The sequence below is a fragment of the Syngnathoides biaculeatus genome, chromosome 17 (genome assembly GCF_019802595.1).
Source record: "Syngnathoides biaculeatus isolate LvHL_M chromosome 17, ASM1980259v1, whole genome shotgun sequence".
In the NCBI taxonomy this organism is placed as follows: Eukaryota; Metazoa; Chordata; class Actinopteri; order Syngnathiformes; family Syngnathidae; genus Syngnathoides; species Syngnathoides biaculeatus.
Genome location: NC_084656.1, coordinates 14,585,128 through 14,729,306, shown reverse-complemented (window position 1 = coordinate 14,729,306; position 144,179 = coordinate 14,585,128). Strand labels below are relative to the sequence as shown.

The 144,179-nt window shown below is 39.4% G+C and overlaps 6 protein-coding genes and 1 long non-coding RNA gene across 21 annotated transcripts in view; 5 read left to right on the top strand and 2 right to left on the bottom strand.

Annotated features, from left to right (window-relative positions):
* Positions 1-65,657, top strand: part of cntfr (ciliary neurotrophic factor receptor) — a 283,752-nt gene extending 218,095 nt beyond the window's left edge. For all 7 annotated transcript variants that reach the window (XM_061801928.1, XM_061801931.1, XM_061801929.1 and 4 more), the window contains 7 exons: positions 33,829-33,946; positions 36,036-36,202; positions 43,155-43,318; positions 57,628-57,696; positions 58,090-58,210; positions 62,103-62,229; positions 64,337-65,657. In XM_061801928.1, coding sequence (XP_061657912.1) covers positions 33,829-33,946; positions 36,036-36,202; positions 43,155-43,318; positions 57,628-57,696; positions 58,090-58,210; positions 62,103-62,229; position 64,337 — 767 coding nt within the window. In that variant the 3' untranslated portion in view covers positions 64,338-65,657. The remainder of the gene's footprint in view (positions 1-33,828; positions 33,947-36,035; positions 36,203-43,154; positions 43,319-57,627; positions 57,697-58,089; positions 58,211-62,102; positions 62,230-64,336) is intronic.
* A 4,078-nt stretch (positions 65,658-69,735) lies between these two features.
* tmem267 (transmembrane protein 267) lies at positions 69,736-74,688 on the top strand. Of its 7 annotated transcripts, none has more exons than XM_061801341.1 (4): positions 69,805-70,194; positions 71,737-71,774; positions 71,855-72,313; positions 72,378-74,169. In XM_061801341.1, exons 2-4 carry the CDS (start codon positions 71,748-71,750, stop codon positions 72,711-72,713), a joined length of 822 nt encoding a protein of 273 aa, XP_061657325.1. In that variant the 5' UTR covers positions 69,805-70,194; positions 71,737-71,747; the 3' UTR covers positions 72,714-74,169. The 7 variants fall into 7 exon arrangements, with proteins under 7 accessions (XP_061657322.1, XP_061657321.1, XP_061657325.1 ...); XM_061801344.1 differs by having other exon boundaries at positions 69,806-70,194; positions 71,737-71,778; positions 72,378-74,168; XM_061801338.1 differs by lacking the exon at positions 71,737-71,774 and having other exon boundaries at positions 69,736-69,885; positions 72,399-74,688.
* Positions 74,689-76,007: 1,319 nt separating this feature from the next.
* On the bottom strand, positions 76,008-107,861 carry il11ra (interleukin 11 receptor subunit alpha). The gene is made up of 12 exons (XM_061801336.1): positions 107,718-107,861; positions 87,499-87,595; positions 84,280-84,346; positions 82,671-82,837; positions 82,101-82,215; positions 81,794-81,957; positions 80,910-81,073; positions 80,378-80,522; positions 78,855-78,947; positions 77,993-78,095; positions 77,810-77,889; positions 76,008-77,003 (listed from the first exon to the last, which is right to left on the bottom strand). The coding sequence occupies exons 2-11, from the start codon at positions 87,593-87,595 to the stop codon at positions 77,811-77,813; spliced, it is 1,194 nt and encodes a 397-aa protein (XP_061657320.1). The 5' UTR covers positions 107,718-107,861; the 3' UTR covers positions 76,008-77,003; position 77,810.
* LOC133490814 (uncharacterized) lies at positions 82,175-90,083 on the top strand. Its single transcript, XR_009792288.1, has 3 exons — positions 82,175-82,236; positions 84,885-84,944; positions 89,751-90,083. It is a non-coding gene; the product is annotated as an uncharacterized LOC133490814 (long non-coding RNA).
* Positions 107,862-111,795: 3,934 nt separating the features above from the next.
* On the top strand, positions 111,796-115,555 carry si:busm1-57f23.1 (uncharacterized protein LOC368621 homolog). 2 transcript variants are annotated; one of them, XM_061802076.1, is made up of 6 exons: positions 111,796-111,815; positions 111,911-111,936; positions 112,024-112,145; positions 113,575-113,726; positions 113,822-113,923; positions 114,575-114,850. In XM_061802076.1, the coding sequence occupies exons 3-6, from the start codon at positions 112,058-112,060 to the stop codon at positions 114,674-114,676; spliced, it is 444 nt and encodes a 147-aa protein (XP_061658060.1). In that variant the 5' UTR covers positions 111,796-111,815; positions 111,911-111,936; positions 112,024-112,057; the 3' UTR covers positions 114,677-114,850. The 2 variants fall into 2 exon arrangements, with proteins under 2 accessions (XP_061658060.1, XP_061658061.1); XM_061802077.1 differs by lacking the exon at positions 111,796-111,815 and having other exon boundaries at positions 111,915-112,145; positions 114,578-115,555.
* A 20-nt stretch (positions 115,556-115,575) lies between these two features.
* Positions 115,576-122,029, bottom strand: rassf6 (Ras association domain family member 6). 2 transcript variants are annotated; one of them, XM_061802074.1, is made up of 11 exons: positions 121,943-122,029; positions 119,751-119,827; positions 119,564-119,642; positions 118,647-118,798; positions 118,321-118,415; positions 117,732-117,928; positions 117,364-117,465; positions 117,132-117,183; positions 116,918-117,036; positions 116,694-116,791; positions 115,576-115,682 (listed from the first exon to the last, which is right to left on the bottom strand). In XM_061802074.1, exons 2-11 carry the CDS (start codon positions 119,807-119,809, stop codon positions 115,607-115,609), a joined length of 1,029 nt encoding a protein of 342 aa, XP_061658058.1. In that variant the 5' UTR covers positions 119,810-119,827; positions 121,943-122,029; the 3' UTR covers positions 115,576-115,606. The 2 variants fall into 2 exon arrangements, with proteins under 2 accessions (XP_061658058.1, XP_061658059.1); XM_061802075.1 differs by lacking the exon at positions 121,943-122,029 and adding an exon at positions 119,985-120,014 and having other exon boundaries at positions 119,751-119,824.
* A 1,718-nt stretch (positions 122,030-123,747) lies between these two features.
* musk (muscle, skeletal, receptor tyrosine kinase) lies at positions 123,748-143,803 on the top strand. Its single transcript, XM_061802073.1, has 17 exons — positions 123,748-123,829; positions 127,955-128,081; positions 128,759-128,910; positions 129,048-129,175; positions 129,245-129,386; positions 130,512-130,636; positions 132,438-132,597; positions 133,014-133,020; positions 135,125-135,388; positions 136,104-136,297; positions 136,470-136,493; positions 136,573-136,661; positions 139,256-139,430; positions 139,824-140,010; positions 140,081-140,272; positions 141,206-141,354; positions 142,379-143,803. Exons 1-17 carry the CDS (start codon positions 123,748-123,750, stop codon positions 143,077-143,079), a joined length of 2,898 nt encoding a protein of 965 aa, XP_061658057.1. The 3' UTR covers positions 143,080-143,803.
* Positions 143,804-144,179: the final 376 nt, after the last annotated feature.

Below are 144,179 nucleotides of genomic sequence, written 5' to 3'. Positions count from 1 at the left end.
TGTACTGTATCTTTTTGCTGTCTGTCGTTAAAAGCTCTGGAAAAAAAAAAAAAACAAGTAGGAGACTCGTTATGCGTACATTTTGTCAAAAAATGTACTGTAGAACAGTGATTACTATAACAATGACATTTCAAAATTAGGTGCTAACGCTGTCATATCTGTTTATTTTCTGTTTTTATTTATTGTGTAGTGTGAGTGGTACAAGAGTAGCTTGTGGTTTCCAGTTTTGTGACATGAATCCAAAAACAACATTTTCTGTGTATGTGTGCGCGTGCATTCAGTGCAGATGTTATAGATTCCATGATGACAGTTTTTTTGATGTTTAAGATCAGAGTGAAGTAGCTCTCACACACTAAATCTGCACTTTCACAAAATAGTATGCTCTTGAAAATGACTTTCACTTGAGCAGCAACCCCAAGCTTAGGTTACTTATCTGTGTGTGTGTGTGTGTGTGTGTGTGTGTGTGTGTGTGTGTGTGTGTGAGAGAGAGAAGAGAGAGAGAGAGAGAGAGAGAGAGAGAGAGAGGAGAGAGAGAGAGAAGAGAGAGAGAGAGAGAGAGAGAGAGAATATTGGACAAACATCTACAACCCATTTTATATATATATATATTTTTTTTTTTTTTCCCCTCGGAATCTCCTGTGAGAACACATTGCTGGTCCCCAAAAAACACTTTTGGGCATGTATCACATAGCGTCTCCTCATGTTGAGGGAATTGTCTGCTCGCCCTCAAGTCTTCCTCTTGCCTTTTCTCCCATTCTGTGTTGATCTATGCCTCTTTTGCTACGGACTGTCACCTTGAGTTTAGTGTGATGAGCAAGGAAGATGAGGAAAAGAAGTGTGAGAGTAGCATGAGAGAAGGTGAAAGGGTGGGAAACATGCATAAGAGTGGTCTGGGAGGATGGGTGTTTGAATGGGATTGATTTCTGTGTGTGTGTGTGTGTGTGTGTGTGTGTGTGTGTGTGTGTGTGTGTGTTTTCTGTAGCACAAGGGGGAAGTTCAGCTCACTTTTCTAGGGTTTTTTGTTTGTCTGACGATCTGTTTTCATGTGTCCCTGCGCGAGTGGGGACAGAACCTGAAAGAGTGGGCCACAGCAGGTGGTCATTCATCATTTCATCACCCAAGCGCAACATAAAGCCGATCAAAGAAGCCATTTTTTTTTTTTTTTTTAGACTAAGCCCCTCAATGCATTTTTCCCATGCCCCCTGTCTTTTTTTGTCTTTTCTGACAGATTTCTTCAACCCTACTCCCATGACTTGTATTCAGTGACTCTCCAGACTTTCATCTGTCTCATCTGTGTATTTGCAGAGTTGGTTGTGTTGTCCCCCCCATCACTTTCTCATCTTTTGTATTTTTGTCACAGTCATGTGTTCCTCTCACTTACAGGAGTTTGTGTCTCATATATATGTATGTACTGTATCTACTGTTTTTTTTTCCAATGCAGTTTTACTTAGTTTTCTCTTTTTGCACGGAAAAAGAAGGGTGAAGAAAGAGAAAGTGACATGACCTTTGCAAAGAGATGAAAACACACTCCCACAAAATGTATATGCCACTGCCCGTAACCGGCTCCACTGTAACCATTTGAAAATGTTTGAATAACAAAATTCCCTTAAAATACTAAGACTCTTGTGGTAAATGTTTTCTCAGAAACTTTACCTAACTTGCATGGGACGTGTCCAATTTTACCGAATCGCCCCAGTAAAATGCACAGTGCCCATTTTTTTACAACTTATAACTGATAATTAAATCAAAATATTGTACTTATTCAATAGCTGTATATAACTGTATACAACTGCACTTGTTATTCAATAACCGAATATTAACCACATGGCCAGAAGCTAGGCATTTCAAGCAAATATATGTACTTGCTAAACTATGATGACTTTTTCGAAGTAAACATTCTTTAAATTGAAGTATAGTTTTTGTTTTGTTTTTGTAATCTGAGTGTTGCATGTAATGCACCAACACTCTGTGATCTGTATGATTTTCATGTCAGCATTTTGAGGTGACACTCAAACATTTTTATGGAAATGGATGTCTAAATTTTGTCTACTTGAGTGTTGAAATTGATTATTTTCTGGACTTTCATTTCTTTGAACAGGGAAAAACAACACTTAAGGACAAGCCAACCTCACCAGATAGCAACATTTTCTCATGCCCTGTTTGTGTTATATGGAGACACACGATGCCCTTTGGGAACATTTGGAGGCACAACAGGCTCTCAGCTAATGCCAGTGATTTTTTTTATTTTTTTATTTTTTTTTTGTGGAAAAACAGAAGCACTTTGTGATGCAAATGTATACTAAGCATTAAAAGCAGGTTGTGGTTGATAAATGGGTATCAATAATTCCCTTTTTATCATTGAACTTGGAGATGTGTATCTTAAACATTGAACTTGGAGATGTGTATCTTCAAGAGATTCAAGTTGTTGTTTTGCATACTAATGCACTTGGTCTGCGTATGATAAAGAAAATTGCTTTTTTTCCCCAAATTTCACACAATCCAAGCATTTCTCCAAGTACCAGGCAAACAAGGTGAAAGAGATTTTTGGGTTTTGTTCACTGGCTGGTTGGTAAATGAATAGAACTGTGTAAAGTTTTAGTATCATTACTATCCAGGGTGTCCCAAAACTCTACTTTTTTTTTTTTTTTTTGCCCCATTTCATTTCATTCGGACAGATGCAAGACCATTAGCATTTGACAACTAATCATTTTTGTGAGAATGTCATTGCCTTTCCCATGGCTCAACAATTTATATTGGAGCACCATTACAAAACTTCTGTTTTTCTGTCCCCAACTCCAGTTCAGCACACGTTTGAGAATCTTTGTCTGTTATATTGATCATCCATCTGTCCATTTTCTTTGCCGCTTATCCTCACGAGGGTCACAGGAGTGCTGGAGCCTATCGCAGCTGTCAACGGGCAGGAGGCGGGATACACCCTGAACTGGTTGCCAGCTAATTGCAGGGCACATGGAGACAAACAGCTGCACTCACAATCACACCTAGGGGCAATTCAGAGTGTCCAATTAATGTTGCATGTTTTTGGGAGGTGGGAGGAAACCGGAGTGCCTGGAGAAAACCCACGCAGGTAGGGGTAGTACATCCAAAAATCCACACAGGCAGACCCAGGATCAAACCCTGAACCACAGAACTGTGAGGCCAATGCTTTCCAGCTGAGTCACCGTGCCACCACTCACGTTGATCAATTCATGGCAATTTTCTTCAAAGAATTCTTTAAAAACCATGTAGCAGAAGCCTTGCTAGTACTGCCACCGATGAAAACACCTGAACCTTTAGAGGAGGCCTTTGTGTAAGGCCAAATCTGTCCAGAGGGGCTGCATTTGAACTCAGCATCAACAATTGTTCTTTCCAGGGGATGTTTTGGAGAGTCTTAAGCTTCACCTTCAACCTGACTTCAGGTTCTTCAAAGGCTTCTAATGAAATATGATGATTCTGAATGACCGGAAGCATAAATTGTACTACACATTGGATCACTGTGATGGCTGTTGAGCTTTTTAAGATGGAGTTGAACTGCAGATGGGGACAGAAAAACATCTTTTCAAGTAATTTTTGAAACGCTGCTCCAATGTCACTTGAAAACGAATTACTGACAAAAATTGCAAAAAAGCATAAGCAGTCAAATGGTAATTAGTAGCGATCGGTGGAAATTATGTCCCCTGCAAACCTCTCCAGGTGGATATTTTCGCAGGTCCTTTGGTCTCGAATCCCTCATCGTGGGATATGTCCCATCCACCAGGATCCTCTTCGGTGGAATCCTGGGCCTGACCCTGCCTCTCGAATGGGTGGGTGGTTGGGGGGTGTCCTCAGCCAAGCACAGCAATTACAGGAGACTTGTGACGGTCATTGTGCACATAAAACAGTGTCAAATTCCTTCCCTGTGTCCAAAGACGAGCACCCCTGGGACTTATTTGCTCATTGTGGGGGCACTTACTCGGTGAGACAAATAACTTGTGACTGTGCATTTCTTGGTTATCCACTCACTCACACTCTGGTCCTATAAAGTAAGTTTCTTTCGGCTTGTCTCGTTAGGGGTCGCCACAGCGTAACATCGCAGATGAACGCTCATATTTGTTTGGGACAGTTTTTACACCGGATGCCCTTCCTGACGCAAAACCTCTTGGGGAGTAATACTCTGGTCCTATAAACGTTTAGAATTTAAAGAGCCACACTTAAGTCGTACACCCAGGTTCACGACCCGCTCTTTTCCTGTGCTTGTCCTGTCCTTTCTTGACCTGTCCGTCCCCCAGAAAGTGTAGCACTACTGCCCCCAAAAACAGTCAAATCCAAAGTTTCGTTGTTCTAGGTATAAAACGATTTACATTCCTCATCTAGTTTACAGTGAGCACTTTGTCTTTGGTTGTCTTCTTTTATCACACTCCTCTGGAAAGCTTGTTGTGTTTAACTGATGGAATTTGATTCTCAATAAATATCCGTTAAAATACCAAAAATCCACAGCGGCAGGCCACTGTGACACAGTACAACTGTTCCGGCATAAAAGGGATTCAGGTCCTCCTTTCTGCTTGGCCTAACAGGTGACAGGAAAAAAAAAAAACTATTAACCTCACTCCTTTGTGATGTGTGTGTTATACCAAAATTAAACCAATTTGCATGAAAATAATGTGGTACTTTGAAACCATTCGATGTTAGTGGAAGTCACTTGAAAAAGACATTTGTATTTCTGAGAAAATGTTTTTTTTTTGTCTTTCCTCAGATGAAGTAAGCAATGGTGAAATTATTTGGTTTTGCTCTTGAACTTCAGCAGGGAGGCTTTCTTCACCATTGTCTGGTGTTTTGCCTGTCAGTATGTTATTAGTGTTTCAGGTTGTAACTTGGGTCAAGGAATACAAGTTTAATTTATTTCTTGGGACTCTAGAGATGTGCACTGTTTAAGAGCCCTGAGATAGGTCAACATTTTTTTTTGTACGTGACTAGTTTTCCCTCCATTCATGCACTTTACTGGATGTTTTTGCAGCAAGTCAGAAATAAAATAGCCACACAAGTGCATATAGTATTCCCCCTTCCCACCCAAAAAAGGCTTTTTGCAAACCTCCTGATGAGAAATTTTTATTTCTGAAAATCATATAAATAATAATATACAGATAGATAAATGAATGTTGTTTTCAAGAGCATACTATTTTGGGAAACTATTTTGTGAAAGTCCAGATTTATAGTGTCTGAGAGCCACTTCACTCTAATTTGAAACACCAAATAACTGTCATCATGGAATCTATAACGTCTGCACTGAGCGCACACTGTAAAAGAGGACAACAGGATGGACGCTGTCGTCTCAAAAGTCCATGCAAACACACTCACACACCTTGATGGCATGCCTATAAGCCTCCACATGTCCTGCCAGATTCAAAAAGGCATTTGTAAAACAAACATGGCTTCTATTGCCTTGGCCTCATGCCAGCCTTGAGAACACACACACACACACACACACACACACACTCATGTGTTCACGTTCACAGAGCCTAGACAGACAAGCACTTGCACGTTATACAGACAACTCTTCGCACACACACACACACACACACATGCAGTCAGCTCTGTACACTGATGTCTCCAATTACAGAAGAATATTTTGATAGAAAATTCCCTAACACCCCAGGTGACTGACCCTCCCGCTGTTAAGAAAGCACACACTCATTTCATGCACACACACACACACCACACACACACACACACACAACACACACACACACACACTCATGTGTTCACGTTCACAGAGCCTAGACAGACAAGCACTTGCACGTTATACAGACAACTCTTCGCACACACACACACACACACACATGCAGTCAGCTCTGTACACTGATGTCTCCAATTACAGAAGAATATTTTGATAGAAAATTCCCTAACACCCCAGGTGACTGACCCTCCCGCTGTTAAGAAAGCACACACTCATTTCATGCACACACACACACACACACACACACACACACACACACACACACACACACACACACACAGGTTTCCCTGAGCCAGATGAAATTGCCCTTCAAAGAAACCGCACAATCAACAGCAGCTCCGTTCGGACCACGGACTCTCCAAAGAATTGAGATTGTTTCCTGTGATCATAGTGTAGCGTCTGTAATACTGTATGTGTGCGTGTGTGTTTTTGTGGTTAAGGTCGGAATGGAAAGGTCTTTTTCTTGAGGTGACGTCAGTGTTTTTTTATTTTTTGAGTGCCAAAGCACGGAACGGTCAGTTGTGCCACATTTCATTTAGATTTGGCGAACAGCACAGCCTCTGCCTTGGTTGGTATTTAATAGACTTGCATGTAAGGTCAAATTATCATCAGGTAATATTTACTCGCTCTGCATCTGTTTATGTGGGAGGAAACTGTAGCATCCAGAGAAATCCCACACAAGAACAGATACAGAATGGATTTTGGCAGTTACTCTGACCAAATTTAATGTTTTGGACCAAATTGAACCACCTGTTGATTTTATTTTTTTGAACAAATGTATGTTTATAAGGCCAGCCTTTGTAACGCACCACAAAAACAAAAAAACGAAAAAAAGATGAATGCATAGGCCCACTGTATTTAAAAGTCTAAGTCATTCCATAATGAGACTAAGAATAGTCAATAATACTTCATTAGGATCGAAGACAATGATAAAAAGTTGAAGGGATAAGAATCTAGTTGTGATCTTACAGTAGAAGAAGCAGAACTTTAGTTCACATAATTGAGGGTATTCACATATATTATGCACAACTAGGCGGCACGGTGGATCAGCTGGAAAGCAATGGCCTCACAGTTTTGAGGAGCCGGGTTCAATCCCGGACCCTCCTGTGTGGAGTTTGCGTGTTCTCCCCGTACCTCTGTGGGTTTTCTCCAGGCACACCAGTTTCCTCCCACATCACAAAAACATGCAACATTAATTGGGCACTCTAAATTGCCCCTAGGTGTGATTGTGAGTGCGGCTGATTATCTCAATGTCCCCTGCGATTGGCTGGCAACCAGTTCAGTGTGTATCCCGCCTCCTTCCCGTCGACAGCTGGGATAGACTCCAGCACTCCCCTCGACCCTCGTGAGGATAAGCGGCCAAGAAAATGGATAGATGAATTTTGCACAACAAGAAAAACAAAAAGAGGAAATGAACAGGAATTTACATACTGTAATACATGTCCTTATATGCATCTAAAACCCACATGCAACAGAACCCAAAACAACGCAATTGTTAACGCCAACTGAAGAACTACCATAATGTCATTGAAGCAAGAAAGCTCCCGTTTATCTAGAACCTTTGTGCTGGATGTTAATTGTACTGTATAATGGGAACAAACCATTTACCATAATCAAATGTAAAAAAAAACTTTCAAGCATTGCACTATGTTAAAAAAAACATACTCTACAGGAAAAAAAGGACTTTGGCTGAGATTTTGCTCCAGAAATAGTTTCACAAGCGAGCATGGACAACACACAAGCAAACAAATTAAACACACATGCGTACGGTGTGATGCAGATGTTGCAGAGCATTAATGGTACAAAGCTTCATTGATCCACAGGAGGCCAAAGACAACATGTGTTACGAACATGTTGAGATAAGTGGCACTTATAATCTGGAAAGACGACGACGGCTCAGCCAACGTTTGATTTCAAACATCTACTGCATGTTTCAAATTATCACACCAAATAAGAATGTTGAATCTTCCCAGTATTGAGGCCCACATTGTAATTCTAGGAGGGAAATGTAAGGCATTTTTTCCACCACGCGTCCTATTTTAGTTCGCCATGGTATGGATCAAATTTATGAACCCTGATCAGGTTCATGTGTAGAGGATGATAGCTGCATAAATTACAGTATGCAAACACTGGAACATCACATCATCCCTGCAAGCCGGTTCACGATTTTACCAGATTATATAACAAATACAATAAACAGTGTTTCTGGCCATATAATTAATTAGTTAAGTGGAACACTGACTATTCAATCGATCAACAATTTTTCAAGTTCCACCTTACAAATGAATATACCTTTTTTCATCCCCTCAAAGTTAATTAAAATGCCACCAGGTTATTTTTTAAATATTTTAACTACCTAATGGGCTCCGCTTTCAAGATCTAGATCATATCGCCCCGCAGTAGAGTGTTGGGTGCCTTGCTCAAGAGCTTCAGGACCACAGTCACAATCAGAATCATCTATATTTGGCAAGTATGTCATGAACAACACAAGGAATTTGTCTCCGGTAGTTGGAGCTACTGGAGTACAACTACAGCCATTTGACAGAAAATACCTTTGTGACATAAAAACACAGTACGAAGAGTTAGTGAGCAATGAAATGTTATCAGTAATGTAGTAATGTCGATATCTAGCTATATGTATATTTTTTTTTTTCCTGACAGTTGTGCCAGTAATAAAGATTGTTCTGGCAACTGGTTACTTCCCATAAGCTGTTTACATTTTCAAATTTTAGCTTCATGGTAACTTGAACACATATTGAATTTCCTGAAAGTACAGACGAAATTGCATTTAGAGTGCATTTAAAATATGATAAAGGTCCTTTTTGTATCAAAATGTGTGACATATTCTCTTTGTAATAATGAAGACTGAACAATGTGCTACTCTCTTCAGAGTACATTTAGTATAATAGAGCAGAAAGAGGCCAGCTCACTACATGGCAGGCAAACTCTAATTATGTGCTTATAATGAGGAACAAGTGTATTTTGACTAATGTCACAGAAGATACATTTCAAAGTGGATCATTACTGATGTCCACTATTAAAAGCACTGTGAAATATTTATTTTTCCTTTTTCCACTAAATGAGGGAATCGTTCCAAAAAGAAGTGCACATTGAGACTGCCAAAACTCCACTCGGGTCAAAATGCAACAGATTTATCCTTAATGGTGTGTTTACTAACTAATGCAAATGAAATGTATTCTAAGTTTGTTTCAGAGTGTGATTTTCATCTGTGCATGCTTGAATTTGTAATTCATTTATAGTCAAATGCTGAAAACAGCTACTGGCTTCTCTGCACTTTTGAGATACCACATGTGGAACTAAAGGAAACGCAGCAAATAATAAAAATGAAAAAAAATAAGATTGGCTTTCTGCACATCAATCCGCCAAGTACTGAAACTGCAAAAGAGAGTCTTGACCTCACATGGTATCTTGGAGGTTGGCGCAGTTTAGGGAAGCAATGTGCATCATTGGCCGTTGCCCACTGCCTTGTCCACTCTGCAGATGTATCACAGTTCTCGTACAGTACACACTAGTGGCCTCAATGGAGCAGCTATAGTTAAACCAAAGCAAGGAAAAAGGCCAACTTTCCAATTCTGAAGCCGGTGTGGTGTTTTTCTTTTTTTTCTCGAAAATGGTGGCATACGGTCCCTCAGCTCGAGCCGTGCATAAGCAAAAGTCTAATGAAGGGTTAGTATGATTAAAATAGATGAGGACACTTCCTGCAGGTTTTTTGGTCAAGCATTTATTATTAAAGCTGTCTGATGGATTTTTTTTCCCCACCGAGCAACAACACTGAACAAAATGTTCTATTTTGTGACCAAATACAAGTGTTACAAAAAGGCGACAAGATCAATTGTAACCACATGGGCAATGTCTTTACATATTTTCTTTTCTTTTACAATAGAACATTGCATATTTAAAAAAATGATGGAAATGATGCATTTCCAAATTTATATTACAGTGTTGTTGTTTTTTCCTACTCCAGCAACTTTCAAAGTGTCTGATGTACTTGTTATTGAATTGCACCCAGTGCATATGAACTTGCGCTTCACAAATAAGTATGAAAGAGTGGAAGGAAACAAACGTGCGCATGTAAACACAGTCGCTTTGTGAAGTCTCCACAGGTGTTCTCGTGGAGCAGAAACAGAGGTTTCGTGTCCACCGCAAACTCATGATCTGCACTTCACGTCAGTCAAAGTCCAGTGAGGAGGACCCTTGGGGTAACGCCAGATGTGAGATCTGGCACGTAGTCACATTTCAATAGTATGAGTCTTAGGGGGTGTTACATTGAAATTGTCCATCATGTTCGACCGCAGAGAAAAAAATGCTCATTATTATGAACGTGCAACTATTCAAATACACTAGATTGGAAAATAAACATTCTGAAATGTATCATGATTTATTTCGGGAGGTTTTATTGAGTTTTTCAGAGAAGAGATTTACTTGAAGTCCAAATAATGAACATTTACTTAAGTCACACAGTAGTCCTTAACCTACAGCACAATTTTCTACTAAATTCTCATGAGACCGTGTTGCACTAACAGCTTGAGGAAGGGCGCCGGGCATAATTAGCCCCATTAGTCATAATAATAACAATAATTGGGTTTTGGCAACTAAAGAGGTCTTGTCGTTTTCAAAGTTATTCACTGGATGAGGCGCACAAATGAAATTCCATGACCCGATAATGAAAAAAATGGCAAATTCTCCCCATCATGACCTTTGAAGGAATGCGAGCTCGTGAGCATTTCAATGTACTTCAGACTTGGATAAGCAGCGGATGCACTAACCATAACTCATTCAACCAGACCACTTAGTGTTATTAGTCTATAACAAAATATGAATATTTCAAAACCATAAACATGAAAACAAATTGAGTAGCCGGGGTGGGGTGGGGGGCACCATAACTCAAGCCTAGGGCCACTTAGTGTTAATGTAAACCAAATACGGAATATTTCAGCCAGTAAAGTAAAAGAAATAAAGACATGGTCTAAGTGCCTTTCATCCTCTCATCTCATCTTTTCCTCTCTCCTTTTTGTTGGTGCTTTTGTGCTTTGAATATTAATCCATCATAGTGAATAAGACAGGATGCAACACCACAGAAAGGCAAGTAGGTCGAAGATAAAAGGAGACCTTTCCTGAAAAAGATAAAAACAAGCTAGTTGAATGACGTAAAAAGCCAGCACAGATTGCGTTGATAGAAGCCGAGCAATTAACAGCTGCAGGGGAAGTGAATTAGAAATGATACAGATATTGCGTTTTGGTGCTATGGAAAGCAAAATATAGGAAAGCGTAGCTCTTGTGGAGGGGGAGAAAAAGAGAAACATCAGTAAAAGCAAGCAGGCAGAAAGAGGAAGCTATTAGCGATTGTCTGGGTGATCAGTTCTTGTTGCTCTTATTGCATTGCCAGGTCCTGATGCAGTCCAGAGTCCGCTTGAGTGCAGCGCACCATCAGTCACGCACTAATGGCCAGCTGGCGTTGCGCTACTGTGTTTGTGTATGTACATGTGTGCGTGCGTGTATGTGTGCGCGCGCGGGCAAGAGCGGGCACTTGGTTTGGGTCCGTTTGGATTGTTAGGGCTAGTGGTCGGTTTGTGTTCTGTGTTTCCACGGGGAAATGTATTTTAGTTAGGGTCATTTTAGGATAAACTGAAAGTAAAATCCAATAACATTCAACTTTTTCAACAAATCGTAGGATATAGTACATGCATTGCTCATTCGTTTTCCAGGATCCAAACATTACTGTACTTTTGAACATAATTGTTTTGACTTTTTTCCTTTTTTCTGTGATTGACCGGTGCAGGGTGTACCCCACCTCTCCCCAAATGTCAGCCAGGATAGGCTGCAGCTCACCCATTACCCTAATGAGGACAAGCACAATACAAAATGGATGGATAGATTTCAAGACAAATCCCATCCTTGGGTATTTTAAAGTTAAACTTGAACCATCGGGAAGTTTTAATAACTGCCAGGCACTTTTATAACTTGGTGGAAACGACAAAATGTTGGACTAAACATGCTCTATCACTTAAAATTATGGTACGGCATAATTTACATTACAATGATCATCAATGAAAAAAAATGTCATGCTTCTTTATGTCAAAATGACTGCGCTTAATAAAGTCAGATAAGATCAGATGAGAATTAATCTTATATTTTTACATAAAATACAATGTTTGCTGGTACTTTTCTAACCTAGTACTTTTTTGAGTTGACAATGAAATATTGTGGAATACTAAGTCATTCTCATTTCCCAAAGTCCCTTTACTGGTCAAATTAGCAGCGCTCAATATAATACATACATAATTGTAGTGAATTTTTGTAAAGCTATTATTGATGTCGTTGTGGAATCAGATTGATTCTGGTTTTAAAGAAGTTTGGTTTGGATTTGTTCTTAATCCAATCTGCGGCTGCATTGCCTCTTTGCATTTCTGAGTTTGCCGCGCTCGCGTCATCGCTGATCTCAATAATGCACATGATCTTCTCTGCTGTTCTCAGTCTTGCTTGCGTCTGGCATAGTTGGTCGGTCTCGGCTGCTCTTCTGTCCTAATGGGGTGAAATGATTTCACCACATCACAAGAGGTTAGGAGGAGTTCATCCAAGCTTGCCTGGCCTCAAACCCGCTGACTTTGTTGTGTGTGCGTCTGCCTGTGTTTGGAAAAAATGTTGCATTTGTGCATTTGTCTCCAACTTGCAGTTGGTATCCCACAGGCTCCCGCTGTACTGTCCTTTCTGATTTTTTTTTCCCTGTAATTCTGGCAGACTTCACTGCGGTCGAGCTGGGCTAGCCATTGGAAAACAATCTGTCTTGTGCGATTTTGTGGTCGGGAGTTAGTTTCCTCTAGCCTTCGTTATTGTGGATGTCTCCACATCCCGCACATACTCCCCTTTTCCATCTAACCGCTGCGGAAGGCCACCATATCCTGCAGCTATCCCCATTATTAGAACAGCTGCAACCAAACGATTCCTCGTGAGACTTAAATCGGTAGCAAGCGGCGCACTTTGAAAAATTAAGGCAATTTTCGATGTAAACATTTGCTTAAATCATTGCGGTTTGTTAGCTTTTCGCGAGACTGATGTGCTCTTTCTGAAACGTGTGCTTTCCTTTTACAGCTGACCAAGTAGCCTGTCACGTTTTGTAAAACTAAGTGCATTTCAAAGCCACATGCGTTCATGACACTCATCCGTGACATCATTCAAAAACACATAGCGAAAATATTTCTACACTGTCGCTATTTAATACCAACTTATGGCATGTGACAAAGGGGTGGAAAAAAATGAACTTATTTTTGGAACTAATTCTATTCACTGAGTGGCTCAAAAACGTGTATCCAAAACCTTTCTACACTATTGCTATTTAATCCCAATTTATGGCATTTTAACGAGGGATAAAAAGAGGAATTTATTTGTGCCGCCAATGAAGTGGATCGTAAACGTATATCCAAAATGTTTCTAAACTTTTTCCATTTGATCCCAATTTATGGTATCTTAAAGGGGGGAAAAAAGAGGAACTTATTTGCGGCGCCAACTCCATCGTGCTGAGTGGACCGAAACCGTGTATCCCAAACTTTTCTAAACTGTTGAGATTTACGACCAATTTACGACCTTTAAAACGGGGAGGAAAAAAACGAGCATTTATTTGTGGAGCCAACTTTGTAGTACTCTTTGAAATTTTACACACTTCACAAATGACATTGAAATGAAACATTACAACCGCGCCGTATAAAGCTTTTGTCAGTTTAATGTAGCTTTGTGTCGCTCTTGCAATGACTGTGTGAAAACTTTTTCTTTTTCCTGGGACAGGGCTCGAGGGGTGGGTCGAATGTCTGAGTCCTCTGAAGGAGATTAGCGAAAAGACATTGAATCAGGGAGGGACTGAACAGATGAAGGGATGAGAGAGGCCACGAGAAAGGGGGCGCGGATGGGTAGAATGGTCTTAGGAGTAAAAGTGTGTGTGTGTGTGTGTGTGTGTGTGTGTGTGTGTGTGTGTGTGTGGTTGGGGGAGTCCTCTGTGAAGTCCATTCATGCCCTGCTGAATAAATAGAATTCTTTCTCTGTCTCTGCTCTTTTTTTTTGTTCTTTCTCTTTCACGTTTTTTCATTCCTTCACACTTTCTCTCCATCATCTGGTTCTTCTCACCATCTTTTATTCTCTCTATACCTCTTTGGCCTGCATTCCTCCTGTCTTTCCTGTCACGGCCTTGTGTCTGTGATGTCATTCAGGACAAAGAAGCCAAGCTTGCCTGGAATGTGAGACTGACTGAGAGGGAGAGACAGCGAAGCAGTGGGAGGGAAAACTTGGAGAATGGGTGACATGAAGTCAAAACCAGTGGACGTCGGGGAAATAATATGTCAAGAAAATACAATATAGTAAAGAATGATTCAGGTTTGGAATACATATATGCAAAAAACATACAGGATGCGGACAATATTTCATCTTGTTTCCTTAAACATTACTGGATGACAAAAGTGAAACATGCTGGTCCATAATACATGAGGTGTCGCTTAAATAGTTGCTTAGTATCTCAGAAAACATCATTGTCATTGTAATATCCTTTGGAAATATGAAATGTCCTTAGAAAGACCAATTGCAAATCTGGTGATTGCATTCACTTCGGTTGAGATTTATTTATATTGTCCTTGCATGTAAAAGAACATTATCACCTGATTAGAGGACAGAAATATTCTCAGAAATGCACCATTAAATTGCATCAACTGTTTCCTATCGTTATTTTAAATTGAACTGAACATTGCTGTGTAATGGAATCGAACTATTAAAAATATGGAAATTACATGCATATTTAAAGCTGTAAAGTTGGATGCACCCATGTGGAATCAAGGACCATCAATTAATATTTATTTTAAAAAAACATTTAAATTTAGTCTTATCAGTCTTATTTCTAGTCGTTTGTATTTTTAAAGGAAAACAAAAGTCATCAAAACAGTAAAATAAATGGTCTGAACGCAATTACTAGCTTTAGAAAATAGGTAACAAAAGCAACATATTTTAGTCTGATGCTATGCAGCATTACCATGGCGACAAACGATCCACTGATGCATTTCCTGTCGAAAAGCGTCATCTTTCATGAACAATAAAGGAACGTTCCCATAACAAAGTCAGCTGCGAATAAGAAAAATGCATTGTGGGATCTGAACAATTAAAGGGTCAATTTGACAAAAAATTAGAGGTCAATTTCCTCATCACTTCTTTCAGCGACGCTTGTTGCTAGGGAGCACTTCCTTGCTGGCTGTTTGAGAACAATTTTGATCCTCGGGGGTGCGATGACAGCAGCATCCATGTCACACTGATGCACCCGTGTCACCGTTTATATGAGTGAATACATTACAATAAATTTTACATTTTAAATGACTTGGCAGGGATCTTGATAAAAATGTTTAAGTTTTCCTTCAAGCTTCACCCTGTGTGCTGTTAGAGAACATGTAGTGAAAACGGATTGGAAAAAGTACACAAAAGAAGGCAAATATTGTGAGGGTTAAGGATATGGAAAGATTTATTATATTGGTTATAATCCCTCAAGAGGAAATACAACAAAGACAGTATACATATACAGTGTTCCCTCGTAATATCGTGGTTCACCTGTTGCGTATTCAATGAGGCCCTGTAGCTCAGTGGGTAGAGCACTAGTTTGGTAAACCAGGGGTTGTGGGTTTGTATCCCACTGGGGCCTCCACCCCCTGAGAAGGGTTGCGTCAGGAAGGGCATCCGCTGTAAAAATTGTGCCAGACATATATGTGCGTTCATCTGAGATGATACGCTGTGGCAACCCTGGAAGGGACAAGCCGAAAGAAACTTACTTTTACCTGTTGCGTATTCAAAGCTTTATTTCTCTCCACATACTACTGTATAGTTGCCATTAGTTGTGTATCGTGTTTGCATCACGACTGGGATCCTCGTGATCCAGCGCTCCTGACGCTACTGGACACAGAGAGGGAAAGGAAAAACTGTACCGTCAGAGACAAAAATCACATTTGAATGTTGACTAAAGTGCAATTTGGCCCCAAGACCACACACACGCGTACACACAAACACAGGCGGGTGTGGTGTGTGACCTCCCCTTACAGAGGGTTGTCTAACAGACACACTGATGGATGAATCTGTCACTGCTTGTGTCTCTCGCTTATCAGACAGTCAAATGCCCCTCTCTGCAGACCACACGCGTGCACTCGCCTTTTCTGAGAGGATGGAGAGAACAAATAGAAGGTGAGAAGTGAGAAAAAGAGTACATTGGAGAGAAGACAAGTTGAGTTTCCCACCTATCAGAATTGTTAAACTTACTCAGTGATTCTGTCTCATGTTGATCAAGAGGAAAGATGTCTTGGGGGGGATGAAGGATTGAGACAAGTTCTACTAGAAATAGAAGTCTTTGGATACAAGTGACTTGAAATTTTATCATTTCTCCTCTACTGAAAAGATAGAGGCAAAATGTTGTTTTCTTGCATATTTTATGTTCACTGTGATTAAGAAATTAGTAAATTTGAGTAAATAGCACAATCTGGCAGGGGCATTAGGATTATGCATTAAATAATGTTTCATTTTTAGCTACTCTAATAACTTCTTGTATTAGCTAAGATAAGATATGTGGAATTAATTTGGAGCTTCTCCATGCTTCTGTATGTTTTCATTAACCATTTGGTTGAACCAGCTTTGTGTACTAAGGTGCTACAGTTTCTCAAATGTTGTTTCCACGAAACACAAATGCAATCATATTAAAATGAATGTGCATTTCAGGTGTTAAGGAAGCACCCGGGCCATCGGTTGTCATGACATTGTTTACAAATATAATGCAAATGCAGCATCAACAGGAAGCTTCCTAATGTTCTGCATTTTTGTTTTAGTTCTGGCACTGACTTAGATGTGGTTTTGCCAAGCCTCAAATACCCAAGTTGACTCAGTGGGAACCTCGTTTTGGTTGCATCATGCAAAATTCATGAAGGCTGTGAACCTTCACAGTCCTGTTGCAAAATGGACAATACACATAAGAGTGATGCAAATCCAGATGGTTTGTGGGGAAAACAGCATAGAGAATAGTGTAAACCAGAGTGGATGTAGCCTCTTCTGCATTGCTTGTTGAAGTTTGACTTGCAACCTTGAAACCTGACACTCTGACTGGTTAACTCTGCTGTACTCTCTAATCTCCTCCGGCACTAAACCCATACGCACAAGAATCTGTTTACATTACAATTAGTAGGTCGGATTTCGTGCCGGATGCACTATCATTAGTTTTAAAAAAAAAATGACATCTTGGGTAATTAGTCACAACACCTTAGGTTGCTCGAGCATGCCTGTGACACTAGTGAGGAAAACACATTCAGAAAATGAATAGATATACTGTACACCCAGGGCAATGTGTCGATCGCAAGGCAGTCTTGGTCGATCGCGGGAGGGTGTGCCCAAAAAAAAAAAGAAGTCAGCCAATGTTGCCTCTTAACTGCGCGCGTGCGCAATTGTGCACCGCTGATTCAATCTGTTCGTAGATATTCTGCGTAGCGTGCAAATGGAAAGTATAACATACAGCTATTCAGTTTGTGGCATTTCGTAATTTGATTCAATGACTGAGGGATGACTGGTTGTTGCATCCAACGGCACAATTGACATTCGTACTGTAAAAAAAAGAAGTCACTGGTTTCTTTTAGACAGCACACGGAACTTTCTCTTAACAATGACAGCTGCTCCGCCACACTTTCTTTTTCCTAGTTTACCTTACACCTGCCCCCACCCTCCTCTTAAAGACGTACACTCATAATTACAAATGTTACAATACTTACGCAGCTCATCGATGTGTTTTATAATGACAGCGTCCACAGTATGGGCAATGTAGAGCAAAGATGAGCTAGACATGGTGCTTATGTTTTATATTAATTAATTAATGGAGAAAGTTAAAGAAATGCTGTTGTTTTAAGATGCAATGACTGTCGGAGTATGTGAAGATTGAGTGAGATTTCCCTTTTTCGAGTGGGAAAGGTCTGGTCTGAAACCTAAGTAGAAACTGCAGGATGAGATGGTGTGTAATTTTAAAATTCCACCTTGGAACAGCCTGATCCACAATACAGTGCACAAAAGCTAATTCTGTATTTTAAATATAGGCGGGAAGATAACATTAACCCCCTGTTTCCCCCCCGTCGGTAGTTCACAAGAGGCTGGCTGCTTGAAAAGTAGATCTTGGGGTAAAAAAGTCTGGGCACCCCTGCGTACACAGTCCCTGACAAATAATATAAGCATTTACTGGTGGACATTTACAATGCAATATATCCACTTTTTTAGAGGGTCTTAAGGCAAGACTCACGATCTTTGAAGTGATGTCGTAGTAATTTGCACGCCTGCCTCACGCTTATGCAGTTCGCAGTGTGAATCTCAATTTAATGTTGCATATTCCCCCCATATTTGTGTAGGTTTTCTCTGGGTGCCCCAGCTCCTTTCCACATTCTCAAAACGTGCATATAATTGAAGACCACTGGTATGAATTGAATCATGAATGGTTGTTATCTGTATCCTGTGATTGACAGTCAGTCCATGGTTTTAGAGATGTACCCTGGCTCTTCCCCAAAATTCACTTGGGTTAGACTCAAGCTCACCCTTGACCTTGGTGAGAATATGCTGCAGAAAAGATGGATGGATTGGATGGATGACTAAAATTACCTGATGAAACAGACATTGTGTAACAATTACAGGTGTGGTAACTTGCCTCTCTAAAAGCTAAATGGCCTGCAACTCTAATTAATGTCATTGCTAATTAGTTTGACTGTATAAAAATGACTATGAGAAAGAGGTCATGAAATTTGTGGTGGCCCAAGTCTTGGGCACCGCTCTTCATGTTGCTCGAATAAATTCAGTTTGAATGTCGCACAGTGATTAACCTTTTGTACAATTTATTAGAAATGTAAATTCTCTATTGCATAAGGTACAATTCTCATGGAGTCTCAAGTATGCTTCAAAAGAGGTATCTGAAAAACTCCTTTGCGCGTTCTCTTGAGTAAACGCCTTTTTATTCATTCCCCATTAAGACTTGTGTTTGAACCCATATAAAACAGTAAATGTTACATAGCAGATCAGAATAATCTTATGGGAATATTGTCATAAAGTCAATGTGAAGAAAATGTAAAGTGTGATTTATATGAACTTGACGGTTATGAGTAATGCCCAGAAGACACTCTGGAGAGCTTTCTGGTTTTCCAGCCATGTGATTGTTGCGAGATTTAGCATGTCCTCTTTCTCACTCTTCTTTTTCCTCTCAGGTAGTTGGCATAGGGTCTGTCCGCGTGTGTGTGCTTGTGTGTGTGTGTGTGTGTGTGTGTGTGTGTGTGTGTGTGTGTCTGTCTGCGTGTCTGGTATCCTCTGTGGCTCACCCACTCAGCAGTAAATTCTGTTATCCTAGGGGGTCCGGCTGTGCATGGATTACACTGGCATCCCACTCAGATTTTAATGCACAAACAAACACAGGTGCGCACGCACACACGGACACACACACACGTGCGCACACACACACAGAGGCTCTTACTCACTGGCATTCAGCGCACCAACTTGGCTTTGAGATGGCTCCACTTTTCAATTTTCAGCCCAATTACATTTCACTGTTACCTATTCTGAAGAGATCACTCTTTTCCTACAGGACAAACACACACTCTCCCTCTCTCTCTCTCTATCTTTCAAGTTTACTTGAGCACTGTGAATGAGACTCACTTAAAAAACTTTTTGTTTACTCTGAGTTGAAGAGGAAAACCTACAAATGGAGATGTCCTAAAGTGGCCCGCTGTCATGAAGCAAGTTGTGTCCTTTCAAATTATAGTCATTTTAGGGTGACATCAAAATATTTGAAATGTATTCACTGACCACGTTTAGGGAATTATCACACATCCATTAGCTTTTCTGAAAATCTGCATGTTGGCCCAGTGCTGGAGAGGTTCCGTAGTCATTGATTCAAGAAATCAATGTAAAATGCCCACACTATTCTAAACACTGAAGTCTGCGAATAGTCGCACTGTCTTTCAGTAAATACCCAATTTGAAATAAACTGATTCATGTCTTTTTTTTTTAAAAATACTTCTGGCTACTCAGCCAACACCTCCAGTAGAAAAGGCAATGTGCCAAAACTTGTGGTTGTCATTGTTAAACACAAAATCCTCATTTGTAAAGCAGATTTATGCTCATTATAATGACCTTCTTCTGATTACAAGAAATCATTTGATTATGAAGTCTTCCCATTTTGCAACTTTTTATTGCACAATGACTTTACTTTTGTCATGTTTTTTTGTGGGAGGGGGGGGTTTCTAATGCATAATACTGTTACTGTATTGTGTAATATATTATTTGATCATTTAAAATCTTGGAATACCACTCATTAAAACAGTAAACTTTACAACTGCAGCAAACTTTATTTAAAAGACAAAACTTCAATCAATCAAACACAAACACACACACACATTTACACACTTACAAAGAATGCTTCAAACAGTATTGAAGGCAAGCGTATAAAGTGAACAAACAACCATGTAATGTGGCGGTTCCTTCTCATTGACACTGCCCTTTGGAATGCAAGAAGGCGGGGTGGGACGTAGTAAGGGGGTACTGTGTGTAAACGTGGATTAGAGCACTGTGGTTTTGTGTGTGCGTGTGTGCACGCGCATGCATTTGTGTGTGTTTGGACCATCCTGTCAAATTAGCCTAATGAATAGCATTACTGTGAATGACAGCAAGAAGAGGGAACAATGGTTGTCATTTAGCCCCTGTTTTCTCTTCTCTACTGTTTACTTCTAATCTCTGATACACCCCCATCCCTAAAAGGAACAAAAAAAATAAAGCCCAATCCTTTCCATGCTTAGAACTCCCTCCAGTCTAACAGCAATGAAAAAATGTTTATGATATATACCTCAAGCCGAGCTGTACCAATATGCTGTCTAATTAAATAATGACAGACGCTTGGTCATTACCTATGATTTTACCCCACCCCCCCACACCAAACAGCAATTCTCCTATGACAACACAGATGCTTTGGAAGTGATGAGTAAGATGGACTTTGAGAGAAAGAAGCAAAGAAAGAAAAACACTTAAATGACAATGAAGTGAAATATTTATAGACTTGGTAAAGTGTCCCTGTCAAAAGCAGAAAGAGAAGCAATTCATCTCAGTCAACCAAGAGTGTATACTATCACTCCATCCATTTTCTATACTGTTTATCCTTACTTAGATGATGAGTACAGGTTGGAACAGCTGGCGGAAGGTATGTGGGGTTCTATGTGACAGAAGAGTCACTGCTAGGATGAAGGGCAAAGTGTATAAAACAGTGGTGAGGCCGGCCATGATGTACAGATGAGAGACAGTGCCACTGAAGCGACAACAGGAAGCAGAACTGGATGTGGCGGAAATAAAGATGTTGAGGTTCTCGCTCGGAGTGAGCAGGTTGAATAGGATTAGAAATGAGCTCATTAGAGGGACAACCAAAGTTGGATGCTTTGGAGACAAGATTCAAGAGAGCAGACTTCGATGGTTTGGACATGTGCAGAGGCGAGAGAGTGAGTATATTGGTGGAACGGTGCTGAGGATGGTGCTGCCAGGCAAAAGAGCGAGAGGAAGACCAAAAAAAAGGTTGATGGATGTTGTGAGGGAGGACATGAGGACAGTGGGTGTTAGAGAGGAAGATGCATGAGATAGGCTTAGATGGAATAAGATGACACTCTGTGGCGAACCCTAATAGGACGATCCGAAAGGAAAAGAAGAAGCTAAAGAGCTTCTACCTTCATTGGGTCCCTGTGCAAACTACGGTTTGCCATTTTTAAATTGTTTATTTTGGGGATGCTATGCCGCCTTGTGCAACTCCCCATCATGCACATGCCATGAACCAACACTAAAAATATGCTACAGCACAGTGTAGAAAATCTACTTTAAAAGTGAGAGTGTCAATCAGTCAAGTTGAGGGCTTAAACCAGGTACTTCAAGTTCCAGTACATTAAAGTCCAATTTAGTCTTTCTTACTTTCAGTCACTTGGCGTGTATAGCAGCCTATCTCCTTTATCTCTCTGTCAATATATGCATATCGAAAGGTTTCAGCGCATGTGAAACAAGCCTTTGTCCTTCCTCCAGTAATGTGACACCTTTCATAATGCCGTAAAGTGAACATGGTGTATGTAAAAAGACAAGCACATAGTGCTCCCGCACAAAGCGGCTGGCTGAATCCACCTTGATGGCTGCAAGCTTAACGGCCCAGACACTTTGGATTCCGGGCTTTCTCTCAGCTCTCGCTCTCTGTCTCACTTCAGATGTGACGGGCAAATTTAAGAGAGTCAGCTGTTGAGACGCCAGGGATTCAGTCGCGATACTTGCGTCCTGTCCGTCTCCCTCTGAGAGGTAACAGTGAGGCACGTGGGCTGTTGACACTTTGACACCTGAGATCGGTCAATCTCAGGCTGTCACTCATTTCACTGTCGTCGACCCCGCAGCCAAGCAGCGACAGCGTTAGCGGGCACAACACCTGAGGCTAACGTGCCACCATAGAGTTGGGCCTTACTCGAAGTATAAAGGATCTCAACTAGACAGATTTAATACCATTCAATGTCACTTTTACGCTGTATAATAATACCTACACAAGATGCTGACAGGACTGTTTTATGAAGTGACACTTTTTGAACTTCTTGTTCTCCAGCTATTTAGATATGGCATATGTTGAACTGGTTTGTATGACTAGTGAAGTACAAAAAAAATATACACCGTATTTTCCACACTATAAGCCACACAGTACTATAAGCTGCATCTTCAATGAATGGCCCATTTTAGAAAAAAATTTAAATATAAGGTGCACTGTGTTATAAGGCACATAGAATACACGCTGCAGTAGAGACTGGGATTATGTTATGGATCCATTAGATGGAGCTGCGCTAAAGGCTCCATATTGATCCATATATAAGACGCACCGGATTATAAGGCCCACTGTCGGCTTTTGAAAAAATTAAAGGCTTTTAAGTGCGCCTTATGGTGCGAAAAATACAGTACACAAAATCATAGTATTGTTGGTAATGATCAATGTGTTCACAGCCCAATGATGATTATAGCTTCTCTGCAGTCACAGACCAGTGAAAAAGTACAACATAAATTCACAGTCAAACATCAGAATGAATGCCCATTGAGGTAATGAAATTCTGTACTTCATACGCTTTTGTCCCATAGAAGGGACACATCCAGGAAAATGTCTGGTTATCCTTTATCACTGCTGCAATAAAGAGGTCAGAGACAGCATTGAGAATTTGTGACACCACTTAAACCAAAAGATGGATATGCAAGGGAATGCATATCCTAGAAAGAAAAAGCTAAAGTCCCGATTCCACAATGCATTGCACTAAGCGGTAGTCTTACATTGCATCTTTACATTGTATACAGAATTTCTGCTCAGTCACAAAATATAAAGTGTTCATGTTATTATTTTTTTATTATTTCATTATTATTGTTTTTAAAGGGAACGATGCACAGTACAGACACAATACAGGAATTAATGCGACATACATTTTCTCAACTTTCTTTTATAGATTTCTCCACCTTTTAGGATTCAGTAATCATTCATCACGTCATTTCTGTGAGTTAATGCTGGAAGACTAGAGGGAAAAATGATCTCTTTTGGCTTTATCTCTGGTGATGACTATTTTTTTTAGAGCCTTCCAAAATTGCGTTACTAGTGCAATGTTGCTTAATCCTTAATCAAACCTTGCTCAGATGTCACATAAAACCATTTGATCCAGTCCAAATTGTCCTTTGTCCTTGGCTTTCATTGAGCATCAAACAATAATAACAAAACAAAATATACTTGAGAATTTTTCTCCTCAGTACTCTTTATTGTTATGAATTATGTCGAGGCTTTTATTGTGGCAGCCATGCAGCGACAACAAAGGCCTGAAGTGAAGTGTGGAAAAAGGTCCAGACAAGTGCGGCTGTAGCCTTGAAAAGTTCAAATCCCAGTTTTGTTAAGAAGATTACTTTTAAATGAACAAATCACTCAAAAGTGGCAATGACTTCTTTCTCAACTCACTTGGCAATCCTCACTGTGCTGTCAGGATAAATAATAACACAAATATGGCAAGAATGAAGTAACAAAAAAGGAATGCATGGCCTCTAAGCCCCGAGATTCTATGCTCGTAGCTCCTGCAGGCGTCTGAGGCCATTGAAGTATATTTTGAGGAAAGAATGAAAGGTTTAGTGTAGTGGAATTTCAAGTTTGTGGTTTCATTTCTTGGCAATATTATCGCGTTCCAATTCTGAATGTACAACAGGATTATATCATTCCAGGAGGCTGTTACACTTTGAATTTATTTGGATGTAAAGTTAATTTTCCGCTTAAGAAATCATGACAATATTTTTTGCCAAAGTCCAATGCCCGAGAAGTCTTGTCTATCTGTTTAAGCAAATGTTAGAGAGGAAAATATTTTTCAACTGTGAAACAAAACAACACCTTGCCAAATCTTCCAAGGGCCCCCTTTTATATTTTCTTTAAACTGGGCTATTTTATCACATGAATTCCACTGGACTTGTTCAAGGTCTGTGCACTTGCAAAGCCCCCTACGGCACACTCCAATGCATCATATTAAAAGCGACCGCAATTGCCTGAAACGACATTTTGCTCTTTTGACATGTAACCATTTCAAACTGGGGTTACAAAACTATTATGGTTACAGCAAACATTAGTAATCATTTTAAATAAAAAATATTGCATGTTTATGAATCTTAATTCTAAAGTAATTCAGGTAAAAATGAAATCTCCAAGTACTGTAATTCTCGGCCTATAGAGCGCACCTGGTTACAAGCCTCACCGAGTACATTTGTAAAGGAAATACCATTTGGTACATGCATACGCTGCAGCTGTGTAAACGTCGCAAGTGCCCACATTAAAACCTGCATTGAAACACGAGATATTTACAAAGAAAGATGGTACACAGAAAGAGTTTAAGGACTAACGCTAGTGCCACGCTAGACGCTAACAGGGCCGGTTAAAATAAAACTTAACAATAAATATCACTGAGACACGCCATTAACACAGCAGCAACACGGTAGCACAGCGGTAATGCTAGCACAGCGCTAACAGGGCAGATAAAAGTCACTTCCTCGGTGCATACATTCCACCGTTCTCATTCTTACCTTTTCTGCTCGAGTGGCCCCTGCGGCCGTTGGAAAATATGCACAAATTAGCCGCATCACCGCATAAAACGCAGGGTTGAAAGCGTGTGGAAAAAAGTCGGAACTTGTAGGCCGGAAATTACAGTATGAAGTTGTAGTACTCTCATATTATCAAAAACCCTCATTAAATGGTTTTCGAGTGAGAAACGTCCCAGAAAACATCTTTGGAAACACTTGAGGTGAGATTGTGTATGCGTGTGTGGCCTCAGACTTTTTATTTCCTGTGGAACTTAAGCTGTTTTATCTGAGGTTTGAGCAAGATATGCGATGTCAGGTGGCTAAGTGAGTGTGTGCTTTTGGGCAGGAGTGCGAGAGACGCTGCAGGTTAAAATAAGAATCGAGGTATAAAGTAATGGCGCCTGACCTCGGGAGCTGCTGAGGCAAACCTCTGCATCTCCTTTAAAGATTACCTCCTTTCAGTTTTCAATGGTGTATTACACTATGGAGTACAGGACAGTTATTTTCATTTGGCCATCATGCTTCAATATTGAAACAATGTGCTCATTTATCTGTCGCTGCATCAATCTGGCAGTTCCCTTTTTCCGCGTGACTTTTTCTTCACCTCTGTCCAACTTATCATCTCCTGATGCTTTTGTTAAGGGTATTCTTCATCTTTTTTTCATTCAATTGTCTCTCACACAACTGTTTCCAATCACCCCGAAGACATTCCAAGAATGTCTGGGCATCATTGTTTCATGTAGTCTGCGTGTGAAAGTGTGTCCCTTGTCAGATATCTCTCATAAGGAGGAAACATACACAAAAAAAACAAAAAACAGAGGATAGAGCAGGGAAAGATTAACAGTACTTTAAAGTGGGACTGTCCTCCCTATAAACATTGTAAAACAGATATTGTAATGAAAAATACATATAACAGTATCCACTTCAATGTCTATACGAAAAAAAAAAGTTAGTGGAGAGCGTGTCATTCCATGCATAAAGTTGTGCAACTGAGTGTCTCCCGACATCAAAGTGGTCGCCATATCAGTCGCGTCCTCTGTCCTTGACATTATTGACACTTCCGTCATTGAAAACGCGCAGTGCCTGCTACTATGGAAGCCAAACAAGAGAGATATTCAGATATTACCAACACCCCTTCTGACACGGAAGCTCTTTTCGAAAAGGACAACACCACACAACCGAGTGAAGTTACCGGGGCAATATTACACTATTGTTTCGAGCCCTCAGGGCAATATTACATTATTGTTTCAAGTCATATTCAGATAGATGATATCCAATCACGGCCAAACCGCATCCCGTCCAATCCACTTCCGCGGCGAAGATGAGCCATCGCGGCTCATCGAAGCCGCCCGGTGTAGCTTATGACAGAGCCGAGCGATGCTGCTTTAGGGGGGTGTTCACAGTCGAGTAACGCATTCTCGGCTGGGTTCTTCATAGCTGCCCCCGTCGCAAAGCCCGACGCGCAGCCTTCGCAGAAGCTGTGACCGCCGAATGCTGCGCCTCAGCCGGTGTTGCTGATTTTCTGCGCCGTGTTGGCATATAAGGAGGAGGTGGAGTCGAGATATGCTGCTTTTAGGGGTATGTTCAAAGTCGCCGCAGTACGCGATGAACACTATCGAGACGAGGCTGAGTGAGACATTGTTGGCAGGGCGACGCGCACATCAACACATTTTATACGTGAATCTTTTGCTACGTTATGAGAGAGACCGATTACGTGGTCCGCCCCAAACTGTTTTTTTTTTTTTTTAGTAGCTGTATACACACCTACCTGTTATTTGGAACCCACGAAGCTCTCATCCTCTGCACCCGTGCAATCCATTTTTCACAACGAACAGGGTCTTTTTCAAACTTATGAAGGGTAATTCCATTCTCCCAAGTGTTCAAGCAATGTCCAGCAATGCAATGAGCCAGCATTTTGGCTAACACGAAGGAACAACGAGCTACCTTCCCGGAGGTAAAACTAATGGAAACAAAAGAGTCCACGAGGGGGCGCCGCTGTCCTTTACATTACTTCCTGCTTCTTCTCGAAAACAAATCCCTGAGAGGATTTTCATGGCGGGAGTTACAAAAAGCTGTATACGTCAAAATCATGTTTTGTGGTGAAAAAACACATGGGACAATATTGGCTGTGGGTTTTTCATTAATAATATACCAAAAATCATCCGTTTGACGACACTTGACCTTTAAGTAATAAAGAGAGTAGAGCCACTGTGCATACGCACACATTAAAGATCATAGCATGTTGGCCCGGGACTTGTAAGGGATTTATAAGAAGATTAAAGAGTGCAGCCACGTCTTCTATGCAACTCCTGTGATGAGTTGCAGAGAACTCGAGTCAATACCACCTGCCTTTGGGTGAAAGGTGGAATCTGTACAGAACGTTCTCTTGCACATTCAGACCTAGCGGCAATTTGGTTTCTTCAGAGGGATCGCTTGCAAGTTTTGGGTCTTTAAAAACGTATCAGTTGGAGAGAACTCGTACACAGCGAGTAGGGGGAAAAAGCAAAGTTCAAACGCATGGTGTTCTTGCTTTGTTGTGATGCTCTTTCATCCCATTCACGTTTAAGAGAAGCATGTACTTTGTTAGATGTTTTTTTTTCTAGTTGTATTCTAATATATACTATATTAATATACTGTACAGTCTGAACACAATTTACTTAACCTTTATTTGTCCAGTTCTGGCATTTGAAAAGAGATTCATTTGCAGTGCTGCCCTGACAGCAGACAACAGTAAAAGTCAAATCTTTTTTTTTTTTTTTGGGGGGGGGGTCATTCCTTTACTAAACATATCAGTTCAATTCTCAATCGTACAACCTGAAGGGCTTTTGATTTCAGAGCTTCCACTTTAGAACATTGTGGACTCCACTCAAATAACGTGGAGACACTGCTTTTTTATTTTAAAATTAAGTTATATAACCACAAAAAAATGACTGGATCTATTAGATCTCCAGGGGAGCGATGAAAATATTTCAGTACAATTATATTACCTTTCGTCACGCGAGCTGGTCTGGAAAAAAAGCCACCACAACATCTCTTTGCCTCTCTTTTTATAACTTTTTTTATATATTCATTTTTATTTACATCATTGTATCTTCAATTACACATGATTTAGCTAATCTGAAACGCAGCGGGGCCAGCACTGGTGTTGGATTAGAATCAAGCGGGGACCAAAGCCATCTGTCTAAATGAGTTTTGCCTCTCAGCAGCTCAGATTCTGAACGGATACAGCTTTTGCCATTGGGATTTTTAAGATGATAAATTAAATTTTTCAATGGATGGAGGACTGGCAAGGCTTTTGGTTAGTTATACTAACAAATCACATATGTAACCAGGGCTGTAGTGATGATTTTATTTCTAGAAGACAAGTTGACATCCAAACTGTATATTATTAGTATAAAGTTTAACAAACACGCGGGTGCACCCACGCATGAACACAAACACGGGGAGCGGCAAGAAAACATCTTTTAATCTATCAAACAGGAAAGCTAACGGGACTAAAGCAAAAGCAGCTGTGCAGCAGACCCGTTTTCATTCAAACTTTTAGAGAGAACTAAACTATTTGTGTCACACATCCAAAAATGCAATATTGAAGTCGCATACTGTATTTTCCTTGTTGTAAGAAGTAATGTAACAGAGATAAAGGAAATAAATTCACAAAAATCATACCCTGTTGCTGTTTGGAATAAAGAGAAATCCAGTATTTATGTATTTATTTTGTAAAGACAACAAGAAGAAAATTATCTGCAAATTTAATAGAGTTTTGAGAGATATTTTTGCTTTCTGATGAAAAAAAAGACCCAATCTATGTTTGATATTCAGCTGACTGAATGTCTTTCTTTTTGAAAGATTGATTCATACAGATTGCTTTCTGCTTAAACTCAAAAAGGAGTATTGATGTATAACAAGATGCTATTGAGAATTTAATGAAAATAAGTGTCTGAAGTATTTCACAACTTTAAAAAGGCATGTCATGGATTTTGAATTGAGGTCAGATCTTGTGTTCAGCAGTGTGCTGGATCCCTCACCCCATCGCCGGCAAACAAGATCTTGAATCATTGTATCTGTCGCTCTTTCCATCTTCTCATTAAAAAGCAAACTCACACGTCAACACAATCGATTTGAATGTGAAACGAGCGGCTAAGTGCCATTTCCCTGAGACTTTTGAAGGAGACTGCGCAGTCCTCAAAGGACTTGTGATTTCTAGCGAAGCTTGTGTGCCGCATGCAGCATGAGGCTAATAGAGTCATGAGTGGTGTTGGGCTCACCGGGTGTAGTGGAAGTCATGCTACTAAAATTCTGACATTGACATATACATACATATATCTGTGTACGTGTGTGTGGTATACACATGTAACTAACCTGTAATAAACATTTTGAAAGTCGAGTGCAAAGTCTTGGATATAGAAGTGCTAAGATCATGATAAAGCATGCAAAGGTGCAAAAATGCAAATATGAATTGTCATTCATAATGTTTCCCTACAGCCTCATTATTAGTCATCACTGTGGCTGGCGTGATCAACTTAGCCGTATTGTTCTGAGCAGCTAGGTGAGAGCTGAGTGTGCCAGTATTATATTTAGGTCTGAGTTCCTTTTTTCATCAACACTTTCTTTTCATTTTTGCTTGACTTAACCACTTTCTACTTGTGTTGGGTTAAAATTAATGGTGGAAAAGACAAACCAAAGACAAAATAAATAGACTTCTTGTGACTGCTTGCTGAATGTGGAGGTTTGTGAAAGTCTAACCTTTGTGTGACTTTCCAGCAATATTTTTCACAATACAATGTTTCTGGTTTCTAAAGTTGAATAATAGAATTATCAATGTACACACGGTTTGTATAGTGTAGGATTAATTGGCAAATCTTGCCCATCTGTTTGTTAGTTTTCCGGCTGTCTCTTGTTTCTTACAGGATGATTTTATGTATCATTAGGAACGATGCCATTTCAATGATGTTGTGAATTATTCTTCACCACAGAGTCAGAATAAAAAAAAATAAGTTTTTACCGACTTTGAATGGGTTTGTTGCCCTTACACCACTCCACTACTCAAAAATAGGTTTCGGTTGCATAATCCTAATTAAAAAAAAAAAATCGGCATTGTTCAACACAATACCTCCTTCAAAATGAAGAACAAATGTAACGCAACTAAGGTAGTTACATTTAACACTATTGTATTGTCCTTATTTTTCCTTAAGTATTTTTAAATAACTGGTAAACGTTCTACGTCTTAAATTGTTGCCTTTAGATTTATGACTATTTCAAGTTCGTAATAGGTTGGTTGGATCGATTAGGGTTCTTTCTACAAAGCCTACAGGAATGCATCCTGGTTCAAATCTATATGGGTTTTCGTTTGTCTGCCCCGTCGATCAATACTTGTACGTGTGTTTGTTTGTTTTCAATAGTGTGTCTGACTTTAACGTTGACTGAAGCTCTGAGATGAGGGAGAAATTGATCAAGATGGCCGCAATTAGTCTTTGTGATTAATTATATGTGATTAGATGACCTCCCTGACACCTCATTGTTGATACCATTGACAGGTTAATTAGTTGCTGTGGTGACTGCTTAAATAAAGCTAACTGGGTGTGACAGAGAAATTACCTCGTCACAAATTACTCGGACCCCCCACCGTCATTTGTGTATTGTATCAAAACTTTAAAATGAACATTGAATTACAAATGTGAAGTGTAATTGCATTGAATGTTTCTGCAGTATTTTAGCCTGCACTTTGCTAGTGTTTTGCCACTATAAATACAGGAAAAAAATAACGGTTTTTGAAGCAAGAAAGGAGCAGTAATACAGGGAAATATTAGAAAGTTGAGTAAGAGAGCGAGAATAAAACCAGTGTTTGGAGACCTACAGTACATAAACAAATGGGGAACAAATTCTCAATCGCAATATAAAATGAGGTCCTCGATATTAAAATTTTGACTTCTTTTTGTTTTTGTTTTCTCTGAAGATTTTTCTTCTTGTCTTGGTTCACTATGACTATAATTCCTCTCAGTCCGTACTCTCAATTCTGATTTACAAAACCAAAGTTGGTGGTGGTTTGTGGCGATTTAGGACTCCAGTTAGTATGGTACTATTTTGCATAATTCATGGTCAATGCCCGAGATATACAGTAAGAAAAACATAATCCGAGCATGCTTTTATACGATGATGCCATTATTTGAGCTGATACTAGTAAAGCCATTTCTTCGGAACATTACTGAACACCTTTTCATCTGACCACACCTTAGAAGCCTCTGTTCTGGAAAAACATTTTGAGCTACCCTTGTGCACCACGGGGGAGAGAAATGTTCTTCTGCGCGGCTATTCATGCAGTTTTTCCCATGTCCTACTTTCCAAGAGCAAATACTGTAGTTCTTACAGAGAAATATACGCCTTCCCACTTTTTAACTCTGTTATGTAACTGAACATAATGGAGAATGATCTGTTGTCAGTCGACATATCACTAAGGGTAAACACTCACTTGCACTACATTAGGTACAGTTGCACAGGCTAATGTTATTCAGTATAAGTGCTGCATCAAAGCGCCTGCCATGACAACGAGGACTTCAGTACAAATGTCTGGATGTCTGCCAAGGTTGAATCAACACAAATGTGCTTCTTTTACCATCCTTCTGTATGCAGGCCACCTCCAAGTTCACAAACACATAAAAGACAGCAGATGCAGATGGATTTTTTTAATAAAAATTATAATGGGGCGCGGCACAGTGACGCAGCGGTAGAGCGTTGACCTCACAGTTCTGAGGACAGAGGTTCAAATCCCGGCGCGCCTCTGTGAAGTTTTCGTGTTTTCCCCGTGCCTGCATGAGTTTTGTCCAGGCCCTCCCATTTCCTCTCACCTTCATTCATTGGAGACTCTAAATTGCCCCTAGGTGTGATTATTAGTGCGACTGCTGTCTGTCTCTATGTGCCCTGTGATTGGCTGGAAACCAGTTCAGGGTGTACCTCGCCTCCTGGCCACGGCTCAGAAAATGGATGGATACATATTACAATGGGCCAAGTGAGAGTTTAATAATAAATCAGAAGACAAAACTAGAAAATGAATTTGTCAAATGGGGGCCACTGTTGGCATAGTGGTTCACATAGATGATGTTTGTTAAACTTGTCTGGGATCAGTTCTGACTTGCCAAATTGTTGACTGGTAATCCATCCACCATGGACTATCTATGGTGTTGTTTCTTATTGCCCTCACTTAGTGGGGATACATTCCAGCTCTGTGACCCTGAACAGGATAAGATGGATCTCAAATAATAATAATAATAATTCCAGTCACACTTTCATGCTTGGGAATTGTTCTTTTTTTTTTTTCAGTATTTTGGTTGTATGTTTGTTTGGATGAAATATTAACCATCTCTATAAAGCAGATCTTCAGCGCAGTCACTAAATTAAAAAAAAAACTTGAACTTGAAACTTGGTAATGCATTTTTTAAATGTATTTTCTATGCAATTGGATCTCATTAAACGGTGCAAGTCCTTCTAATGTAGTGCCTAATGTGTGTAATCTATAATATTAAAAATCTAATAATCACCCTTATATCATGCATATACAAAAACATACTGTACTGACTGTGACTAATGAAGCACTCAGTGTGAAATGAATTTTCCGGCACTTAAAACTGGTGAAACGGTCGGTGGATCCATTTATAGTGGCAAATAAAATTATTTTCTTTCACCCCTCAAATATCTCCGCTATACGGGGGTCAGTACTATATTTTATATGTAGTGTAAATAACTCTGGGGGAAAGAGGCAAAGAGTCGCAGGGAGGAAGAGGGAGTGGTGGACAAGTGTGTGCTCCACTAGCTGAGAAGAAAAGAGTCTAATCTCGAGGGAGGCCAGAGTTGGCATAACATCACTTCTTCTGGACAACCTCCCTCATTCATCTGTTACACTCCCAACTGCACTATCCTGCTTTTTATTCACATACAATCTTGCCTCCCTGCTATTCTTTTCCAACTTTTTAGCCCCCCACCTCCCCTCCACGCAACACACACACGCACCACACACAAATTTAATTTATTACTCCATGAAAATACTCTCCCTTCTCTGTGACATTGTCTATAAGAATAAAACTAAATGGCATCTATCCATTATCTACCGCTTTTCCGGGTCGGGTCGCGGGGGAAGTAGCTTCTGCAGGGATAGCCAGATTTCCCTTTCCCCAGCCACTTCTTCCGGCTCTTCCTGAGGGATCCCGAGGCGTTTTCAAGCCACCCAAGAGACATAGTCCCTCCAGCATGTCCTGGGTCATCCTTGGGGTCTCTTTCCGGTGAGACATCCCCGGAACAGCTCACCAGGGAGGTGTCCGGGACGCATCCGAATCAGATGCCCCAGCCACCTCATCTGGCTCCTCTCAATGTGGAGGAGCAGCGGCTCAACACTGATCCCCTCCCGGATGACCGATCTTTCCACACTATCTCTAAGGGAGAGCCCGGACACCGTGTGGAGGAAACTATATTTTGGCCGCTTGTATCTAGGATCTTGTTCTTTTGGTCACAAGCCAGAACCTAAGACCTTTTTGCCATGGGTGATCCTACCAGGGGCATGAAGCCCCAGACAACTTTGCTCCTCGGATCATCGGAACACACAAACCCCTCCACCACGATAAGTTGACGGCTCGAGGAGGGGTAAAACTAAATGTTTAAAGCTATTTCATGAATGTACAGCTCTTCTTTGACTAAGTGTTCATCTCAGTGTAATGGTCTGAGGTCTGGAGAATCTTGTACAGTGTACCAGACACTAATGCGCAGGACCATCTTGTACGGTGTACAAGATTATTGTACTGCTGAACAACAATAGTGACTGTTTTACTGTATTTGTTGGAGCGGATGAAAAAAATCTTTGAGGAGGGGCTGTTCATTGATAATGTTGTCAAGTGATAATGATATAGATTGAAGAACATCTGTCTTCTTTGCAGCCATATGTGATAAATAATTATGCTATTTGAGTCAAATAATTTGTTTTATGCCCCCCCCCTTCTCCCCCACTGCAGTTTCCCCTCGGGAGCCGTTAGTCTCCTGTAGATCCAACACATATCCCAAAGGCTTCTACTGCAGCTGGCACCAGCAGCACTCAACCTACATCCCCACTACTTTTGAAGTGGATGTTCAGTAAGTTGTTTTTTTTTTTTTTTACATTTTCTGTTAACTGGTTTGCATAAAGCCTATTGTAAAACAAGAAAGACTGCTACTGCTTTTAACAAAATGTTTAGTTCATATAGTTTAAAACCACAAGTGCTATATTTGAAGTCTCACCATGATATTTCTACTCAGTCAAGATTTTCAGTGATGTATTGTCAAAAACAAAACGACTGAAAAAACAAAGTGCTTGCATGCTGGCACATGACTTGACGGACAGGGAGTGAAGAGACTTTGTTCCTGAAGCCATAAACTAATTCAGACCAGAGAACGCGAGGTCGAGATGTTAATGGACCTTAACCTGACCTAAATGCTGCAAGAAAATCAGTTTGGAAAAAGCAGGACTGGTGAATGGAAAATGTGCCATTTTTGGTGTAAGCACCATGTGGGAAACCTAATAATCACCACATCATATTACATGGATGCCCCTGCATTTGTTTGTTATACATAATATTTATGAGTAGTAAATTGTCCTTGCTGATTAATGTTATGCTTAATTAGATGTTTAACAAACAATGGGGTTTCTTCATCAAACAGGCTTGATTTTTCTGTTTTATCAAAGTTGCATACCGTGAACCTAAATGGCGACAAGTACATATTGGTTTCAATATTCTTGAATTACCTCTTTGTTGAAAATAAACTGCCATAAATGTACCCGGCATGTACAGTATACGTTTCAAAAGGAAACATCATTATGCCTCATTAGGGTCATGAAAACATTCACAATACAAGTTGTAGTTAAATGGTAGCCAAAGCAAGCTTTGAATAGGAAAGAAATGGCTGCCCAATGTTCAGCCTATGTATCGTAGTTTTACAAACCATCCACATATCAATTTGTCCAGCCGGCAGTGACATTATACCACATCATGAAGAATACTACGCAAGTAGTTTTAAACAGAAGTCAAGGCATAAAAGTTTGGGAGCAATGCAAAGTGACTTTGTGGGGCAGTTCTAGCCCACGGTCCTTGATTTTGACATTGTGGTAAATACTGTACTGTCATTCTTAAATTATACTTCATACTTGGAGGAGACCAAAGAAGTTCATCTCTGTCACTTTTTTTCCCCTTCATCTTTGATCCTCCCCTGTCTCAAAGCACAGCTGGCGGTCCTCATTAAAACTGCAAAACCGTTATGACTCTATTACAATGATAATAAGGAGTCAGATAACTGAAAGATGATAAGGGCAATCATTTGGTCAGTATCTTCAGCAGTAATGGGCATTGCCCCATCAGCATTAGGGGCAGCGCCCCACAAGCTGTTCTTTTATATTTGATACGGAGCAATGCTTGAGTTTTGCGACACTAATGCGTAGGGATGCGCTCCAAACCTCTCAGTAGGCACTCGGCCAAAAGGGGTGAGGAAGAGAAAATCGGAGGGAACTAAATAGTTTAAATGGAAGTGGGGGTTTGATCCCCTTCCAATAGAATAACAAGAAATTAATGCTCTCATTAGGAAGATGAAAATTGTATACTAGAAAAATCACACAAAATTCTCATTTAAAATCTATTCAAGAGTGACAGTCAGTGGCGATTGCAGTGGGGCAGTGCCCCACCAGTTTAAATATGTGTCAAATAGTTTTTGATCCAACTGTTACTAAATTCTCCTTCATGCAACAAAAAAAACAAAACAAAACAAAACAAAAAAAAGAACTAAATGTTCAACCACTGAAGAGACCCCTTAGGTCAGTGGTTCTATAGGGGCAGTGGCCCACCAGTGATTTGGTCTCATTCCAGTTTGTGTGTGGATAAGATCATAACATTTCTCACAGTCGATTTGGTGACCAGACATAAGAGATGATGATGATGATAATAGGCAGGTCCCCATCAGCTGTGATTCCAGTTCCAGCAGATTTCTCGCTAAATTCTGCTTGGTGCAAATCAACAATTAAGGAGACCCTTCTATCACTTGTGCTTCTGCATCAGGGGCAGCGCCCCACCAGCCTTCTGGTGGATCTTTTTATTTCGGGGTGGGGGGTAGATCTTAACGTAATCAAGGATCTTTTCTGCAGATTTTTGCAACACCTGTGTTTCTCATTTCTGCCTATCATTTTTTTTTCTGTTAGACATAACCAGCGTTTGCTGGAGGTGCAGAAAGACTCTATCCATAAGAATCGCTGCCATGTACGTTTTCCGGAGGTATTCTCCATCTTCCCATACAAAGTGAACGTGACCGCAATCAACGCTTTGGGGCAAGCCTCAAGCACAATCTCTTTTGAGGAATCGTCTATAGGTAATGTATCAATCCGAAGCAAATTTAATCTTTTTTTTTTCTATGTTGCTATTTTGATACACCACAAGGTTTATTCTGGACTTATCTGAACATAACATTTTTACAGTTTTGGAACTCACTCGGCCAAACATTACTGCTCAGTGAAGCAGCATATAAAGGTTTTCATGACCAACTATGCTTAATTTCCAATTTGGCACAGTCTGAGAATCTTTCCCACAAAGATTTGGCAATGAACAAAAAGACTGGAAAAAAAGAGAGTGTCATCTCATGGAAGACGCCTACCCCTCCCCCAATGCTGAAGCACTTGTTTGACCACAGATGATTGATTTTTATTCACTCCCTCTGGATGCTCCGTTGCATACACTCCACTGGTAAGAAACTCACTTGCCCTCTCGCCACGACATGGTCTCTGCAGTACTGTACACAGGGTTTTGTGGTTGTACTTGATATTGACAGATTTCAAATTTAAATTCAGATACTAAAAAGTCTTTTTTTTTTTTTTTTTTTTTTTTTTTTTTTTACTGCAGTAGCTGATCATTGGGGGATACAAGTAGGCCGTACCAAGACAGTATGGATGACGAGAATAGATTGCTCATTGGTCTTACCCCTTCTCCTTTACCTCAGATCGCAATACTTGGTTTAATCTACAGCCTCCACCTCACTACAGCAATTTGTGATCTTGCTGCTGTCAGCCTTCTCTGCAATAAAATGTCTCCTTACTGTTTCCAACAGTCGTATGCCAAGATTTTATTGTGCTAATATAAATGGAAGTCACTGATGACATTGTGCTTTACATGCGTAGCTTCTGTGCAGGGTGGATGGGTTCAATTGCCACTCATTGTAGGTGTGTGAGTGTTGCTAGTACCCTTTAATTGACTGGTGACAGTTTCCCTTTTGTTCTTAGGCTTTTGCACCTTACAACCCTGATCAAGATAAGTGGTATAGAAGCAGTTCAGTGTTTAAACCGCCTCTCACCCCCAGTTAGCTGGGATAGGCTCCAGCATAGCCATGGCCCTAGTGAGGATAAGCGGTGTAGAAAAAGAAAAGAGAATTGTAAATAATCTGATGTCAGATTGGGCAAAAGAAGGTGATCACTCTGTTAGGTTTATCACAACAATTTTCACGAATGTCTCTCCACAAACTTAGTGAAGGAGCTTCTATAAAGAAACTGTAAATTCAAACTCGGCTGGTATATTATTTCTATAGCTTAGTCACCAGTATGGCACAAGTGTACAAACCTCCACCATGTCAAAAGAATCCTAAACAAATCCCACTGAATAAATGGACAGGATCTGGATGACTAATGCCATGTGTCCACATTATTGATACAATTCTATATTTAGTTTGATTGCTCTACTTGACCCTACTTGACTAACTGTAGAGTTGAAAAATTACAGGCACATTTATTGAGATGAAAACTGCAAAAAGCACTGATTCTTGTGACGTTTGCACAAATGTTTGTAGCCTTGCTACATGTTGCAGTTTTGGTTTAATACTGTAAAAATACAGTTTAAAATGAAACCAACTTCTAATAACTATCAAAACAATCTCTCACCTGTTTCTTTTCACTCCAGGAATAAAAAAAAAAAAAAATTTTTTCTTTCAAAATTACCCTAAAATAAAATTACATAGCAATAGTTTTTAGTTTAAATTCCATTTAATTTATATAACAACAGTCTTTTTCTCTACATCTTAGCCAAACTTCATGGAAAATTCTGTGTAAAAATACTGAATGGTTATACGACAAAAGAAGGATTATTAAAATTCCTGGGAGACTTCCTCGAAGGCAATGAAGAGGAAATATGTTCACTTTAAGGAAGGACTGAGCACCACTTAAATAGATAAGGAAAGTGCTTCCAGCGGTTCTCAATTCTACTGTATCCCTTGGAGCGAGGTATGGGTGTGTATGACTTATAAAACACACACTTGCTGTGAATATTTGTGTGTGTGTGTGTTGTGTGTGTGTGTGTGTGGTGTGTGTGTGTGTGTGTGTGGTGTGTGTGTGTGTGTGTGTGTGTGTGTGTGTGTGTGAGCGAGCGAGCGAGAGACAGAGGGAGGGATGGAGGTATTGTATTTTTGTGCAAATTGAGCCAATGACATGCTCTGCTAAATCCCGGACACAGTTTTCATGAAAATGCTAATGCTAGCCAGATTAACACCTTAACTGAGGCTACTTCTCTTAACTATTGGTTGATAAAAATAAATAAATAATGTACAGTACTGCATTACTCTTTTCATTCCATTCTTTAACATTGTCATACACGCCTCTCTACTTTTCACTTCAGTCCTACCGTGCCCTTTTCTTCCCGTATGCTTGCATGCAGAGGCTCTCAGTGACTGTATTGTTAAAAAAAAAAGTTTAACTTGAGTTTCGTTCATTTGACGGAAAAACGAGGCAGATCGTAAATAAATAAAACAATTTCTTGGTTTCTGGTTCACTTCTTGATTCCGAGTGGAAGTGAGGCCATTCTTGGCAGTTCATTTGACCACAGCTGGAATGAAATTAGATGATGTGTGAGTGTGCGTGTAGGTGTGTGCATGTGTGTGTGTGTTTGTGGGTGTGTGCATATGCGTGTATGTGCGCCCATCCATGAGTTAATATGTCTATACATTCTTTAGTGACAGAAACTTTGTCGTAGTTTCATCCCCACCAAATACATCAAGACTTTTTTTTTTACTTATAAAAAATAATTTATTAAAGTGAGTCATGAAGCTGGCCATTATCCATCAATGGGGCAGTTTTGTTGTTTGAGGCACACCTTTTCAGAAGAGTGTGGATAGGGAAGTATGCTACCGTAAGCAGATTACATGCATTAGAATTTTTAACATTTTTTTCCACTTTTTTAATTGGAGAGAGCCCCATGTGACACCCCCCCCCCCCAAAAAAAAATGGCATGTGCAAACTCCTTTTATAGTGTTTCGTGTACATGGGGTGACCAATATGAAAATGAACAGATGGGATATAAACCACATTTAAATCATTAGTTAGGCAAGACACTTGGAGACAGCAGCAGACAACTGCAGCCCCCACATGAAGTTGATTTGTAGTAATACACACTTTACTGCATGTGTCTGGTTTGCACCGTCCTATGGTGCTCACTTCATTTCACTTCCCTTCTTGTTCACCAATGAAACCATGTGCTTTACAATAACAAAGCGCTTAACCTTATGGTAGGCAGCATCAAGCCACACCTCTGATTATGATCTGTCTCTGCAAAACATGACATTTTACTTTTGCTGCTGCCCAATTTTCAGGTTTTCAGCACTTGGGTAAAGATACTGGTCACAGTTGAGAGTAAAATCAGTTCCGAATGGATGAGATCAGTAACTGATGGCAGTGCTTCGCAAAAACAGCATGCAGCACGGCACCACCTGCTATGTTATGTGGCTTACAGGGGAGAGAGGGATAACCTCTGGCAGCTGTGCAGCGTTTGGCAACCTCCACTCATTTTTTAAATCACAGAAATGCTGACTCACATCAGACCATCGTCATAAAACAACAACTGGCGTCAGTGAAAAATGCTGGGGATTCTTTTTTCCATGCACAAATTAAAGACAGCGGATGCGCACGGGATTAAGATCACAGTTGACCTTTGTAATTATTGCAAATGACTTCAGGTCCACAGGTACCTGAAACTATCCCTGGGCACTCCTGTCTGTAATAGGACACCAGAGACACTACTTGAAACAATGAAACGCTCTTTGGGCAGCTGCTATTATACAGCCAACATGACTTCCAGTCTTTGTGCACGTTAAAATCGTACCCACAAATTTGAGGTTTGGCATCCACAAATTTGCCTCCTGTTTTAGGAGAACCTATCCTCAGTTATTTGTTGAAAAACCCACAGGGAAGTGATGCCGAAGTTTTATCCATACAAAAACAATGCTAGTCAGACGGTTTCCTGCACATTGTGGATTTTTTGTTTTTTTACCCACCTCAGCTTCCTGGCGGTACAAGCTCACAACAGCCAGGCTCAACGTTCTCTCAGCTGCAAGTGAAAATCTGCAAGTGTGTGAATGAACAGATTGAGGCTAATTATCTTTGGCAAAGAGCGCCACGTACAAACCGTCAGCTAGGACTGTAGTTTCTCCCGGGTAAAATGACAAACGCTGTCAGCGGCAACTCATGGAGCTAATTACTGAAAATTCTTTGAAAGACTTGATCACAGGCTGGCATTTTGTCGAAGTACACTGCAGGTGTAGTCAGCCAACGTAATCACCACTCACTTGGATTATGCCGCGATGGAATGATCCATTTACCGTATGGAGAAAAATTATTTAGATAAGAGATCATTTCTTTTTACACATACAATTAGATGAGAAAATGAGTCATTTCCCCCAAACTTTTTAGCCTTCACTTTTCCGTCAGGACTTTTTACAACATCGTTGTTTCAAAAATATATCCATCAATTTTCTGTACTGTTTGTCCTGCTCAGGGTCACGGTGAGCTGGGGCTGAACCCTGCTGACTTCTGGCAGACTACAAAAGGCAGACTCTGCCCTGGTCTGGTGGACAATCAAGTACAGGACAAATACAGAGACAGACAATTCACACATGCATCCACACTGTGATTTAGTGGGAAACGAACCCGCACTGCCAACAAGGACAGCAAGCGTACCACTACAACATCAGTGACTTTACAAAATCTTAACCCAAGGAAATGCTTGTAGGACAGAGGTTTTTATTCTTAACTATTGACATTGACCTGAATCTACGAAATAAAATAAGGTACAGCTAAGATTTATTTACAAATACACCACCTCAGCATAAAGATTGAACAGCTGCCGTGTTTCTGGAAATGAAGCCGTTTTACTGACGCTAATGTTGTGCTGCTTTTACTTTGCGCCAGCATCAGTGACTACTGAAACGTGGTAATGAATACGGAGCAACCGCAAAGTGAACACACTGAAATGAACAGAAGTCAACTTCATAACATTCGTCGCGCACATTAAGCAGTGCTTTGTTTACTAAATGACATAGCGTTTTTCTTTGGTTCCAGATCGCCTCATTAAGCTTTGCCCCGCTGCTCTCTGTGATAAATCTACGAGTAGTTTGTTTGTTCTGCATGGCGTGGCTCCAGGTTATCATGGTTCCCCATTTCCGTCGATTCCATTTTCTGAATGGCACATTTGATTTCTTATATGAACCGCTGAATGAATCTCATGTGAAGAGAGAGGTTTGTCTATTTCTTCATCTTTCTTCTTTCTACTTTTACTAATGGAAGGTCACGGTGAGATTAACCATCTCACAATGCCTACCTGCTTTTGTCTGTCTCAGATCAAATCCATCTCAATGTCATGTTCAGTCACTTCTGTCAGAAAATATGCCATAGCCTGTCTATGTGTATTTCATGTTTAATTCATATGCCATCTGGTTATATTTTTATCAAGCCTGAGCGTTGTGAATGCAACTATCCATATCCCGTTCCAACATCTTGTGTGCACATGGTACGCAGAATACTTCACATTAATAAAATGACTGGGCAATAGGGGTGATCTCACAAACAAAAAGATTGTTTAATAGTTTGAAAAAGTATTGATGGGCAGTAGATTCAGTCCCAAAGCTTTAGTTTGGCTTTTCTACACATGTGTATTTTTTATTACTAAAACAGAATGCAGGACTCGCACATATGTTTTCTACAAGGACTGTCAGATTGCATTTATGCCTCATCTTCAAACCCCTCAGAGGTTACCAGCCTCACCCATTGTTGTCACTCATCTCTTACCATCTAGGTTAAAAGTCATTTTACTCCCCAGTGTCCATTTGTGAGTATAGCTGGTCAGCTATAATATTTCTAGTCACCGTATGTAGTTGTTCTTTAACGATTTAAAGGTCAAGTGTCATGCCTATAAACGTTCTGAAATACATATTGTAATGAAAAATACATCCGACATTATTCACTTCAATGTCCATAAGAAAAAATAAATATGAGCGGAGAGCGCGTCATCCATGCGCAAAGTTGCAGAAGTCTCATTCGACATCCAAGTGGTAGCCATATTGCCTGCAAGGTCTGCCCATTACGTCACACTGCGACATTCGCCATTGAAAACACGCTGCACCACCAAGCTCTTTTCAAAGCAGAGAAGATCTCACAAGCGAGCAAAGTGATCGGGGCAATATTACCCTATCGTTTTTAGCCATATTCAGATGATATGCAGATAACTTCTAATTAACAACAGACTGCCAGATAGTATGTATAAGCCAGCCAGGGCAAAGCCGTGCCTCGTCCGCAGCAGACAATGCGCCGCCGAAGCCGTGCCTCTCGTCCGAAGCCGTGCTCGGCGCCGACGGGTACATCGACACATTTAGCACCCCTAACTTACGTGCGCAGATCTTTTGTTACATTCTGAAAGGATTATGCCCCCCCCAACTATTATTTTTTTTAGTAGCTGTGTACACACCTACCTTCATTTGGAACCCACGAAGCTCTTGTCCTTCACACTCATGCAATCCATTTTTCACGACGAACTGGGTCTTTTTGAAAAGTATGAAGAATTAATCCATCCTCCCGAGTTTTGTAATACAATATCATGCAATACAACGAGCTGGAATTTTGGCTAACACGAAGAAACAAAGAGCTACCTTCCAGCAGGTAAAACTAGTAGAAACATCTGCTACTAACGCTACTTCCTGCTTCTTCTCGAAAACAAATCCCTCGAGAGGATTTTCATGGCGGGAGTGACAAAAAGTCATTATACGTCAAAATCATGTTGTGTGGTGAAAAATAGATGGGTCCATTCTGGATTCCTTTTTTTCTATTAATAACATACTAAAAATCATGCATTTCATGACAGTGGCACTTTAAGTAAAATGTCCAAAGATAGTGAACATATGATCACTCCATTTTATTCCACACTTGTATACTTGAACATTTTGGGCAATACAATATATGTTTATACAGAAAACAGTACATTACAATGTGGTACATATTATTTTCTTTCTTCCCTCCCAGTCAAACCAGACCCCCCTGAGCGTGTGACAGCGACTCCGATTCGTTACAATCCGCGTAGGCTGGAGGTATCTTGGCAGAGTCCTGCGACCTGGCCCGACATCGACAACTTCCCTCTAAAATACTTTCTTCGCTACCGCCCTCTCATCAAGGAGCAGTGGCAACATGTAAGTAGCATTCTCAAAAACTCAAAATTGTGAGGCTGGATATACACGGCATGGTTCATGTTATGCAATTCAGATTATTTGCTCTCAAGCGGCATAGCGGCGTAAATAGAAAGTGAAGGGAACAATAAATTGGGTTCATGCAGATCGAAGTCAAGTCCCTTGGACACAAATCCAATACGGATTTGAGCCAATATGAGTGCAGCGTAAAATGGACCGATTGGATTTACGTTGTCAATATGAGCTTGATGATATCAAAATATGTGACTGACTGCCACAGTAAATATAAATGAAAGTGAAAGAATAGATGATTAAATATGGTCCAAATATGATACAGTATCAGTGTATTGATCATTGAATAAGTAAAAGGCTGACAGCAACCAGTGAGGTAATGTGGAGGTTACCTTCAGTTAAATCAATCGTGGGGATATATCGTATATACTTATTGCTTATGTCTATTTTGTTATTAGCCAGTCATGATGCTTTTGGAGTTATTCACTGCACATATAATTTGCCTGTTTATGCGTCTTAGTAAAAGGAGAGTCCTATCAGATATGTGTCACTTGAAATGTGCATGTAAAGAGACAAAATTGAAAAAACTCATGTGTATATCATTGCACATGTATCTAAAAATTAAACACTTTGACCTACAGTGAAAATCCATCCTTACTAAAACTCCAGCTAAATGGATATTTTACATTTTATAAAAAGAACGTTTTTTAAAATCAATTATGCTGGTTATCATACAATTGTTGATTGTCAGCTTTTAGCAGCGATGCTAAAAATTTAAATTCAAACGTTAAACATCAGGATATTTTTAACACGACGCTAAACAAACCTTTTCGAAGCCAATCATTTCAAGTTTCCCTTCAAATGATTGTCTTAGCATGACTTTCATCCAAGGTCATTCAGGCCCAAAAACTGTAGTTGCTTGGATGTATGTTACTGTATCTCACTTCTTTTGAGGGGGGGCTCCATTCCCTGAGGCTTGTGTATAGTAAAAGCATATGCGTCCACTAAAGACTGTCTGTTGGGGTCGAACGTTGCACCGTTATTATCATGCATGTCATTGGTTTGCATCGATGTTATTTCAAGCACTTAGGTTACAGTCTCTCACATACACACGTGTATCAATGAAAGGCTGAATAACATTTTCTTTTGCTTAGTCTTTCCTGAAAACTTTCAGCCTCCCCTCCCGTTGCCTTTCAGCACTTTGACCTCACAGCAGCAATATTCCCCATCTACAGTCCTTTCAAGCACTCTCATCTTATCACACTGTTCTTCAAACTCTATTTAATTTCAATAGTAGAAACTTCTTTTGGGAAAAAAAAATGTAGTGTGTGGTTTTTGCACCTCAATATGTCCGTTGCTCTGCCTGTTACATCTAAAATGTGCTAAATGCTTTATGTAAGTTGCTGTTGTGCAAAAAAAAACATGTGCAGCAAAGCTTTGGACATACTGCTACCTGATGATCATGGATGGAAAGTGTTGCCGTGGCGTTTGCCTTATCGGACAGTACAAGAATGCCTTCTGATGCAACTGCCTGACTTCTCTGACAAATGTATGTCCAAATATACGCTTTCTGACAAGTTAGATTTGCTGATATTGAACACATTATCACTATCTATTATCACGCTATTGATCTATGTTGTTCCCTATGGCTCTATCCCTCTATTCACATCGCCTTGCAGGCACACATTGATATGAGAAAGGAAAAATATATTTGGGGCTGGAAAGTGAAGATTAAGCCTGACACATGCACTCAACCACCGCACAATCATTATGAGAATCGACGCATAATGTGAACGTTCCAAAACCAGAGTCAATGTTTAGATTGGTTAAGAGAACATGATTTGAAAATTGCATAAATGCAGTCAATGACAGCTGGAAACTCCTAGCTTTTCCTCTTTCGTGGTCGTCTTGGACAAAAGTCAGAGGTTTTATTTTTTAGAGCAGCAAGAGCTGGAAAATACTGAGCCTGTCTGGACCTTTATTAGGTGTTGGATTTATTTTATAGTCCTGTGGAAAGCACACAATCTGTTTGAGAGATAGATGATTAATCTTTAAATGTATAACTTGTGGATGGAACCAGAATAATTTCCTATTAAGTGTGAAAATGATTTCATTATTTGGGATGGTAGAAAAGAGGAAGCACGGTAGGCGTTAGATCATCCTGCTCATACAAGTTTTTAATACAAGATAAATTGAATCTCGCACTTCAAGTAGATGCTTATTTGATTGCCAGGTTCCAGCATGAATGCAGTTACACATCTTGTAAATCAAGTGTTGTGCTCGAGCCAATTAGAGATTTGGAGACACCAGTTTCACCTAGTGTGGCAGACAGCTGGGCGAGAATAACTTTCACACGCAACATCCTCAAACGTGTTTGATGGTTTGGAATGTGATGAAACTGAACCCCATCCATCCATTCTCCCCCTACAGCAAAGAGGTGACTTGGTGAGTGTTGAGATGGATATTCTGGATGTGGATATCTAAGAAGGAGGAGATGTATTGAAGCAAAGAGGTGAAAAGTACGCACAAAAAAGATAAACATTCGTGGAGTGTTTCAGGGGAAAGAGATCAGCAGAATTAAAACAAGTGCTTATTCCATTTAGTAATAATCACACACAAAAATGAACAGTATTACTTGAATCATAAAATGGAAAGAGTAATGGGTTTGCATGCGGGAGAGCCTCAGACAAAAATGATAGAAATGTGCGGAAAGGGAAGCTAGTGATAAAATGTATTGAAGAACTTGAGCCAAAAATAAATAAAAAACACAAGAGATGACTTTGAAAGGGAGTTTTCAGACCATCAGTCAGAAGGTGTTTTGCATTATGGGTTGATAAATGAATGCCTCAAATGAAGAGAGACGTCTAGGGCGAGTTGAATCAGAAGAGCAAGACGTTAAAATAAAGACAAAACTCAGAGAACGAAAGTCATCTCAACAATGATTCCTACAATAAATTAAAACAATGTAAGAAATGTGATGCTCTTTTTCAACCTTATTTAAACTGAACAAATCTGAAATATGCAAAACACGTAGCGACGAATTCCATAAATGGCAGTTATTTTGGGTATTTACTAGAGTTGCTCAAAATTCTGTGTAAATGTATTAATCAAGGTGGCATGCTGGCTCAAATAGAAAGCATTGGCCTCACAGTCCTGAGAGCCCAGGTTCAGTCCCAGACCCGCTTGTGTGGAGTTTGGATGTTCTCCCCGTGCCTGCATGGGTTTTCTCCGGGCACTCCAGTTTCCTCCCACATCCCAAAGACATGCAACATTAATTGGACACTCTAAATTGTCCCTAAGTGGGATTGTGAGTGTGGCTGTTTGTCTCAATGTGTCCTGTAATTGGCTGGCAACCAGTTCAGGGTCTACCCCACCTCCTCCTACCCGTTGACAACTGGAAATGGCTCCAGCACACCCGCCACCCTTGTGAGGATGATGGATGGATGGATGTATTAATCTAGAGTTCAAGTACTTTTTGAAGCAACAGAAGAAAGAGGGTGTTTCCAACTTTGGGAGCAACCATCAGATGGCATGGCTTATTTGGAGCCCAACTAAGCCCCCCCACTGTCTCCCTAAGTTTTTTTATATTGTTTTTTTCCCCACCAGTTTTAACGTGAGGGTGCCACACCACTCCGTTTGAGACCTAAATTTGTAAATCTGACATGAATGTCAGTGCCTCACCAGCCATGAAGCTCGGCGCACATGGCTGCATCCACTTGCCTTTAAATGTTCAATGAATCCAGTGCCGTTTCCCATGACCTCTTTCTAACGCTCCTCCGAAGTGGAGCTCAACTCTCTGAGCAATTAAAAGCAATGGACCAGTCACTGTGATGAGAACAATTTCACATTGCTCAATATTCTCTTTCCACTAAGGAATGAAATTTACATCCGCTATGCTGTAATTTCCCTTTGGGGGTGATGCTAAAACTCCAGTCGACTGAAAACACGCACATACCCATGCAGTCAGAGTCGCACACAGGAATATGCGTGTTGAAGCAGCGGGAGCAAATGCAAACAAACCGGGCGTCTAGATGTTCACACACACATAAAATAAAAAGTCAACAGAGACACTCTCAGAAGTTAACACATTCTCGTTCCCATAATTAAATTGAGGTGATACAAGTATATGCATTGTTCTTCTAAGTGGACTAGTCACAAAGTGGGATGCTAATACGCAAGCACAAACAAAGATGCTAACGTTAGGAATGGTTAGTGCATCAGACAGGCAGAAAAGCGACGAGTGATGGCACTTTTTGTATTCCATTTAATATTTTTCCTTCCATTGCATTCCTCATCTCCCTGCCAGACATGCCTCCTTCACTCACCCTCTTTTTTTTTTTTACTTACAGATATCACATCTTCCACTCTTAGCAATCACCTTGTCATCCATCCATCCAGTCTGCCCCATCCACGCAATAGGCCAGCAATCTAAGCATCCAACCCTTCAGGCATTCATCTGTATCTATGACTGCACATGATAAATGTCTAGACCTTGATTGTGGGAAAACATCCCATCAGGAGGACACTGGCACAAGACACATCGTTTATCAGGGGCGACACTATCGCGTTACAGTCATCATCGTTTAGCTTGGCTCCAGAAACACATCCAAGAATATGAGACTTTTACATTTATCTAAAAAAAATGTTGGTCTTTCCAACTCAGGAAAAAAAAAATGTTTATTTATAACTCTGGTAGTGCTTATTTTCTTGGTAGATTCATCTCTTGGTTGGCTTTCACCACTTTCGCTCATCATCATGTCTTATCTGCTAATGCTTTTATCACGCATTGTTGCTGTTTTTTTTAATCCATGCCACCATTGAACCCAGCCTCTCTGTAACTATTCTGATAAAGTTGTGTCCCTAGAAAGCAAAATGATACATGAATAGAGTGAACTTATATCACATAAATACATTTGGGTTTTTTGCTCCAAGGGGGAAGAATGGTGAGCACATCTGCCCCGCAATTCTCAGTTCCATTATTCATCCGTTTGACCCTGCTTCTTTTCCTTTCGGCTTGTCCCGTTAGGGGTCACCACAGCATGTTATCTTTTTCCATTTAAGCCTATCTCGAGCATCCTCCTCTCTAACACCCACTGTCCTCATGTCCTCCCTCACAACATCCATCAACCTTTTTTTTGGTCTTCCTCTCGCTCTTTTGCCTGGCAGCACCATCCTCAGCACCGTTCCACCAATATACTCACTCTCTCGCCACTGAACTTGTCCAAACCATCGAAGTCTGCTCTCTCTAACCTTGTCTCCCAAACATCCAACTTTGGCTGTTCCTCTAATGAGGTCATTTCTAATCCTATCCAACCTGCTCACTCCAAGCGAGAACCTCAACATCTTCATTTCTGCTACCTCCAGTTCTGCTTCCTGTTGTTTCTTCAGTGCCACCATCTCTAATCCATACATCACCACTGTTTTATAAACTTTGCCCTTAATCCTGGCAGAGACTCTTCTGTCACACAGGACACCAGACACCTTCTGTCAACTGCTTCACCCCGTTTCTTCACTTCTTTACCACACTCACTATTGATCTGGATTGTTGACCCCAAGTATTTGAAGTCATCCACCCTGGAACTTCACTCCTCCTCCTCCGCCCCTCACATTCATGCACTTCTATTCTGTTGTACTTCGGCTAATCTTCATTCCTCTCCTTTCCAGTGCGGGCCTCCATCTTTCTAATTGTTCCTCCACTGGCTCCCTGCTTTTCACTGCAGATCACAATATCATCTGTGAACATCATGGTCCGAGGGGATTCCAGTCTAACCTCATCTGTCAGCCTAGCCATTACTACCGCAAAAAGGAAGGGTCTCAGCGCAGATTCCTGATGCAGTCCCACCTCCACCTTAAATTCTTCTGACACACCAACGGCATACCTCACTGCTGTTCTGCTGCCCTCATACACGTCCTGTACTATTCTAACATATTTCTCCACCACACTAGACTTGCCCATACAGTACCACAGTTCCTCTCTTGGTACTCTGTCATAGGCTTTCTCTAAGTCTACAAAGACACAATGTAGCTCCTTCTGTCCTTCTCTGTACTTTTCCACGAGCATCCTCAAGGCAAATAATGCATCTGTGGTAGTCATTTTAGGCATGAAACCATACTATTGCTCACAGATACTTACTTCTGTCCTGAGTCTAGCCTCCACTACTCTTTCCCTTAACTTCATTACACGTTGAACCCTCACTTGTGTAAAACTTGTACTTGTATCACCTGCCAACCCAGATGAGTTGAGGAATAAATGATGTTGAATGAATTTATTTTGTGAGAAATACATTTCGAGGCCAAAGTTGCATATACCTACTGTACATGTAAGCTGCCAAACATGGTTCCTTGCACTACAGAGAGGTAAACTGTGGTGCTGAATGCAGTACTGTACATTTTCCTTCTCACTTTTTTTTCCCCCTTGGAACACGGGGTTATAGTATTTTGGAAGTGTGACAGGATCTGTTGGGAAATATGACAATGGAGCGAGTTTGATCAAAAGGTTATCGGCGATAACATTTTAATGCGTAACATTTTTGAAAGTCAGGCTGCTCCACCTTCACTGCTGTACTTGTACAAGCTCTGAAGATGTTTTTCGACCTGTTGGAGGGTTTAGTGCCCTCTTACAGTAATTGCTGCCTTGGCTATTTGGGGGCTTCAGACCGAGAGAAATACCACCTAGTGAAATGTTCCTTGGACCTGGCGTTTGTGTGAACACACATGTGCATGTATACCCTCGTATATGGGGGGGAGAGTATGGTGGAAAATGGGAGCTGTCAATCAACGTAATGAGACCAAGCTTCTAAGTGTAAGCACACACACACACACACACACACACACACACACACACACACACACACACACCGACCGGCATCGGGCCAGTGGAAGTGCCATATAATTGGGTTTCCTTTCCAGGACAACAGACATGCTCAGTGGATTAGATCTGACCACCGACGCCAATTCCCTCCATGTCTCCCTCGCTCAGTTTCCATCCATCTTGATTTTTCTTTCCTTGCTCATTTTCTTTTTGAATAATTGATCCATAATCTTCTGTTCTGATCTTTGGCTGTTGTTTTTTTTTTTTTTTTAATGTTTATCTTATCTCATTGCCATTTCCCCCCGCTGACCTACAGAATTTATGTCAAACATTTCACGGAAGACTGCAAGTACTGTACGGTGCAACATGGGGTAATTGGGGTCACTTTTTTTTGGGTATCTCCACGACATCACTGTAAATAGAAGATGTGAAAACATCACTGTAAATAGAAGATAAGAAAGGATGTGAGAAAAATGGAGGGTCACTTTCTTTCTCATAGTTTTTGTGCAATCTCAGAGGAATGTTCACATTTCCTCTGTGCCCCCTTTGTATGGATTAGTGAAGAAGCTATTGGAGTGTGTGTACGTGAATGTCTGTGTGCTGTGAGTATGCGAGGCATTCCTGCTTTTGTCCTTTAGCCAGGGCTTAACTACAGCATGCGGTGGAGAGGTGTTCAGCATATTGCTGCATTCTACCAGTTCAGGCTTAAGGAATTTTAATTGGATACCTGAGGAGGAATTCTACGCATTTGAAATGATCCCAAATGGTGGCTTGCCTCAAATTTCACATCTTTTGTGTCAACAAGTTTTCTCATTATACTGTATCAGATACAGAGATTCCTCAGTTGTCGTCAGTTTCATCCCAACAATACCAACATAACCCATTTTTTTTCTCTATCAGTCCTTTGCCGCTGTTGTCAGCTTCCACAAGCTGACGCTAGATCATCATGGGGGTGAGCAAAGTTAGACAAAGTAATTAGTCTAACAACCTTTACAAATCATGTATCTCATGCAATGCAACAAAACCTAAACAGAATACAGTGGTGCCTTGGTTCTCGAACACAATCCGATCCGGAAGGCTGGTTTAAAACCAAAACGTTTGAAAACCAAAGCATGTTTTCCCATTACAATGAATGGAAAATGAAATACTGCATTCCAAGCCTAAAAAAAAAATTTTTAAAGCGATTTTTTTTTTTTTTTTTTTTTTTTTTAGCTTTTGTATGTATTCCATGTATAGTTTGAATATTTTATATAATTAATTCATTTAAGAATTTTTTTTTTTTTTTGCTTAAAATGTATGCTTTAGCCTAGTAGAGTATGCAAGCCTGGGAATGCATTGCCATATCTGTATCTCGGCCCCTAGCCTTGTAAACCTTTTTTTACTAACAAAAGTGCAGAATAACTTTAAACAAGCAAAAATGTGGGGGGAAAAACCAAATTGTTTTTTATTTTCACAGAAAGTACGTAACAAATTTGCAACTAGAGGTAAGGTTCATGGAACAAAAGAAAAAAATCAATGCAAAACACCATTTTCAGATGTCTTCGGTGGGGTGACTCACCCCTTTTTCCACAAAGAACAAATCTGTTTGCTTCTGCCATCTTTTAAGCACTTTTCTGAAGTGGCTCATAGCAACATTAAAATTTTGCAGTGCTCTGGAACATTCAGCTTTATTTGGGTGATGAAGTTCTACAAAATGATGGATGTCGTTCCATTTAGCGCAGATAGCTTTAATATTGGCACTTCAGACATCCTTCCTGCCTTCAGCCTCAACAGATGACTTCTCCTGCGTTCCTCACCAACAGTATCCCCAGCTAATTGCTGCTCATGTACGAAAATAAGAAGCAACTTTTGGACTTCCTCCAAGATCTGTGGCCTCTGCTTGGTCAACACGATTGCTGCTTTAGCAACATCACTTGCTTTGAGGGCATCCTTGCGTGTCAGAATGGTGCATAGCGTTTTTGCTATGCCATACTTCTTCGATAACTCCGAAACACGCACACCAGTTTTGTGCTCGGCTATCAAATCCTTCTTGAAGTCAACAATTTTACGCACCACTTTCCTTTTTTCAGCACCAGCAGTTCCACTTACCTTCTTTGGAGCCATGATCGGGTGTTAATGTTGCTCAATTTGAAGAAAAAAAAGTCACTACAGTACTGGGAAACGTCCACGAGCAGAGAAATGGTTGAGTCAACTGGTTGCACCGCGTGTGCGTTATGTCTTTTCCGTTTTTTTCAGGGGTGCATTCGAAAGCACAATAACAAATCGCCATGGGTCAGCTGGTCAGGGTGTTCGAAAACCGATTTTCGTTGGAAAACCAAAGCAAAAAAATCTCTAAATTTTTGTTCGAAAACTGATTTGTTCGAATACCAAGACGTTCGAAAATCAAGGTACCACTGTAGTTTTCACTATTGTTGTTTTTTGGGGGTAAGCCAGAGCAAGGAAATTTTCCAAGATTCCAGCTGCTCTATCTCTATCCTGAAACAATTACTCATTGTGTCCGTTCCATTGTAACATGTATCCTTAACGCTATAATCCCCAACATTTTTTGTGTTAGAAAGTCATTTTCACCCAAGCCTTTACAACAGTAGATGACAGAATGCTGATTAAGGCCACCAGCTTCTGACTCATCTTGCTAGATTTTTCAATACTTACTTTTTCATAGGTAGTGACTAGCCGTTAAGATTCCCACACTGGATCACTTGATGTCCCAATTAAATAACATATTCCATTTGACTATTTTTCATATCTTTAAACCGCATGCTAATTGTAATCTTCATGTTGAAAATGGTCAGACAAGGCAGGTATACTTAACTGCTTTTCCTACTTAACTCTGCCATATTCCAGCTCACATATGCTGTTTACAGTGAACAAACATATGGTGTTTATGCATGAAATGAAGAGAAGTCTCCAGAGTGAGGATATTTAAAGAAGATTACTGTCAAAACAGACCGTCGGTAATCAATTCATCTGGGTAGATATTTTATCATCATAATTATCATACTCTATCTTGGGAATAGTGAAGCAAGTCAACATAATGTTTAATGGGCAAATATTTTTTTTTGTTGGCAGCGTCGTAGCGTTTGGGCACAAATACCAAATTTCCTATGGGTATGCACTCTTTATGAATGGTTAAAATCCTGAGTTTATTGCTTTATCACTTTAATTGCTTGGTGAGTAAAATGGATCAGCCCAAGTGACATGCAAACACAGACATCATGTACACTGCAGTAAATTAACAGCATAAAAAATACAAAATAAGGATAAAACAATGCCATGAAATAAAAATGTGATGAAAACTACATAAAATGAAGTAGGTAAAATCTAAGATAAAATGAACTCCCCACAAAGCACATATCACATTAGACACACAGTACCATAAATATCCATCTATCTATCTTTCTGTACAGCTTGTTCTCATTTGTCCCCCCTCGAGCGGACGGCTACACCCTGCACAGGGCAAATGTGAAACACAGCCGTTCACATTAACACCGATGGCCAATTTAGGGTCTTCAAACAAACAAACATGCAAGTTTTTTGGAATGTGGCAGCAAGATGTACGTTGCACCTAGAGAGAACAGACACAAGCACTGGGAATTCATTTAAATAAATAAATAGCACCACTAAAGAGTAATATTTTTGTGGAGTAGTGCATGGAGATAGAAATACTTTTGTAGATACAAATATTTGGGTCTCTGGAATGCCTGCCCACCCATCAAGTGTGAAATGACACAAGCAAGTAAATATTTTGTTATCTGCCCGTTTCTAAAAATGTGTCTGTGAGCCAGCTGTTCTGCTCCACTATTCCCGAACAGTGGAGCAAATTTAAATAACAAGCAGTCACACAGCGAGTTTCTCCAAAAAACGCTGGGGAGGTTGGACGAAGTTGTGCCATAAAACGGTGGCCGAAGCGCTTTTATGTCGTAGCCGCATAGTTACAGCATTAGCAGCACAGATTACTACTATTTAATAGTGTCACCAGCGCCAGCGTGTGGTAATGGGCTATGTTTAAATTTGCTATTTTTCTAGGGTTCACAGATTGGTGTTAGATAGCAGCGCTAGCTTCTGAAATGCGGCACTTACTTCATTGCCTCATGAGGGGTTGTTTATGTTTGGTACGTGTCCATGCGCCACAAAAGTGTGTCATTGTCTTTGGCGCTTGGTTAGTTTACGCGTTCTGGCCTTCGGCGAGTTGAATCATCTGTGAGTGCTCACTGGCGAGAGAGCTGAAGAGAACATAGCCAAATGCTGGCAGTAACGCACTGGCGAGGTCCGGCGGCCCGCTGGCTCTGTTTGACGAAAGCCGAGATTGCCATTAGCCTGGCGGTATATGTGTGTGTGTGTGTGTGTGTGTGTGTGTGTGTGTGTGTGTTTGTGTTGGGTATAGGACATCTAAAAAAGAAATATCCAAATATTATCATCAGTTTTTGGCAGCACGGTGTCTCACCAGGAAAAAGTTGGCCTCACAGTTCTGAGGTATGGAGTTTGCATGTTCTCCCCGTGCCTGCATGGGTTTTCTCTGGCCACTCCAGTTACCTCCCACATCACAAAAACATGCAACATTATAGGACACTCCAAATTGCCCCGACGTGTGATTGTGATTGCGACTGTCACGATGTGCCCTGCGATTGGCTGGCAAACAGTTCACAGTGTACCCCGCCTCCTGCCCCTTGACAGCTGGGATAGGCTACTGCACGCCCCGCGACCCTTGTGAGGATAAGCAGCAAAGAAAATGGATGGATTTTTTTTTTTAATCAGTAGGGTACTTTGATGAATTGCTTTGAAATTTTAACTATGTAAAGTCTCCTCAAATGTATTCTTTTTTTTAACTGTCAAAAAAATGTGATAACTCTTTTATTTGTTTCGGGTTAGGGCAAATATTCAAAGGTATTTTTTTCTCTCTCACAAAATGCACTTGGGAAAAAACGCATGTGACTGAACTTCCACGTGTTTACTTTCGAGACCTTTCACCGTAAATATCCCCATAGACTCAAATGCTTTGAGACGCTGTGGTCACACTGTTTGGGCGACATGTAAACAGCTCCGATGGCTAAAGACCGGTCCGGTCCATATTATGTCCATGCACACTCTACAGTACACAAAAATGTGTGCGCAGGGCACATCATTGCAATATGGTCAAACACATGGAGTCGTGCGTGGTTGCGAGCATGCTTAAACGATGTTGTTACTGCATTCCGCTAAATAAATTAAGCTTGTAAATATAGCACTCGGTTTGTGAGATAAAGTCTGGCCTTGTTCTTCCAACAAAATCGTAGGGGGGAGAAAGATGCTATTCAGGATCGAGGCCACACTGAAAACGGAGGGATCAACATCATCATGAGATAAGACACAGATTATTTAGAAGGGGAAACTTCCAGAACAAGTGCTCGGAGAGGCTGCGGTTGTTTAAAGATTCATCCCATGAGCTCATTGGAATGAAACAACAGTGGAATGTAATGGCCATATTGCTATAAAAAAAAAAAGTTGTTTATTGGATTTAGTGTTTCTTTTTTTCCTCTTAGTGCAGTAACTTTCCTTTCGAGTTCATATGAAAAGCCTTCACACACCTGTTTTCATGCAATATTCTCTAATATAAAAAAATATGGAAAATTCCACCATTAATTTCATGAAAATGAACAACTGAGATAACATAGTTGCACAAGTGTGTATGTGTGTGTAACATTACCAAGCATTGACTTCCCTCTAAAATTTGCGAAAAGATGAAAAGAAAACTGGCGAGGGAGTCTACCAAGAGACCAACAGCAACATTAAAGGAGCTGCCAGAACTTGTGACAAGTACTGGATGCTTAATAAGGGTGACAACAACTTCTTCATGTATCAAAAGTGTGTACATACATTATAGGTCACATTAATGGTGGAAAAAGTTTGAAAACGATTTGTCTTGGTTTGATCGGAAAAACTTTGAACTGATGTGTGAGTACAATATGAAAGTTGTTGATGCGTCACTGCCAACCTATCATGCTGGGACATAAAATGTGACATTTTTTCAGGAAACCTTTTGGGGTCTTGTAATTAAATACTCTGATGTACAGTATATTGCACTGTACTGTATGTTGTAAAATGTCCTGCTCAGATCATAATTTGTCTATATGCAATATGATGTCCAGCCAGGACATGCCATCTTGCTAATGTCGCCCAATCAAAGATGTGAGGATTTTATGGCTCTTTAGTTCTAATCCACTTTTGGAGCTGTCTGCACGTATGTTTCTCGTCTTGATCTGAAGCCGCAGAAGGCTTGTCACTAAATCATTGCATTTGGCTTCAGGAGAGGAAAACTCAGCACCTTTTTTAAGCCCTATTTTTCCTTGAATATGTCAAGACGCGAGCCAAAGGCAAAGAAGCAGACACACAAAACGCCGCACGAACTGTAAATTACAACAAAGCACCAAATCAAAGCAGCGTGGCCTTCCAATCTGCTACATTGTGCACGTTAAAAGTGTGTGCGAAAGGCTTTCCAGCGTTGGTGCGAGTTATTGTGTTATCAAACGTGTCATCCATGCCGCCGCTTTCACCTTTAATTGTGATTTATGCTGTTGATGTGATTGTATACAGTTTGTATGCTACGTACAAAGGCCGCCGACGGCATCAGAGTTGCCAAAAAAAAATATATATATATATATATATATATATATATATATAAATCAACGAGCTTGATTAATACACACAATAAAGATGAAAGATGTGTTGTAAATAAATAAACACTCAATAAAAATGGTGTCCCGCACAGCTGAGCTAATATAACCACCATAAAGCATTAAATGTAGAATTGCAACAGTGAGCCCATAATTTATGGCTGGCACTATACGTAGAAGGAAAGAGCTGTCAGAGTGACTTCCCGCAGACTCGGGTGCCCATAAATTCCCCTTCGCCAAATGCTTGCAGAGTTCATGATGTTGCAATTTTTTTTTTAAAGAGTTGTCATTTCAGAAATATACTTGACTTCCTACAAAATGGGAAGCTAGAAGCAACAATAGGTTGACTTAAATAAGCTTTAAAATCTTTTCAGCATCTGACTTGTAATCAGTTCAACAGGCTCCAAGGTTGCCACAGCAACCACGTATCCCCTACTTTCGTTGTGTAAATAATGCAAACTGCTAAAGTTCAGACTTGAACCCCCAACCTCAGAAGTATGGCTGAAGTGCTGACCACTCATTTTTTATTTTTAGTGCATGATTTGACATCAAGAGAAATAAGATAATGTAATTGAGTGAAGAAGTAAAAAAAAAGCTCAAGAATCATCATTCAAACTAAACAGCAGCAAAATTAAAAAAAACAATTTATTATCATTTAATTTTATTCCAAATACATTTGCACTTGAACATTTGATATACTGTAGAAAATGTTTGTTGCTGTGTGCATTGAAAATAAACGGTCTGTCAGGGTTAAATTGTATTGGACTTTTGCAAACAAAGTTGTTTTGCGTGAGTGCTAAAGTCTAATCTTCTTTTTTGTCTGTATTTTTTTTTCACAGATGGAACTATCTGAAAGCACTTCTCACCCCATCACTGACGCGTATGCTGGAAAGGAATACATCATCCAGGTACTGTGACATCTACAGTAAATCATGTGAATTAAAATGAATGGTAGACCTGTGAATTACACCCACAGGATGGAAGTATGGATCCTTTTGTGTGTACAAAAGCACAAAAATAGAAGGAAAATATTGTTGTCTATCAGGCAAGAAGGAGAAAAACGCAGTATTTTGACGCACACGAGCTAATTGCAATTAAAACAAAGTTTTTGGTCAATATCTAACAAAGGCAAGTAAAACGTAGGGTTTCAAAAGAAGTACAGACCTGCAGTACTTGTAAAAGTGTTCCTGCTTATTACAACCGATCAACTTGCTGACTGAATTCAATCAAAAGAGACACACAGGCCGTGTCTTCATTTTTAAAATTTGTCCTCCACGCACCTTTTTTTATTTGTTCAACAGGTGGCTGCCAAAGACACAGAGATTGGAACATGGAGCGACTGGAGTGTCGCCGTGCACGCGACACCTTGGATTGAAGAACCCGTGCAGACCACCTCCACAACTGATGTGGAGTATCTCACGCGTGAGTCTTCCTCTTATCTGGTTGCCCCAGCGAAACAATAACAGCGCACGCACGTCACACGATGACATCATCGCAAAGGCATCTGTTTGCAAATCTCTGCTGATTTGAAGTTCGGTGCCAACGCTGATGCCTGAAATCATCAAACTTATCATTAGTGTGCAAGAAGACATAAAATCCTGCTCTGATCATTACTATTAATGCATGCCGGTGCATTACATATTAATAGCGCATTACCCATATTATAGCTCAGCATCAAAGGAAATGAAGCCTCCTTGATTTCTAAATCACCATTCAGAGATCATCCAGAGTAAAAAAAAAAAAGTGATCGACAATGTTGAATATACAACCCCCAGCTTTATTGATTTATTTTCACATTAACTGTTTAGTGTGGCCATCATAAATTAGCAAACATGTATCCTCTAAAATCTGAGCAATATGTGTGTGACGATTTTTTCATTGTTACTCTTCATATATGATTGCCACTCAAAAGTTCGCCTTCTCGCTGCGCCCCACTCTTAATGGTTTTTACGATGCAACAGTGCCCCCTGTAGGTCACTACAAGTAATACACTCCGCGGGTTCCATAAGAGCTCAGATATGTTAGGGAAACGCAAAACGCATGCTCAGCTGCAGGGACAGAAAAGGTGGCATTCAGCAACAGTCCTGACATGCAAACCAATGTACACACACATGCATAGACACACACACACAAGCGTAGTGCATTGAGTGTCTACTAGTGAGAAAAGGGGGAGGTCATTAGGATTCTCCTCATGTTTCTCTCCATCCCGGCCGATGCCCCCTCCCTCTTGCTCTCTCCCTCTTCTCGTACACGCCTGTGTATTGATCACCGTTTTGCTCATTATTACCTACAGCGCGAGCCCGAGAGCCTTCTCGGGCATCCTCACAACTTTTACAATTCAGATGATCGCTTGAATGATTGCAGACGCTATCAGTGGAAAATATCATTAGACTTTTATGATAGTTCCTTTGTTCAAATATATATATATATATATTATATATATATATTTTTTTTTTTTTTTTTTTTTTTGTAACCAGTCACCAGATAAAGTGTTAAATATGACATTTTAAACAATGACTGCACAGCCTTAAGGTTAGGAAATTGACTTACTATTGATTAAATACAACTGGACTTCCTTTATTTCCTTTTTTTGTCCTTTGTTTTCTTGAAAAACAAGGCTAAAACCCTTTTGGGTAATATTTTTTCTCCCATATGCGCTTTAAATAGTGTGTCACCTATACTTCGCGAAGATTAAGTATCATTCTGCTTCTCATTTCACATCCATAAGGGATGGCACACTGACAGACAGATGAAATCTCATCCTCGGCGATGGGACCATTGCTCAGATGCCCTCGCGCCATTAATGCAAAAAGCAGTTTGCCGGAGCCTTTGAAAAGTCATGGGCGGCCTCCCTGTGTCACTGTCAGTGAGACAGAAAGTGGACAGCGTCTGATAGCTCTTATTTCATACCAGATACTTCATGCCTGATGCGACGTGTTAGAGCGTCGACAAGCGAGAAGGGACCCCCAAAACTAAATGCGGCTACCCCCTCCAAAAAATCTGTATCTCAAATTCAAATGGGATGTGCCACGTACAGTTTTATTTTATTCCACCATGTGAAAATTCTAAGTACATGGGGGTTAGGGTTAGGGTTCATAGGGTTTAGGGTTACCTAATCCTAAATACAAATGTTTCAAAAGTCAAATCAGTACAGTTTCACGACAGTGACTAAAGCATTTTTACATTTGTAAGACTCAAAGATTGCAACTGTTTAACTGAATCATTTTATTTTTCTACAATTTTCAATGGCAAAAATTCTCTGCAATGGGTTGCGTTTGACTTTTGTGCTTCCATTGTGTTTTTTGAATGAAATCTTGCTAAAAGTATAATAATAACAAAAAAAAAAATAAAAGCCATCTCCTTTTAAACAGTTAGAGCAGAACAGCAGTGTTATCCCTGATTGACAAGTTTCGACCCAGCTCCACTTATAGAACTCACCACTGCGTGATAGATGAATATTATTTAAGATTTAACACGGCTCACTAAGAGGATAAGGATAATTGCAGATCCCCCACAATGATTTTGTGGCTTTCTGTCCCCCTTAAACACAAAGGATTAGAGTCTTTCTACTATATGTCCCCTTTGTGCATCCTTCACAAGTCCACGACTTTTCTTCTATAAATTCTCCATTCCTCCACGTCATTCTTCCTGTAGGTTGCCAGATCTCCTCCTCCCTGCCACTCTTTTCTGTCTTTTTTGGATTCACGTGACCCACAACGATGACCTCTGGTGGTTGCATTCTCATCCTTGCATCTTTTTGTCATTTGTCTCACCACTCAAAAGCAAACGGCTTTGCATGAAGTTTATTTCACTATTCTGAGAGGCCTTCTTTGCACATTCTCGCTCTGTCTTTAGCGCCCTCCATTTCACACCTAGCTGCTTCCCGCTATCTACTGACTCCGTATTGCTCTGCAACACTCATTAATTGGAGGACGAGGGAAATTATATTCTCTTTCCACTCCCCCCAAAAATGATTGCTGTGATGTTTTGTCAGCTATTTTGCCTGCAACAGGCCACTGTTATCATATATACTCAGTTGAAATATTATTTTTATATACTTGTTTTTTTTTGCATGATAACTATTAATTAGGGTACGGGAAATATTTACAAGGCTTTATTTACTGTATCTTTCTTCGGAATGTGACGAATTATGAATGTCACAACTGGTTATACTTGGAGGGAGAGTCACAATATTATTGAAGGGACAAACCTCAGATGCACACAATGCATTTGGCTTAAACTAATGCAGATAAAACTTATGGAAATGCTGATCTATATGTTAAAATATAAGTAATAAATGAATAGTGTTAGGAATTCGCTAATAACTGTACAGCATAGGTATCAAAATCCAGCCGAGCACATCTTTTTTTTTCGTGACACGCGAAAGCAAATCACAGCCATGGACTTCAAACCGACATTGCAAATTCTCGTCACTGTTATTAATGCTTGGATTGTGTTCACATTTTTGCTCATATCAATCCCCCGATTCAAATAAATGGAATACTTGAACAAATGTTTTATTTTTTTAACTGACTTTTGATTGCCAAGCTAGTTAGTTATTCATTTGTTATGCACATGTAATTATCTGAGGCAATCATACATTTATCATGTATTGCCTGACAGTCAGAATAATTATAATTATCATACTTTGATGTGGTCCATGACAAAAACGACTTTGATACACTTGCTCTACCATGTTACTGGGCATGAAAATTAATGATTTTAACTTTGCACACTTAAATACAAGTAGACCTCTTACAATTGACTCCATATTCTTACTACAATTATTCTATGCATATTTAGGTGAAGAATAAATGTACATAATGTTCCAATGACTTGCAATAATATTTTTATGAACACATTTTGGTCATGATGGTAGTACTTGGAGCGCTCAGGATATATATATATTTTTTTAGGTTGTACTTTTTGTAAAAGGTTTGAGAACTACTTCTGTGAGTCTACGAAAATAATAGCCAGAAAAAGCAGAGTAATTCCTTGACCCAAGAAGTTCAAGCGAATCAGTTCTGGGCAGCTTCCAAAGGAATATGATTTTTCTTGTCCGGTTCAATTCATAACTGCCTCAACAAGTCTCGTATTGATTGCTCCTGCAGATTAGAATTGATTTTGCGCTGTAATGCATTTTCCTTCCTGTTTGCATCTTTCCGCTATCATGAGCCCTTTTCCAGTGTCCATTCATCAAAAGGATCTTTCGGATGTCAATTCCCTCGGGAATAAAAACAGTAGGGAAAAAAAACGTTTGAATGAATGAATAAAACCAAAATGTTTTGCATTGCTGTGCCTGTTTCCCCCGTAGAGACTAAGACTTCCCCCATCCCTTCATCCAACGCTCCACAAAAGGCTGAACCTCCAGTGGGCAGGGCTGCGAAACTTCTCACCTTCTTCTCGCCTCTTCTGTTAGGGATGCTGCTGCTGTTCATGTAGTGAGTAAACGCACATGCACACACACACCGCTTGTATTGACTCATATTTCAGTTGATTACGGACTCGGCCCCTCAGTCACATATCAGCAGGGTGGTGCATGTCCATTGACAGCAAGAACGCATTCAGAGGGATAGAGTTTTTTTTAGGAGCCGGCTGAAGAGGCAGTTCATTTATTCCTCCACAAAACCTCCCAAAGCAACTCAAGTAAAATCCAATCCAAAGCTGTCGCATTCAATTTATTTCCGTGCTTTTAAACTACAAATTGTGCTGAAAGGGTGTATTTTTTTCTGTCGAAAATGTGTATGTTGAGCTTTGACTCCTAAGTGATAGACTTACTAAAAGGACATGCAAGCAGGAAATGTTTTGTTAGTACCCACTTGTGTACCAAAGTCAGTCAAGAAAGCAAATTTTTTTGAAGGATGGCATTTTAGCCTCCCTCGACGACAACCTCTGTTGTTGAAGGTATGTGCCATTTCATATCAGAACCAGATTTAATGGCCAAGTATGTAACAACACACAAGGAATTTTTCGGTGCCGCCCCAGCACGACATTCTGTGGTGATGTGGCCATCACCTTTGTCTCCATCTGTTGTTGTTGTTGTTTGACGAGAGGAATGTGATTTGAATTTCTGCAAAACTCACAACAGACCTGACAGCCACTGTGTAATTGTCTTGTCAGAAGAAGCTTGTTTTTCCCTGGGATCAAGGTGGTAGCAGTTGAAGGCAGATCAAAAAACTCGATTACCCCACCATTACTTTTGGTGAATGATAGGAAAGCAGTGCTTAACAATGTGTGATTTCAGTCCATGTCATTCGTTCTCTGGAGCGGACATATTACTTTTTGTGCACTATTTGACAAGATTCTCAACATTCCTCATTTTTACAGGTGTGATCATTTTTGTAACTTTATTCTCATCAAATGATGGCTCGTTTTTCTCAAAACTTACTTAATTCAATGATTTATCATCCTTCAACTGCTAAGTTCATCATAATGAGAAACCAAACTGAATTTTCATGGAAACAGATCAACTAGTCTTGAAATTTCAGACAACACTGGAAATGCTTTTTTTTTTTTGTTATTTCTAGGAACACGTAGCACCTATTTTATTTTGCATTTATGCAAAATTTGTGAATATCGTTGAGATCAGTGTTTTCCAACCGTTATTTGGCCAAGGCACCCATTTTACATTCAGAAAATATCACGGCACGATGCCAAAGATTAATGTCACAAAAAGTATAAAGACTAAAATAATAATAATCTCGTCTCAATGTATTCACAAATCTACTGAGAGGATGTAACATCCGGTCCTGTTTATTAATTGAACACAAATTGATTTTGTTGGAGGGAGCCATGACTAATTGTGCTGTATGAATGGCAACAGGTAGATACATGGATGGGTTGTGACTTCTTCCATCTAATGTAAGAGCATTTCACAGTTCTTCCCGCGACTACGAATGTACAGTAAATCGTTGGCATTGATAGAGGAACATTTTATTGTCTTGAATGCATCAAAAAATGACAACACATTGCCATAATACCCGGCCTACAGAGCGCACCTGGTTATAAGCCTCACCCAGTACATTTGTAAAGGAAATACCATTTGGTACATACATAGGCCGCAGCCGTGTAAAAGCCGCAAGTGCCCACATTGAAACACGAGATATTTACAACAAAAGATGGTACACAGAGAGTTTAACGCTAGCGTCGTTGCGCTAACAGGGCTGGTTAAAAAAACATACCGGTAAAAATCACTGAGATACGGCAGTAACACGCTAGCGCAGCGCTAACAGGGCTGGACCTGTAAAAGTCACCTACTCAACACATATATTCCACCAGCCTCACTCTTACCTTTTCCGCTCGAGTGCTCCCTTACGGCCGTTAGAAAAAATGCACAAATTAGCCGCATCACCGCATAAACCGCAAGGTTGAAAGCGTGTGAAAAAAGTCGTGGTTTATAGGCCAGAAATTACAGTAAGTGAAATTCGATATTTTCCTGTGGCACCCGTGACTATCTGTCACAGTGTACTATTTTGGCATGGCAATTTAATAGGATGATCAAAGTGACAAAAAAAAATAATGGTTCAACTCTTTTGCCTGTCTATCCAGATGTAAATATCTTACGGCTGAAAGGAGGAGAGGAGGAAGTGGAGGAAGAAGAACAAGAGGAGGAGGAGGAAGAAGAAGAAGAGGCTGGATCTATGTTTTCTCTTTTGCACAAGTCCCAAGGATACAGTGCATCGATCATTTCTGTCTGTCCCACACTTACTTGCCAAGATTACTTGGACAATGCCCTACGCAGCATTTTCAATTCATGGTTCCACGCAAATTGTTCAGAGGAGCCGCTTTCGGCCGTGGCGTCATCTTCATCGTCTTCATCAGCGGCAACAATAGGAGCATCGCTGCAAACAGCCGTCGCCTAACTGCACCTGCTGGCTTTAATTTCATTTGTTTGGCTGGTAACAATATTGACTTTCTTCTCTGCATTTTTTTAATTCCTTTTTGGATTATCTATTTACCCAATTTAATTTTTTTTTGCCTGCGCACAAATACAGCCACAATCACACCAAAACGCGCACGCACAAAAGTCGAGCATGTGCGTATGTGTTTGTGCCCAGTTGCTGTCCCAGTACCCCATACAGCTAAATCGTCATGCCAAAGACTCAACAACTCCCTCATGCAGTCCGATGGCCCCGAAAATGTGCAGATTCCATTGATCTGAAAAGCATAATAACTTGTGTTTGCACAATCATGGAGGAACCCTGCAGAGGCCACAAAAATAATCGAGGCCACAAAAAAAAAAAAAAAAAAACACAATGACACTTCAGTAACACGACTCTGGTTTATCCAGACAGGTTAGCTTGCAACTGTCAAAAAGGACTTTGATTGTATAGAAACAAACACCACAAATATATCTATATATGTAATAAAATCTAAAGATTCCCAACCTTTTATTTTTCCTCTTTTTTTTTTTGGACAAAGACAAAGCTGTTTTTGGGAGGCATTGGTGGCTGTAAAATAACACAAATCACTTTGTATTCTGACGCCTTCACATGCATAGAAAATGTCTTTTTGCAGTAGCCAAGATAAATTGTTGGTATTATGTTATTCCGATGAGTACTGATGTTTTATTGTGTTTTTATATGAATTTTATGGTAAAACAACTACAAAAACACACATGTAGGGTTTTAGTTCTTCTGTTTCTGGCTTCTTTTTTTTTTTAATCTGACATTCATAATGGCTTACTGTATTCCTCTGATCCTATTTTGTAAACTATGATATGTAACTTTAACATTGAACAAAAGTTTATTATTTAATAATAATAATAATACAAAAAATACTAAGTATGTATTAGCAGTAGAATGTCGTAAACCTGTACCTGGGGTCTTTTTTATAGCTGTATATACAATGACAGGTTTCAACCATTAAATGTGACCATTTCACAATGATTTCACATTTCACTGAGTCTCATTTTAGCACAACTCGTTCTTAGCAACCTCACCAAACAATTTCCACAGCAACAATTCTGAAATCATTTTGTCTTGAGTTTTGAATGCATATTTGCAGTAGGTGAGTTAAATCGTTGGATTTACTTACTGTACGTTTGCGTCTCGCGCTCTCCTTGTTTTCATAAAGGTGCCTTCAAAACAGCATGAAAAGCAATACAACAACTTCATGAAATATGCAGTTATGTTATTTTTTAATGATATGTGTATTCTTGTGGTTGTAGTTTACAAAGGTATAGAACCTCATAGCAGCTTCTTGGGAGCTGTTTCTAATATTTTGGTTACCTTATTTAGCGACACGACAGGGCCCAAATATTATTATAAGGTTCAGGATGAGCCAGAGCTGTTCCACACTCCTGCAAACTATGAACACAATCATAACATAGACAATATAACTTCGCTGAGAGTATCAATAAAAGCCCACCATTATTATCATCATGAATTAATATTAATAATTTAACAGGTGTTGTTGTTGTTGGAGTTTTTTGTGATTAAGAAAAGCTGTTGAAAGCGCTAAGTAACTATTTTTCACCCTGACATCAGCCCAACATGTTGCTATGCGCAAGTTACACAGAAAGGCATCTAATTTAAATAACATTGGGACATGATGACAAAGTACTCAGCATCCTTGACTCACAGTTGAGAGGTCCCAGTTTTGAATTTCTGCTGCGCGGCATTTGCAGATTCTCACCACGCTTTTGGCTTTTCCTCCAGATTCTTAAATCACCCGTGGGAGTGAATGTGAGTTTTGATTTTTTTTTTTACATGTGCGCTTTGATTGACTGGCGACTGGTTCGAGGGCGCACCTCGCCGCACGTCAGCTCGGGACGAAGGGTACAGAAAACGATGGGTGGAAAAAGATTATTGGTCCCTCTTAACCTTTGGTGGTCCTCGTGCACGTCTATCGGTTTAAAAGGATCTCGCTCTTCTCCCTTCGTTATTCTGACAAGTTCTGGCAGGCCGATGCGGAGAGTGAAGACAAATCAATACACCATCTAAAAGCTGTCAGCTGGTGTTCTTAAAGTTTGTGTGTATATGTGTGTGCGTGTTTCTGTGTGTATGTGTTTATTCATCCTTTCAGCCGTCTGTGTCTTCTTCAGAATTCCTCCCTCCTCAACTTGTATCCATGCCTTATTTACACCATTGCCATCATCCAAATTGTAATTTTGAGCATGACTCAGCCTCATTGTTGCCCTCACTTGCACAGGGGCTTGTCAAAGTTGTCCCCCCAACATCTCATTACACTTCAAGAAAGAAGAGAGCACAGATTGAACTCTTCAACTGATATTTGGACCCAGTTTTAATTAAATGGCAATTGAAATGGTCAGCCACGCTCTTTGTCTGTGGCCAAGATGAGATCCACATTAACCTCTGATATCTACCGTGTGTGTGTGTGGTGTTGTGTTTGAGTGTGCATGCGCATGGAGAAGCCATCAAAAAGACTGACAGCCTCGCTCTGCTCTAATGACTACTTTGACCTTCAATTGATAAATAGATGAATGACACAATCTCTCCTTCTGTCTCGGGCACGCAGCAGCCTTGTTCTTCTTCTTCTTCTCCACAATGACTGCGATCCATAATGGATGCTGATATTTTTCCATGGGACCTTTTCTATACTTTTGCCTTGCGTATTTTCACATGGTCATGGCTTCAAGTATTTTAATGTGCGCTCAATTGGCCACTAAGTGAGATTCACGTGCCCACACTGAAAAGACCTCATAAAAGGGAATGTCCATTTACAACATTTCGAGTTTACTAACGGCGTGTGGTGTTATTGGGCAGCCCAAGTAAAGGCTTTACTCTCTCTTTTTTTTAAATATGTATCTCCTAAAAGTATTTTTCCTTAATAAATTTAGTGTAATTATAACTTTAGGACTCTGTTAGCATTAATGCTGCAGTACAGCACGTTTTGGGTGACGTTGTTGGCATAGAAATAAAACCAATAAGAGCTCTGTATAACTCCAGAAGTGCTATTATTTTTAATATCATTTACATTACTTAACTAGAAACAGCATTCAGTTTTGAGATTGGCAAGTTTTACACCACACTGAGCGAAAATGAGTTGTTAAATAATTATTGCTACAGAAATCTTCTTTTTGTGACATAATAAACGTATCTTTTCAATGTGATGAAATCGCGCAATTTGCTGTCCATGGTGCTGAAGCTCGCAAAATCAATTCCAGCCATAATTGCTGCTGAAATATAATTTGATTATGGTCTATCTCAAGAGGTGAATTCACCCACATTTTCCAGAAAAACTAACATCGGTTTTGGTCTCAAAACCTACGGCAGTTCTGCCAACTTAAATCTTTATCTCCAGTGGTGTGCATAGGTTGCCAATTGAACACTCTTTTTTTTTTTTTTTTTTTTTTTTTTTTACATCGAGGAACGGGTAGCTCAAACGGGTCTGAGTGGGTGAAATGAAATGTAATTGCATTCAAGTGCTGCGCTTGACCTTCTGGTTCCGTTCAACAGAGCATTACGTTTTGCAAAAAGCAACCCGAGAGAGCCTTTAATATGTTTCTCAAGTTCCAGGTGGAGTTCTTGTAAGCCAAAATGCTGACATTTCTCGGGACATTTCGGGTGAACGCGTAGGTGGTTGTTTTCAAAGTTCATCCATCCATTTTCAATATCACTCATCCTCACGCAGGTCGCGGATGAGTTAGATCCGATCTGCAAGGTAAAAACAAATGTCTGCCAGGTTTCGTGTTCGCTTAGCTTCCGTGTGACTGTGCAGTCATGTGACTGCCCGGCTGTGTGAAATGGAATCAAATGTCACTATAGTTATGTTGGAATGGTGCAACCGTCACATGATATTAATGTACGTTTACCGAAACAAACTAGATGTGAAGCAATAATAATTATCCGTAGATACAAATTGGAGGTAGGAGAATGTAGCTAGTGAACTGTTAGAATCATCTTTAATATATTAATATATATTATAATAATATATTTATTATATAGAGAGGTTATTATCTGTGTAAATACAGGGGGAGAATTCAAACTCCACCCAAAAGGCCTGAGCCGACATTCAAACCCGAGACCTCTCCACTCAGTCTGTGAGGCAGAGGTGCTTATCACTACAAGGCAGTTGTGCCTAATTTTATGCAAATTCAGTGAAGAATATTGTTTGCGTCCGTTTCAAGATGTGGTTTTTCCCAGTGTGGTAAAGACAAAAAACTGATTATATTCACTCTTTTCTGTGTGTTCACAGTACACCAACTCCTGGGGGAAATATACCTAAGTCTCTTTAGACAGTAAATGCACCATTATATTCAGTTGCATGCTTTTTGTTGTTTTTGTTGTTGGTTTTTTTTTTCTTTTTTCTTTTTCCAAGACCCATCTTACACTGGTTCTCTCGGGAGCTTGAGAGGCAAATTGAAAATGTTCTCTTCTTTTGGTCTGGTCTTGCCGGTCCCCTTGGGTGATGATTAACCCTCATCTCGAGTCATTATTAGAGCTTGCCTGGGATCAGTTTTGTTCACAAAGATGCAAGGAGCCAAAAGAAAGGAAGCGTAATGGAGAATTTATTGGCATAATGATACATGGGCAGAGAAGTTGCATAGGGCTTAGCATGTCTGCTTCAGATAGTTGAGAGCTCTGGGTACCTTTTAGGATATATCTCTAAAATTATTTATTTAAATATTATTAACTAAAAGCTATGAGGTTCCAGTCAATTATTCACATCAATATGGGCAAATATTTTTCTTTAAAAATGTAACTTCAATACAAATATGGAATAAAAATCCGAACAAGTCAAACTAATTAAAACAAACAGATTCAAACAGATAATGGCAACCAATCCAACAAATCAAACAAAAAGAAATGTGCAAATTAGATATATAACTAGAACAAACATTTATAAATTAATGAGAAAATTAAAAAAAATGGGATTCATTACTTTTGGGATGCCATAATTATGCGTGCTCAGCTCATGCTTAAAATATTAACTGGATATTAGGTAGTGACGCTGTCCGGTAATGACGTGCAAAACGAGGGCCCTTGTACCGTCAACTCTCTTGAGGGCGCTCGCGAGTCATGTCCACTGCATGTCTACCGGGGTTTCCAAGCAGAAGAAGTGCAGTTTGTATTTTATTTTTTCATTATTTTTTAAGTGCAGCTGCTGGACTTGTTCCACGACAAGACGATGAGGTGAGTGTCATTACCGTTTTTGTACGATACAATACAATATGAAACGGTATTTAACGTAAGCCTGTTTGTATGAGGAAATTGGGTTGAATGACAAGCGGGTGGCGCTTTCGGCCGCCGTCAGCCCACACAATGCAGCAGCCTTCAATTGGCTTGTTAGCATACCAAGTTAGCTTGCAGCTGGGTGTCCCTTCTCAAAGCTGGACTACGATTTATTGTATTTTCTTAACAAGAAGAATAGAAACGACGTCACTGTCTTCATATCGAGGCTTGATTTATGAGATGATGACAGTTGCATCGTTTTTGTGGCTGGTAAATTTGATCAAGTTCCTGTTGATATCTTTTTGAATAAGATTTATTCCTCAGGTATAGGCAGTGGTGTTAAAAAACAAAAACGACCGCTATGTGAAATGCCAAGTACTCATTTATTTTTTTTTAAATCTGGTAGGATAATGCCTATAGAGGCTGAATAAAATTTGTGTCCTCTTCCATCTTAATTTTTTTTTTTACGCAGCAGTGCTGCTGGGTGTAAAAAGATTACTTATGACGTGTCAAAAAAAGAAAAAGATTTAAAGCCCAAATAAGTGTGGTTACGATGCCAAAATTCAGATTTTTGATACATTGAAATTACCTTGATACTGCCACTGAAATGATCCAATAACAAAAACTGAAAATGTAAGTAAAATGCAACTATAGCTGACAAAAAAACTTAAAGGATTCTCTTGATAAAATTAACAAAAACATACACTTCGAACATCCTCTGAACATATTTGACCATTTGAACACATTACCAGTTAAAACATTCATAACCACACATAAATGCTGCTGAACAGCCCGTCAAAGATTTGTTTTAACAATGTGATCCTGTATAAATAGAAGACAGCGACTAAGTATATCATACACCTCCACCAAGGCTGAAATAGTGATGATAATAAATAAAGCAATACCTAGAGCTTTGTATTTTGGTTTGGTTGTCCATATATTTGTCAGCTAGCATCCTGATTTCGGGAATTGTCAGTATAACTATTGATTTTATGGTTCTATTAATACTTGATAAATCAAAACCAAGTAAGCTCATAAATTCATTTCAGCACCCTAATTCGGATCCTCCTCAAAATATAATTCCTTGTCTCCCGTACCACACATTGCCTTTTTTCTTTCATCCTGTGAGCCCTTTAGCTTGAAGCAAGTGGCTTTACAGAAAGACTTTCCCATGTCGGTCTTGCCCCCCCCTGCTGGGCATTCAGGCAAAAATAATTCCAAATAATGCTGCGTATATCTTGTTTCTCCCTGAAGAGTTGAAAGTCTACCGGAGCGTAGTATTTAAATACCGGTAATAAAATATTTTGATGACGTTTTTGCTGGCCAGATTCAATCTTGTCTATTTTCTGTCTTTGTGCCCAGACTAAAGCAATAAAATATTAGTGCCAGCTGCTGGCGCTTTGTGCACCATCAAAAATGAAGCTGGAAGAATCTTTCTGCTTCTCCCTCTGTTTCAATTGTTTCAATTATTCATTTGCATTTGTCACTGTGTGTAAATACCTACGCGGCACGGTGGAGAAACTGGTGAGTGTGTGATGTCATATTTGTTTGTATTAATGTTATTTCAGATTGTACACGCACTAATTATATTGATGAGTCCCCTGTGAAGGTGTTTTATTTGTGGTGAATAGTCTAACTACTCATTACAGTTATGTTGTTTTTTTTTTCATGTAACATGGGTTCATGGTTGTGTGCGTGCTAAATGCTATTGTTGGTTCTTTATTTTAAGTGCTTTTCTTGACCACCATTTTGTAATTACTAATTTCTCAGGAGGGGAGCTGCAATTATTTGCACATTTTTTGCTTTTTGCAGGGGTCAGGGCCATGCCGCCAATTGTGAAGGGGTTAACTGTATGTAGGTCTGAAATAGTTTATTTTACATATTGTTACATGGATAGACTGTCTTTTTTATGTTTTATTTTCTCTACCAGTCTACCAGAGTCCTGCTGACCTTACGTGGGGTTTGTCCGGCCACCACCCAGCCGTCGATCGACATGCAAGGTTTCTACTCCAAGTTGGACTCGTCCCCGCTGTTGGGTGCGGGTCCCGGGGGAGAGGGCGCCCCCGTCCCCCTTAGCCTGGCCGTGGAGACGGAGAAGGCCCAGGCCCTTCTGCAGACATTCAGCTCCGCCTCCGTGCTGGCATCGGCGGGGCTCGGCGTGTTCTGCGTGGCGGCGGACCACGCCCTGCAGCTTCCGCTCGTCCAGCATCACCTGTGGCTGCGCGCCGTGCTGGACAATGGCACGCACGCTGTGGTGGGGCTGTGGTCTTGGGCCGTGGTCATCGGGCTCAGGAAGAAGAGCGACATGTATGAGGTTTTGCTGGCGGGCCTCCTGGCGTCCATCATTGACTTGGACCACTTCTACATGGCTGGCTCGCTCTCACTCAAGGTGCATTTTAACACAAACGTCTCTTTTTAAGAATCACTTAATTATTATTATTTGTTTTTTTAAGGCTGCCGTCTCCCTCCCTCAGCGTCCTCCCCTCCACTGCTCCTCCCTCATTCCTGCGGTCTGTCTTTCCCTCCGCTTCCTCATGTGGCTTGGACGCCTCAAAGACGCCTGGTGCTCGTTGCCTTGGATGCTGTTCATTTCCATGGCGACACACCACGTGCGCGACGCCGTGCGCCACGGCCTGTGGGTGTGTCCATTCGGGAACACGGCCCCGCTTCCCTACTGGCTTTATATCGGCACCACGGCAACGCTTCCTCACCTGTGCTCTGTGCTCATGTACCTGACTGGAACAAGGGACGTCATCTCCACCAAACATGGAGTCGCCATCGATGTGTAGACTGGATGGATGGCGAATTGATGCAAGGTAGATAACATGGAACAAAATCCAAACAAATGAGTGCCAGCCGAAGGAACTTTTAACTTTCTTACCTTATTATACACACAAATTTGACTTTTGTGTCTTCGCCTTTAGTGGTATTTATTTTGTAGTACATTACTTTATCACACCTACACTCTCAAATGGATTTGAGTTTATCTATCCATCCATCCATTTTCTTTACCACTTATCCTCACGAGGTTCGCAGGGAGTGCTGGAGCCTATCCAAGCTGTCAATGGCCAGGTGGCGGGGTACACCCTGAACTGGTCGGCAGCCAATCGCAGGGCACATAGAGACAAACAGTCGCACTCACAATCACACCCAGGGGGAATTTAGAGTGTCCACTTAATGTTGCATGTTTTTGGGATATGAGGATGGAAAAGGGAATTGTCCGAGGAAAACTCACACAGGCCTGGGGAGAACATGCAAACTCCACACAGACGCGGCCAGAATTGAACCCGGGTCCTCAGAACTGTGAGGGTAACGCTTCACCAGCTGAGCCACTGAGTTTAAACACAAAAATGTCTTAAAAAGTGTTGCCTTCCTTGAGCTTGTAGTTATAGTGAACAATTCCTTTTGCAAAATCCATGTGCAAAGCCTTTGTGTTTTAATAGTCAATAGGATAAGCTTTATTTATGATAGATTTTTACATTTCATATTTAAAATATTTGTTTGAAACGTGAAACCACTGTATTTATTTATTGTTACATTGAAGAATATCTAACCGAACTAATGGACTTTATTTGAAGACTCAGATAACATCTAATTATTAGTAATCTTATCTACAATTATTTAAAAGATATCTGTAGAGCTACATTAGTTTGAATATGACCAGGTTTGGTCCTATATCTGCACGCGTACAGAAAGATGTCTGTACTGTTTGCCAAAAATAAAGGCTTGTGTTCTCATTAAGCCACTAGATGGCGACAAGGAACTTAGTTGAATTTTTCCAGGTTTCCTTTTGTTCCCTTCTTTAAAGAGCTCTTCTAAGTTAACAATCAACGAAGTTGTTGTAAATGACTTATGATGTAGAAGTTTTTAAATTAAAATGTGTATTTCCATTGTGGACAGGGGTTGCCCAAAATCATTTGTAATTTTGTTTATTCTCATTACGGTTTTTATGCTATAAACAATTTTGAATATTTTGATCACACTATTGTACATCTGATATCAAACTTACTTGCAATGAGCAGGTTCTGCGGACAGTAGAATTTTTGTTTCTTGAGCCAAATCTCTTCACTCTTTTCAGTAATACACTTGAAGCCCATTTTGCACATTATGATTTTGTTTCAATTTGTTTTAACTGTATCGCGACTTAATTGTAGTTTTTGTGGTGCAAAACAATTTAATGTACCGGGTAGTGCACTATTTTAATCTCAATAAACATCTTAAACGTGTGCTTTGTTGGTTACAGGAGGCATGATCGTTTGAGCTTTTGTCGTGAATAATTGAAAGTACCCTAAAGTTGCTAGTGTGATAAAATAGGTTTTATTTTTTTTTTTACGGAAACATACAAGGGCAGGAAGAGTATAACAGCTTATGGTGATATCTGAAACTAAACACTGTACATTTGAGGATGGATGCCTGAGTGTAAAAGAAATATGCAGGCTCCTTCTGGTGCCACATAGAGGAAACAACGTTTCGGTGGAGACAACAATAAAAAAAAAAAACCCACCTCACTTTGAATTATGAAAAGTCCCTAATACTGCACTTTGCCCAAACAAAATGTAATTGCATTACAAAATGTGTCCAACAGAAAAATAAAATGGGGGGTTATCCTTAGTGTGGTGGTTTTAGTTCAGTTTTACTTTCATCAAAGTGTGCAAATCAGGGGTACAGAAATGCAAATATCTGTGCTGGCATGAGATAAAGTCCTCAAACTCAATGTTTAGTTAAGCTAACCCCTCTACTTAAAAGGATGTTTTTTTTTCCTAATTGATGTGACAATTCTGACAAGAAATGGCAAATATCTTCTTCAGACAAAACGTGCAAAAAAAGTTGTACATTGTCAGAAAAATGTGTGTAAATGTAAAGGACCTCAAAATCTCAAATAATGCAAGTGAGCAATGATCAGTCTTGATATAATAACGAAACAGCTTCATAATAAACTTGAGTCAGACAACACAAATACAGAACGTTGGGAACATATAGATACAAATTATTCTGTGATGTTTTCTGACGTCTATCTGGAATTTTATTTTTTTTTCAGTTCACATATTTTTCATCAATTCCTTAAATATGTAAGTGTGAATGGTTCATTTTTAACATCTATGAATTGACAATGACCATAAACCAAGAAAAAACTGAGTTAACGTGCTGTCCCAAATGGGTTATGTACATTAAAAAAAAAATAATAAAAAATAAATCACTCAGGAAATGTTTCATTAGATACGTACACGTGATATACAATAATACACACACAAAAAAAAACAAAGCTTCAACTGGATCTGTGCATTTTCTGTGGAGCTAGCTTGAGAGAACATACAGTCGTCAAAGCGCAACCAGCTTGATGTCGATGCAACTCGTGCTCCGGATGCATCGCACACAGTCAGTCATTCTGGCATTGACTGCACAGCTTTGGATCACAACACAATGCCGTCACGAAATCAACAGCGGACACAAACACGAGCGAGAAACGAAAGGATTACTTAACAAACTGAGGTAATTTGGGCTTTTCATCAGCACTGACCTCCCAGTCGTTACTATTTACCAAAGAAGATTGGGTTTTAGGACCCAAACGCAGTGAGATAAAGATAGGCTCTTGTAAGGTAACCATGGCTGCGATGGGCCTTGACTATCTTGCCACACCACATGGCCACAATGAAACTGGTCAAGCAGGGAACTGGAACTGAACCTTTGTTTTTTTTTTCCTTTAAAAAGCTGTAAACCAAAAAAATCCCTCGTTACTTGCTGCAGTGAAAGTCTTCTTGGCAGTACTGCCTCCTTTTTGCTTGTAAAACAAAATAACATACCTAACTACAGCAACGACTGTGAGCGTCTGCGCGCCAGGTAAAAAGAATCCCATGACGAAGTCTGCTGTGAGCTGCGCTTGCAAGCTGCGATGTGTTCTCAGACAAATTAGGAGCAAACTGGACAAATCTTCCAGTAGAACCTCTAAATTTATACTTCACACACAAAAAATAAGCAAATTGTTGCAAGAATTAGATGTTGACCAGCCTCGTGATAGCCATTCTGTTCAAAATTAGAGGCTTCACTGTATTACGAGCAAATAAAACAAAAGCTGCCCTCAGAAATGAGATTTTGCCACATTTATTTTGCATTACTCCCAATGTGTAACTATTCTTACAAAATCCTTCTCAAGCGTAAAAGTACACGCTACTTGTTCAACCCCATTTAGAGCCAAAGGTACCTTCTGTAAGACTTTCCCGAAGGACCACTCTTTTCCAAATACCTAAACCCTTAAAAAGGCACCTTTGTAACAACATTCAAACACACAACGCCTCGGAATTGTTGACCAGAACGGGAAAAGTCTAAATCTAACTTGCTACATTAAGTGCTGAAAATCAACAGGGACACATTTAGAACTCTAAATTCAGTCAATAATAATTATTTTGTGTTTGTTTGATAAAAGACACGAAGCTGCACTTTACAATGAATAATCCGACTCAGCGTGAACCGACTCTCAAAAATAACTGACATTTTCCTACATCTGGATCTGTTGTCATAATGCTGGTGATTTGTGAAAAGGCCTTTATCGAGTTTCTATTACTGTTTTACCCAAGTGTAAAATACGCTTACACGCCCTCTGTGGATGGATGAATACAAAGAGGCATTCGGGGGGACGTAACCATACAATCGTACAAAAAAAAAAAATTAAAAAGTACATGAAGTGCTTACATCTCAAGTTGCCTAACTTTATCTCAGCTGCCCTTCTTCAGGCCTCTTGATTTACACTTGACACTTCAATGCTGCCAGATAAAAGGTGCGACTCATTCACAGCATTGAGTCTTTCTGCTAAAAACGGACACATGAAACTGTGCAGCAAAATCACTTCCAAAACAACCTGAAAGGAATTACGGGAAACGTATATCGATGTGACAAGTGACAGTCTTCCATCCTATCGTTATATAGGGGGATTCGAGTGGGATTGTTTGCGTCACCATAGATCTTAAATGGATTCCGGTTCGTTTATTGTAGTTGGATACGGAAGGTCAGCAAGCTGTCATGAATGCTGACTCTTCAGACGAGCCCTAGAACAGGCTGAGGAGTAGATGATGTCTGACATTGACCTAAAAAGAAGGAGAGGAGGAGGAGGAGCATGAAGATGGGGCGCCACATTAAAAACATCCATATATCATACCAGTAAACACTGCCAAATGTAAATAACAGACTGGAGGACACATTTACAAGCCCATAATATGTGCAAGGTTTTTTTTTTTTTTTTTTTAGCAACATGTGGTCTGGATTTGCCCAAATGTAGCATTTTGATGGTATTTGATCCATATGGTGAATAACAGCCTCTGGCAATTTATGTATTGTATTCACTCGTCTGTATCGTGTTTTTTTATTAGTTTGTTTCACTGCCACGCCGCTCGTTTCAACTTCGCAAGTGTAGATTTAGAATCGGCGAGCGTGCCCTTGAGGTTTATAATCATCTCCACCACAGAGGCCATGTGCGCCATCCACAACTATCTCCCAAGCTGAGGAGAGGCACAGCCACATGCGTGGGAAGTGATCACATTAAAAAATAAAATACAATCAAATATGCGTGCAACAACACGTCCCTAAGTTTTTTAATTCATTTTAGGAATGAAGTGCAGCCTCCACCAGTGAAAATCAAGATTATTGAATTCACTATTTTTGTGGGCCCTCAGAGCTCAAAATAGCTGTCCTGGTAGTCATGGTTATGCAAAGACATACATTGTAAGCAATGGCAAATTTAGACAAAATAAAGTCACAGACTTTCTATTATGAGACCTGACGACATTTTGGATAAATTTGTATTTTAAAAAAAAAAAAAAAAAAAAAAAAAAAGCACTATATGTCTCCGTTGATAAACAATAGAACAGGTCACTATAATGATAACGTGTCTCACATCAAACTGGCATGGACTTCATTTTGACCATCGAGCTGAGCTCCTGTTTGGTCGCATGTTCACGCCGCCTCTGCCTCAGCCTGGAAACATAAAACAATTATCATTCGTAAAACGTTATCATTGGTTAATAATTGAAACGCTCGTGTTTGTATATGTGCACTGCAATGGGTGTGTGTGTCTTACCACACCACAAAGATGAGGGAAAGGACAGTCCCTATGATAACCACGGCGAACAGAACCAGCAGAATCACCAATCCCAAATTACCGTCATCCGGCACAACTGGCTCTGGATTAAAAAAAAAAAAAAAAAAAAAATCAATATATATTTTTTTTAAATATGACTAGCGGGGCAGAGATTATGAGATTCAGAAGACTGATGGTAGATTGAGACGGGATGTAAATGTTTACTAAAATAAATACAGTAGTTTAAAAATGCTTGTGTCTATGGGTCGTCTGACAAATGCAAATTGGTGGACATTCATTTTCAAACTATCATTTCTTTACATTAATCTTTACAAAATGGTGAGAGTCAACAAACCCACACAAAGTACACGAAGCGAGGGCCAATGCACACATGCAAAAAAAATGTTGACTGAATTTATCTGGTTCGCAGCACATTTTACAAGCTCTCATCACTCACAAAATGTTTTCCATCAAACTGAGTGTATCAAGGTCTGTGTTGAAATATGTAAGATGCGTGCTCTTTGTGAATGTGCGTATTGGCAACAACGTACCAAGTGCACAACTCCAATGCATTTAGTGTTTCATACGCGCATATGGTGCAGTGACGGCTCACGGGTAAGGTACATTTTCATGGAATTATGTCATTTGAGCCGTACGCCTGGCCACGATGCGCTATTATTATGTCAATGATGGCTGCCTGCTGCAATCAAAATGTGCTTCGATCTGTCCAATCTCATTCAAAGCCAATAGTTTGATTCTGGCAGCCTTCTTTGAACAGTCAGCCGTGTCATTATATCACATTTATGCCGATGACAAACTGATATGGAAAACGACCACACATTTATCGATTGAAGAACCTTACTGTGTGACTTTGAAGTTGAGGTTTCTGGCTTGGTGTCGAAGGGAAAAAAATAGTCTGGAAAATGATCCTCTGGAGGTCCAGATGTGGCGGAATCTGCAGGACGAGAACACACAAACACACGCATGTGTCAATTGCTTTCAACACTAGGGCCTGCTCAAGTCGAGAGCCCCACATGTTCTTAAGAGGAATTAGTGGGAATTTATACAAGAAGTTAATCATGAGCATATGCCGTCCTAAAGAAACTCATTTCATGACAAGAATAATTGAAAAACGGAACAACAGAAGCTTTTTCAAGCAAACCAAACATTAACTTTTGACGATCCATTCATCTTTCTACTGCATGTTTGTCAGAGTCATGAGGAAAAGGAAGCTGTCCCAGCGTACTTGGATGATCTTTATTTCCGCTTTTTACCATTACCTCTATGTAAAGTATCAATGTGTAATAAAGGCAGAGAGTGGGGTTGAAATTGAACTAAAAATTGGCTGTCTTCCAAGGTTTGGATCATAAGCAGAAAGTCACCAGTGTGGAAGGGAGCATGAACTTTAACACTCCAAGCTAACTTCTCATGCCTTCTTTGCATTCAAAGCTGCTGTAGCGCTGATATAGCAACTCATCCGATTATCTCATTGCACTAGGCCACATAGAAGTTGCACTTCAGATGCAGCAATATCAATATGTCTTCCTTTGGTGGTCTGAAATTGACAATAACTGGTACTCCAATGTGCCAAGTTTCCCAGGAAGCCAGTATGAAAGAAACTAGTGAGAACGTCAACCATTCCAACATGCACGGAACTGAGCGATGAGTGATCAGTGACAGATTTTTACTGGAACTATCCATCCATCAATCCATTTTCTTCGCCGCTTATCCTCACGAGGGTCACGGGGAGTGCTGGAGCCTATCCCAGCTGTCAACTGGCAGAAGGCGGAGTACACCCTGAACTGGTTGCCAGCCAATCGCAGGGCACATAGAGACAAACAGCTACACTCACAATCACACCTTGGGGCAATTTAGAGTGTCCAATTGATGTTGCATGTTTTTGGGATGAGGGAGGAAACCGGAGTGCCCGGAAGAAACCCACGCAGGCACAGGGAGAACATGCAAACTCCACACAGGCAGGTTTGGGATTAAACCCGGGACCTCAAAACTGTGAGGACAATGCTTTCCATCTGATCCACTGTGCTGACTGGAACTAATGTGCATTATTTTTGTGACATCCGGGCATTTATCCTTAATCCCTGTACCGTTGCTGATGTTTTCACTGCTTATAAATAATCATCACAATCCTAGAAATGTGATTTTAGGTACGCAGTTCAATTAAAAAAGTCAAACTTGTATGATATAGAGTCATTAACCACATGAAAATAGATTTCCTAAAAATAAATCGTGAAATACCGTACTGTTGGTTTTGACTTGAAAAACTGAAGGACAATTTTAAAAAACTTTTTATTTCTTACGTAGTTACACCTGTAGATGTGACTGCAAAGGTATTTAAATAAAGCCAATCTCAGATCTCTTTCTAACCTTCCCAGGGCCTGGCATAATGCAGAGGACTCCAGTCACTCCACTTGCTCTCAGCGTCCAGTTCATCCCTCGCTCGGACTTGAACCTGGTGAAGGTGGCCGGCCAAGGCATCAAAAATCACAGTTTGACTCTCTTCAGAGTACACCTAATTTAGAAGAAAGGACAGCAAAATCAGGAAAACTGAAGTCTTCAGTACAATCATTTCATATATCCATCCATCCATTTTCTTAGCTGCTCACGAAGGTCGTGGGAGTGCTGGAGCCAATCCCAGCTGTCATCAAGAAGCAGGAGGCAGGGTACACCCTGAACTGGTTGCCAGCCAATCACAGGGCACATGGAGACAGACAACAATCACACTCACAATCACACCTAGGGACAATTTAGAGTCTCCAATCAATGCATGCTTTTGGGATGTGGGAGGAAACTGGAATGCCCAGAGAAAATCTACGCAGGCATAGGGAGAACATGCAAACTCCACACAGGCGGGGTGGGATTTGAATATATGTGTGTGTGTGTGTATCTCCTTACTAACCTCCGACCAGTATAGCGATCCATGTGGCCTGTATCTTATGTGAAACACTAGGGGGAAAGCATCATGTTCTGGCCACGTGGAGGGAAAGTTCCATGAGATATTCAGCCTCTGTGGATAACCTTCCACTTCATTTACTGACACTGACTCTGGAGGGTCAGGTTTCACTGAAAAAAAGAAGCGTGAGGGTAAGCAAATGCCTGAAGACATTACAACTAAAGAAGTGATTACTTGGAATTTCTTCATTTGGTTTGTTTCGACACAACGTCACGTCAGCTTCTGTGTACACGCTTTAGTCAAACAGTCTCTTTGAAATAGAAGCAGTTTGTATGGTGCTAGGCTATTTGCATTCCAAAATTACAAGAAAAACTGGAGATTGGACTACAGACACCATTCATAGTACCAACATCATCTTGCCCATATCACTCAACCTCAAACTTAAATGTGTTCCCATATTTATACCACTGTGAGATGAAGAATGTAAAAGTGAAAACTAAGGTATAATAGTCAAATACAGGTTTTCAGAAAAAAAGAAAAGAAAAAAAAAAAAAAAAAAAAAAATCAAGATACTGTGATAATGAAGCAAATATATGGTAATTTTATGCAGCCTCTGCAAATACTGTATGAAACTTGTTTTTCCTATGTGAAGATAAATGACAAACACGCCCATCCTGTTTGACGTACAAAGCTCTGGATGCAATAATGAAGGTGCTATTACGTAAGTGTTGTGCTTGACATTTTTCCAGTTCTTTTTTTCTAAAGCGATAAAGACAAATAGAACCTGATAACACGGGCTACATTATAAATAAAACGTTTAATATACAGTATACACACACAGAATAATAATTCACTCATCAAAAAAAAAAAAAAAAAAAATCCATACTCACAGAGCTTATCTAACTTAAATTGGGCAAATGTTGTCTCTGACCCAAGGGCATTGGTGGCCGTAATTTTAAGGGTGTGAATCGTCTGCCAGAAGTATGGAGGCCTGACGTCACAGTACTCGTGGATTGCGTCCACCAGGCAAGGCTGCCACTCAGAGCCCGTCCCCCTTGAAAAAGAGAAAGAAAAAAATGAACTGACGTGGTGAAAATAATAAAATATTTCTTATATATGGTTCAAACAAATCATTGCAACCAAGGGGCCCCTTCCAAAAGTTTAGACTCGCGTCGAGGTGCAGTAATTGGCTTTTACCTGAGGGAGGCGTTATACTCGACGGGAAGAAAGGTCTTCACTGATTCCACCCAGGAGCAGTGAACATGAGCGTGATTGGGAACTTGACAGGAAATGCTCAGCAGCCCAGGAGGATCTGGAAGAACAAGAGGCAGAGGTACTTTATTATACATACAATAAGAGGTTGTGTTATCCTTGCGACAAAAGAAGCGGAAGTGCCAATATACGTTCCAAATACTGCACTATTAATAAACAACATTTGCAGCATTTTGGTGCCCTCTCAATCAAAAGGAAGGCTGCTTACGGAGCCACTTCCTTTTAGCGACAGTCACAGGAAATGGAGTCTTTGTCATTGTGGTGGAAGCAAGCTATTATTCAAGTACCGACAGTAATAGTCTGATTAACATTGTGGCAATTAAAAAACCTAGCTATTGAAAAAATCGTGAAAATTTAAAAGTTAATTAAAAAAAAAAACTCAAGAGATAACCACGTGTCCTATATTGAATAAAACAGCGCTGTGTGTATTAAAGCTGTAGAATGACTAATGTGTAGCAGGACTAAAAAAATAAATTTGCAAAAAAGAACACTTACAGCCAAGTTTGAGTTTGATGGAGTGAAGGAGGAGCCCCTGGTTATCATAGCAACTGTAGTTGCCCTGGGCTGAAAGGTTGACGTGCAGCAGGACTAAGGATCCATTTGATGTTACTTCGTGCCATGGTAACGTTGGGCTGTCATTGAGATGCCACACCACTGGTATTCTACGGCGGAACATGTGATTAAATTTTGGAAGACTTTGAGTCAAAAGTTATTATTGAGGGTATTAGCAGCACTTTCTTTCCAACCTTCACGGTGAACTTCAAATTTACAGATTACATGCAATGTCTCTGTATCTCTCTCTTGTCATGATCCTGCCGCTCCAGCACGAGCTGTGCGGGTGCCCGCGCTGGTGCGCTGATTGGGAGTTGCACACCTGCGCCTCATGCAGCCTGATTATGCTGTGGATTTATATGACCGCGATGACAACTGGCCGGCACCAGTTCGTTGATCTTCATGTCCCGTTCATGTGCTCCGGTATCCCTGATCGAACCTGTGTGTACCGACCTTCCTCCGTTCTCCGACCAACCTTTCCTGCATTTGGGCCCTACTCTCGTTCCGATGTGACGTGACATCTCTGTATGTTGCGCATAACATTTTACATGTTGGTTTCCCAGTCATACCAATTGGCAATTGCAACCACTTGTGATTATTTGTGTGTGTATGTGTGGTACCGCATTACAGTATTTATTCAAGCTGATGATACACCTGGGGATTATTTGATAAATAGCGCCTATCCTCTTGTCAACTTGTACTTTTTAACTGTTGTTTTGGCAAATCTTTTTTTTTTCCTGACAAAATAACCAAGGAAGCAATCTTATCTTTTTGGGGTTTTTATGACAAAAAAAAAAAAAAAAGTTTTTGCAAAGAGGAAAAGGTACACGTCTTGGGAGTTGTCACCCCTTACTGAAGTGTAAGCAAAACATTCACCTCTGTTTACAGACGTGAGCGAGACAGAGAAACAAAGCAAAGCAAAACCTTTTTTTTTTTTCCAAGCTGCACTCAACTTATCATTGTCGGAAAACAACTAGTAGTCACAACGTGGCTGGGAACAACTAGGATGCACAAAATGGCCGTAAAAGATCTTGTAGTCATAACAAGGAACAATAAAACACTTGAAGGTTGTGTAAACTAATGGAAATAATATTTGGTATATATAAAACTCCAACTCATTGTATTGTGTGTGTGTCCACTGTAGTGGATGCACAAGATCTTAAAAATAAAAACACCCCCCTCCACTAAAAAACAAGAATTCAGATCAGCTCACACAAATTTAATTAAACTAAAAATAGTGATTGAATTTGCATGTTTTTATTTATTTTCCTGGGAGTTAGGAGACTATTGGAGTGGAGGCCTCAGTGTGAAGAAATGTGAAAAGTCTTCTTGCAGTCAGCACTGGTAATTGACTATCTTAACCCAAGATTGGGAGTTTTCTCACAAAACCAATATTATTAACTCATTTTCAACTTGGAGTGTTTCCAAAAGATTTATTAATATCGTAAACAACAGCAAAAATCCAGGACACCTTAGCCGGAAACATCTTACCCATTATGAAACAGAAATGCAAACAAGATGATGGCGCAAACACAAGTTTTAAATTCCTTACTTAATTTGTGACTTCCCACATGCCAGTGTCACATTAGAGTCCAAGCGCCCGTACTGCACGTCCAAAACTGCAAACACAGATATCGCATAAAATATTAAAGCACGCTGCTTGTTTGGCAGACCTACAAGCAGCCATATTTTGTGTGGCCGTGGTCTGAATTATTGTGATGTATGTATCAGTTTACAGGAGAGACACAAAAACATGACCAAAGAAGGTTAGGGGTCCTTCAAGCACCACGCTCAGGGGACTTTGTCTCGAGTGTTTAAGTTTCTCGTGAAGATTGTCTGTATAATCATTATAAGTACATTAATCAGTATCAAAAAAGTCAATTTGCTGTAATAATAAACTCACACTAAGGTGTTACATTACAACTATGACCTTCACTCATATACTTAATTGTAATTATGATATTAACACTTTAACCTGCACAACTGAAAAAAAACTTGTCAACTAGGAGACTTGGAGAAGAAAGAACCCCCGCAACAAAAGTTTCCAATTTTGTCCACATTTTACCATAAACGTTTGATTAGCCTTTGACCAAATGTTCCTTGATCAATGATTGTCTAAATGAATGAGTAATTATCCACCTATTTCCTACTGCTCAGGTTCACGGAAGAAGATTTGAAATGAGCGAAAGGTGGAATACAGATTGGAGTGTTGATAAGGTATTTGTAAAGCACAATGACATCAACATTTTTTATGAGATGGCAAAAAATATATATTTTCATAACCACTTCAGGTCAAACTGAGAAACCTTGTCTGTCTTCATTATTTAAGACAGAGTAGTAACTTAATATAATATTACACATCAGTTTTGTGTCCAGGTTTGAGAAAATGTCCGAGTTAGTGTCTGGATTCAAGTTGAGGTCAGATTTCTGTTGTATTATAAATAGGTCCAACTTGCAGGCGATTTGACTGCATTACAAAAACTCAAAACAGCATGCGAGTTAATTAGATTATTTCTGCCCCAAATCCCAAAGAGTATTTTCCCACTCCCCCTCGGTGGAATGCAGTGCAGCAGCCTCGGTTTTGAGGTACACCATGTTTTCCAAAAATAGTTGCAGTTTATAGGTCACTTTATGTTCAATAAATGAAAAGGCTCACACTTACAACATGGTGAAAATATTGAAACCAAGGGGTCAATATCGCATATTCAACTGGCGGGTAAGGAAGATTCGGTGGATAACTAAAAGCAGTGTGTATCTGAACAAATATTTGGAATAAATTTTGTAATTTGCCAAGTGCATACGATATCTTCTCTCTAAAGTGTGTGTGTTTGGAGTGCAACATTATATGAAAGTTGGCTTTTACAGCACATCTCAAGTGGAAAAATATTTGACGGGCAGCGCAGGGCTAAGCACACAAACTTTTTTAATTAATTCACAATTTCAGTGCCCACTCTTGCAAGCCATTCAATACTTGCTGGTTCAAATTTTGCCCAGTTTTAGTTTTGTTTTTCATACAAATAAGTCATCTCAATAATTAATTGACTCAATTACAAAGGCATTAAAAATAACATCAGTAATTTTGAACGTGCTGAACATCCCTGCCACGTGTTTTGGAATCCCAATAGTGTCTTAGGCAGGACACACTGTAGCAATGCGATTGGCTGCAAGACACGTACCACTGCAATATGAATGGCTCCTCCATACTGAGAACACATACCCTATTGGTTCCAAACAGGAAAAGTATGTCAAAGTACGTGACGTCAGTGTGGCGGTGTTATTATATAAACAATTAACCCTATCCCACTCTAACCCTAACCCAACTTATCCGACCCTAAACCCAACCCAATTATTAACGATAACATTTTTGTTTTTATTTTTTACTCATTAAATACGCACAGTATTTCAAATTGTCATCTATTTACACCTATGTAGTCTGTACTTTTCACAATGTACAAGTCAATCATATAGCAACATGATTCGAATTCCTTAATTACATTAATTCATACTTATATTTTGTTGATGCTCAAAACATAGGTACAAAGATGACAAGTTTGTTTTCCCCACAGTTGAAATTACAAAATGGGATATTTTGCAAACTGTTCTTTCATTTGTCAGTGCCTAATCTATGAATTTTGACATTGAATGTGGATCATTAGGTGTAGCTCTAAGGATGTTTTGGTCTTGGAAACGATTTGCATTCTATTGAGTGTCATCCTCATGTAGTTCCTCAAACTATTTGTTATTACAGTTTTTCCACCTGAAGTACTGAGTTGTTACCGCTCTCGAAACTTAATCAGAATAAGTTTTGCTTATACCTGCAGATAACGCACTCTCTTGCTTGCATGTTTTTGTGTGCATGCGTGTGGATATGCGTAATCCTTGGTGAAGTGCACCGCTGGCTGGTTTGAATGTGTGCATTCATGTTTTATTGGCAGTTCAGCACATTATTCCCCCCAACCCTCAGCGTTCCACACGTATCTGATTTTGCCTCTGGCAAAAAGGCCACCGCACATGCACAAGTACCCATACAGTATAGACAAACCACACGCGTATGCATTTAATTGCATGCTTCCAGATATACAAATAAACCTTCACACAAATGTATGTGTAAAGGAAAGCTGCATGGCTTTCTTTGTTGAAATCAGTTCAACAAAAGACCTTGCCAAAAGTAAAAAAGGATGTTGTGTAGGGTTACGGGAAGGGAAAAAAAATGAGTTTTACTCATAGGGCTAAGGGCCAGTAGACTTATTAATGAAATGAATAACTTAACCTCAAGTTGGCTCAGATACCAGACGTAAGGGGGAAAAGCCCATCGGAGAGACATTAAGAAAAGGAGAACAATGTGTTGGTAAGAAAGAAATATGCAGAAATTTCTCAATACTAGATTTCCAAGATATTGGGTAAGGGAAAACCAATCAGAAATAGAATTATTCTGAACAGTTGAAAAAAAAAAAGAGAGCCATAAAAGTGAAAGTGGTTGCACAATATGAAGAAAGTGTTTTTCTTTTGAAACGTGTCACGGTTTTATGGTGTTTTCTGAAAAATAAAAAACATACAGTTAAAATATAAATGGTAAATTGTAGGTGTTTCCACCCCCTTTTCTCCAGCAGTTTCTTTAACTGAGATGGCTCAACACCCAAAATGGTTTCAAAACTCGTTCCTTGTGAGTAAACTGTATGTACAGTAGGAGTCCATATGACATTGCAAATGTATTTTTAAATATTTCCTTATGACAAAGGGAGGAGGTGCAAGGAATAGAAGTGTGTGTTACCTTTATTGTTCCAAATCTGAGCAGCACTGAGACACAGTGACCAAGATAAAAAACAGATGACTGTCAGACTCCCAGGACTGGAAAAAAAAGCTGGCATCTGGAAAGACACGGAAAGTTCAGTGTAATCATGGGGAGTAATGGCAAAGACCTCCAAGCATAGTGTATCTGCAGCTTTGTATTGTCAAATCTATTCATTAACTTTTAAATTCGATCACTGTTTAACACCACTAAATTGGTTGCACAATAAAATGAAAACAAAAAAAATGTATAGCATAGTGTTAGGATATCGAGTAGGATAATACTGTATAGGACAATATAGTATTGGATAGTACAGTAGGTGGCTGGTTGACTGCCATAAAATCTTATATTCCAATGCCACCGGATCCCGTTTTTTTACGATCATTGGGCTTTATCTATAAAACTCAAATGAGGCTGGATTCACACGTCACCGTGCGGATGACAACACGAGTGGATCATGCAGACTGTATCATAAGAAGAAAATGGGGGTAAAAGAAACTTGTGTTAGTGGTTACCGATGCTCATGACAGGGGAGGACCTTAGTGTAAGGCTTGCATGAGGTATGTTCACGTACTTTTGATACGATACGGCTTGCAAGCCATCCACAAAACGTGACGTACCCTAGCAAGCTAGCTAGCTAGTGTGTGTAAACATGCTGCTGTTTTGTGTGTGTGTTCTGTTTATATACATATATCTTTTTTTTGATTGTATGACTTTACTTATGATATTCCATTTATGATGGTCTCCAGTACAATATTCTATTAAAGGTTACCAAACAGTTATGCAAGAGTCAAAACTGCAGTATTTAACAATATTTAATGAGATTTTTTTCTATTTCAGAAATACTGTTTTTAAAACATGCAACAGCATTCACTAGAGGAAAGGCATATTATGCTTTCATACACAATAGTTTGCCAAGCTGACATTTTTTGCAAACATTTCATGACGACCAACTGCATTGCAGTTGCAATTTTTGGCAGACAGGAGGACGCTCAGCTAAACACATCAGTTTTCAAATTATAAAATAAATATTTTTTTTTATCAACACAAGGTATTTTCATTGCCTCATATAACGTCAGTGCGCCTCCCAGAATCTCATCAACGATTTAAAAAAAAAAAAAAGGTGCTGCGATAAATGGACAGTGTTTGGAGAAAGTTCAATTTTAAAAGATGATGATGTGATAGTTCCAAGTCAAACATGATAAGGACTTTTGACCATAAGGAAATATAACATCATCAAAATAAAGACAGCCCTGCCACCAATCATAATAAAGTTTAAAACTGATAAAGTTGTGAAGCAGTCCAAGTCTTATTTACAATTTATCTCATTATAGCACTCAAAATTCTAATTTAAGAAAAGCAGTTATGAAAACTGTATAAGACAACTGCGATAAAACTATTTGTATTGCCCTAACCTGATCTGGCATAGTGGTGTTGAATTCATCATGTTGGCACTGTCACGTCGCGAAGCACACTCAGCAAATTCAAATTTCAAGTGTTTACATTCCTTCTCCTCCAGCCGTGCCATCTTGCTTGTCTTTGAGTGCCTCAAGAAATGTGAGACATTCTCTGCCTGCTATCACGCACAAACACTTGTGTGCTTATTAATACCCAAAAGTGTTGTATATTAATTCACCAGGTAGCGTTAATTGATTACTAATAACTCTATTGGACTTCTCACATGTTCTGACATTATGACAGAATGCAGAAAATGTAAATGTCAACACATCAAAGCTTTAGTGCAAAGTGAAGCGCTCAATAATGTCAGTGTTTCCTTTTTCTATTTTAAATCATTTCTCTGTCACTTGACTTCCCACTCCACTCTTGCAGTCAGTCTCTGGCAATATTTTTCCAGCACTCCGATATCAGAAGGTTCAAGGTTCAGGAAACACATTTGTGTCAACATCTCTAAGTAGTACAAGTACAAGCCAACATTAACTAAACTAAAATGATGATATAAAAAACACTCACAAAATGCTTCTTGACTTAATGACGAAGCACTGATGCAGCTATTTTTTTCCAACAATAAGCAAAGCAAATGTATTCATTTGGCACATTTCATACACAAGGTAAGTCAGTGTGCTTATGGAGCTACAGAAAGATTAATCAAAATAAAAATATTTTTAAAGTGAAAGGTGGGATCATCTCTATATCTTTCATAGTACTCTACTGTAGGGATATGAGCGGCCCGCCCGGTTATAAAACAGGCCCCACCCTTTTTTTTTCTTTTTCAGCAAACGACACCAGTGGCAATTCTTAAACTAGTGGAAAATCTCATCTTTCACTGTTGGATTGCTGACTGAAAATTGCAGTGCAGTCTGCCAAAACCAAGATGGAAGCTAACAATTGCAATGAAGTCGCCCAGTAGTTGTGGATATTTTACAGGCATGTATTCTGTATGTATTCTTACATTCTTTTGAGAAGTCAACACTCAACCAAGCTTATCGCAAGGGCCAAACCATGAAAATCCAATTTTACCATGTCAACTATACATATCTGCTAAGGAAACGACATTCCTTGTCAAAATGTGATTCACATCCTATCCAATCCCAATTAAAAACATTTAGAGAGGCAACATCAACCTGATGCTTGTCTATATCTACTCCATCCATACATTGAAAATAATTCTGCTTTAATATATAAACTTGTAGGAGAGAACAGAAAATGAATATACTACTTCTGAACAGTTTCAAACAAAGCTTTTTTAATTAATGACTCACCCCCTTCACTCTCATGTGACTCGTCATTGTCCAACGTTTTCTTCAAATCCAGCCAAGTGAATTCACCGTTTGCTGATGGCAGCTCTTCAAAAATGACTTCAGGTTATTCTCTCTAATCATGTGAACACCACTTGGAACATAAATGCAATACTGTGATACCTTTTCCAGGGTCAAATTCAAAAGTACTTTATTAGCAATTTGAACATCTTTTTTTTTTTTTTTACTTAAACCCATATGTTGTAACTTACAGGTGAAACTCTCACTGCATTGCAGTATGATGACAAATCAAATGGCTTCAATTAGATTCCTGACTCATTCTCCATTTTGATCTTGGCTGAGCCACTCGCTCTTTGATTTGACATCACTGACGTTTGAGGTGCTCACCTTACTTGGTTTGGGCTTTGCATCACATGAAGCTGTTTGACAGACATAACAATGCATTCATTGTCCAACAAGGATAAGATGCACATACACTTGTTTTGCGCCAAGACAGGGGCAACTAATTTCCTAGGCGTTATACATGAAACAGATGTTATTTTAAACTATTGGACAAAATTTCAAAACACTCTCTGAGATTAAAAGAGCACAAAAGATGACACTGAAAAATAAAGCAAAGAGGCCAAAGGTGAAAGCTGGGAAATTGTGACAGATGTGAAGCATTACTAGCTTATGATTGAAACGTGAATTGGAAATGTGTTGTAAAGGCAGATGAGGATGGAGTCTGTACTTCCCAAAGAAAAACTCTTTAACTAATGAAAAACAACTTCACGCTAAAATAAGTTGCATGGACACTTGCGTGATGACTAATCTAGTTCAAAGGTACACGCTTTTAACTGTTCGTCGCTGTGGCTGTACAATCCCACACCCTGAGTCACTCACACGCTGCATGCCACTGCACATTCAGTCATCTTTACGAGGCAAAAAGCAAGAGAGTGGGGGGGGGGTGAGAGAAAGAATAAGAAAAAGTGGGAGCGATGCGAGGGAGCTTGCATACAAGACTACAGAAATACATCTGCACAGCAGTTAAACTCTTTCCAGTCCAGTTGCACAGAGACATTATTGAAGACTGATATTTAATTTAGTCAACTCTGTACATTGCGTTTTTGTGAATACATCACTGAGAGAGCCTTGTCTTAAAGAAGAACTAGGTGACAATTTAAGATGTGAGCTAAGAGCACGTGTGCGTGCTTGTGTTTGTGTTTGTGTGTGTGTCTGTGCGCATGCATGCGTGCAAATCTGCACAAGCACTGAACCAACAAGATTTGAGCCTCAAGCCAAAATGGGTGCCATGTTAATGGGGAAACACTACAAGAGCTGCTGTGTTTATCCAAGTTGCTACAGCAACCACTGCGCATTCATCTGGCCGTTTCAGGCGATAACAAGTCTGCTGACAGACCTACATTTTATTGAATAGACTACAAAGAGAAGTTTATCGTATTTTCTGCACTATAAGGTACACCGCATTATAAGGCGCACCTCCAACGACTGGCCTATTTTAAAACTTTTTTTCCATATATAAGGCACACCGGAATATACAGTAAGACGCATAGAATAGACGCTACAGTAGAGGTTGGGTTTAAATTAGGCATCCATTAGATGGAGCTGCACTAAAAGCTCAATATTGATCCATATATAAGGCGCACCTGATTATAAGGCACACTGTCGGCTTTTGCGGAAATTAAAGGCTTTTATGTGCACCTTATAGTGCGGAAAATACGGTAATGTTCCAAATGATAAATTATTATTTTTACCAAATAATCTCCAATCAATGTGGTTTCCTGCCGCATCCCAAAAACATGCATTTATTTGAGCCTTTGAACTGCCCCTTGGTGTGATTGTGAGTGTGACTGTTTATCTCCATGTGCCCTGTGATTGGCTGGACCCTGACCGATAATAGCTGGGACAGGCTCCAGCGCTCCAGCGACCCATGTGAGGATAAGCGGCTAAGAAAATGGACAGATGGATATCTTTGTCGTGGAATCAAATAAACACTGAACATGACTTGCAATCAATCATCATTATCTGTTTTTATTTAACACGTCTCAACTTTATTTCAATTTCTTTTTGTAAATTTTTGACGCTAAAATTAACTTTGGCATTTGTGGTGCAATTTTTGATTGTTTTCGCGTAGACAGTTGACGTTGACGACAATAAAATTGAGATTGCGATTAACAATCCAGGGTTATGGCAACATTTTTATAATAAAAGGTACCTACTTGGAAATTTGTCTCGGAATAATTGAGGTTCAGACAAATATCTGGTCTGAGAACCCAAGATATTTAAACCTTAAATGAGGAACAGATGTATTTTGGAAGAAAATGCTACAACAGGACACTTAGATCAAGTTAGTCTTCCACAAAGGTTTGTGCCATATACAATCTGTGGAAAATGCCAAAGACTAAACACACAAGAAATAATGGCTGCCATGTGTCTACGGAGATAGCACTCAGCCAATCCACAGATAAAGACCAGTGTCTATAAGTGATTTTCTAAGTGAGAAGATTGAATAATGACATGTGAAGCAACCTGAGCCTGCCAAACTCCTCGAGGCTTGTTTTTGAGTTACTCAAATTATTCCTCTTTTCAGAATTCATTTGGCACACCTAGAACAAACCTGACCTGTGTTGTGTGTGTGTGGGGGGGGGGGGTCCTGCATGTGTGTGTGTGTGTGTACGTTTGAGTGACTGAGTGAGTGCTGCGGCAATATCTTGGCCTAAATTCTACGATGCTGGAATTTCCTTTAGCTCAGCCGCCAGGGCAAGATGGCTACCATATGCCAGATATTCACACAATGCAAAATGCACACATACAGGGTTGGACGTAGTATTCGCTATTGAGCTCGCAGTATAACCTCTGGGATGTGAACACCATGTGATTTGTACTGTATTTGTTAATAATTTTGAGATTTTCACCATATTTAATCCATTACTATTGCACACAGTCTCTCTCTAATAGTCTTTCTCTCACTCTCACTTTCTCTCTCTCTCTCTCTCATTATATTCTGCTGTTTAAATGTATATACTCTTCCAAGTGTATTTTAAGACCCTAATTTTTAATTCTAATTAATTTTAAATTTTAATGAAAAGAAAACAAAATGGGTGGAACTGTGGGCAACTGGGATGCACATCTGCCTCACAGTTTTGTGGACCGGGGCTCAAACCCAAGCCCTGCATACGTGGAGTTTTCATGTTCGACGTGGGTTTTCTCTGGATACTCTGGTTTCTTTCCACATCCACAAAACCTGCAGGGGAGGTTAATTCATCCAGCCATCCATTTTCTGAGCTGCTTAGCCTCACGAGGGTAGCGGGAGTGCTGTGTCTATCCCAGCTGTCAACAGGCAGGAGGCGGGGTACACCCTGAACTGGTTGCCAGCCAATGCCAGAGTAGGTTAATTGAAGACTCTAAATTGCCCTTAAGTACAAATGTGACTCTGAATGGTTGTTTGTTTATTTATGCCTTGCAACTGGCAGGTGAGCAGTTCACGATGTACCCCACCTCTTGCCCAAAGATAGCTGGGATAGGCTCCAGCACGGCCACGATCCTTGTGAGGCGAAGCGGAACGGAAGATAAATGCATGATTTTTTTTTTTTCTGCAGGATTTCTATATCGCACTTACACGATGGAGGGGTGTTTACTGAATACTGTAAATCCTTTACAGTATCACAAACACAAATCTGAACATAACATGAACAAAAATTATTGCTTAACTGGATCATTGCTCGTTCAGCGCTGATAAGCATGAGTAAAGTGTTGGATTTGTATGTGTAAAGAGGACACAATACACAATAATATCTGAGGACTAAAAGGGTGAATTGTTTCCAGGTATTTCACACCAATCGCGATCATCCTGCATCCTCAGCATGTTGCTTATTCATTTACGGAAGTGCTGCCGATACCTGGTCATATATCACGCTGTTGTTCTGCTAGTAACTATGAAAGGCAAAGATCCATAACGGGGAGATTTGCAAGGGTATGACTTCAAGAGTTTCTGATACAACCATGGAGTCCATTCCAAAGAAAAATAAGCCTCAATCACGAATGCAGCAAGGTGTCGGGTGCCTAATTTACATTCCATCCAGGGTGGGAGAGAGTGCCACTGTAAACAGCACCAGGTGCTAATGCTAACCACAGTCAAGTCATGTCACCCTTGGCCTTTCTGCAGAGATACTGCAGCAGTAAAATGTGAAAGGACAGCCAAAAGCGCATCAAAATTATACTGCTAAAACAAAAGAGGCTTGGAAGGGTTTTGCAGAAGAAACTTCGTCACTTCAAAATTATAATGGGACCTCTGTAAACAAAACCTATAGTATCAATGTTTAAGTACAACAATGTTTACCAAAACACATAACCTTCATTCTTTGCTCTCAAAATCCAGTTAGTTCACATTAGTACCGTAATTTCCGGCCTTTAAGCCGCGACTTTTTTCACACACTTTCAACACTGCTGTTTATGCGGTGATGCGACTAATTTGTGCATTTTTGTTTCTAATGGCCGCAAGGGGGCACTTGAGCAGAAAAGGTAAGAGTGAGACCGGTGGAATATATATGCTGAGGAAGTGACTTTTACCCTGTTGGCGCTGGGTTAGCATGTTACCACTGTGTCTCAGCGATTTTTACCTGTATGTTTTTTTTTTTTAACCGGCCCTAGCTATGCGGTGCTCGTGTTTGTGCAGCGGTGCTAGCATTAAACTCTCTGTGTACCGGCTTTCTTTGTAAATATCTTGTGTTTCAATGTGGGTTTCAATTTGGGCACTTGTAGCTTTTACACAGCTGCGCCCATGTATATACCAAATGGTATTTCCTTTATAAATGTACTCGGTGAAGCTTATAACCAGGTGCACGCTGTAGGCTGGGAATTACAATACTATTTTAAAACACTGCTGACCTCAACCAACAACCAAATGCATTTAACAATCTTGTTTTGAGCACAGACTTGACAATTAGGAACATTCTTACTTTTTGATGATTTGTCAAGTGTTATTTTACTGGTCAAACAATTGGCACACTTTAATATTATTTGAAGCATTTTAGGTTACCTTTATAGAATGTAATGTATCTTAAAATCTTTGCATTTTATCAAATTCCTAGAAAACTGGTTATACTACCAAATAACGGGTGAGATTTAATTGCATTTTGGTTATTTGTGTATTATGGTATTTTATTTGGTATTATTACATTAATTTTATTACTTTCTTCAAAATATAAAACAAAAATGTAATTTATATAATGTAATTTTAAGGAAAACTTATATTTACAGCATATATATTGATATGATGATGATATGAAATTACACTACTGTCATGTTTTTTCCCCATTCCTCAAATGAGGTGTCCAACTTCTGTTTTGCTTGGTAAGGAGCTTCATGTAGGCTGTATTTTATATTACTCAAACTGGCCAAGACATTTTGTTCCAGCTGTCCTGCAAAAGAACCCAAGGACTGCAAACGGTGGCCAAACAGATGTTCCCCTAAAGACATTCCTTGGCATTACAAATTAGTAACTGACAAACCTGTTTAAGCAAATTTGTTGGTGAGTTTTAAGCTCATGCTCCCTAATGTAGCAATAAATTGGATGATCCTGGTTATATAATTCACTTGTGGGTTCTCTGTTGATTTCACACCATATGAGACAATGCGCACAGCTTTTGTTCAAACAAGCGTGCTGGAGCTCCGCTGGCAAACTTTCCTTCTCCTCACGCAAGAATCACAAAAGGTCACCAGAACCTCACTCCTTCTATAAGTCCACTTTTCACAAGACTCTGTATAAACTGATAATTTGCATTTTAGGCTGATGGTTTTAGTGTCATAATTCACAGATCTCATGAATGATCTCATTGATCGGCTCTGCAAGACATTGACGCCCAGTTGCCATCGTGTACAGAATACAGTATTTCAATCCAAAAGTTTGAATATCTTTTTGCATTGTTGCATATCTTTTGATGAAGTACTGTCAATATCTGACCGCCAATAAAGTTTTTTTTTTTCAATATGTCAGGAGTGTGGGACAGACAACACGTAATGCCTGGATTAGACTACAAGACAAATTTGGTCTTTCAGAATTGCATTAAAGTATGTCAGACGACTGCATGAAAATCATGTATTCCAATACCACGGCATCCCATTTTTTACAATCACTGGGCTTTATCACAAATAAATCACTCATTACCATGGCGTCTGCAACAACAGTGCATCGTGCCACCGCATTGTAAGAACAAAAATGGGGGGGGGGGGATATTTGCTGGTCAGTGGTTGTTGAGAGAGGACTTACATTCACGGATTGCTCAAAGTATAGTCACTTACTTTTAATACAAGCAGATTTAATTAGCGTATGTTAGCACCCGTTATGTATCCCTGTCACCCCTGTCATGTTGGAATGTTGGTTTGACCTGACTGATTAGAATACATGACCTGACAAGAGAATACTTTTAAATATACTCAGCACTGAGTATGTAGTACACAGTAAACGGACAAATCTTGTGATCGGTTATTGTTCTTTCAACTGAATAATGTTTTTACTCATCAAAGCATTTCGGACAATTATATGCTTCCAATATTGTGCGACTAGTTTGGGGAAAGCCCTTTTCTGGTCCATGACAGAACATGCTCAAGGCGCAGTCCATTGGCATGGCTGGATGAGTGCCTTGTGTGGAAGAACTTCAAGTACACAATTCCCTGACCTCAACCCCATCAAACAACTTAACTTAACTTTGAACTATGAGAGATTCCGAGCTTGCCCCTCTCTGCCAACATTAGTGCCAACTGACTTTAAAAAAAAAAAATTATGAATAAATACACTATGTAAAAGACGTGTCTGGAGAGATTTGCCCATATACTGGAAAAGGTTTCACTTTGAGACTGCACTGGATCACCAACCACCATCCCATCACATCTGCTCTCTGTTAAATCAACCAGGCTTAAACTATACACCCAGTCCAAAACTTTCCAATCAATTTCTAGCGATGAAACCTATCACCAGATGTGGAATTAAACAATAAGTCAAACACTTAAAGGCAAGGAGCACCCCACCCCCCCGGCGATAAAATGCTAAAACTTTGTTGTTTTGACATTCTGTTAACTGCAAGAGACCAGCCAGTTACTTGGCTTGTTGTCAATCCTGGAAAACAAACAAAAAAAAATTATCAAACGCACGCATGAACTCACACATGCACACACTCAGTTGCTGACAATGATTTCTGTACTTAACTCAGTCAACATCCATAAGGCAGCAGGTTGGCCAAAAAAATGTAAAAATAAAAAATAAAAACTATGCCTAGATCTGGTTTGGCACACTTTGGTGATTGCCTGTGTGCGTGAGAGTGAAGGAGAAAAAGAAGGAAAGACACAGAGAGAGAGAGAGAGAGAGAGAGAGAGAGAGAGAGAGGGAAAGCAAGAGAGTGTAAATGCAGCATCCAAAGTGCATTTGACTGGCGCCACACAACTGCTGGAAGTAATTATAGAGACATAAAGCAGATGGTTGGAGATTGCCATTTTATGCAACATTGGGGAGAAAAAATGCATGCATATACACAAAATACGATGTACAGGTTTAGCTATGATTGATGATTGTGTCATTTAGTAACAATGAGAGCATTTTAAACACTAAATATCCTGGAGACTCACATACCACTCCAAACAGTTTATTGAAAGATTCCAGTTCAACAAATGACATAATTGCAAAGTAACACTCATTGCTTTTTTTTTTTTAAAATGACAGTTTCAGTTGTTCCAAATGATTCTTGTTCAGACTTCGTGTAGATACATATACAGTATGTTGGATTTGTGTCGCACTAGATGCACATTTATAAGCAAGGAAGACAAGTGCTCCAAGCAGTAACAGTTTGCAAACATCGATAACCATGCAATCAGCTATTATTTAGAAAGACCTTTAACACGGTCAGCAAAGAGTTTCTGTCATTTTTATCAGCAGGAAGGAAAAATATTTGGGAGAAGATTCCCCCTTCCACCCATTTCCACCTATCCACCCACGAAAAAACACATCACACATCGACACCGAATTTCTAGTAGTGAGTCATTCTGCTGGGAATTCCATGCCTGCCCCTTACTATTCAGAGTCTTCATACACTGAGGAAAATAAGAGAAAGTAGTGTCGCTGAGAGAAAAAGTGTCACGAAGAGAAACTGATGTTGAGCAAACTAAGTGAGTAAGAAAAACATGGGACTTAAGAGGCAGACCAGACAGGCATAGTTCTATTTACTGTGCGCAACATAAATCAGTGACTGTTCAATGATGCATAAAAGTATGCATTGCTTCAGGTCAGACAAAACACAGTCCAAACCAAATGAATGTGTAATGATTTACAGTAAATACTATGAACAGACGCAACGAAAAAGGCATGAAGAGAGGAGCACGATGTGCATTTTAGATCAAGCTGTTGTTCTGCTAGGAACAAAACACATCAACACAGAAAGCTTTTGTATACAGCTCTGAGCAGTTTGTCTGTTGTTGTTTTTTTTTTTTTTTTTTTCGAGCAGACTGCTGGTAAACAGGAAGTGATGCATGTTTGCTGATATGAGCAGTGACGAAAACCAGATTATACAGTACATAATAAAATTTACAATGTTCTTGTCAATGTAAAGCTGTGGACAGATATGATCCTTGCTTCAGTCACATTCCTTTTAATGGATTCATTTGTATGCGTTGTTTATTTAAAATTATTTAAAAGAATAGTACAGGATAATAGGGTTATAATTTAATTTAGTAATTGCCTAATGGTTATGTCAGGCCAATATTCATACACAGGAGGTCAAGCAGTACACTTCCTCAATATTTAGAGGCAGCCAATAAATCCCCCATGAACAATCACCTGGAAACAGTGGGGAGGGAATACAGAGGGACTAAGCAAGTGAGATGGTCAATGAGTTGGGTATTAGTTTACATTTTGTGCTGGCATAAATCAACTGATAAATTACATGTGTGATTACATTTTGAGATGTAAGTAAAGCTGAATTGATTAGCAAATTCCTGCAATCGTTTGTAATGTTTCTCTAGTAACCCGGTTAAAAGTTCAGGCAATTTTCCGCATATAACAGTTGCTCTAGTGGGATAAAAAATATGAAGAAAATATGTTGGAAACGCGACAAACATGAGGAATCACATGAACCATTCCCACCCAAACACGTACGAAAAACAGCCATTCTGACATTTTTGTTTTGCCATTCAGTGAACCACTGAGCAACTCGGAGAGGCAAACTTGCCTTAAGCACATACCTTTTTTTCCCCTATTGGCTTTTTGGTAAACTGCTAGTCAAGTCTCAGTCTTGACTTTGACTCAACAACATGCTAACAAATGTTAGCATGCCAGAATATATATATATATATATATATATATATATATATATATATATACACACACACACACACACAATGTGAAAAAATTCACAGTTCCTTATTAGACATGCTGTTGAGGATCTGCAACAGAAATAAATTCAAAGTAAAAATACATTTAACATACCGGTAGATGAAAAAAAAAAATCACAAGGCAAACATTCGTATAAACGTGCTGAGCGTGGATGCCATCCAAAGGTTTATCATGACTATGACAGGTAAAAATGTTTTTATAACACATTTTTTTATGGCAGTGTGATCACAATCTGAAAGAAACTACTTGTGAAGTTTCAACTTCATTTCCATTAGTTTCTGTTCTATACCTGCCAAATCTGATATCATCATCATGCTCCATAACATCCCTTTAGCCTCCTTTAAAAACACTGATGTTTCATAAAAACAACAAACACAGCGGGAGTGCGGAGCCAGGAGGCAAAAACGCAGAGAGAGAGAGAGAGAGTGAGAGAGAGAGAGACAAAGAGAGAGAAAGAGTGTGAAAGACAGAGAGAGCCAATAAAATCATGAAAAAGCAATGATAGAGGACAAAGAAAAAAACATGTCAAAGGTTACAGTCAAATTTCACTCAAAAGGTGGAGCTGGTTCATAAGAATCTTCAATAGACATTCCAACAGAATTATGTCAGCACCTACTCGCGCACACACGCAAGCACAAACACGAGCGCAAAAACACGAACAAATAAACTTCAAACCACCAAGCCTGACCTCTCAAATGGCATACAAGGACAACCTAAACCTTTTAGAATGTGTTTTCCACAGTTAGTGCTCCTCCTGCATGAGTTCAATGAACAAAAGTTCATTAAACATTTCAAATTTTGGGCAAACATGCAGGCATGAGGATTGCGGCAAGTATGGTAACCGATCTTTCGATTCCGTTGATTTTTGTCCTGGGAAACGGTGGGAAACGATTTTTCGCTTCCCATTGATAATTCTCATGGGAACCGGTTTTTACATGTACTTCAGAATAAAGCCTTAGCAGGCATGAGCATTTTGTCATTTACGCTTAGCAACCGACGTGTTTGACTAGCGTTTGAGTGACCCGGATATGAATAACTCGACCTTGCGCATGCGTAGCACAGAAGCGGAAACCGGTGCTTTTTGTAAACCACACTGACAAAGCTGGGCGTTTTAATCATTAAAAATAAAGGGGTTCATGTAGGTTCGTTTTATACAGATTGTTGTATTTCGTTGAGAACTTGTTTTACATTCCACACATGGCCGAATTTTATTAAAAGTAAGCCCTGAGATCTGGGCAACGGACTTTCGGTTCCGTGTTTTCTCAGGCTGGGTAACGACACGGTAACGGAACGATCGTTTCCGTGAAATGCTCATGCCTGAACATGCACGTGAAATTCATGGTAATTGAGAAAACACTCGGAGAACGGTTTATGAACAAAAGTTCATATTTATTCAAGAGTGCCAGGTTTCGCTGGGGGCTTCCGGGACAAAACGCATCTGGGGACACTATATACGAGCCTTCATATGGCGGGGATGGACGCCGTATTTGGCAACCGCCATTCATATTTGCATTCAAGAGGGATGTCACAGCAGCCTGCTTTCATTCGATAAACCGTTACAATATAGTGAATTGTCACAGGACGGTACATCTTTGTTTTTCTGATTAATGGATCAGTTGTGCACGGTCATAACTGCAAGGAACTTGACAACTGTGATTTCTCTCTCTATTTTCTTCTGAAGCTTTTATTACTGTGGTCATGCCGGCCAAAATGTTGATGTCAAGGGAGACTCGATACCAATTATTAATTATGTCTCTCTGACAATGGGCACAGATGCGTTTACCATCTTTTGCAGTGATGTTCATTGGAAAAAATCCGAACAAATAAATTTTGGATACAATATGTCATGCTAGCTACAGACTAGATGGCAACTGCAGTAGCCGGTGTTCAAATTCAAAGTGGAAGTCCTGTGTCTGATTGATAAGACCTACCCAGCAGCGGATATCTAGACTGTCCAAACAAGCCAGCAGAGCATTTTAGGAAACATCCTCAAACACTTCACTTCCCTATTATATTTCAAGCATGCATGCCGTGTTTAGCACAACCAAAGTTATTCGCCATGAAATTATAATAATATTGATATACAATCTCTCCATTCCCTAAAATTATTCATTTTGAATACTACATGTCATGTGAATTAGGGCTATGCACAAATCAGTGTGACTTGCATTGGCATTGGAATCAGAATATTTAGATAAGAATATGGAAAAATCCATCCATCCATCCATTTTCCAAGCCTCTTTTCCCACAAGGGTCGGGGGAGTGCCGGAGTCTATCCCAGCTAACTTTGGGCGAAAGGCAGACTACTGTACACCTTGAAGTGGTCGCCAAATCAAAGAGTGAAATACTATTTGCATAATTCTGACAAGATCTGCAATGTTTCCATAGTTGCATTTATGTAAGAAAAAAATTTCCAGCCTTTGTTGATAAACCCCATTTGGAGTTACTGCCCATAGTATGTGCACATGTACACAGATGTAGCTCCACTGAGATATCCACGTGAAGTTCATCTATTTGCCTGACCCCGAGGTGTTCCGGAGATTTTCATGGCAGTGCCACAACCCAAGACGAAAAGGAGCCACTGATAGGTGAATGGCAAGTTAGCGACCACAGCAAAATCAATGGGATTAAATTGATCTAACACAGCAGGACAAAAAGCAGTCAGCTAGGTAGAAAGCAGGCAGCTGGTCCAAGGCACTGAAGATTTATTGCACAGACAGGTGCAAAAAAGCAATAGTCAGCTTGTACAAACCAATGTGTAAAACAGAATACAACAATTCGCATATCCTTGACAATCTAACTGGAAATGTGGCACATTTATCATACATCTGCCTGGTTTTGGTACAAGTGAAAAAGGTTCTGACCAATGTCATCCACCTCTCCGTGTACCGCAATTTATTGTGTATAATGCGCACCAATGTATAACATGCACTCACAAAGTTGACCTCTGTAATTCTGGAAAGCCCTTCTACCTATGTATAATGCATTTTGAAAATCCACAAATTTGTTTCTACACATCGAAACATGGTGAAAATGAAGTATTTTTTCAAAGAATTACTCTGAAGTTAAGAACTTTATTGGAATGCAATAATTTTTCTTGACGTCTTATTTTGACAGTCACAGCCCTGCTTTTGTTTAGTAAATGAGAAAACACACAGTTGTGCTCATATGTTTGACTACCCTGGCAGAATTTGGATAATGGGAACAATTCTTTTCAAGAAACATGAAGGTCTAGGCAAAAAAGATTCAATGTGATTTTAATCAAATTAAACTGTCAAGCATTTCAGAAAATCATTAACATTAAACAAAACATGCCTGCTGATGTCTGTGATAGGCTCCAGCACTTCCATGACCTGTGTGAGGATAAGAGCTCAGAAAATGGATGGATAGATGGATGGATGGATGGATAACCTTGAGTGGCAGCATATAAGAATGAACGTGTAAACACTTGTCATAACCTCTAGATGGTAGCATACATTTATAAATTCTGATTCCCCCCCCCCCATTTTCCCCTATAACTGCATAATGTTAACTAATGACTTTTGACTTGTTTTTTTTTGGGGGGGGTGCACTATACATGAGCAATGACAGTAATGTGGCAATTTATTTCAAGCCCCACACCCCTTTTAAAGGATCAGTGAAAATTTGATACATTTTTCATACCCCAGCTCTATTTTGGTAGAACTGAAAATGGTTCCTGCCAATCTCATCCGCCGCCTGCATAATTCAGCCACTTATTTCTAGACTTTATACCGATTTGATTGCCCACATCGGATCAGCCAATAATTGGCTTTTTTTCCGCAAGCAGACGACAAAACATTACATAGCCTAGCAAGCTAATACTACCCCTCATGGTTATGGTTATGTTGAACAGATGATGGGATTTATTGTAAATATATATTTTTCAAGAATAAAGTACACAAGTATCTACAGTAAATGCCAGGTCATTTAAATCAACTCATTGCTTCATATTTTGATAAGATTGGTGATCAATTAGCGTTTTTTTAACTCAATAATTGGTGATCGGCCCCAAAAATCCTGATCGTATAAAGCCCAATTATTTCCTGAAATCAGTCCCCACACACTGCATCCTATTTGCAGGCGCAACTTTATTGAGTGTTTTCTTGAGGAAGCCTTACCCCATTCATCCATTTTTGTGCTTCCTATTGAAGTGTGACTATTCAATAGACCACAATGTGGCTAAAGAACTTTTCAAGTGTTTGGCCCTTTCATAAAAACGATGAGAAACACAATACAACTCAAGAAAGAACTCATAGCAAAGTATGAAAATGCTTACGTTTCCAAACAATACGCTCTCTTCCCTCCCCCCTCTTTGCTATTTTTCAGGTGCCATCAAGAGTATTCAAAGAAAGTAGGGTGATGTTTAATCTTCATTTATCTATTTCATCAAGTCATTTATGTTTATTTCATGGTGTTCTGTATAGTAAACTACATTAAATTCCAGTAAAATATTTTTACTTATATTTATGGGTGTCTGAAACAGATTAATTTGACTTACATTCAGTTTTTGTAACAATTTGGTTGTTGGAATTGGTAAATCAAGAATAGAGTGGTTCCACACTATATTTTTCACGCAAGTTAAACTTATATAAAAATAAAATGTCACAAGCATTATCACAACAACATCACTATTTTTATTGGTCAGCTAAGCTCAAACGAAGCCACAACTCTAAGCCACAAGACCATACTCCACTTTAGTGGCTTCACTATGTGGCTTGCAGTAGTAGGAACTGTAATTAATATCAGAACCCAAGGTCAGGCGAAAAAGGGACCAACTTTGTAGTAGAAATTAACTTCAAAATTATTATTTTTTTGCAAAGAACTCATGAAAAATGCTGCATCTACTTTCGGTGAGTATGAGTGGGGATAGAGTACTTGAAAAGCAGCAGAGTAGAGAAGAAATGCCCTATTGTAGGCCCCTCAAAGTTGGTTCAATATCAAAAGCTGGCTCTTTCTGCCTCTCTCATACAAACACACGCACACACATACACACACACACACACACATACCACGAAAAATATGGCCTCACAGTCGGAGCTGGCAAGGACTGCTGAAGTTCTTGGAGCAGCTCTTGCTCTAATTTTAAATTGATTACCGGGGGCCCACGTGTGTGACTAGTGAAATATAAGTGCAAAGAACAGAATATGAAAGTTTTGGAGGACTGGCTACATATGATTATGTGTTTAAAAGTGTATGCAGAACCTCTGCCTCTATACGCATTTGCTAGATGTACACAGTATATTGTGCGTGCACGAGTCTGTGAGGAGGTCCATATGGTGCCAGTATGTGTACACATATACAGTACATCTATGTGTGTTTTGGCCACTGCTGCAGAGGAGATTGGCCTGCCAGCAAGGACTGTCTGCAGACTATCAAGGGAAGCTGAAGAGAAACTAAAACCAGAACATCTGAAATGCAAGTCAGTGTCAAGGAAAGCTAACGCGGAGAAACATAACTTGACGAGGCCAAAAAATATTGTTTCATGCCTCAATAGAAAATCTTGGCTCACTGAGGAAAAAAAAACACATTATTGCTCTGTAGGAATGAATATCGAAAAGGTGGCAATTTGCATTTTAGGTTCATTGAAGATTTACATTTTTTCTTAGCTGAGAATGTGAGTGTGAATGGTCGTTTGTCTATGTTTGTCTACACTGTATGTGCCCTGCGATTGGGTGGCGATCAGTCGAAGTTGTATTTCGCTTGTCTCCCAAAGTAAGCCTCGGATAGGACCCCATTGAGGAAAAGTGGAATACCTCCAATTATCTCCCCTGAAAACAAATTGCAGAACTTCTGCATATTTTATGAGACTTCCTATGTATTAAATCCAAAGTTGTTGGGTTTTTTTTTCTATTGAGTGTTAGTGTTTTTTCTGTGATGGCCCCAAAGAAAGGTATAAATGATGTGGTCGGGGAGAATAAAAGTGATAAAGACCGTACAACAAGAAATAGAGGTGATGTTGGGAAAATGGAATACAGGTTTTGCAGTGGCCAATATGGCTAAGTTGATGAGAATAAAATTAAAAAATGAAAAGGAATGGAATGTTTGTTGACACTTAAAAGTGGCGTATGTTTAGCACTTATGTGAAACTGTTTATCTCGCAAGCAGAAGCAGTAATCTCCCAATACTGATCCATCACCGTGAGAAGCCATTTCATTGTTTGACAGCGGTGAACTTAGAATGTTTCAAAAGTGAAGTGAACTGCCCTCACAGTATATTAATTTCCCTCTTCACTTTCCTGGTTATTAAAGTGAAGATTAACACCACGTTTTATTGTTTGTTCATTATGTTGTTTTCTTTATATTATCAGTTAATTTTTTCTTCTTCCTGCACTCCCTTTCAGGCATAAATGGAAACTTTTTTCTTCTTCTTCTACCTATTGCATGTTGTAGTTATTTTGTCGGAAAATATGGCATATGAAGTTCTGTAATTACAAATTTCCTTATGGTCTTTGTGAGTTGCCTTTGCCTCCCTGAAATCCATTCACTTATTGTAAAAGGAAATAAAAACATTTCAATTGTACTTAAAGCAAATAAGATTGTGATAGTTTGACCCTGGATTGGGTTAATGCAATTTTCATTATTTCTTCTGGATGGAAATAGTCTTAATATGAACAGATCAGAGGTCAACCACTGTGTTGGAGATTCCACGTAACAGTTATATCATTTATGAAAAAAAGATGTTTTCCTTAATTCATAATGCCTTTTCCCTTACGATAGATAAATATCAAGATAAAGACACACTTGATCCTAACAAATATGTGCGGATTTTTGCTTAAGACAGTGGAAACACAGTCTGCGTAAGGAAGAGATTTTCTGGTTATATAAGGGTATTATTAAATACCGTTTAGTCCCAAAATTGGACAATGACAGATTACAATTGAGAAACCTTTCCGTATCAGACCAGAAATGTGGACAACAAAAAGAGCAGCGTCACTGTAGCATGACCCACCTTATGTAACAAGGTGCATTAATCCGAACCACATTAAGAGTTCTTATCGACTTTAAGTGTTTGGCTTGCAGTGTAAACTTACCACGCACTTGCCGGTCATTGGTCAACTGACAGCACACAACACCTGGTAACGCTGTACTCTCCCCTCCAAAAACTGATAAGGCATCTTCCAACTCCCAAGAGGTAGCCATGCCAATTTAAAACACCCAAATGAAGAGAGAAAACTGTTTTGATGATGTTGTTGTCATAAGGACAGAACCTAAATACAGCACTCCTTTTGACCTCTTAAGGAACTTAAAGATCAGATTTGAAGTGGAAGAAGAGCGACATCTCCTTTCATGAAAGTATCCTTGCACAACATGTCGACTTTCTAATTGGAGTGACACTCACGAGGTGGGCACAAATTGTTGCTTATTTTAACCAAAATACCTTTACTCTACAACTACCCAGATGCCCCCAGTCTCGGTCTCTCTCCTGGGTCTGTTTGCATTCCTGCCGGGCTCTATTTAAAGCCTTGATCACTTCGGTGGCTGCAGGAATGCACATCTGTAGTGCCGAGACCACTGTCTCCAACTCTAGTTTCTGTCCAATGGTAATCACTTCATGAGAACAGGTAAACTGTTGTGTATCATTTAGGGTGTGCGGATTTTACACAAAAAGCCAGACAACACTTACCCAACACTTAATATCCTGCCAAACAAAAATGTAACTGCGTGAATATAGTACATGTACATACAAACAGAGCTGGTTAAAAAGACAAGCACAAAAAAAATAACAGAACTATAAATCTTTATAATCTCATGAACAGTGATAATAAACAAGTGCTTGGTTTCATTATCTGGACAACCAATCAGACCATATTCAATAAGTGGACTAAAACGCAAAATGATTATCATGTCCTGCATGTCATGGTTTGTCGAGATGTGCCCACACACAAACACATGCTATTAGCAAGACACATACCCAGGGCGACAAACATTGGAGTAATTTCCTTCCTGTCCCGAACAGTGAGCCGGGATAAACTTTTTCTGCCAATCGCACGCGCAAACCACCCCGCCGCTAAATTCCCTCCTCCTCCTCCTCCTCCTCCGGCTCGATATGAACGGTTCAAAATATAGAGGGGGGGGGGAACTCACCTTGGAAAATCTCCCCCGAGTCAAGCGGACAATATTATGTTGTCGCCTTCCATGTTTGGCACTTCGAGTCGGTGGTCTTCGGCTTCCCGAGGAGACGAGAGGTGAGCTAGCGGCCCGAGACAGCAGCCGAGTCGGACAGGGAGGCGGGAGGACGGCGAGGAGGCCAGGCTCGAGAGCTGCAATCTCATTGGATAAATCACCTGTCGATCGCGTTGGAGTGGGCGGGGTGTGACTGTAAAGAGATTATGTCGAGTCTGGGGAAAACAACACTGAGTACTGAGCACAGGTCTGAAGAGAGTACAGAACAACATACGGGATGGTATTTATTTTTGTTCCAAATGTCTGGTATCGGGGCTTTGTGAGTGTTTACTTTAAAAGCTGCAAACACAATGCAAATGTGGAAAATTGGATCAACATAAGAGAGAACGCGAGGGTGTTGTTGTTCATACTCCCTGCCACTAATTGAATACACATGTACAATCCATATACAAACATGTTTACTGCATAATCCAAATGTCTTTATAATCATAGTCATCCAAAAAAAAAAAGTTGATCAACAATCGAGTTGTTGGCAAAATTGCATTGCATCATTTAAAATAGCTTTCCATCTGTTGCTTGAGTCAAGGTCTATATGAAGACCAGAGCTTGTTTCACTTACCGTTACAGGACGCTGATCTATTTCTATATTTATCTGTTCCATAATGTGAGAACACAGTCACATTAAAACCATTAGTGGGTCAAGCAAATCACTCTCACAATTACGTAAATTCATGTCAATAGTATAATTTCTCCAAAACAACTACCTTTTTATCCATCATACGTAATAGAAAAACATGCCTTTCGATCTAATGCAATCAGCAAAACAACTCAAATTGTGACCTTTTAAATTACACAAATAAAAGCTGTGTTTTGTGTGTGCGTGTGTTTGTGCTCATTAGATTCCCAAAATCTAACCTTTGCATCAAATGGTAATAGTGAGTGAGTTTTCTCATTGTCAGTCTGTGCGTGAACGTGTTTATTAACCCAAACTGTTCCATTCCACTGCATTTGAAGAAAAGAGTTGTTGTTGTATGGGGGGGGACTTTCAAGTTTTAGCTAATACTGTAGTTTAATTTTGGATGAGTCACAGTCTTGCTCATTAAAACTAATTAGGACAGTGAACAAGACACGTCAAAGACAAATGATCAGTAGTTAGCTCATACTTTGTGGTATTTGTCCATTTAAAAAGGGATGTAATCATACAGTAGTTACAAGAACATTTTTTGTAGAACAGTATTTCACTTTTTTTTAACTTGGTACCTTCATATATTTACAAAGCAATGCTAGTGAGATGGGTTTGTGAATCCAAGTCACATCAGTCTGAGCAACTACATTTCAATTTTGTAACTGTTCTTTCCCTTTCCACTCCATTGAAAGAAAAGGATTGTTGCTGGATGTAAGTGGAGCTTTTAAACGTGCTCTAATACGCAAGTTTAATTTTGGATGAGTCACAGTATGTCTTATAAGAAGCAATTTTGTAGAGTTTCCTGAAAAAGACCATTAAAATCCAAATTAATCGCATTTAAATTTAAAAGAGTACACAATAAAATACAGTATTCCAAGAAATGTAGTCTTTATATATAAACAGTGACTTATATCTCTCCTCAACTGATGTTTTATTTTTATTGTATTGTTTGATTTATTTTAACTATTTTTGTACCGTGACCTCGAGTGGCTTGAAAATGCAGCAATAAATATAACTATTTATTTATTCATCTATTTAGCCATCCATCCATTTTCTTTGCCACTTATCCTCACAAGGATCAAGGGGTGCTGGAGCCTATCCAAGCTGTCATCGGGCAAGGGGCGGAGTACACCCTGAACTGGTTGCCAGCCAATCGCAGGGTACATAAAGACAAACAAGAAGTCGCACTCACAATCACACCTAGGGGCAATTTAGAGTATCCAATTAATATGAGAGGAAAGCGCAGTGCCAGGAGAAACCCCACACACGCACAGGAAGAACACGCAAACTCCACACAGGGAGAACCCGGGATTTAATCCCTGGTCCTCAGAACTGTGAGGCCAGAGCTCTGCAGCTGCTCCAACGTGCCGCACTTATTTATTCATTTAAAATTTGGGGATTTCTTCACCATTTTTGCATCATTTAAAAGCCAGGTATGTAGTGTACTATTTTTTGCACGTGTAATATGCATGTAATCAGTAAATCAGTCACTTATATGACTACTACAACTACCACTACTAGTGTTTATGATGATATTGATGGTGATGCTGCTGCTGCTGCTGCTGATGATGATGATGATACAATGGACTTGTTTTCCTTTATTTGTTCCTCATTTACCAAAAGAACATGCATGGGTTTAAGTTACCTTCGGTTTAAAAGGAGTCTGGAAGCATGCATTTCAACAATGGCTAACGGTTTTTGAAGGCATGTTGCGACCCCTGGAGGGATTTGCCATTCATTACACAAACGTTTGGAAAAATACTGGCCGGTCATATTAGTTCCACATGCACATTGTAAAAAGTAGAACTAGTACCAGGTTTTGCAAGGATCCGATAAGTATTAATATAACTAGTGTACAGAACTAATTTCAGTCATCATTTCATGAAGAAACAAGCAAATCTCAGTTTTTCGTTCTAAAGGCAGGTTCCTAACACTATACATCTGATTTTATCAGTTCCATTCATGTCTCTGATAACCCTTGTGCATTTAATCCCATAATTGAATACTCGAGACCATCTTTTGATCACAAATAGTCTTAGTGGGCAGCACGGTGGATCAATTGGTAAAGCCTTGGTCTCACTGTTCTAAGGTCCCCGGGTTCAGTCCTGGACCAGCCTGTGTGGAGTTTGCATGTCTCCCCGTGCCTGTGTGGGTTTCCTCCGGGTACTGCGGTTTCCTTCCACATTAATTGAACATTCTAAATTGCCCCTAGGTGTGATTGTGACTGTTTGTCTCGATATGCCCGGGGATTGGCTGGCAACCAGTTCAGGGTGTACCCCGCCTTCTGCCTGTTGACAGCTGGGATAGGCTCCAGCACTCCCTGCAACCCTTGTGAGGATAAGCAGTAAAGAAAATGGATGGATGGATAGTCTTAGTGCATGCTGTGACAGCACATGGTATATAAACTTAATGAGAAAGAAAGTAAAACTTGGGGAGTCACCCATCCTCATAAACATTCATCCATTAAAAGGGTTTATCAAAAGTACTTAGACGCAGATCTTAATGAGTCAATGAAGAGTTATGATAAATCAATAAATCTCGACAAAATCAACAATCTTTTACCTTTCCAATACAATATAGACAATTTTAGAAATTCAACATGAAACCGGTAACCTTTCCTGTAACGATGCACACTCACGGCCGTTTCTGAGGAGGAATCTGAGGGAAGCGCTGGCAAGTGACACGCCTCTGTCCTAACGGGCCAACCGATGTGCACTCTTGAGGTGACCAGGCAAGCGGGTTCTTCTTGTTTCTTTGTTTTTCAAATTCAGTGAGCTGGGGTGCTTCTTTCGACAGAGACGCGATGGGGCAGGGGCGGGATAGGAATTGGGCTACATTGAAATTAAATTTTTACACTTTAAATACATTTCCCGCAACACCAAACAGTGGAAGGTACCTGAGATCCGTGGCCTCAACCTTTCCTCCAAACAACCAACCCAAGTCCTTTCATATCTCATCAATTGCAACCTTGACTTCAGTTCCTGGATAAATGGACAACAAATTTTACAGACAGACTCAACATCTTGGAGAAAGTCTTCCGATACTGAAAGAAACAAACTTCATATTGTCTTCCATTTTTATTTGTAATTGTCAGGCTGACGATGCTCATTGTTGCTGAACCCAGAGAATTATTAACATCTTATTCTCTCTCACACGCACGCGGACATTAAAGGCACTGACGAGCATTTGACTCCCATGTGTGTGGCGCCATTTCCAGTCAGTGGGCGGGTGGGTCGTCACTGACTTGTGAAAGATGCCAGAGATGAAGTTCTGCATAGTCAGACCATTCACAAACAACACACTCCTCTCCCTCACCCTGCCTCACTGTTGCTCCAGCCCTCGGACGGTGAAGTCACACTTTCACGTCCCAAAAGGCAAGTTGATTTTAACACTACACACTTTGCACTGGTATTACTTTGCTTTGTATTTAGGAGGTACAGTATTACTCTTTTTTTTTCTCCTTCTCTAGGTGGGACAACATAAAGTCTTCTTGTAGTGAGTTTGTCATCTGAACAGATTAGCCCAAAAACGGGAATCAGTCTCGCCTGCTCAACAACAACCTTTTTGTGGATATTTCACCAGCGTCTTTCATCTTGGTGGTAGACGACAAGCGAGGATGAATCTCCCTCTGTTAGTTCTGGCTTGTCTATCAGTTGTTCAGATGTGTATGGGGGACCAGCTTGAGGAAGAGGTCATTGTACCAAGTAAGTGAATTGCATGGAACGGACAAAAAGCAAAAGTGCGAATGTAATGAAATTAGAATGAGATTTGAGGTAAAGTAAAATGATTAACCTGGGATGTATTAAGATTCATATAATCCTCGCAGGTAAAAGAAATGGCTGTTGTAAGATTACTGTAGCACGACCCATGAAAATAGCTACATATTAAACATATCTCTAAAAGTTATTCAGCACTGTTGGTTGTTTTTCTCCAATAAGTAAATAGGAACACACCTTGGTCTATAAAACTATGCAACAACAACAGTAACATTGGTATATTTGTCACTCTTTTCCATCAATAAATAAACCAAACTATCATAAACAAATTTACTTGTCAAGTTTTTTCACAGTAGAAATACATCATTTTTGATTGAATAATTTTCAATAATGGGAACCACAATGGGAACCATCAATTACAGTTACTGTTTGAAATGTGTTTACGTATGTTCCTGTTAGCAAATAGATCACATTGTATCGTTTTTGTACCTACATATTGTATATATATTCAATATGTGCCTTGCATGAACAGTACTGTGTATACTAAACTTGGTCTATGCCTGTGTTAGTGTGACACATTGGCAAAATGCAGTCTGGTTCTGTATAATGAGTCAGAGGCTTTGGCATTGTCAGAGAGAAAATCGTCATCGCTGAACTGTTATTTCTTTTGGCCGAGCAGAGTTTGAGTAGGGAGTCACTTAACAAGAAAAATAATCTGACCTATTCGGCAACAAACGTGATGACAGAAAAAACAAACAACAACAAAAAAACTGCCAGTACATTGGAGAGACCACATGGCATGGCTTAATAATATGTAGTGACTACTTTATATACTTCTTATTAGTTTGGTACACATTAGCTGTCAGTTAATTTTTTATTTAGCACATTCTCTCAATTGTATCTGCCATAAGCGAGCTACTAATTTAACTCTATTGAAGTACTTGTGCCAAGTATTTTTATTTACAAGGTATTTCCATCTGCATGTCATTGTCTGTATTTTTCATCCCTCATTTTTTTCACAACAGCTCCAGTCATGGAACACTTGACACAGCATGGGTGGAAAAAGCTACCACTGTGGCACTCCTATTTTTCCATCTTAATCTAGAAAGTCAGAATTAGACAAATGGTGACACAATGGAAGCAGGGATGGTGGTTTGAATGCAATTTCCAAGCTATGACTTTAGTGTAATAACATTATATTTTGTTAGAAAACGCAGTGAAGTGAGTGTAATACCACAAGTTAGGATCACTTTCTGTGGAAAACATAAGCTTGGGATCCACAGACAGTTGGCAGGGCATTTTGAGTGTTTGGTAGTTTAAACCAACTTCACTCTTTTAGCGCTTTTACAGTATCTGGCAACATCTTGCACATAATCTGCCGAGTTTCTCTCATCTGTTTTTTTAAATTACCTTGAAGGAAAAGTACCCCTTGTGGGTGGCTGGTTCGAGAGAAGTCCAGAGTCAGAGGAGGTTCAGGCGGCGGCTCAGCACGCTGTGGACACATTCAATACAAACTCAAAGGCCAAGAAGTTGTTCAAACTGGTGTCCATCACATCTGCACAGAGTCAGGTTGGATTGAATTTGGAAACCTTATACGGCACACATTTTCTCCACTTTGCAAATAGGCAACATGAAAACTGTGTGTTCCAAATACTATTTTTTAGGTGACCAACACCATCGACTACAGGATCAATGCAGTACTGAGGAAAACAACGTGTTTAAAGGGTGAAAATCATGATTTGGACACCTGCAGTTTTGAGAAAAAGGTAAATATTATATTTCAGTTATGTTGTAACATTTCATTCATACAGTAACACTACTACTATTGCTATCACTACTACTACTAATAGATACAACACAAAATTCAGTGGCAAAACATCTTGAGAACAAGAAGCTTCACTTCAATTTTATATTACTAAAACCTCTGTGGCTTTGTGTATATTCTTTGCGGTACCTCTCGATCTCCATCAGCTTGAAGCTGTTTGTGAATCTGTCCAGAGATGTTCAATCAATGTAGTCTCGGCCAGTCCAACCGTCTGAAGCCATTTGAATAGTATCTTAATGCACCGTACGCTCACAAAGACAGTGGTTGACCACATTTTTATCGTGGTTATATTCTCCAGGGGTAGAGAACTGAATTGCATCATAGTTGTTTAGAACATCTTAATTTTCTGTATAGCAGGGCACAAAACAATGTTCGAATTACAATCGCAACAAAATGTGTCTATAAAGTAAGGATTCAAAAAAAAAATAATTTAAATGTACATGAGTGTTCTTGGTCTTTCCAAAAATATCCTGAACAACGTACAACACATAAGAAAAGGAAAGTTGAAAGTCATGAGGAAAGAAAACAACATTAATAGATGACTGAGCATTTGCACAGATAATCCAGTTTTTATTGTTTTCCTCCTTCTCAGCAGCTCAAGTGTCACTTTGAGGTGACGTTCAACCCCCGCAGCAATAAACTTGTGCTGCAGATGCGGAAGTGCAAGAGGCCCGTGCCCACCGTTCAAGCGTAAATGTTTTGCATTTTTCTTGGATTTTGGTGTAATGACTGAAAGTGTTGCATGCACAAATGAGCAACCTATGACGACACAACAGACCAATAAAGTGTGTGCTCTATGAGTCTTGAGAAGTGTGAGATTAGTTATGTCTCAGTTTTTAATTTAATTTTTTCTGCAAAAATCTCGCATCATGTTTTACATACAACAATAATTTTTGTCCACACCTCTTTGGAAACAAAAACAAAAAAAGCCTTTTGAGCTTGAGCTCATACTGGGAGTCTGTTTTGATGATTTTAGCATGACTTCAAATGAAATGAATAAATTATGACACTTTGACCCTTTTCAATTATATTCAGAGCAAAAACATGTGGAAATATTGCTGCCTTTACAAAAATTGTTGTGGTATCTCATTTTTCTATAAAACATACCATCCAGCCATCTATTTTCTGTATTATTTTTCCTTACTAGGGTAAGGGGGTGTGCTGTCTTTTATGCATGGTAATTATGCTTTATTCAATTGAATGTTAATGTAATCGTGTACAATGACTCCATCCTTTTGGGGTCCAAGACTTTGCTCTACTTCATGCAACACATCAAAGTTACAATAAGTGCAAGGAGAAAGAAATACAAACAATTCTAGATCTTCTACATCTAAGAAATGGACTGACTCATCGGTGGCAAAAAAAAACAAAATAATCACATAATCTCTGTTCCATTGAGGAGATCTTGGGTTGATGTAACTGCTAGGTGCAGAGAAAATGTATTCTCATTTTGTCAAGAAAGAAAGAAATGTGTTAAAATGGCACATCGGTGGAAGTTGTCCAGTAAGCCCATATGACATCTTTGCTGCAAGACACAAGGTGACAGTGCTCTCTCTCGCTCCACAAATAGTCATAATCACTTTTTTTGTTGTTGTTGCTTTTTTCCCCAATTCCATCTGATTTGTCAGACACTGGTCTCAATGTGAGGCGAAATCTTGCTGCTCAACATACGTGACAGGACTCTATGATGTTTCTGGTACCTAAAGGATATAGAAGCACATTTACACACAAACCTTATTAACCATGGGCCAACTCACTGTGCTTTACATGACTAAAAGACATAAAAAAACAGCCAATAGACATTAAAATACAATTTTAAACAGTATACAGCACAGTACAAGAAAGATAAATTAAAAGTGCAAATTCTCTTAAAAGCAAGTTTTTAGCCTGGATTTGAAAACACCACTTGTAATTGACATCACTTCTATTGGCAACTATTTCTATTTGTGTGCAGCATAATAGCTAAATGCTGCTTCACCATATTTACTTTGGACTCTGTGTTCCACTATGTGACCTGAGTCCGTAGATCTCCAAGCCTGATTGGGTTTTCCCATGAGCATTTATTTCATGTATTCAAGTGCTTTGCTGTCAAGGAGCAGGACTTTAAAATCTTTTTTAAAGCTCACTTAGAGCTACTGTAGAGGCTTTAGAATAGGAGTAATATGTTCTGAACTCTTTGTTCTGGTCAGAACCGCAGCTGCAGTTGTGTAATGCTCTTTTTGTGGAGTCCAGTCTGAAGACCATTACAATAGTCAAGTCTACTTGAGATAAAAGGCATGGATGAGCTTCTGCCTGTCTGCCAGCACATGCAAGCCTTCACAAAAGCCACTTACACACAACTTACAAACAGATTTTCACACACTAAAACACTTTTGTTACTTACATGCACTTGTGATGTATAATGGAAAGCCCAGGTGTCAAAAGTGAAACTCAATTTAAGCACAGCTGTCTCACGATGAACCCAGAACCTCAAAACTGATTACACTTAATGATGTGATGAAATCAATATGAAGCAGTTCAGCAAGCTTCATGATGGGTAGAGAAAATCAGGGAGGCAGAGCCGAGGACATGTTTATTTGAATGTAATTGAAAATAATGTGACTTTTGCTCCACACAGATGGCAATTAGTTGCCTGTACAATGCATGAATGATTGTTGTCAAAATACAATTGAAGAGAATGGAAGTAAACAAACAAAAAAATGCATACTAACTTGCTTACAACCATTTGTATCTCCCTGTTTTCCTCTTCTCTCAAATTCAGTAGAACCTTCTCCAAGATTGGAAGCTCCAAATTAAGATATTGGGCCACCTAGCAGATTATATTGAGAGATTCAAATGAAATTCATCAAAAAATGTATTCCCCAAGGAATGCATCATTGCACAATGGTAACGTTAAGCCTATGAATTGAAATCATTAGTGTTATGATCCACTCACATCATTGCTGACTTCCTCTTCATCCATGTCCATCAAGAATATCTTCATGGTGTCTTCAGACGGCCCCTGCAGGATACGTTCCCACAGCGGCTGGTCTCTGTTGTTCATCTTCTTCTTTTCTACATATAACAACATAAGGGTGCACAAGTCCTTCTAGTGTATGATGATGATTTGCACTTTACGACTTTAAGACATGCCAGAAAACAAACCTTACCACCGCTCTGGTGAACACAGTATAATGCAAACTCCTGGGGGTCATTCTCTATCTGTGATGTTAACAGGCAAGCACAATATGTATTTTTAACACGTCTGTCATCTGATGGCATGAAATCACTGTTTTTGTACTAAGCCGTATAAAAAAAGTGCAATCTAGTGACACAAAAAGAAGAAGTTTTACTGATTGTTACTGTAACTGTGGATGAATATCGACTTTACTGCTCAATCACCTTGAATTTGTTTAGCAGCTGTACAATGACTTGGTTTGTGGTCATGCTGCTGGTAATGCGAACTTTGGTTGCAGTGCCAAAGCAGGGAGTGAAGATAGATGTCTAGGAAACCAGTGAGACATTAATCAGCAATCTTTCCCCCCCGTTTACTCAGAACAAGACACACATTTATTAGTAGAGTGTAGATAAATCACAAACAACTGGAGGATGCTTTGTGGGATACTTTGTAGTACAGTACAACAATTCTAGTTATTTTTTGTAAAGGCAAAATTTAAGACACAGTTCTAGTATGGGTATGCCATTACTGTCACTAATATTGTGCCAAGTAAGTGAACATACAAAACCTACATACAACAATTATACAGTACCTTGTAGTTGTAGAAGTGTCCATTGATAGAAAAGCGATGCTGACGCTCTCTCTCTCTTTGTGCCGCTGACTTTCCACGCCGACTCCTCCTCTTGACCAGTGATGCATCACTCATACAGCGGAATAGGTTGGACTCGGACTCCGGCTCGTAGCTTTTCTGCCTCAAAGGTCGCAGCGTTGTGGTCTCATAAACAGGCCCTTTGAATATGATCATAAAATGGATAAATTTAGAAAAATATATATATTTACATTGAAGCCTTCATTGAAGGTTAATCTATTCAGACATGCAAAATTTAATATAGTGTACATGGGGAAAAAATGTACATAGTGTAAACTTAAAAAAAATGCTAAGACAATATTCATCACAAAGAACCCTCTGTACAGATAGAAATATTTAACAATAATAAAGTACTTTTGAAATATGTATGAAAATGTATTTATTAGAATTCTTTTGTTACATCATGAATTTTCTGGAAGCCAGTGATTGCTAGCCTACTCCCTCTTAAACATGCACCAAAAGCAAGTTAGAATATAGTCCTGTAAATCAAAGTTTACAGTTTCTGAAAAAAAAATGTCAAAAATGAGTAAACCTGCTGGAGGATTTTTGACCACCGTTTCGTGTGCTGTGCCAGCCATCTCATCTATCTGATGCAGGTCGTTGTACTCCCCCCATCGTGACATGCCCCTGCAAAAACCACGTTTGAGAATGTTTTTGAACTAGCTAAACAAAGTAGTACAGTTAAGAACTGCCACGCTGTGGTGGGAAAAGTTGCTTTTAACAAGATCAGGAACAACAACAACAAGTAGCTGTTTAAAAAAGTTCAAAGCACTGCAAGATTACAAAAAGTAACAACAGGGTTTTTGCTATTTGGTCGACTGTCGCTCTAAAAACAACAGTATGCAAAATGAATTCAACCTCCTGTTTCCAAGTGGGCTGATTGGGTCAGATGATATCAGGGGAGTAAAAGGAATCGTCTGTTTCTCATCCTGTATCTTTAGCCGAATGGGTCTTCGGACTCCCCAGCAGATATTGAGGAAGCCTTCCACGACCACTTCCCCATCATAACCCTGATATAGGATCAAATAAACAAATAACACCGTCAGGACGTACAGGTACTTTAATGTCAACTGTCAAATTACCGCATGATTAAAATGGCTGTAGCATTTAATACAGGTTCAAAAATGCACAGTCAGATTTAAAAAACAACAAAACAGCCATCTATTTGTTGTACCACTTGGCCTCATTTGGGTCACAGATGAGTTGGAACCTATCCCTGTATTGTTTGGGGTGAAAAGAATAGATGGCACCCAATAACAGCAAACCATTAGACAATCATTCACCCTTGCATTAACACCAATAGGGAAAATAAACCCCTTAATTAACCTAGATATATAATCCATCCATCCATTTTCTTTGCTGCTTATGCTCACGAGGGTCGCGGGGAGTGCTGGAGCCTATCCCAGGTGTCAAAGGGCAGGAGGCAGGGTACACCCTGAACTGGTTGCCAGCCAATCGCAAGGCACATGGAGACAAACAGCCACACTCACAATCACACCTAGGGGCAATTTAGAGTGTCCAATTAATTTTGCATGTTTTGGGGATGTGGGAGGAAACCAGAGCACCCGGAGAAAACCCACGCTGGCACAGGGCGAACAAGCAAACTCCACACAGGCAGATTGGAACTGTGAGGCCAACGCTTTACCAGCTCAGCCACTGTTCCGCCAAGATATATAATATATAAAATAATTAATTGTAATAATATTAGCTTGAGCAGGTATACCTAGGAATGTCGTTTGAGTATAGTACTGTACGTATAACATGATGATTGATACCTGGAAGTAACTAAGATGGAGTTGAGTCTGGTCCTTCAGGAAGCAGTTGTAGGTGTTTATCAACGAGAGAAACTCTGCTCTAAAATCAATAGCAATAGACAATAAATCGCAACATCAATATAAATTGGATAGCATTTAATATTCAACCAAACAGGGTGGTGATAAATACTGTGGATTCTTAACCCACCTGGACAGAGTCCTCCCATCTCCTGCCTGGATTAGTGGGTGAAGACCTGCTTCATTCATCTCTGATTGGATCAACTGCTGCACAGAAACACAAAAGCAATCAGATGTGCTGTGCGAGCACACAAAAACACAGCAGAAGAAGCAAACATTAAAAAAAATGCCGTGGAGATGTGCAGGAGCACATGCTCCTAAAAATAGATTCAGAAGAATTCTCGATTATCACACATTTGCTTACGTTTAGTGCCCCACCAACCTTGATCTTTCTTCCATTTCTTTCTCTGACTTTCTTCTTTTTGTCTCTCAACTATCGCTTCCCAATCACTCTCTCTCTCCGTCTGTACTTTTTGTGTTATATTTATCTCCCCTCTCTCTCTCTGCCCCAGCATTCACTCTCTTGCGCTCTTCAAGAGTTAATAACAGTACAGTACTCCACCCAGTTACCAGTGATGACAGTGTGCACTGTTTATCCTTCAGCCAGAAACATTCAATCCTGTTGGTATACTGTATTCACCAGTGCTCTATATTTGCATTCACTCCTTTCTTTTTTCTTTCTCCCTTCCCTCAGTTTCCACGAGTGACACAACAGTAGAACTTATCCATTTGCTTCTCCGCAGCGCTGTCTCAGCTTGTTTGCTGCTAAGAAACATCCCAGGTATTTAGTAGTTGTCACCAGTAAACCACAACAGACTGACTTCTTCACAATGTGCATTTTACACAGGAAAGAGCAACATTTAAAGGCCCATTGTTTGTTAATAATAAATTAAAGTTAAAAAAAAAAAAACTTTTGGAAAAATTTCTAAAAACAGCAATCATTAACCTCAATCTCTAGCTTTACTTTTGGAGGAAACAAGGTTAGTAAGGCTGAACTCTTCTTTTTTGTAGGTTTGGGTTTTTGCATCAGAGAGGATGGAAGACAAGGGTGGAAATTTTGCACTATTCTTGGCTTTCAACATTTTTGGAACAGCGTGTGGAAAGTGGCCATATATGCCACAAACGCTTGCGACTGAGGTTTCGTTTAATTTATTTGAAGTGAATATAGTTGTAAATGAGTTCATGTTCAGTGGACTTGTTTTCTCTTTTCCATGTGTCGTTAATAAATGTAATAAGTAATGTAATAGTACAATACTGCATACAGGACTGGACTTGAGTTGAGTTCCTTCTTGTGACAGCAGAGGGAGTAAAAGTATAAATTCAAAATGAGAAATGCTCAGACCCTGACAAAACCGGTTAGGTTTTCGGTGCAATATATCTTTAACCATGATATTGAAACACGAATACTGTATGTTAATGTGTTAGTTGTATTATATATAAAATTGGACCCCTCCCCCCATAACAAGCTTGAGCTGATGTGAGTGTGAACTTGGTCTTTTGTCAAGTCTCGACATGTATTTTAGATTCTTGGCCCTCTAGCAAATAAATCACACCCAGGGTGTTACCACTTTCATTTCGTCTGTGCGTGTCTGTGTGTGTCACAGGTATGTTAAAAACATGAGTCACACACGTGTTCTTTTACGGAAAGCAGTGTTTGCATGTGCCATAATGCAGTAAAACGAGGACAAGTGTACAGGATATCAATAATGTTTTCAAAACTCAGTAAATTAACATAACTAATACAACCAACAAAATAATTTTGGGACTGGCCATCAAAGCTACATGAACAGATCCTGTGGATTACAAGAGCTTACTCATTAAAATAAACATCTGTCTATTTTGTGGGTCGCTTATCCTCACAAGGGTTGTGGGAGTGCTCAGCCTATCCCAGCTATTTTCAGGCTGGAGGCGGGGTTTAAGATAAACAGTTTATTGTTAAATTATAATGCAGGAGGATCATGTACACGGTAGGACAGAAGACAAGTTGCAATGAACACACCCAGTCTTTTTTTATTCCCTTCCTAAATTTCACCCTCCTCTCATCTTTCTATTTGGGGCTAGTAATAACAATTATTTACCAATTTTATCAAAGAAATTTTTAAATATACTGTACGTTTTTTGATTCAGTGACCAAATCTCAGCTATAATTATCGGTGTGGGCATTACCTGTTCTATCTGTTCTGGTTGATTCGAAAGTGAAACAAATCTGTGTATGAATGAAAATCATGTTTATAGTATTATTTTTTTTACTCATTTCTGCAGTTCAACACGCTTTGTATTAAGGCTCAAAACAGCATATGATATAAAGATATACAGTCTTACCTGGCTACCAATTCAATCTCCCAATGGTTGAATATGACTTTATTCATGTTTGACGTCTTCAACTGTGTGTGTGTGTGAGTGTCTTTGTTGATTGGTCCAGAGTGCAGCACATGTGGTATTCCAGGATCTCGGATATCAAAACGTAACAGCTGGTTAATTATTGGAGGAGGAGGAAGGGAACAAAGGTAGGTCTTGACTGACATCAAATCCAACTTGCCTTTTGTCCTCAAGTGTGTGTGTGTGTGTCACCCATTGTCAAGTACATCGCCAAAAACTTTCACAAGAAAATGTTTTGTAAAATGTTGCTCTTCATTCATTAACATATTGTATCATAATTTGCACCTTAGACTGTATGTACTTTTATTTTTCCACACAATATTCTACAATGTATTATTCAATACATTTATTATTATTAGTAGTAGTAGTAGTAATAGTAGTAATTGTTTTTATAGTTGTAGTAGTCCTATTGCTAGTATTATGAGCAGGATTACTGTTTTGTACACTATTCTCCTTTACAATGCAGTGTGCTGTCTTATTGGTAAAAAACTACAGTAAAAATGCACACGTTATTTACAATGCTTTTAATACATGATATTTCCTGTATGTGCAGTGTACAGAGGGTTCTACTGGGTCTGGCAATAAAGCTGACTACCAGCGCCCCACTATCCTGAATAGGTTAAACAGTGCAGTTACTGAATGGATGAATGGTTCACTATACAGTGTACAGTTTTGTCATACGCTAGTATTGTAGTTTTGTTGTATTGCATTCCTGCCATTAGGATCAAAAATCTAGATCAGCTACACGTTTGCAGCATTCACAATTTTAGTTCTGTAGCACCATCCAGTGGTTTAATAGTGTCTAATCATGTTAAAACCAAGAAGGTATTGTGTGGTTGGTGAGCTCAGTAGCATATTACATACAAATATTTGTGAAAAGCCTCATGTTGTTCGAAATGTATACATATGCCAACAATAAACAATGTATAAATCACAGACAGTCAATTATGAGGGACAATGTCTGGTACTGTGACACAAAACTGCACTTCAAGTGCATCCCATCTCGCTACAGAATAAATGACACTAATCTCTCACTAAGGTACAAAGATAGTTGACTACATCCGAAGCAGGAAGGATGAAAAGCCAATGAAGCGCCATTCCTTTCCTAAAATAAATCAGAGCATACAGCGCAGTCGACAGGTGGACGCAAAAGCAGCCTCCTGCACTATAGGCCTGCCCGCTCGCTATGTGTCACATAGTTAATCTGTGTATCCTATGCTTTCCGGTATCTGAAGAACATATGCAAAGAGTAATGCACTGTGCACCATCCAACAAAAATTATTTAAACTACAGTGTAGTGAATACAAATTGTTCAATTGTTTATTCACCTATTCCCAGCGAGTTAGCGTCTGAATATTGTCATTTTGTTCTAAGAATATAATTGTGTCTATTGGTTGTAGTTGGTCCTCGAATTGTAAAATTTAGTCAGTGTGTGGTAGTTTTGGCCTTTTTTGGTTGTTGTTGTCCTAGCATAGTATTGTGACTTCATGACTCAGACTTATAAACAATAGAGTGGTTCTGCAACACCGGAGCCTGCGAAGCTTTCAGTGTGGCTCCAAACTCTGAACGACTGCATGTGGTGATAGCTTGCAGCTGCCGCTGTCACTCCCAATGTTAACAAACACTGAGTGAGCTGGTCAGTGTTGAACATGGCCGTCTGACTACTACGGGCACACAAGAAACCAGAAGGCATGGGGATATAACCACAGGCTTGAGAACATAAGATACTTTGCGCAAACTGAGCCAGGATGATAAATATCGGGCTCATTTCGGTCTTGAAAATCCTCTCTCTTCTGGTTTTGGCCAGTTTGAGTAAGGGCTTACAGAGAGGTAAGTGGAGCTTCCATATTCTGAATATTTTAAAGTGTTAGAAAGCAAATGCCATTATTAATGAACATAGCAAAGCTGCACCATAGCAACTTTGCATTCCTTTCAGTTGTAACAATCATCACAGCAAAATATAGAAACGAAAAGATGCACGCTGTTTTCTGGCTGCAGCATGTTTGCTATGTAAAGTTTTCAAATGTGTGTACCGTATGTCACCCTGAGATCACCTGCTGATCACCACATCCTCCAAGGGCAAGCGAGCAAGTGTTTATCGACCAACATATTGCAGATACCACTAAATCAATCAGGAATATGAATCCACTGGCCATCTGCACCAGGATAGCAGGATTGGTTAGAGAACACTTACTCACTCATACAACTTACAGGAACTAGCCTTGTCACTTTTGAATTTGAACTCTGCCTTTAATTTGCTGCTACATTATATAACCATTTGTATTCGCACTTGAGGTAGTTCAAATTTAGTTTCTGAATCCTCTGTAAAAAGAAATACACTTTATTTACTGACATTAGTAAGCTGTCCACCACTGAGGGGAAGCATCTTGTTAAATACCTTGAGATGCAATATCTGTAATAGCTAATACAAATGTCTACATTGTCCATATTTAAATTTTCTTTGAGCAAAGATACAATGGCTCAAAAATATAGGGATAAAAATTCAGACAGGCTTTCCTATGATATTATTGTTACAGATAGGTTAGACCATGTGGGGAGTAGTTATGGTCGGACTGATGGCCGCTAGAAGGATGTTCAAAGTCAAAGTACAAGTTAATAAGTTCCATACTGAATTAGTCATAAGCATGTACAATTGTGGAAATACAGTACTTGCCTGTACTTGTTTTTTTAGTTTCATCCTTAAAAGTTGGGCTGGCAACCCCAAAGGCCCAATTATTTTTGTACAGTAAGTCAAAAAGTCCATTTTACATAAAGTGTTCCCCCTGCCATAATTTTTTTGTTCTGTTATTGGTATTTTGTCCTGTGACGTGAGGAGACATGGCAATGACATGATTTGGGGATAGAATCTAAGGGAAGGTGCTTTTCTCTCTCTCTTTCTCTTTTTTTTTTGTGATGATGATGATGATGACTCCCTTCCAGAGACTCCGCCTGCCGCATTGTATATGAGACACTATAGCAAATAGTGTGTGTGCTCCATGTTTTTTCATAAATATATTTGTTCTTTTCATGTTGACAAAATCTGTAAAAGAAAAGAGATTGACGTCACCTTTAACAGATATCGCAAGCAGTATTTAAGCATCATTTTTAAAAGTCATCAATTGTACAGCAGTTGAATGCCTGAATTGTTGCTTGCCAAATGTCATTTTCAATTACTTTTTCTGCCTTCGGATTTAAAATTCATTGTTTTGTGAACAAGATATAAATAGTAAAAAAAAAAGTGAATATTTGTGTATTACATGACCGATTAATACGGTTTTCAAAGACATTCAGCTTGACATGATGTACAAACTCTAAATTATGGGTTTATTGGCAACCAGAGGCATACGGCATGTTTTTATGAAAATTGGCCAAATATTTAATGATTTTAAGGTTTAGTTGGAGTGATTATAATAGAATAAAACCTCTATTAGCCTGTGTTTTAGGCGTTTTGGAATGTTCTGAAATCTCATACACAAAGATCCTGCAAAATTGCTGCATCATAGTCATAAAAACCTGAACTTTTTTTGCATTTGACTTTTGAATGGTGCTATTGCCACTCTGTGCACTTTCATAGAGTGATAAACCATCATACGAGTGCACAATTGAATGCCAGACGGTGTCAGCCTGTTTAATATAATGTCTCCTTCTTCTCTTTTCTGTTTGTTCCGCTAGTGCCTATTGTGATGAACAAAATATTCTGGACATCAATACTTTCTGGGAAATATGTCTCTCATTCCACACTGGTGCTGATATTGCTTGAACAAAATATTGGGGAAAAAATGCTTGTGTGACTGATATCTTAATGATGCATGAATAAAAACTAAATGGGCTGACCAACAGAAATGTCCAAATTAATCTTACTTTCTGACTGAATGAATGCCATAAATTAAATGAATCTCAACTGTTCCTAATGCAGACTCAAGCCAGATGTGGGTTTTTTTTTGGCCACTTTTATTCCTGACCATGAAAACATCGCTTCTGTTCTATTTTAACAGTAATCATGAAAATGTGAAATTGTTATTAATATAATCTTCATTTGCAACTAGATTGAATTACACATTGGAAATTCTTGTAAAAGTCAATATGATCTATTATGCTTGTTGGTAAGATGGTCGTTATTTTAAAAGCTAATTTTTCAGTGCTTTTCCAGAAGACGAAAAAGTGGTGTGTTCTGTTGTGTGAAGTTGGCTCTTCTTACATTCTATAATTCAAAATGTGTGTGAGCAAACATGTTTGCTAAATTCTTTTTGTTTTGTTTACTTTGAATTTTTACTTCCTGTTTTGCGTGACTAACTCAAGAAGTAGTGACTAATAACCTAACATCTGTCTGCCACAGAAATAAATCAACTCTACGGTGTGAACGCTTCAAATGCAAATACTGAACAGCTGCTTATGTGACACAAAAACTGGAAAAATCTTGGGGGATGAAATGTGAATGACTACAAAGACCTGAGGAAACGGAAATTCAAGGCTATTCATGTGCTCTACCAACAATTATGCTGGTGTACCATCAATATTTGGTGATTTTCCAGACGTGACCCAGCTGGTGCAATTTTCTTTTCAAATTCTATCCATCAGGAATCTTTAGCACATGTCCATTGCACATTGGTGCTAAAATCTAAATGCTAATGCTAACAGTGACTTAGTTGGACTTGAATTATTATTCTGTCTTTTTTTTCCACAGCAGATTCTCTGCGATAACTGTACAGTATGCACTGCAAACTGTAACTTAAAAGCTTAGACACATTTTTTCACTTCACTTTGACCTAAGTTAAAGTTATTATTTTGAAAGCGCACATTGCCCTGACGTTAGCATATTATTTCCAGTGGCACCTCTTTCAGGAGTAGTGACCAACTGTTTATCACAAACAAAAAACATGCCATCTTTTCCTATTGATTCCTTTTACATCGTTTCTTTTTTGTTTTTATTCATTCTGTCTTCTACTTTTTATATTCTCTTCCATGCATGAGTTCATAGAAAGTTTAATCCAAATGTAATGTCGCTTATCAGATGGAGGTGGATGTGATTTCATCCCTCTGCTCCTAGCACTGTCCATGTTTCTCTTCCAGTCCCTCACATACATTCCTCAGACAAAAAAAAGAAAAAATACAGCTGACCACAAATACTGTATTACAATATCTTGATTTATCTTCTCTGATAAGTCTAATATTAACTGAAGTATTTCACAATTTCTCAGGGAAATTACTAGAATAAATAAATATTACTGGAAAACAAAATGTCATTTTTCTGGCGGTTGACTGGTTAGCACATCTGCCTTACATTCTAAGGACCCTGGTTCAAATCCAGCCTTGCCTGTGTTGAGTTTCCGTGTTCTTCCTGTGCATGTGTGGGTTTTCTCTGGCTACTCTGGTTTCCTCTCCCAAAAAATATGCATGCTAGTCCAAATGAAGACTAAATTGCACTACGTGGGTGCGACTGCTTTTATGTTTATGCAATTGTCTGGCATCGAGTTCAGCGTGTATCCCGCCTCTTGCCTGCAATTAATTGGGATAGGCTCCGGCATACTCGCAACCCTTGTGAGGATAAGTGGTGTTAAGATCATTTTTATGATTATTACGGAAAAAAAAGCAGCTTCCTAACCTCTTTCTACTTTCTACAAATTCAACACTTTCTTGATTTCATAGAATGTCAAATAGAATGAATCTAGAATATTTCTTAGTGATTTAAAGCCAACGTATATAAAAAATGAAACATGTAACTGAGATAATTTAGTTGTGAATTCAAATAGTTCTAATCAAAAACATTCCTTTTTTTGACAATATTTTCTTGTAGGAATGCCTGAAGCAGTTGTCATGTTGTTCCGTTTAAGCATCTTTGGATCCCTTGAAAGCATTTGAATCTAAGTTAATATTTATTTATAGGCGAGAATGTTACTCACTGACATTAGATACATGGACTTGCTTACAATTACACTTTTTACATACTTTGTCTAGCGCCTCGTATTATTACATTATTGGAGACAGTGGACGTACTACTGGATCACAATGCAACCTTCATCTGTGAGGTAGAATCCCGACCTTCAGCAGACATCACATGGACCAAGAATAACCAACTAATAATGTAAGTTCACATCGGCTATCGCACACCGTCTTTGGTAACATACTGGTAGAGGGAAGAGGCTGTGTTTTATCACAGGCAACAAAAGAATAGCTCGGATTCGTCATTGAGGATGCTGATGAGTTGGCACAATACTGAGAGCAGAGCTGTAATGATGATGATGATGATGATGATGAGGAAGATGACAAGCATTTTATGTGCTCAAAAGACTTGACTCAAGGCTTCAGAATCTAAACGATTGCAGACTACTAAAATGTACAGTATTTGTGCTGCTGAGTCTCCCGATTATTTAATTTCACTCAATAAAGTTTCAAATTTTGACTGTGTATTCAAAGCATGTGTTCTTTGATGATGTATGCACATTTGTCATCGCCTTTCTGTGTTCATGCTGGATATGTGGAGGAATGCTCTTATGCACATGTGCCTGTTTGTCTCCTGTGCAGTGTGATTACAAAACTTTGACAGCCATCTTGTGGGACGAAATTCATATTTAAAAAGTCCACTACTGCTACAGTATCAAATTTCCATGCATTTAAAGTCGTCACTGGTAGCAGCACACACTTAATAGTGTAGTTCTCTTAATTCTGAATCAGAAACATTTAACCTTTCAGAGAAGATTGCAAAAGTTGTTCTGTTGGCTTTGCTGATTTTGGTTGTTCCCTGTTCTGTTTTTGTCCTAGGTATTATGACCCCCGGTACCTTACCCGAGAGCAGGGACAAATGCTTCTTATCCCTCACGTAAGAGAGAATGACAATGGAGAGTACTGCTGCCTCGCCAGTAACGGTATTGGCGAGCCAGCAAAGAGCTGTGGAGCGCTACAGTTAAAAATGAGTATGCCTGCTTCCCATCTAAACTGACCCAAACTATTTTGACTGTAGCAGTTCAAACTATTGATCAGTAATGATTCCAAAACTGTTTTTAACAGCCCTGAAGTAAAAGTTTTTTGCTCTCATCTCTTTCTAAAACAGAGCCACAAATCAAGCGCCATCCAACAAATGTGACCCTTTTGGTTGAGTCCAAAGCAGTATTGCCATGTGTTTCCCTTGGTAACCCAAAACCTGACATCACTTGGCTTAAAGATGATGAGCTTATTAAGGTAAAATTGAATGTTCCCAATTTGGGCTTTGTGAAGAAATGACCCTTACAAATGGTAAATATCTCACAGGTCAGTGACCGTGTCAATATTCTTGACTATGGTGCACTTAAGATCAACTCTATTCAGAAGGAAGATGCAGGACAGTATCGATGTGTAGCGAGAAATAGTTTTGGTTTGGCATTTTCCAAGCCTGCCACCATTGAAGTACAAGGTAAGTGTTCACCCTCGGTTTTGTAAGGTAAAGTTGAATGTTCTATAATTTTTGGTTACATATGGAATGTACCTAAAAATTGGGTACAAATCTGAACAAAAACTTGTTGAAGAATTGTGAAGATTCTCCTGTACTTTCATTCGTCACTGAACAGAACACAAAAAACTATAATTTTTAAGATAAACTGTAGATTTGATGAAAAGTTTTGCATTTTTGAAAGATTTCTTTCAAATAATCTTTTCCTAGTTTCTTTCTGGCGCAAAAATTCAAGGATCGCGTGACTGGTGCAACTGTGCAATATAAATACATTGTGGCAACTTTTTAGTTGTATTTCAACATTAAAAAAACAACCAGACTCACCACATTCATCCATGCTTCTCGTCCATTAGGATTATAGGTGAGCTGGTATCCCAGCTAGTACACCGTGGACTGGTCACTACCTAAATGCAGAGCACATATGAACAATGAAGCATTCACTTACATTCACATTCATGGTCAATTCAAAGTCTACATCTGACCAAACAACATGCATACGTAGGGGAAAATCCACACAACCACGTGTACAACATTCAAACTGCACAGGAAGACCACGTGAAAGCCAAGACTTTAACACCAAACCCCAAAAGTGTGAGGCAGATGTGCTGCCTAGTTAACACATACAGTAAAATTGTTTAAATTTACTGTGGCTGTTAAGATCGCCAACGACAAATACGAACACGCTGTATAGTGTTCAAATGACAAAACTGTTGCAGATGTTAGGGCTGGGCTATTTCGAAAGTTGGTGGAATTCTGGCATTGGTACATATGTTTATAGACCTCATGTACCCTCATTTATTTGTAAACCTCATGTAATTCTCCACCCAATCATTTCTCCACCATGAGCAGAGCTTTAATTAACAGGAAATAACAACACATGGTGCTGTAAAAATGAAGAGGGTTGCTTTTTCCTGTGCTCTTCGAGTTGAGTTTTCAGGAGGCCAAAAATGAGGCATTACAGCCTGTGTCTGTTAATGGTCCCCTTACACTAAAAAACACAACTGTGAATACTGTACACTGTACCTCTTCTATGCTACCTTTTTCTTTTAATACTTGGACGTGTGTGTGGTCCATTTATGGCATGTGCAGCTCCAGCCCGAATCCTGAGAGTTCCCAAGGAGAAGAGAGTTGTGTACGGCAGCCAAATATCTCTGGAGTGTAATGCCACTGGAAATCCGATCCCCACCATCACCTGGTTAGAAAATGGGAATACTGTGAGTGCACTGCACAGGGATCCAGACTTATGCAGTAAAATTGTCTGCCGGTTTGAGCAGATGTCTATTTTTAACAATTTGAAAATGTGGCACATGTTGGTCACAACTTGTCTTAAAATGAAACCTCAGTTTTATGATATTGAACGTTAAACTTGATGTCCATTATTGTTGTAATCACTGGAAAGTCGTTTGCAAAGTATGTGCATGTTCTTTAAGCACATTTAAAAGTCCTTTTCACACCAGCTTTTCATTGACAATCTATGATGGAATACAAATGTGGTAGCGCATTCCTGACCAAAAACAATGATGGAGCCTGACTTTGTGGTTGAAAGTTGAACTATTTTTTTGTTCTGGGATCAAAGATTTTGTAAGCCTGTTTTCATTTGGAAACAACTTGCATAAGATATTTTTTTCCACCATGAATCCCTGTAAGGATATTCACATTTAAATGGTTTGTGATAATGTGTCAGTACAACTACAGTAGATATTTATTTTCCCACTGGGCGGTACAGTGTACATACAACAGACCACATTGGTAGTTACATGTGCATGGTATATTGCTAGTCAATATAAGCATTGCATAATCACATGACAAATGATTAATCCTCTGTTTTGATTGACCCTCTGTGAGGTATTTAAATTGCATGGAGGTGTTCTTAATCTTCTGATTGATGAGTGCATAACTGTGTAAACAAAATTTCAAAAGGATTGAATAATAGAAGTGACTCATCGAGCTGGATTCTTAAATGCGTGCATCAACTCTAATGACAGTATGAATGCATTCTAACGCCGCTGGGATGGTTTGATGGCTTTATAAACATGTTTGAAACATTTAGACAAGGCAGTTGGTATGAATCATACCAACCTCAAGCTTTCAATTTTAAAAGTCCAACTATGTATTTGTTGATACGCTCTAACCAGAAAGTAATGGTTTGATTCATTTCTGAGTTGATATGGAAATATTCAATAATTTCAGAATTATTTGTATCTTTTGATTTTCATGGGGTCATTGTTTACCAATGCTTTTCAGGGATGTATAGTGAGTATCCAATTTAATGCAATGATTCGTTGTTCACTTTAAATTGTAATATAACTGGAGCATAGTTTAATTTTACTAGCTAACTAAAAATGAAGTTGGCCGCGAGACAAGAGACATTAAGTGTAGCATTGTGGGCAGACATAGACATCATAATGTCTTGGCGGGCTTGAGTGCTCATTAAAAAAAATATCCCTTGCCAGTAAAGGTTGTAAATACGGCATATGTGTGTGCGTGTGTGTGTTGACTAAAATGTTTCCTGGCACCCTGTAATTTTAATTTATTTCAGCAAGCCTGGCTCAAGCTCATCCAAAGAATAAGCCAAATGATAGATAAACTGTGAGCTAACCCTAAACAAAATACATTTGGTGTCCCTCAGAACACTTCAATATCTGAAACAAGATTTAACAATTTGAATGGTATTTAGTTAATTTTGCACTTTGTTCATGTTTGCCAAAGCACATACTTTATAGAATACCACCTTTAATTAAAAAAAAAAAAAGTTGCATCCAACTTTACACCCAGAATCTAAGTGAGACAACGTCCCCATTTCCTTTGACTGGGAGCACCTAGAAAGACCGATACTGTATTTTGGAATTTCCGCCGGTTTGTGTGGTACGCAACCATTTATAACTCACTTTTATGATATTTTCCTCAATGATATGTCCTCATGCAAGAATCTTACGAATTTGAAAAGCGATAATCTGCAAAACACATGGTCATGACATGGAATCCTCCTCATACTATTTTTATCCCCCATTGAAGATTTCAGGTGCATCAGTCGATGAGACCCTGGTGGGGGAAGTGGTTTTGTCGGTTCTGAAGGTAACAGTCAATAAGCCAGCTCTTTACACATGCTTGGCCTCGAACAGACACAGTGCAGGTGCCAACACTGTCAAAGCAACCGCGAGAGTGACTGTTGCAGGTAAGTATTTCATTCTACACTTGGATTTTTGAATACATTTTTGCATTTATCTTAGGAGCATCAACTACTTAACTCTGTGTCTTGTGTTGTGTTAGCTGCCAGTCTGCTTGCCATGGCTTCAGCTGTTTTTTCCCCCTTCACCATTTGTTTCTTTTTCAACTTTACCCCCGTCCCTGCACCCCATAGTCACCTCAAAGAAACCACAGGCTGACCACACACAATGACCAATGACTTCCTGATTGTTAAGTCCCTTCACAGACCTATGCTAAATGCATCGCATTGTCAGATGAGCATCACGTTTAATATTCTCTTCCAAGCGAGACTAAATGGTATGCCTCTGCCTTCTTTCTTCTCTCTTCTTTTCATGCTGGTTCGCCTTCAACCAATGTCCACTGGATTTTGCCACTTTCCCATAGAATGGAGGTAAGTCAGTGGAATGTACCCTTGCTGCTGCATTGATCCTCTAAAGTCACACAGTGGTTAAATTTACACCGGAAGCCCCATGATTAACTCGGGTTTCAATACTGTATAGTCTTTTAGGATTTTTGTTTTCTCACATGTTTGATCTTTCATTCATTTGTGCAAACTGCTTTTTTGAGGTAACAAAACAATTATGCTCTTATTAAGAGTATTCAGAGTATTGGCTTTCTAAAACCCATTTTGTGTTTCATCTTTTCTACTTTGCATGACATCTGAGAAATTAAGTTTTACTCACAGGATTTAAATTTTTACCTGCATATGTGAGCCTTCTGTATTTTGTCCAATGACCAGTGCTGGTTTTGAACAAATTTAATGCTATTTTGTTATATTGTCTGGTCCTTATGATATCACTTTTCAGTATATTTTCATTGGGCAGTCATGAGTGCTAGATGGAGCTCGATTGTTTGGTTTGACAGAAAATCGTTGCTAATCTCTTCCATTTACATAATTTATTCTATATCTACAATGGTGTCTTGCTGCTATGATGACACAATCCAACCAGGTGAATCGCAAACCTGATGATGATTACCAATCCCATCCATATGATGTTGAATCAACTATACTGTACTCAGCGTGAACGCTTACATTTCAGACAGGCCATTTTCATATCAAAGTCTGTGGCAAAACTTTGCAACTATAAGTATAATGTTGCCCTGCACAAAGGCAAGGAACAGGAGGCCAGGTTTCTCACTTTTGAAGTATATGGACGCCAAATCTTACAGCACTTTGTGCATGCTCTTAGAATTAAAATCTTAGAATATTACCGGTTTAATCAAAGTTTCAATACCGCATATCTTGTTCAGGTTGACAATGAGCAGCAAGGTACATAGAGGGTGATAACCATTTTCCTCCCATTCACTCACACCGATTGAGAACTGAACCCACGCTGCTGGCACCCAAAGCTTGGGGAATTTATCATTACACCATCCATGACCCACACAAAAGCATGTGGTTTTACTCAGTCTAAAGATGTTTGGTTGAGAATCTGATTTCAATTCGCTTTTCTGTCTATCACTAATATTGACATAATGACAGGGAGCCGCTCCTGATGTCAGCATATGGTGCGAGTTTCAATGTGAACTTTGCTAAACCTCAACATGACCACACTTACCACATGTGGACAGTCAAACTGCAGACAGTATGAGGAAAAGGAGAAGAAATGTTCCGTGACGATATTTCAATTCATCCTTCTGTACAATAGTCGATCTACAATATTCACACATAAACAGTTTGTGTTTTAAATGTATGTTGTACAGCTGCCTGCTCTAGTTCTGAAATAGAAACAAAGAACAAACTGTTGTAGCAGGTTATGAGAAAACCGGGTTTGAAAGTCTGCTAACATATCCCCACATCTGGACACTGAACGCAGACAGAGCCATGAGAAAAAACATTTGAGAGATAGCAGTCATGGTGGAATATGGAAGATTTATGTGTTCAGTTTTTATGTTGATGGTATGATTTAATAACTAACCAGTGCTCCAGCCTCTCCGGGAGGCAGCATCTGGACTTTGTAAGAGTCACTGTAGATGCAGGATGAGAAGAAACGGAGCGAACACTGCCAGACAGGCGGTCCAGAACGACATCATATGTGAAGCAATTGCGGATTGTAACCACGCTGCTACAGAATCACCAACTTTATACGATAGATTTTTGTTCTGTTACTGTTAACATACCATCCAAAGACATTTACTTTATGGACACTTTAATTTTAATCCCCAAAGTTTATATACGTTGAAATAAAGCCCCAAAATGCCTGTCCCCATTAATAATGGATAAAAAATATACTGGATAGTATGTATGCGCATTGATAATGAAATAGCATATCATCTATCTAGATCAGGCTATTGCTATTCTGAGTGTGGCTAATGGCTTGGCTTTTTTGGCCGTTTTTATCTCCAAAATCTACCACATAGGCGTTCGAACCATTCATCATTAAAGTTCAATTCAAATCTGCTAATTGAATGAACGTTATATGAAATGAAATATGTCTTTTAGATTGCAATGCAACTTTTTAGCCTGAGCGCATGTCCCTGACATTTCTTGGCAGACTCTACAAGGGCGTCGCAGGCTTCTGCAGTGCGTATCGTGGGGAAGTGTGCCGCACAATTTTACGGGAAGATTCACTGGTTTTCTTCAACACCTCCATCTCTGAACCTGAGGACATGCAAGAGTACTTGGTTCAGAGCTGGTGGACAGAATTAGAAGGACTCGGTATACCATGTGGCCCTGCTGTGCGTTCACTTTTCTGCCATAATGCCTTCCCTGACTGTAACCCATCAGGGCTGGGACCTGCACCAAAACCTGTCTGCAGGTAACCTATTTTTTTGGTACATGCCTTATATCAGCAAAAGATTAAATAAATTAATCTAGGGAATCATGCCAAGGATTTGTGCAACCATAAAAGGAGTCCGTATTCATATGTCTTCATTTCAAACGTGTGTCCCAGTGCACAAAGCAAGCTTATATGTCCTTTAAAAAAAAAAAAAAAAGACAACTGCCTACACTATTTTTTACTCACTGAATACAAATGTGCTTGCCAGTAATCACTAAAAATGTCTTCTTCTTTTCCGGAAATGTTCAATTATGATCTTGGCAAATATACTACGACACTAACAATATGACTGAATTAATGGCCCACACAGGGCCCTGACCTCACCCTCGTTGAACTAAAAGAGACACCAGTTCCTCTTGTTAGACACCAGTAATCTTAGAGAAATGCCTTTTTGGATTAAAAACTGACAAACATTCCCAGAGGTAATAAAATGTTTTAAAAAAGTCTTCCAAGAGCATAGAACTATACCAGCTTTTCTTTTTTTTAAGTTTCCTTAATAGTTTTTAAATAGACAAGTATTACCTCATGCCAAAATGTTGGAGAAAGTATCCCTAGATGAGTGGATGTTATTACTGTTCAAAGTTCTCCTTCCATTATATGTAGGTTTATGGACATGTTAATACAATTAATATTTTTGGTCTTATGTACGGCAGCAATGTAGTGTATGATATCATTTGTTGGTCTTTTGATACAGAGAGCATTGCCTTGCAGTGAAGGAGTTGTATTGTCACAAGGAGTGGTTGATGCTAGAGGGCAACGTGCCCGTCCAGACTGGACTCTACGGTTCTACCACAAACTCCGGCAACCCCCGTTTGCCACTCCCCAAATGTCAAACTTTACCCAGTGTCCATTCAGACCCTGAGGCTTGTATGCGCGTTCCTTTTGTGGGTACGTTCGCATTCACAATAACAATCCAGTATATGTAGGATGTTCTATTGTAGATTATATTTTTAGATTTTTATTCATAAAGACTGATTACAACCATTTCCACAAACAAATGTTGTTCCCATGAGCTTGATCAATGAGCCAACATTATTAATCACACTTTTTTATATTTCAGACATGAAGACAGATCAAATAACAAGTAAGTGTGGCTAGCTATAACTCCGTAGCAATTGTCAACCATCTAAAAAAATCACAACTTTTCTGTTTGGCATCAACAGCAACATGTTACCATGACAGAGGGCGTTTTTACCAGGGTGGCATGAATGTGACAAGGTCAGGGATACCATGTCAGCCGTGGGACCAACAGGTACTCATCTGCATGTGTGTACTCTGTGTACTGTACATTCAAATGACATGTCCGTATGAACAATATCCCAAGATGGGAGCTGCATTTAATGCTATCTAACGATTTCACAGAAATGAACATTATCATCTTTAATTATTGTATACTACTGGATGCACATGCGTGTGTGTTTGCGTCAGATGTACAGTTGCAAAAAGCAACAGCGAAATACTCATTGTACTATTTTATGAATAGACATTTTTTTTAAATGGCCCTCTATTGAATGTTTTTACATTTTGCAAAAAATTCTTAATCATTTCAACAATTTTAAAACTTAATTCTGACAGTCAAACATTCTTTTTATTTTTTTGGTCACCAAAAAAAAAAAAAAATGCAATTTTACTGTGAAGAAGATAACGTTCTTTTGAGTTCATTATTTTCTGAGCTCTTGCCTAATTCATATTTTGAAGTCAAACTAAAATGCTTTCATCCTACGGTATGGAAAAAAAATTAAGGAATTGGCCTCCCTCTGTTGTAATACATTTGGAAGGGAGTGGATGCATGGGCATATGGAAATAATCACTTCTGTCATCCAGTGATGCAAAGTCTTACGATTATAAGTTTAAAATCAATTTTGTGCAGTACGAGTACTTTGACTGATTTGTACATGTCTGTGTTTTCTATCAAACAGTCGTGGCTCTTTCCCGGAGAGAAATGACTTAAAAATGGGTCATATACAAACATTCCCAATGGTCTAAAAACCCCTTATGTTTCTATGGCATAGCTTGCTAAAAATGGTCACTTCAGAAAAAATCTTATTTCTCTCTTGTGCAGTTTGTGCCTTTGTATTGTGTGTGTGTATTGTGTGTGTGTGTGTGTGGGCGCAGTGCATGTGAGTGTGTTTGCCAGGTCAGCAGAGAGGGAGGATCACAACTTGTTTCTGGAAACAATTAGCTTTCACACGCAAATCTTGCACCCACATTTGCTAACACAGAAATTCTCTCATTTACTCAGAGAGTCGCACACATTCGTGCGTGTATTGAACATGCGTATGGTTGTAATGACATCCTTTGCAATGACTCACTTCTCGGCAAATAGTTTAATCTCTGCTATCCATCATAATTTGATTCAGGTTTGGCTAAAACGTTTGATGAAATTAAGTTTCAAATGAAATTAGAAGGAGGAGGAGTGGGGCTGTTGTAATGATATTTTTCATATTGTGACCATCTTTTTCAATATGACATTCTGACTGGGAAAATGTCTGCCATGGAAAGCTTATATTTCAGGAGCATCTGAGGATGTAGTTCTTTAAAAAAATGGCATTATTAAATTCAAACAGTGTCATTTAAATAAACTCTTTAACAGTGTCAGTCAAAACTGAGCAATATTATATTTGTCAAACCTGAATTGTTGCAACAGCTCTCGAAGGGTTTCATCGATTGCATATTGTTGCCTTCGTCTCACATCGTGGTCATTTCACAGGAAAAAACATCTGTTACAAATAAGTGATAACTACTGTTAGATTTCAATATGTTATCGTTTACCTTCTCAGAATCATGGTAAAGATTTAAAAGTAAATTCTGTACAGTAGATATCAGATAGAGTGTAACATATATGCACATTCTTACAATTTGCACACCATAATGCTTTGCACGGATCTGATGCTGAGCATGTTTGGTACAGCCGTGTGTGAGAACCTTTTGAGTTTCTAAAGAAGCTCTCCTGCCAAAGTTCCCCTTGAAGTATTGAAAGTGCTGCCAATGTTACATTCAGTTTCACAATCATTCATCCCTTGTCACCTCAATAATGCAGTGACACATTATGAGGTCATGTTTTTCATCTGTCTACAATCTTCACGTCTTATTGGGATTTGTCACACGTTATTTGATGACCGTAGCTAGGGGTGAGTCAGATAAGTCTAGGTTAGACGCAACAATTCAATAATTAATCACTGAATATCATGACGCTTGTGGAATAAAAACAATAAAACACTCATGAGCGAAAGGGCGCTCATATATTAGGTGGGCCACAATAATAATTATATTTTTCAACGCTATACAAAAATTGAGTCACGATATTCAAGGACTGATAGCGGCTTATTGAAATATTCAGCACAATAAGCAAACAACTTTTGCTTAAGTGGGAAACTTCACTCATGTTCATTCAGCTAATGCAGCCAATGCAGCTTTTTGCTTCCTCACTTGCGATATTTCAATCCGCTGCTCACGCTGCATTGCACACCAGATGTTCAATATTTAAGTTGGCTCTTTGTACTGTAGAAACTCTGAAGTTATCAAAACTCAACCTTCCCCATTGGCCCCCAACAGAGTCTTCAAAAAGGTTATGCTTACAATGTCTACTTTTAAATTTGTTCTGAAAGTGCGATCCTTTGTGTGTGTGTCCTTGAACGTGTTGTAAAGTTGGTACAGACCGTTTGTTTTATTAGACCACAGATACAAGTAGTTTAAAAGTTCTGCAGGATTGGCCTCATTAATGTTAAACTCATCTTATGTCACATGTTATAGATCAATATTATAACAGTCTTGTAATATTGCGTGCATAAAAAAAAGATAAAGATACAGAATTCAAGTCTATTTATGCTATATCTTGTCTTATAGGTTCCTCACCAGCACCGGTTGTCTGTGGATGCAATTCTGGAATTAAAAAACTCTGAGAACAACTGCAGAAACCCAGCAGGAATCAGCGATAAGCCATGGTGCTACACCTCAAACCCTAACATACGCTGGGAGTACTGTGATGTACCACAGTGTGGGGAAACAGGCAGAGGCACAGGTAACTGCTGTTATCGCTCTCTGAAGAATACTATTGGAGGTCCTTGAAATGGTCAATGCACTCAGAAAACTGCTGATTAGGATGTTGTGAAGTGTGAAGTCACTGGAGAGGTTTCTGACCATCACAAGACTTCCAACGGGCAATTATGGCTCTTCACATGTGGCGTAAGAAACCACAACGCACAGGGGAGCAGACTAAAATAAACAGAGGCAGCACAGGGAGGACATGCTAAGTTTACGCATGATGGCCTGAGTGAGATTTTAACTCTTGACTAAGACACACTGATGTAGACTTAGATGTTCCTTTTGTAAATATTAGTGTCATAATTTTATGAATTTGTTCATACTTTCCCTTCTGGTTTAAAATTTCCTTTTGATCATCTCTATCTATCAGACTATGTGTCAGTGGTGAAGCAAGATCCAGCAGGCCCTCGTCACCTCCCTCCCACGACCGCATCATCTCCAGCATACTCCATGTCTGTCATTGTTATCATTCTGTCTGTACTCGCGACCGCGGTCTTCCTCACCATCGTGATCCTCGCATGTCGCCGGCGCAGGAAACAGTGGCGACAACAGGAGCGGTAAACGCAAAATGTGACAGTGAGCTCTTCATTGGACAATGAGCTCCTTGCTAAATCTTTCTTTGTACAGGGCAATGGAGACCCCAACAATGACCGCCCTTCCTTCAGAGCTCCTGTTGGATCGACTTCACCCAAATCCCATGTACCAGAGGGTTCCTCTGCTTCTCAACTCCAAGCTGATGGCGCTTGAATATCCCAGGAATAATATCCAATATGTTCGAGATATTGGAGAGGGAGCCTTTGGGAGAGTTTTCCAAGCAAGGTAAGATTGAATTAAACCTGAGGAAGATGGACGAAAACAAAGTTTGCAGAGATAAAAACGCCTTCAAACATAACCAAATCATCTTCTAAAGATGACTTCTATGGATTCTTGCAAATTCCTGCCAATATTCTCGGGCTTCAAACTGATACGGCTAGTCAAAAAATATCCATAACAGTCAATATTCCTTGGGAATTGCAGCATCTCGTTTTTCTGTACCAAAAGCAAGAGAACAAGTGCAAGAGATGAGTTTGCTCTCCTGGGATATTGTAAATAAATTCCATTGCAAATTTCAACTCTTTAATTTGTAAGTTATTTACCTCGATCGCCTCAAAGATCACGGACTTTTAGGATTTATGATTGGTCACAGTAATCTTATTTTAAGTCTTTGTTATTATTAAAACTGGAAGGGGATAAATAGTAGGATGAAAACAATTCGGGCCCCCATGAACCGCAGCAAAGTGGTGTCCATAACACAATCAGCAATACCAACATTCAGTATTATAACATTCATCCCAATGAGTCCGTCACCACAACTACTCTATAATGTTGTAAACATTATTTATGCTTCTATCGAAGCTATTGGTGTGTTATTGGTAGCAATGATATGATGTCCTTCATGCAAGCTGGTAATCCTTAAACTGCACACTGGACTGCTACAGGAAATAAACACCCCAGGAAACATACCGTAATACAAATACTGACCTTGACACAGACTGCTTCTAAGCTATCTGGACCTATAATACTTCACATGCAAAAAAATAAGGGATTTAAATTTGTCTATTACAAATACCTCACATTTCTCAAACATTTCCATGCAGATCAATGTAGTAGCAGAAGAAAAAAATAAACTGACACATTTAGTCTTTTTTATATACAAGATACGTTATTGGTGCAGTGTTCTTGAACATTTGAGTGAACAAATAATCATTGCAGAGCCCCAGGCTTGCTACCGATTGAACCTTTCACGATGGTTGCTGTGAAGATGCTCAAGGAAGAAGCCTCAGCGGACATGCAAAATGATTTCCAAAGAGAGGCAGCGCTCATGGCTGAATTCGACCATATCAACATTGTGCGACTTCTAGGTCAGTGCATACATGTGGTCTGAAACCAGGGTTAAAATTTAAAAAAAGCATCATTGCATTGGACCCGGATTTCTCATTGTATGACTGAATGCTACCGAATTCATTAAAAAGGAACAGAGCATCAACACAGAACCAGATCTTGGGTAATTGACGGAAAAATAAAAAAATGTGGCAATGGGTGTCCTTAAATGGAGTGTGATGACATGGTGCATAGTTTTTGTACATTTGTTCTTCAATACTAACGTGAACATCAATTGATGAGGATCAATTGAATTCCCTCAATGTATGCATGTACCACAAACTAAATCCATCAGCGAGAAACAGTTACTCCATTAGAAGCCCACATGGGTATCACTAAATCAATTATTCAGTAGGCTTTTACTCCAAAAGCAAGAATTATAGATGACCTTATGTCTATTGTATCAGGCTCTTTAGGTGCAGATAATAGCATTGATTTGTCCAGTTATAAGTTTGCGTTATTTCATTTTAAATCTGTAATGTTGGTGGATTCTATTATTGCTGGCAAAGACATGCAGATGGTGAAAATTTCATTGTGATCCGGTAGTTTTTCTGCAAAAGTTTTACTCATGCACAAAGAGTGCAGCAGACAGCTCCGGTTTCATAAATCTTGAAAATGTCCATAAATGTCAGCCCAGAACAACACAAGGATAATTTATAAATTGGCGACAGTTACAGTCACAGAGCTATTAATGTTAAACTGTAGTTCCACTATGTGCTGAAGTTTATTTGTGAACGTGCACACATCTCAGATGGTTTTGTCTGTGTTTATGTCTACACCAAATGTTTATTTACCTTTTCCCCATGAATGAAACCATTCTATGATATACTGCAGAAGAGAAAATACCTTGAGTTATTGAGAGTAATCACATCGCTAATGTGCTTATGTGGGTGAATATCCCTGTTTGGGCTTTCAAACCTATGTGGTGGGAAATCGCAAAGCTCAAAAGCTGACTCGAATTATCAAAAGTGAACTAAAAAAAGCCTGTGTGCTTTCACTCCACAGGTGTATGTGCAGTGGGTAAACCTATGTGCCTGATGTTTGAGTATATGGCCCACGGTGACCTCAATGAGTTCCTGCGACGTCGATCGCCAACACAATCTGTGAGAACGCTCAGCCGTGCGAGCCTATCGGGTCGCAGTTTTTCTTCAGAGATGGAAGCAGGGCCCCTCTCTTGCACCGAGCAGTTGTCAGTGTCCAAACAGATTGCTGCAGGGATGGCCTACCTATCAGAGCGCAAGTTTGTCCATCGAGACCTTGCAACGAGAAATTGCCTGGTTGGGGAGGAAATGGTGGTGAAGATTGCAGACTTTGGCCTCTCCAGAAACATATACTCAGCTGATTACTACAAAGCCAATGAGAATGACGCCATACCGATTCGCTGGATGCCCCCAGAGTCCATTTTCTATAACCGTTACACCACTGAATCAGATGTTTGGGCCTATGGCGTAGTGTTATGGGAGATCTTCTCCCACGGCATGCAGCCATACTATGGCATGGGACATGAGGAAGTCATTTACTATGTCAGGGATGGTCATATCCTTTCCTGCCCTGAGAACTGCCCTCTGGAGTTATATAATCTAATGAGGCTTTGTTGGAGCACACACCCATCCGATCGGCCTAGCTTCAGCAGTATACATCGAATTCTGGAGCGGATGCATCATAACATGCAGGGTGCCAATGCTGACCCTGAGGCTGACTGTTAATGTTTTTATATCGCCAACAAACCATTAGAATGGGATACTATTTCCCACCAAGACACTAAATGACTTCTGACACATATTTTAAGGTTATACCAGTCATTTACTGAACAAGACACTAAACACCTATTTCAAATTTGTTCACTGTTTGTGATGAAATGTATGACAAATTTTATTTTAATTTAATTTTATTAGACTCCAATAACTAAGGTGCACAAGTTCCAAATATTATGAATTCCTGACAAGAAATCCCAACGACAGTACATGAAACAGAAACAAACATTCACATTTTGTTAAAGCAAAGTGTTTCTGACATCTCAGTTCCTACCTTTCAAATTTTTAAAGTAATTCCACATTGAGTTTGTTCCTGTGATGCCTGGTCAGTCAGCGTGGTAATGATGGACAAAATATAGACAACTCAAAAATAGCTAAGATTCTAATGCACATCTACTGGCTTGGCAACTAACAGACTAGCAATATCAGAGGGATAAAAACTGCAGTCGGATCAGGATCTGTCCTCTTGGGGCACTGGTGTGACATTACAGTATAAGATGAGTGGTAATAGTAATCTGCAAAAATGGTGAAACAATAACTTTAATCACTGACAAATAGGCAGGCAGTATGTTTTCGTGTGGCATTGAGCTTTAAAATGTTACTGGCAAACCTTTAGTTTTGGACGCACAAAACTTGACCCAGTGGCACTGATTCACTTTAACCCATGTTCTCGTTCTTTTTTTTTTTTTGTGTGTTAACTAAAATTCCATATGAGGCATTCTATACTATATATATATATATATATATATATATATATATATATATATATATATACACACATTTTCCTGTGTTTCACCTGTATTTCTATTAGCATGAACATTATTCAATTAGCGATCCATTATTCTTTGGTCTTTGCGAGCTGGACAACATTTACCCATATATTTTGAATACAAAGCCTACTGTACTGTATAATTTTCCACATGAAAACTGTTTAACAGATGTCACTTGTGGCATTCTTTTGCATCATTACAATAAGCCTAAGCAGTGTTGTAAATTATAATTGTTGGAATTATTGGAAGTGTTTATCCTGTTATATTGATCATAGTTGCTAT

Bases quoted from the DNA above. Each gene is read 5' to 3' on its own strand.
- musk (XM_061802073.1), top strand. From the start codon at position 123,748: ATGATAAATATCGGGCTCATTTCGGTCTTGAAAATCCTCTCTCTTCTG. The intron at 135,389-136,103 runs GTAACCTATTTT...CTTTTGATACAG, and splicing joins GCACCAAAACCTGTCTGCAG to AGAGCATTGCCTTGCAGTGA. The intron at 136,662-139,255 runs GTACTCATCTGC...CTTGTCTTATAG, and splicing joins GTCAGCCGTGGGACCAACAG to GTTCCTCACCAGCACCGGTT.
- rassf6 (XM_061802074.1), bottom strand. From the start codon at position 119,809: ATGAATGAAGCAGGTCTTCACCCACTAATCCAGGCAGGAGATGGGAGG. The intron at 118,416-118,646 runs GTTGAATTCATT...TGGTTTTTGCAG, and splicing joins AGCCCACTTGGAAACAGGAG to GGGCATGTCACGATGGGGGG. The intron at 117,929-118,320 runs GTTTACTCATTT...TCATATTCAAAG, and splicing joins GGTCAAAAATCCTCCAGCAG to GGCCTGTTTATGAGACCACA.
- il11ra (XM_061801336.1), bottom strand. From the start codon at position 87,595: ATGCCAGCTTTTTTTTCCAGTCCTGGGAGTCTGACAGTCATCTGTTTT. The intron at 82,838-84,279 runs GTAAGGAATTTA...GTTCCGCCGTAG, and splicing joins TGTGGGAAGTCACAAATTAA to AATACCAGTGGTGTGGCATC. The intron at 82,216-82,670 runs GTAAGTGTTCTT...TTGTTCTTCCAG, and splicing joins CATCAAACTCAAACTTGGCT to ATCCTCCTGGGCTGCTGAGC.
- tmem267 (XM_061801337.1), top strand. From the start codon at position 69,772: ATGTCCACTGCATGTCTACCGGGGTTTCCAAGCAGAAGAAGTGCAGTT. The intron at 69,886-71,854 runs GTGAGTGTCATT...TTTCTCTACCAG, and splicing joins TTCCACGACAAGACGATGAG to TCTACCAGAGTCCTGCTGAC. The intron at 72,314-72,377 runs GTGCATTTTAAC...TGTTTTTTTAAG, and splicing joins CTGGCTCGCTCTCACTCAAG to GCTGCCGTCTCCCTCCCTCA.
- si:busm1-57f23.1 (XM_061802076.1), top strand. From the start codon at position 112,058: ATGAATCTCCCTCTGTTAGTTCTGGCTTGTCTATCAGTTGTTCAGATG. The intron at 112,146-113,574 runs GTAAGTGAATTG...ATTACCTTGAAG, and splicing joins GGAAGAGGTCATTGTACCAA to GAAAAGTACCCCTTGTGGGT. The intron at 113,924-114,574 runs GTAAATATTATA...CCTCCTTCTCAG, and splicing joins CCTGCAGTTTTGAGAAAAAG to CAGCTCAAGTGTCACTTTGA.